This window comes from Capricornis sumatraensis, chromosome 17, assembly GCF_032405125.1.
Source record: "Capricornis sumatraensis isolate serow.1 chromosome 17, serow.2, whole genome shotgun sequence".
Taxonomy (NCBI): domain Eukaryota; kingdom Metazoa; phylum Chordata; class Mammalia; order Artiodactyla; family Bovidae; genus Capricornis; species Capricornis sumatraensis.
Genome location: NC_091085.1, coordinates 26640567 through 26784745, shown reverse-complemented (window position 1 = coordinate 26784745; position 144179 = coordinate 26640567). Strand labels below are relative to the sequence as shown.

At 37.4% G+C, this 144179-nt stretch overlaps 1 protein-coding gene and 1 non-coding gene across 2 annotated transcripts; one reads left to right on the top strand and one right to left on the bottom strand.

The window, feature by feature from the left end:
* The first annotated feature begins 7652 nt into the window (after positions 1-7652).
* Positions 7653-7724, top strand: TRNAC-GCA (transfer RNA cysteine (anticodon GCA)). The gene has a single exon. It is a non-coding gene; the product is annotated as a tRNA-Cys (tRNA).
* Positions 7725-41413: 33689 nt separating this feature from the next.
* SLC7A11 (solute carrier family 7 member 11) lies at positions 41414-125240 on the bottom strand. The gene is made up of 12 exons (XM_068990250.1): positions 124964-125240; positions 121331-121457; positions 116129-116244; positions 107701-107826; positions 101971-102070; positions 95160-95204; positions 56967-57090; positions 54956-55059; positions 54119-54215; positions 52233-52382; positions 50586-50763; positions 41414-41481 (listed from the first exon to the last, which is right to left on the bottom strand). The coding sequence occupies exons 1-12, from the start codon at positions 125238-125240 to the stop codon at positions 41414-41416; spliced, it is 1512 nt and encodes a 503-aa protein (XP_068846351.1).
* Between the last annotated feature and the right edge of the window lie 18939 nt (positions 125241-144179).

Here is a 144179-nt window from a genome sequence, read left to right as displayed (position 1 = left end):
CTCTGGGAAGTAAGCCTTGAAAGATGGATTTGCCAAAGGAAATGTCAATAAGGCCAGTTACAAGATCATCCTTAATAATCAGATCAATCTAGGCTAAAAATTTAGTCTGTGTGTGTTAATTAGAAGCGAGTTTTAAAAAGTGAGACTTCACCACAGTTTAACTCAAAATGTCTCTTCAAGGAGGAGTCATGTAAAACCGAAGGAGCACTGATAGGAGTCGGCTGACAGAACTCTATCTTGACTGACTGTGTCATTTTAAATGAATTTCTTTAATTTTTGAGGTCTCAGTGTGCTCATGTACAAAATGAAACAAGTTGAATTCCTCAATTTTCTATGTCAGGGTGAAACTTTTTAAGTAGCTTGTTGCCTTTCATCTAGAAAACCAACAAATGTGAGAAATAACCAAAATGGAGGTCTTTAAATTTTTAACAATTATTTAATAACAAAAATTGAAATTAACAATATGATGAAGGGGGCATCTTATTTGACTTCTTTCCCAGGGCCTTGTCTTTCTTCATCATTTTTCTTCCTCATTTTTATGCTGTTAGTATCATGGGAGAGCATGTGTGTGCACATGTGATCCCATTTTGACTACCTAGAGGGCTTAGTTGCTTGGATTTCCCATAAGATTCAATTTGTCTGCCTGTACTAGCTCTTTTGTGATTTTTAGTAACTGTTTCTCTAAACTCCAACATCACCCACCCTTCCAGAACATCACTTCCTCAGCAAAGCCCCACATTTGTCTATAGTCTAATTTTTTCTACAAAGTCTAATGAATCTTTTATTCCCATGGAACTTAGAGTGGCTCTGTTCTCCTAACTGAAAGCTGAGGGGTACAGCGGCATGACATACCACGCTGACCACCAATCAGCCCTGTGACTTCTTTGTACATGTTGAGTCTCTTCAAATCTCTCTGTCCTCAAGAAGATACCCCAAGGGAAAAGGACAATGAGCTTCCCTGACAATGTGATACTTGCAGAATCACTGCATATTATACACCTATGCTTTCAGTCGAGAATAACTAGTTCACAGTGTTGCGGTGGTATCTGCCATGAGTCAATATGAATCAGTCCTAATTATATTTTTATGTATAAAACACACATATTATATATGTGTGTGTGCATGTGTATATATATATGTATGTATATATATATATATATATATATATATATATATATATATATAGAGAGAGAGAGAGAGAGAGAGTCTCTCCCACCGTTTCACCCAGGTCATCACAGAGCGCTAGGTTCGGCTCCCTGTGTTATACACCTTTTTTTCACCACGTAGAACATGAGGTCTTAAGGGCTGCTTCTTGCTAAAAGAACTTCCCTGCCTATTCTGTGGGTATAAGAAGAGAATTCGTATAAAAGAGAAATGTTTCTGGGCAGTTCTCTTTTTTAGCATCATCTAAAACTATTCCTGAAGGTAAGAAAGAGACAGGAAACTGGTTATCAGGTGGAACTCATGTCACTGTCCCAAGACCTTTACACATTTTAAAATCTATTCTTTGTCTCCTAATAAAAGGGATGAACTGCAGAAAATAGGAAAATGAAAAGCTGATATAAAGGACGTATTTAGTTAATGAAAGTCAGTATCAGATGTAAAACATGCTAAAGAATACAAGCAAAACTATTTTATTGACAAATAGATTTCGAGTTGTTCAATGACACAGAAGCATAATCACTAGTCCAAGTGAAGGAAAGTACGACCTTCACTACTTTGAAAGGCACTCTGTCTTCTTTGCGCTATTGTTTTTCTAGTCCATTTCTAAGTGGCAATGTCCTATCAAATGCTCAAATGCAAAAACTTGAGTTCAAATAATTGTCAACACTTATCTGGACTCTTTTTTATTCCATCTTACATTTCTAAATCATGTTTATTTCATAAAGTTAAACTCAGGCCAGATGAAATCCCTTGACAAAAGAATCGAACAAGTCCAAATTGATCTCTTAAGTGGATCAATAGAAACTTAACTGAAATGGATTGGGGATTTTATCAAACTTGATGTAGTAGAACACTAATAAGATCACTTCCAATTCACACATATAGAACTAAATTTTCAGCACAAATTGATCTTATTACTAAGGATGAATGGTCACCTTTAATAATGGATTAAGGTGGTAAAGAATTCTCTTTTTATTCAAAAATCTTTTTTTGTTTAACTATTGGAGATTGCCTTAACTTTTTCTCTTACATTGAACTTTACTCACTTTTCACATGATCAGGTTTAAGGTTTAGGATTGTTTTAATCTTCATAATTTGACCTGGATTTTTAAACTCAGAAATATCTTCTGATGTGTTCTCAAAGGAGAATTTTGTAACAGCCAGAAAATCCATAATGATACAAATGTATTGCTCCAATAAACCATAACATTCCTACAAGCTGTTTGTAAAACAGTGCAAATAATAGTTAGTAAAGCTGTCAGTATGACAGAGGACTGTACATTTGAAGTGCTAGCTTTGTCTATTTGTGACTATTAATATGATAATCAGGTATGTTTCTTAGATCTGTTACATGTTAGAATTTATTAATATTATTCATAAAATGTATGCATGAAAATCTGATGATCAATCGTCTAGGTGGTTGCAGTAAAGACAATATAGTGAGAAAGAAAGGCCAAAGACTTTATCTCTTTAAAAAAAACCCTAATCTACCTCCAATCCACTTGAAATATCAGAAGATTTATCCATCCTAAACTCCATCTCTTCATGTCTACATTCAGAGACTGGCCTCTGCTATGGTGTCAAATGTTGGTTCAGATTGCTCCCAGAAATTTTCACTGCTCTTCAGTGAAAACAAAGAAAACTGCTATGAAATGTTCAGATACTTGGAGATTTTATTGGACACTTTGCCAGTGAATGAATGCATGTGGATATAACTTTTCCAGAACATTTCTTCCTCCATCTCATATTAGTTAAATAGATCCAAAAGAAGAAAACATCTCTATACCTAAGAAAATGTTCAAACATTCATGTAAGACTTTGTATCCTGTTCTTGCACTTACTTTTGCCTACTGGTAGGTGTGCTCTGAATTATAAATTCTTAACTATATTTGCAAACATTTAAGGCATGCTGTAGTCCACAAGGTCACAGAGAGTCAGACACAACTGAGCAACTGGACTGAACTGAAACATATTTGTGCTTCAGTAAGGAAATACTGGGCTTCCCTGGTGGCTCAGACAGTAAAGAATCCATCTGCAATGCGGGAGACCCGGGTTCAATCCCTGGGTTGGGAAGATCCGCTGGAGGAAGACATGGCAACCCACTCCAGTATACTTGCCTGAAGAACACCCATGGAGAGAGGAAGCCAGCGGGTTACAGTCCACAGGGTCACAAAGAGTCAGAAACAACTGAGCGACTAAGCACAATGTAAGTAAATAATAAGATAGGTAATATGGTATACTCTGCTTTTATGTTCTTAAATCTAGAAGGGCTTCCCTAGTGACTCAGATGGTAAAGAATCTGCCTGCAATTCAGGAGCCCTGGGTTCCACCTCTGAGTTCGGAAGATCCCCTGGAAAAGGGAATGGCAATCCACTCCAGTGTTCTTTCCTGAGAAATCCCATGGAGAGAGGACCCTGGCAGGCTACAGTCCATAGATGGTTTAGATGGAGAAAATCCACCCTAAACATTCTTGATCTTTTTGGTGCAGGATAACTCAGAAGAGTTTTATGTTGGAGTACGGGTCTAAATATGGAGTTCTATATATGGAATTATATGAATTACCATATAAGAATTATATATTACATGGGTAAGACTAGCGATCACTTTAAGAAAATTAGAGACCCCAAGGGAACATTTCATGCAAAGATGGGCACAATAAAGGACAGAAACGGTATGGACCTAACAGAAGCAGAAGATATTAAGAAGAGGTGGCAAGAATACACAGAAGAATACACAAAAAAGATCTTAATGACTCGGATAACCATGATGGTGTGATCATGCACCTAGAGCTAGACTTCCTCGAGTGCGAAGTCAAGTGGGCCTTAGAGAACATCACTGCGAATAAAGCTAGTGGAGGTGATGGAATTTCAGTTGAGCTATTTTAAATCCTAAAAAATGATGTTGTTAAAGTGCTGCACTCAATATGTCAGCAAATTTGGAAAACTCAGCAGTGGCCACAGGACTGGAAAAGGTCCATTTTCACTCCAATCCCAAAGAAAGGCAATGCCAAAGAATGTTCAAACTACTACATAATTGCACTCATCTCACATGCTAGCAAGGCAATGCTCAAAATTCTCCAAGCCAGGCTTCAACATTACATGAACTAGAACTTCCAGATGTTCAAGCTGGATTTAGAAAAGGGAGAGGAACCAGAGATCAAATTGCCAACATCTCTTGAATCATAGAAAAATCAAGAAAATTCAAGAAAAGCATCTACTTCTGCTTCATTGACTATGCTAAAGTCTTTGACTGTGTGGATTATAACAAACTGTGGAAAATTCTTCAAGACAGGGGAATACAAGATCACCTTACACTACCATATGTTAAATAGATAGCCAATGGAAGTTTGCTGTATGACTCAAGAGAACTCAAGTTGGGGTACTGTAACAACCTAGAGGAGTGGGAAAGGGTGGGAAGTGGGAGAAAGGTTCAAAGGGAAGGGACATTTGTACACCTGTGGTTAATTTATGTTGATGTATGGCAGAAATCAGACCAGTATTGTAAAGCAATTATCTTTTAATTAAAAATAAATAAATGTTTAAAAAAGAAAAAAAAATACCACCTTACCTGCCTCCTGAGAAATCTGTATGCAAGTCAAGAAGCAACAGTTAGAATCTGACATGGAACAACTAACTGGTTCCCAATTGAGAAAGGAAGATGTTAAGGTGAATACTGTCACCCTGCTTATTTAACTTATATGCAGAGTACATCATGTGAAATGCCAGACTGGATGAAGCACAAGCTGGAATCAAGATTGTTGGGAGAAATATCAATAACCTCAGATACACAGGTGACAGCATCCTTAAGGCTGAATGCGAAGAGGAACTAAAGAACCTCTTGATGAAAGTGAAAGAGGGGAGTGAAAAAGCTGACTTAAAACTCAACATTCAAAAAAACTAAGCTCGTGGCAACTAGTTGGGGAAACAATGGAAACAGTGACAGACTTTATTGGGGGGGGGGGGGCGGGTCTCCAAAATCACTGCAGATGGTGACTGCAGCCGTGTAATTAAAAGACACTTGCTCCTTGGAAGAAAAGCTATGACCAACCTAGACAGCATATTGAAAAGCAGAGACATTACTGCACTGACAAAGGTCCTTATAGTCAAAGCTGAGTAATTTCCAGTAGTCTTTATGGATGTGAGAGGTGGACCACTAAGAAAGCTGAGCGTGGAAGAATTGATACTTTTCAACTGTGGTGTTGGAGAAGACTCTTGAGAGTCCCTTGGACTGCACGGAGATCCAACCAGTCCATCCTAAAGGAAATCAGTCCTGACTATTCATTGGAATGACTGATGCTGAAGCTCCAGTATTTTGGCCACCTGATGCAAACAACTGATGCATTGGAAAAGAACCTGATGCTAGGAAAGACTGAAGGCAGGAGGAGAAGGGGAAGACAGAGGATGAGATGGTTGGATGGCATCATCAACCCGATAGACATGAGTTTGAGCAAGCTCTGGGAGGTGGTGATAGACAAGGAAGCATTGCATGCTGCAGTCCATGGGGTCACAAAGAGTTGGACACAACTGAGCAACTGAACTGATATATGGAATATGGGAAGATCCCCTGGAGGAGGGCATGGGAACCCACTCCAGTATTCTTGCCTGGAGAATCCCCACGGACAGAGGAGCCTGGTGGGCTGTAGTCCATAGGGTCACAAAGAGTCAGAGATGACTGAAGCAATTTAGCACAGGGGTCTAAAGCCCTAGAAACTTCTGCAGTGTCTTTGCCCCCCACCATGGGATGCCTTCTCTGTTCAGCATTGCCCAAAAGCTTGTGTGCATACACATATACACCACAGACACAAACACACAAATGCTGATTTGTCTAATGCAGATTTGGATATGTGTTTCTAAAAGCAGCACTGCCAGAAGGGTCACACACATCCTTTTAGCATTGGGAAAAGTAATTAATATAAAACACGAACAAGATATTATAAATATTACCAAGTGACATGCAATTACCACTGACTTCCCTGAAGTCAGTCTCTCCTGTGTGTGTGTGTTTGTGGGTGTGCATGCACACACACATGTGTTTAATAGTTGAGTTCTGTCCAACTCTGAGATCCCTTGGACTGTGCCCATCAGGCTCCTCTGTCCATGGAATTCTCCAGGCAAGAATAATGGAGTGGGTTGTCATTTTCTATTCTAGGGGATATTCTGGACCCAGGTATTGAACCTGTATCCCCTGTATGGGCAGGCAGATTTTTACTACTGTGCCACTTAGTTCAGTTCAGTTGCTCAGTCATGTCCGACTCTTTGTGACCCCATGGACTGCGGCATGCCAGGCCTGCCTGTCCATCACCAACTCCTGGAGCTTACTCAAACTCATGTCCATTGAGTCAGTGATGCCATCCAACCATCTCATCCTCTGTCGTCCCCTTCTCCTCCCGCCTTCAATCTTTCCAGGCATCAGGGTCTTTTTTAATGAGTCAGGTGGCCAAAGTATTGGAGTTTCAGCTTTAATATCAGGCCTTTCAAAGAATATTCAGGACTGATTTCCTTTAGGATGGGCTGATTGGATCTCCTTGCAGTCCAAAGGACTCTCAAGAGTCTTCTCCAACACCACAGTTCAAAACCATCAATTCTTCAGCGCTCAGCTTTATTTGTAATCCAACTCTCACATCCATAGCTTTTACTAGACAGACATTTGCTGGCAAAGTAATATCTCTGCTTCTTCATAAGCTGTCTAGGTTGGTCATAACTTTTCTTCCAAGGAGCAAGCGTCTTTTAATTTCATGGCTGCAGTCACTATCTGCAGTGATTTTGGAGCCCCCCAAAATAAAGTCTGTCACTATTTCCACTGTTTCCCCATCTATTTGCAATGAAGTAATGGGACCAGATACCATGATCTCAGTTTTCTTAATGTTGAGCTTTAAGCCAACTTTTTCACTCTCCTCTTTCACTTTCACTAAGAGGCTCTTTAGTTCTTCTTCACTTTCTGCCATAGTGTGGTGTCATCTGCATATCTGAGGTTATTGATATTTCTCCTGGCAATTTTGATTCCAGCTTGTGCTTCATCCAGCCCAGCGTTTCTCATGATGTACTCTGCATATAAGTTAAATAAGCAAGGTGACAATATACAACCTTGACGTACTCCTTTTCCTATTTGGAACCGTTCTGTTGTTCCATGTCCAGCTATAACTTTTGCTTCCTGACCTGCATACAGATTTCTCAAGAGGGATGTCAGATGGTCTGGTATTCCCATGTCTTTCTGAATTTTCCAGTTTCTTGCGATCCACACAGTCAAAGGCTTTGGCATAGTCAATAAAGCAGAAATAGATGTATTTCTGGAACTCTCTTGCTTTTTCGATGATCAAGCAGAAGTTGACAATTTGATCTCTGGTTCCTCTGCCTTTTCCAAATCCAGCTTGAACATCTGGAATTTCATAGTTCATGTATTGATGAAGCTTGGCTTGGAGAACTTTGAACATTACTTTACTAGCATGTGAGATGAGTGCAATAGTGCGGTAGTTTGAACTTTCTTGGGTTTCCCTGGTGGCTCAGACGGTAAAGCGTCTGTCTGCAATACAGGAGACCCAGGTTCGATCCCTGGGTTGGGAAGATCCCCTGGAGAAAGAAATAGCAGCCCACTCCAGTATTCTTGCCTGGAAAATCCCATGGACGGTGGAGCCTAGTAGGCTACTATCCATGGGGTCACAAAGAGTCGGACATGACTGAGCAACTTCACTTCACTTCACTTGAACTTTCTTTGGCATTGCCTTTATTGGGACTGGAATGAAAACTGACTTTTTCCAGTCCCATGGCCACTGCTGAGTTTTCCAACTTTGCTGGCATATTGACTGTAGCACTTTCACAGCATCATCTTTTAGGGTTTGAAATGGCTAAACTGGAATTCTATCTCTCCCACTAGCTTTGTTCATAGTGATGCTTCTGTGCCCACTTGACTTTGCACTCTAGGAAGTCTGGCTCTAGGTGCATGATCACACCATCATGGTTATCTGGGTCGTGAAGATCTTTCTTGTACAGTTCTGTGTATTTTGCCACCTCTTCTTAATATCTTCTGCTTCTCTTAGTCCATACCATTTCTGTCCTTTACTGAGCCCATCTTTGCATGAAATGTTCCCTTGGTATCTCAAATTTTCTTGAAGAGATCTCTAGTCTTTCCCACTATATTGTTTTCCTCTATTTCTTTTGCACTGATCACTGAGGAAGGCTTTCTTATCTCTCCTTGCTATTCTTTGGAACTATGCATTCAAATGGGTATATCTTTCCTTTTCTCCCTTGCTTTTCACTCCTCTTCTTTTCACAGCTATTTGTGAGGCCTCCTCAGACAGCCATTTTGCTTTTTGTATCTTTTTCTTGGGGATGGTGTTGATCCCTGTCTCCTGTACACTCTTTAATTATTTTGGGAAATAAGTTCACTGTATTTTTTCTAAATGTAAAAGCAATAATGTGCTTATTATAAAATAAATGTTTGGAAAATATAGAAAACTAAGAAAAAATTAAAGATATAAAAACTCATTTAATACCACAAATCAGAGGAAAATCACTACATTTTAGTGAGAAACTAGTCTGGGCTTAAGTTGAAAAGTTCTGGAGCTAAAGTGTTGACCTGGAAATATCTTTCTGTTTCTATATCAAATCCCAAATAGTGGTCACATATTTCAAATATTCAATGGAAGGAAAGGCCACCATTGCAGAAAGAAGCAGAAAGAAAAATGTTTAGGATATTCACAGAGAAGTGTTACCTCAATTTTTACTAAAAGCTAACTAGTTCCATCCCCATTCCACTAACTCATCTTACCTGATTATATCAGAAATAATTCAAAAGGGAGAGAGAGTAAATATACATGGCCTAACAACTATGAGAACGATGATGCTCCAAGCTACTGACAGCACCAGACCACTCCATCTCAGCACAGAGAATGCCCCTATCCATTTTCAGCTGGAAGATAATGTCTCTGACTTTGAGCAACTCATCTCCTAAAGGCCCACTGAGTGGAATATTTCTACCTCTTCTCAAATAAGCAGTCAGAATGTTGTGAGAGCAAACAATGTTTGAACTCCTTTGAGAGTCCAAAACCATAGTACAAGATTTGACATGAGTATGGGTAATTAACAGGGAGTAGTGACAATTAATTAACGTGAAATAGTGGACTTCCCATGTGGCTCATCGGTAAAGAATCCATCCGCCAATGCAGGTTTGATCCCTGGGTTGGGAATATCCCCTGGAGAAGGGAAAGGCACCCACTCCAGTATTCTTACCTGGAGAATTCCACGGACAGAGGAGCCTGGCTAGGCTACAGTCCATGGAATAGCAAAAGTGTCGGGCATGCCTCAGTGACTTCACCTCCACCACAACAAAGCGGCAAAGTTATTTAGCGTGAGACAGTGGAGGGAATGAGAGCTGAGGGTCACCTGCTGTGAGACCCAATGTTATTCCTTCGCTTCTTTTAGTGCCCCTCTTGGGGGATGCTTCCACGTCCCCACTCTGCTGAACCTGAACTTCCTCTGGCCAAACAAATGTGCATGAAGTGCTGTGAGCTAATGAGGTGCAGAGGTTTTAAGAGCCTATGTGTGGTTTGCCATGCCTCTTTACTCATTCCAGATAGCTATGGTTCCATCACCTTAAGTTCTAAGGGAAATAAAAGGAACAGAGAACTAACCAGTGCAGGATATAGCATGAGAAAAACAAACATAACAATGATAAGTTCATAGGATTTATGTGTTGTTTTATGCATAATAACCTATTCTGATGGATATATGCCGAGTACCAAAGATTTCACCTCAAAGATGAGAGACGAAATTTCATCTCAAAGATGAGAGATGCAAGAGATGACACCAACAAGAAGGAGCAGAGCAAACACAACTGTGAGAACTGAACTGCAAAAGAGATTTGTGTGTGTGTGTGTGTTTTTTTAACATAAGAGTGAAAGGGAAATTTCTGGAAGCTGCAAAGACTCAATTTTTTCCCCACGTATTTAATTTTGAGTCATGTTGATTTTACTCAATGTAATACTGTGAACATTTCTCATGTTTTGAACATTTGGGGAAAGCAACATTTTTAATGCTTATCTATCTCACTTATTTACTTATTGCACCACTGACATTTATCTCCTATTATATGCCATTTCAATACTATAAAAACATCATCTTGATACTCAAATTTTGAATATACAATTTTATAACCTTAGTTGACTATGAATTTTACTTATTTAGTATATTTTTGTACTGTCTCTTGTATTAGATTATAGCTCCTTATACGTACATTTTATGTTTATTATTTTCTCAATTTCCCTTGATACTTATTCCAGTAAATTACATAGAGCTAATACATATAGTCATTATAACTAGCCAATTAACCACATAGTGACATGAACAGGCTTTTCTCTGACTCTTGTAGAGATAACTAACAGGATGGTGGGATGTTTTCTTAACAATAGCTTATTATGGGTGATGTAACAGCATAAACTTTCATATTTACTTGTAGGAAGGCTAATTCTGATTTTATTATATTCTACTTTTGATATAGATGGTCAGGTTCTCATGAAAGTTCCTTAGAAGACAATTTAAGAAAAATAGCAAAAGCCAATAACTTCAATATATCCAAATATCTGTTTTGCTTCTTATTCAATAATTAAAAGCTATTAAACACAGTAAGACGTTACAAAATTAAGTTCATGACGGATTCAAATGTGAAACAGATAAATATGTGAATGAAAGGAAAACTAGTCTTTACACTTAATCATCCATAGATGATAAACATTCATGCAGACAATTTAGATAACCCAGAAGGGAGAGAAGGAAAATAACTAAGCTTCACTCTAATTATCATGTATGCTATACAATTAGATTCTAAATTCACCAAGTGTAATGCATTGATAAGCTACCATAGGGTGATAGTTGCGAATGATAGCCAAAATTCTGATTTGAGCAACAAGATGATACCATTCTCTAAGAGGGGGAAATATAGGTTGAGGGGCTGAGTTGAAGAGCAAAATTCTCAAATAATTATGAACATGTGGAAAAATGTGAGACCAGGGTATCTAATGTGTATATACACAATTATCCATTTGTCAGATTGGTGGTAATTTCCTATACTTATAAACCTGGTTGGCACAGTATCTAATCCTATTCATTAGCTATTAATAGTTAAGTCCTGTGATTTAAACTTACAAGAGGACAGAAAAGCAGAGGAAAAATAGCAAAGTGTTTTACTAAGGCAGTAAAGTAGAAATAAATGCTTACACAATAATATGCTTTAACTCATTTGGAGTAAGTGTTGGTCATTAAATATAGTCAAAACAGTTACCATGCTGTGAATTACAGGGTCTTAAACATTCCTTTAACTGATACTTGACTTAGAGTATAATGGTGGGTGGAGAGAGGAGTATCACAATAAATAATGGAAGACAAATTCTAGGCCTGTCAGCAATGATTTCTTATGTATTATTTTCACTTAAACAGTGAAAGAAATGACGAAGGCATAAATAGAATGAAAGCCAACTTAATGAAGTCTCTCTTTCACAGTTCAGCAATGCTGAATCTAAACCAATTTTCAGGCAGGGCAATTTTGGCACTAGAATCAAATCTCATGACTGGTTTTCTGGAATCAAAGCTGAGATGCACTTCTAGCATTGTCTTTATTAGAATGAGCCAAAATGGTTAATATCTTCATATCATCTAACTTTTTGTATTTTTTCAAATTGATGGTGTCTGCAATACCCTTTTAAATTCACAAGATTTATACTGTAGGTAGAGATGTGCTTCCCTGGTGGCTCAGATGATAAACAATCTGCCTGCAATGCAGGAGACCCAGGTTCAAGGCCTGAGTTGGGAAGATCCCCTGGAGAAGGAAATAGCAAACCACTCCAGTAGTCTTGCCTGGACAATCCCATGGACAGAAAAGCCTGGCGGGTTACAGTCCATAGGATTGCAAAGAGAAGGACATGACTGAGCGACCACCACCACCACCAGAGATGTGCTGCAGATTAGTGTGTACTAAGTTGCTTCAGAGTTTTGCGTGCAGCAGGAAATCTACATGAAGAAACACTACAGACTTTCAAAAGCTAACAGGGCTCCAATATAAGTCAGTCTACTTTCAGCTTCTAAGGGCGTCTATCTGAACTGCCACTGATCTGAATTTACATCATCACTACAAAATCAAAGCAAGCCACAGACGTAAAGAACAATCCCATGGACACCAAGTGGGAAAAGGGGGGTGGGGGGGGCGTGGGGATGAATTGAGAGATTGGGATTGACACATATATACTATTGACACTGTGTATAAAATAGATAACTAATGAGAACCTACTATATAACACAGGGAACTCTATGCAATGCTTTGTGGTAACCTAAGTGGGAAGGAAATTCAAAAAAGAGAATATATGTACATGTATAGCTGAATGACTTTGTTGTACAGTAGAAACTAACATGCCATTGTAAGAATCTATATTCCAAAGAAATTCCTTTTCAAAAAAAGCAAGTCAAAGTTTATACTGTATTGACTTTCCAAATACTTATAACTGTCTAGAAACAAACTTTGCTTCAAGAAAGTCAGTTAGTTCTGGATATTAATACATTCATTCAACCATTTTATTGAGACGGTATTTAATGTCAGATATCAGGTCAATACTGATAGAATCAAAATATTAAGTGTACCTTCCCCATCTCTCTTTGAGACCTAGATATAGGACCTGAATTGTGAATTTTAAACACCCATGGCTGATTCATGTGAACGTACAGCAAAACCACCACAATACTGTAATTAGCCTCCAATTAAAATAAAATTAAAATAAATAAATAAAATATTGGGAAAGTCAAAGCCTTTCTCACAACTGATGTTTCCAAAGCCCTATTTTATCTTGAAGTCATCAGCTTCTACACCCATCCATTTGTGAAACTTAGTGCTTCTAATGGAAGGTAAAGTGGTGGCCCAGTGGTAAAGAATCCACCTGCCAACGCAGCAGCCACAGGAGACACAAGTTCAACCCCTGGGTTGGGAAGGCCCTCTGGAGGAGTAAATGGCAACCCTCTCCAGCACTACTGCCTGCAAAATCCCATAGACAAAAGAGCCTGGTGGGCGAGACGGTCCAAGGGGTTGCAGAGGCAGACACGACGGAAGCAACTGAGCAGGCATTCCCACACATGCACACCTGGCTATTTCTCAAGTTTAATGATGCTGTTAAACAATGTACTCCCGTACTCCTGGGGCTTCCCTGGTGGGCCTGTGGCTGAGTCTCCACACTTTCAATCCAGGGGGCCTGGGTTCAATCCCTGGTCAGGGGATTCCAAGTGCAGCAACTAAGAGTTTGCATGCCACAAAGATCCCTCAAACCACAACTAAGACCAGCCAAATAAATAAATATTTTTAAAAAGTTGTACTCTCGAGTATGAAATTAACATGGCAGAATGTACAGCCTTCTCCCAGCTCTCTAGTTCCCTGTGTCTCTCCACTAAAACTCTCATCTCTTCCTCCACTCTCCTCCATCTCTCAAGACCTAAAGGGCAGTGTGCTCGGTGTTCAGGCAGATCTTGCTTCAACAGTGTTTGGACAGAACAGATTCAGGGACACCCCTTGTTTCAGTCTCTGACCACCCTCCAACCTTTTTTCCAGTTGGAACTTTTGGAATCAGCCACTCAGCTGTTCTCCGCCACCTTGGCCAACCAATTTCTTTCTTTTTTTTTTTTTTTTAGCTTAAAATTCCTTATTAACTATCAACCATGAGGGCTTGGATTCCTCAGACTAATTCCGGTGAGGTGGAGGCTGTCATCAGACAGCGGGTCAGCCTGCATCTGCACGCCTCCTACACTTACCTTTCTCTGGGCTTCTTTTTCGACCTCCACAACGTGGCTCTGGTTGGCTTGGGCCACTTTTTTTCCCACAGAACGGTGCAGGAGCAGCAAGAGGGAGTCAGGCCTCCTCGGGGGCAAACCAGTGCTGTAGCTGTTCCCTCCCCTTCCAGATTGTCCTGAAGCCTTCTCAAGTCATTGAGTCGGGTGAAACCCAGCCCATTGTGGAAGTCCCTGTGCTCACAGAAAATAACCTGAAACATACCCTTGTGGATCCCACGTCCCAGGTTCTGCCCTTGCAGACCCCTACTTCTGTGACTGCCAGGAAAGCCACGCCCTAGAGGAGCAGGTGAAACTAATCAAGAAGATGGTGACCAGCTAACCAATCTCTGCCGGCTGGCTGGTTCTCAGGCTGGGCTGGGCGAGGATCCCGTGGAAACTCACCTGTAAGGAAGACTAGCAGTTTCCGAAGCCCACCAGCATTTGGCGGGGGTTGGGGGGTGGGGGTTGGGGGGGTGGGGAGCCTTCTGGTGTCAGGGCTTCTATCTGAAGCCCCTCTCTGCAGTCACTAGTTGGATTTTTAACCACTCTGAAGTTCTCTCCCAAGCCTTGGACCAAATGGAAACAATAAAGCTTTTTGCAGCAAAAAAAATAAATAAAAGACCTAAGCAAATTATTTTCCCAGATGCATGCCTGATATTTCTCTCTTATTTTATTGAAATGTTCTAAATCAAACACAAGCTTCTCTCTAGAGAGTCTGTTAAGTTGTATGTTCCAGTAAAACCTCTAAAGAGCAAGGTTGTTGAATATAACTCATTGCAACAAAGGAAATTTTCAATATTCATCTTGTCCATAGAATAGCCATATGTGACTACTGAACATCTTAAGTGTAGCTAGGACAAGTAAGGACCTGAAGTTTTATTTAATTTTCATTAGCTAATGTTTAAATAACCACATGCGGCTAGAGGCTTCTATATGGAATACACCACGCTAGAGCAAGTAACTTCTGCCAAGCATTCAAGTACTTGCTTAATAATCAGGGTTATATTAGCAACCAAGTCAGTAAGTGTATCTTTATAGACCTCATTTTATTCACATTAAATATTTTAAACTCTTAATGGGAAAAAAACAAAAACAAAAACAAAAAAACAAGGACTGATTTAATGAATTAGACTCACCTGAATCAGAGTTTCAAACTTTGAAAGTGCTAATCACTCAATCCTGTCTGACTCTTTGTGACCCTGCCAGTCTCCTCTGTCCATGGAATTCTCTGGCAAGAATACTGGAGTGGGCTGCCGTTTCCTTCTCCAAGGGATTTTCCCAACCCAGGGACTGAAGCCAGTCTCCAGCATTGCAGGCAGACTTTTTACCATCTGAGTCTTTTGATTTTTAAATCAATCTATAAAACAAGCAAAACAAAGAGGTCCAGAAGCCCTCCTACAGCTTCCCTGGCATTTTCTCGCCACATCAGAATGCCTCCCAGCCCTGATTAACATGAGATCACTAATAATATATGTGCCTACACTACCTACACAGTAGGGATCTATTTTAATTGTGAAATAACTTCATTTTATACCAGATACCATGACATTTCCTGAAAGGTGATGCCCACACATTCATAGATTTCATTCCCCCAAATTCACAGACTCCCATAAGCAATCATGGACAGACCAGGTGCATCTGCTCACAGCATTTCATAGATAGAAGACTCTCAAACTACTAAATACCATTAGTGCATTTCCCAGCGGGTCTGTAATTAGGATGTTTATAAGAAGACTGCTAGGTCACCTTTGTTCTTTCTTGGTGGCATTTTCCAAGTAAAGGAAGAGAATGGATCGAAGACTTGATGCTTAAACGTTCACTTCCTACTCAAGAAACTGTGTTCACTGAAGCTCTGCTGAATCTTAATCTATGTGCATCCAACAGTTAGGCAGCTATGGTGAAAATGTATTACTGGTTTAGCATCATCCAAGACGTAGTTCTATATTTGGTTCAAGTTCAATAATATTAGGGGAACACTGAAAATGAACTCTTACTATCAGCTGCAGATTACCTATAATATGGAAATCTAGAGTTTTAATGTCTAATATAGAAGCCACTAGACACATGTTGAGTCCTTGAATGTGACGAGTTCAAGTTGAAATGTACTGTGCGTACAAAATGCACACCAGTTTTTAAAGAATTAGCATTTTTAAAAGGAATGTGACATATTTCATTAATAGTTTGAATTACATGTTTAAGTGAAAATATTTTGGATATGTTTGGTTAAATAAATTCTAAACGAATTCCACTATTTACTTTTACTTTTCTTTAATGTGACTGCTGCTGCTGCTGCTGCTAAGTCACTTCAGTCGTGTCCGATTCTGCGCGACCCTATAGATGGCAGCCCACCAGGCTCCCCTGTCCCTGGGATTCTCCAGGCAAGAACACTGGAGTGGGTTGCCATTGCCTTCTCCAACACATGAAAGTGAAAAGTGAAAGTGACTACAAGAACATTTTAAATTACCTATGTGGGCTTGTCTTTTGCAATTCACACTATATTTCTATTGGATACCACAGGCCTAAAATATCCTAATTCAAATATACTTTTTTTTGTTAAAGTTCAAAGCCTCTTTCTGATCTCTTCAAATTCCAAGATATTACATTTCCATGGCACTTCTGCCAAATACTTCCTCTATACACACTATCTCTGTTTTGCTCTGTCCCAGCTCAGCCCAAAATTCATGACTTTTATCAGTTATTGATTTAAAGGAAAGGATTTACAAGTAGAGAAATGTTATTGACAATTTATGGGCAGGAGATCGCCTGCATTCTCTTTGCTTTCTTACTTTTTCTTTTTATTCTTTGTTCATTCTTCCTTTTCCTCTCCTCTCTCCTCAGGAACAAAACAGTCTATCTCTCTTTCTCCCACAAAGCAGTTTAGCAGGCATGGTATTTTGTTTAAGCATGCTTTAGAGGTCTGTCTCTTTACCTGAAGACAGGCAAAATTTCTCCCCAGGATAAAGTCTAGGGAATGCTTTTTCTCCTCATCTTTTTATTCTTGCAATACAAAGATGAAAGCCACTGGGGAGATTTTTAAGTGTGTTCATAATCTAGAGAAGGATACAGAGAAGTAAAACAAAAATGAAAATGGAATATGAAAAGAGCCACAATCAAACTGTGCACAAGATGCTCTGGGACTACAGGGAACCAACGACACGAATCGTTAATCAAACAGATTGACAAAGGCAACTGCAGCTGCGTCATTTTGGGTACATTCACCCTATGCTCTAGGCCAAGCAACTGCGTGATGTTCATCATTCACTCTATCCCAAATTCTCTACTCTGGAGATGTTCATATTTTAATACAATTTTACAACAAACACCCTCATTCAAATAAAACCCTATGGGAAAAATGCGAATCTATGACTCAGATAAAAGCACCGCCGTTTTGATTTTGGTGACAGGTGCCGGGGCCCACTTATTCACTCCTCTTTGCTATTGTGAAACAGAGTAACCCCGAGTGGGACTCTGAGGAGTACAGTGTAAAAACTATTGTTCTGTTGCCTTGGCCCCTGAGATATTCTCTTCAGCAATTTTCTAACAAAACCTTTTTCAGTCTGAATTGAGGGCTTTTCTTCCAAACATCCCTAAAGTCGGCTTCCTGTTGTTCTTCCCACCCTCGATTTCTTCCGACGTGTTTTCATCCAACATGGTCTCAACTCTGCTGTCTAAAGGCTGAAAACATCCGAATCTAGACGTCCAACACAATTTTCATCCAGGTGTCAGGTTCCGATAGCAACATGCCTGCTAGATAACTAGATAGCTCCTGTTGGCCTGATGCTCCACAGGAACCTCCACCTCTACATGCTCCGCACCTCACATGTGAGTGACAGTTTGCTTCACCTGAACAATTCTTCCTCCAGTATATGCCATCCCCGTTGATGGCACCTCTGAAAGTCAGCTAAGTTAAACAGCTAGGAGTGTTTCACTTTCTCTTTCACTTATTCCACACCATCTTCATAAATTACTGAAGTGAAGTGAAGTCGCTCAGTCATGCCCGATTCTTTGAGATCCCATGGACAGTAGCCTACCAGGCTCTGCCATCCATGGGATTTTCCAGGCAAGAATACTGGAGTGGGCTGCCATTTCCTTCTCCAGGGGATCTTCCCAACCCAGGGATTGAACCTGTGTCTCCTGCATTGCAGACAGACGCTTTACCCTCTGAGCCACCAGGGAAGTCCTCCTAAATAGTTTTTCAACTTGTCCCTTGGGGTAGACAGAATAATGACCCATCAAAAATGTTTCCATCTTTATCCCTCACACCTGTTCATACATGGTAGAAGGAACTCTGTAAAGGGGATTCAGGTAAGGATTTGTGAGATGAGGATAATAATACAGGATAATATTACTTGGGTGAGTCAATCCCAACATGAGTCATTTAAGAGGGACACAGGAGGGTCACAGTCAGAGACATGACGACAAAAACAGAAGTCACAGTGATGCGAGGAAGAGAAAATGAACCAGGGAATGCAGAAAATCTGGAAAAGGCAAAGAAGCAGATTCTCCCTGAAAGCAATCAGAAGGCGCACAGTTTTCATGATATCTTGATTTTAGCCACATAAGACCTATTTCAGACTTCTGACCTTCAGAGATTTGCATTGTTTTAATGGTATCCGGTCCCATCACTTCATGGGAAATAGATGGGGAAACAGTGAAAACAGTGTCAGACTTTATTTTGGGGGGCTCCAATATCACTGCAGATGGTGACTGCAGCCATGAAATTAAAAGACGCTTACTCCTTGGAAGGAAAGTTATGACCAACCTAGATAACATATTCAAAAGCAGAGACACTACATTGCCAAGAAAGGTCCGTCTAGTCAAGGCTATGGTTTTTCCAGTGGCCATGTATGGATGTGAGAGTTGGATTGTGAAAAAGGCTGAGCACCGAAGAACTGATGCTTTTGAACTGTGGTGTTGGAGAAGACTCTTGAGAGTCCCTTGGACTGCAAGGAGATCCAACCAGTCCATTCTGAAGGAGGTCAGCCCTGGGATTTCTTTGGAAGGAATGATGCTGAAGCTGAAGCTCCAGTACTTTGGCCACCTCATGTGAAGAGTTGACTCATTGGAAAAGACTCTGATGCTGGGAGGGATTGGGGTCAGGAGGAGAAGGGGATGACAGAGGATGAGATGGCTGAATGGCATCACTGACTTGATGGATGTTTATCTGAGTGAACTCCGGGAGTTGGTGATGGACAGGGAGGCCTGGCGTGCTGCGATTCATGGGGTCGCAAAGAGTCGGACACGACTGAGCGACAAGTGAACTGAACTGAAGCCATTTAAATATGTGCATGGGTGCTAAGTTGCTTCCGTCATGTCTGACTCTTTGTGACCCTATGGACTGTAGCTCACAGGCTTCCCTGTCCATGAGATTCTCCAGGCGAGAATACTGGAGTGGGTTGCCACGCCCTCCTCAGCGGATATTCCTGACCCAGGAATATCTTGCATCTCTTATGTCCCCTACATTGGTGGGTGGATTCTTTACCACTAACACCACCTGGGAAGGCTCCATTTAACTATGTAGTAATTTCTTAGCACCATTGTCTTACAGCAATAGAAAATCAATACACCCCTTTATCTCAGTCTCAATGTCCAAAGCTCTGGTTTAGTTCTTGATGTGTCTTGTCTAGAAAACTGTCAGGACCAATTTATTGTGATTCTTCTTACATGCTAGACTCTAGTCTCTACCCACTAGGGAGTTTTGTGAAACTTCCCTTGCTTCCCCCAAAGAATCGTATAAAGATTGTTCAACAATGTTGTATGTCGTCCCATGTGACCTTTGCTTACTTCTCCAGCTTTATGCTTTTATACCTCCCACAAACACCACTTGAGGTCCTGTAGTAGAGAACAAACTCGATTCCATATTGGATCTGTTCCTTATTCCTAACCCTAACCCTTGTGTTCTGTCGCCTGTGCTTAGTCATGCCGGTCTTTTGTAAAAGAATGTTACCTAAAGCCTGAAACATACAGAATGGCCCCTTTCTCAAGGCTCTAATCTTTAAAAGAATGACACTTTTCCATTCATATAGAGATAAAAAGTTGCAGACAAAAGAATAACATAGGAACCCCTGTGACCTGACCATGTGGACAGCTGCAAGAACAAAGGATTCCTGAAATAAGGAGTGTGCAACAACCAGCCACACTTCCTCCCCTTTTTGTATAAAATAAGCCTGAATTCTAACTTAGGTAAAGATGATTCTTTGGAACACTAACCTGCCACCTTCCTGGTCTATTTGCTTTCCAGATAAAGTCTCTATTCCTTTCCCCAACAGCTTGTCTTTTGATTTACTGGCCTGGCCCATGGTGAGAAGCACAAGCTTGGAGTCTATCAGGATTTCTGTGTACTCTGTACAATTTCTTCCTCCATGGCATTACACACATTGCACCCACTAGCTAGAATGCTTTCCACAATCTCAACCCTCCCATACCCCCTTTGCCTGGTTAACCTTTAATGCCAGGTTTATTCATCACACCTCCAGGATCTCATCTCTATTCTCTTTATGGGATTTGGTTTTACTCTTAAAGGCTCGCATAAGCCCCCCATGCATGCCTCTATCCAGCCTTTATAACACTGTCTTAAATTTGTTTATGGGTCTCTTTTTTCACTGTTGATTACTTGAGAAAAACAGAACACAATAGTCAACTATGGCACACAGTAGTTGCTTTTATATGTTGAATAAATTAAATTATTCCATTAAACTACATAATATTGCACATCTATACAAAGACTAGTTTCTAACAAAGGGATGGAGATAATTTAACAGTAAATTGGAATATTGGGAAACTGTGATAGAAACATATGTCACCAGTGAGAGAAATCTTAATGCATGTTATAAAACATCACAACTCATTCTGTTATTTATAACCTGGAAAATCCATCTAAGATAGGAAATGGTGTATAAAACAAGCCAAGGTTGCAATGGTAAATTTCTAGTGTAAAACTATAAATTACCTTTGCATTGGTATGATGCAGATAAGACTCATATTTGCTCAATGAAGGAAAAAGATTTTATAGGATAAGAAGTAATTTTAAATTGATATTCACATTGGAACTCAAATGGAAGTCTCTGGAATGATCTCCCGTTGCCATATTTATCTTATTATATAGCTGAAAGGTTAATAAGCCCGTCTCAAGGCTTCTTTTTGTTGCTTCATTTAGTATGGAGTTAAATTGTGGAGACTATTTTACGATTCATGCGATATTAGTATTTGAAAATTATACTGCAAGAAAACTTCAGATGATTAGGTCAAAAATTTGGCCAGGCAACCTGAGAAGTGAGGAAGTTTGTTCTATGCTTTGAAACCTAGAAAACAGGAATGAATTCCCTGGATAATGAAACAGAAGATTGCAGTAATCGACAAATGAAATGGACTTCTCTTGCTAACATGGCAAACTCACCATCTTTATCCTTCTTAATGTTTTACTCTGTCTTTTATGGATGGCAGATGAATAAATAACTAAAAAATGGGTGGTAATTTATAACACGCATTGACATTTCATTGGTACAAACATTTCTATCACAGCTCCTCAGTATCAATTTAATTTCCTGTAAAACAACCCCCTACCACTGGACAGGGAAATGGCAACCCACTCCAGTATTCTTGCCTCAGAAATCCCATGGACAGAGGAGCTTGAGGGGCTATAATCCTTGGGATCCCAAAGAACTGGACACAATTTATGGACTAAATAACAACAATCATTCTAAAAACTGTTAAATGGAACACATTCTTATTGCATTACTGCAGTTAATTTTTTAAAAACTATTATCTTTTTAAAATGCTATTAAGCAGTTTCTCAGTTCGTGACCCATCATCTTGATTAACATGTCCAATACCTCTCCTGGTTTTGTTGCTGTTATGCTGTTATTATTCTTGCTTTCCCCGTTCATCCGCATCTCCATTCTCCTTGCCTGCCAAATTTCCCTCCTAAATGCTTTAACTGTCATGGAAAATTGCTGGCTTGTTTGTGCTCTTCATTATCATGTAGTTCTGATGCTGCTGCTGCTAAGTCGCTTCAGTCTTGTCCGACTCTGTGCGACCCCATAGACGTCAGCCCACCAGGCTCCCCCGTCCCTGGGATTCTCCAGGCAAGAACACTGGAGTGGGTTGCCATTTCCTTCTCCAGTGCATGAAAGTGAAAAGTGAAAGGGAAGTCGCTCAGTCATGTCCGACTCTTCACAACCCCATGGACTGCAGTCTACCAGGCTCCTCTGTCCATGGATTTTCCAGGCAAGAGTCCTGGAGTGGGGTGCCATCGCCTTCTCCAATCATGTAGTTCTAGGTATTCTATAAATTTTTTACCCAAGAGTACAGGTTTATAGACTTTTTACAGCTATACTTTTCTTTTTAATTTCTAATTTTACTATATTATCATCACAGTCTCCAAGATACTGATTCCTTGAGATTTAGATGGTTTTCACTGAGTTCCAACAGAAGCTAAATTTCTGTGGGTGGTACATGGACGCTCAAAATAATATTTGTTTATTGGTATTAAATACACACATGAAAGTGAAAGTGAAAGTGAAGTCGCTCAGTCGTGTCCAACTCTTTGCAACCCCATGGACTGTAGCCCACCAAGCTCCTCAGTCCATGGAATTTTCCAGGCAAGAGTACTGGAGTGGGTTGCCATTTCCTTTTATGTATATAAAATTTTGTACATCAACATATAATTTATATGTAATTAATTATATAAATATAACTACTATTTTCAAACATTCTATAGCTTCATGTCTTATGTGTTTGATATAAATAATTTCTGAGGAAGTGTTAAAAATTTCCAATTAAAATTGGCAGTTCATCCAAATCTTCCTGTTGTCCTATCCACTGCTCACCCCCACTTCACCCCTACTAAAAAAATTTCTGAAACCAAGAAACTAAAAGGAACATGGGATTGTTAATTAGAAGTAGAATCGTTTTTACTAGCTATAGGCTCAGGGTAGGATTGCAGAAGTCAGGTCTATAATTTGAGTTGAATTGTTTTACTATATGCAGGATTTTCCAGTGGTAAGAAAACCCGGCAAATTACACTTCCACTCTTAACATCTTCCTACAGCTGGATAAGGTATCCTCCAGGTGAATATCAGCACACCCGATGACCTATGAGTATCCCAAAGAACTAACAGTACTATCATCAATCCTTCCCGTTATCAATCCTTTTACCAAAGGAGGTTTCCTGAACTTTTTCTCAGTAAGCAAATTCAATAATTATGAACAGACTAAAAATAAAACATTTGGTGGCTGGAGAATATGAATAATTTTTAAATGTTTCTTTTTAAAGACATCTGAAATGTTCCAGACACATACTGTGTGATTTTGGATGCTCTGGGCTTGATTCCAGCTTGCCTTTGTTTTTTTCCTAAGAATGAGGACCTCCAAATGTCGTGAGGATAAATGAGTTAGTGTATAGTGCTTAAAGTGTGCTAAAGGCAGGTAATATGCATTTGTCAAGCATTACCTATTTTTATCTTGCTGGCTGCATTTTACTCTTCTTAGTCATTCCAACTTCTGGATTTATTCATGTTTTACATGAATGTGTCTGTGTATGTGCAGTATGTGTGTGATATAGAGGAAACATTTTATAGTGAATGCAGCCTCTGAGAATTCTTCCTCCTCTGAAATATGTACCCATTCAGTTGTGCAGGAACCTGAAAACCATAACTGGATTCTGCTTGGGGTTAAAATTCATTACCTGACTAACAGATCTGAGAGTTCATCTGAGTTTTTCTCTTGATTGGAAGATGTGTGTAAACCCAGGCACTAGATACAGAAGGACAGTACAGGGAAAAATGGAAGTAGAATAGAGTCACACAGAGATGGAGATAAGAAATGGAGAGAATGTTTCCCAGCTTCCTGTAGCTCTCTGTTCCAGGCCTGGAGCCCTCTCTGAGGCCAGACCACATTACTGGCGAATGGTTCTTCAAGGTATGGCTATAACCATACATCCCATTTCCTCTTTTGCTTCATTACTTGAACTGGTTTCTGTTACCTGCATCTAATAAAGTCTAAGTAATATGTCACAACAACCCGGTTAAGGCTGAAACATGCCCATTAAGGCTGAAAATTGTGTTTTTGATGGATCAGAAGATGAAACAATAATCACTGTTGGACATCTTTTCTTTAATCACATTCCTGAAACCACAAAGGCTAGAATAGCTGTCAACTTGATCAAAATATGGAAAAAATAGAGAGTGACATCAATGGAAGTATTCTGAAACTACAACACATCGTGTCGTCATGCAAAATAGACAGCCATCTCAGACGGCTTACTAGGGGCCCTCTGTCCTTTTCCCATTTAATTCCCTTGCCTTGGCAAGTTTATTCCATGGGGCTACACTCTTCTCTTTTTACACTCTCTGCAATGGAAATCCACCAAGTTGGATTTCTGCAATGGAAATCCATCATTTTCAACTGCCAATTTTATTTACCCATTTAATAAAAAATGTATATTAATGTTATAATATTTTTAATATTAATTTTAATTTTAACTTATATTTTTAATCAAAAATATTCATTGTTGGGCAATTAATATTTTCCAGGTACCAGATTGTCAGATTGTAGATACAAAATAGATGTTTTCTGAAGCCATGAAGGTCCATTTCTATACAGAGCACTTCTAAAGTGTTGGGGTGAGAAAAAGAAGTGGTTCTTTCCCATAACTGATATTTACTCCCATGTAGAAACCACCATTTCAGGGAGACACTCTTAGCCTCATTCTAGAAAAGTACTGCCCTAATCTTACTGGTGAGTTTGGAAAGAAAAAAAAAGCTGACTATATGTCTTTTCTCCCTTGGGAGCCATCCTGGCCTCAGAGGGCATTAATTCTTCTGTGCTGCTTCATGTCTTAAGGTTTCCAGGGTCAGAGACCCAAAGCAAGAGGTGTGAAATGGTACAAGACTGCCTGCAAGGGAGTGAGGAAATCTTTCTAACCCCAGAGTTCAATGGTAGAAAGCCCACTTGCCCTTAGCTATGAATCATATTCTTCTATATTAGCTGCATCAGCAATAAAGATGATCTTTTATTCTATCTGCTTCAAAATTTCCACTTACAGCTTAATTGATTTATAATTCAAAGAGGGAAGAGAGGTGTTATGTATAAGCCTTCCCAAGAATATTAACAATGCGTATCTAAATCCTCTCCTCTCACCTGAGTTCTTGACTTATAATCTGTTGATCAGGGAATGTGTCCAGACGGAATTATCACTACCTCAAATTTAGCACTCCACAAATGAAAATGTGCTCTAATCTCCAATCAGCTCAAAAAAGGAAATCAGAAGTTTACCAGCAAACATATCTGTTCAGTCACATGCTTCCTTATTTGTTTATTTAGCTCGTTCAGGTTGGGCTTCCCTGATGGCTCAGCAGGTAAAGTATCTGCCTGGAATGCAGGAGACACAGGAGACCCAGGTTCAATCCCTGGATCAGGAAGATCCCCTGGAGAAGGAACTGGCAACCACTCCAGTACCTTTGCCTGAAAAATTCCATGGACCTAGGAGCCTGGTAGGCTACAGTCCAATGGGTGGCAGAGCTGGACACGACCGCACAGCACAGGCTTGACGCCATGGAGTCACCTATGACCCCTGCTCCTCTTAATCCTCCAAAGTAAGTCAGGCACAAAGGTTTGACTTTTTGCTAAATTTCTTATTCATCTGCCCTTTTATCTCCAATCCAAATCTAGACTTCTTCATGCCTATTTATTGCAAAAACTCTTCAGCTAGATTTTGCTGAACCCAGATTTGTCTTCATAAACTCTAACAGGGCTGACAACTTTTCCCAGTTGCCACTTTGGCTGTACGATTCCCTTCAGAAATGCCTTCAGTGGCTTCCATCCTCAGATCACACTCATTTTCCTGAATTAAAGGTACTGCCATAAGTGACCAGGATACAGTCAAGTGAAAGAAAGAAAGTGAAGTTGCTCAGTCACGTCCTACTCTTGGCAACCCAATGGACTGTAGCCTACCAGGCTCCTCTGTCCATGGGATTTTCCAAGTGATAGTACTGGAGTGGATTGCCATTTCCTTCTCCAGGGGATCTTCCCGACCCAGGGATCGAACCTCCCACATTGTAGACAGATGCTTTACCGTCTGAGCCACCAAGGAAGTCTGGATACAGTCAACTTCTCTGTATTTAGTATCTTCAATTCTATTTGGACTTAACTCCTTTATGAACCAAAGGCAGACTATCCTTTGAATATATGCCTTTCATCAAATTGTAAACCACATACACACATCATCCAAATCAACTTCTACTCTACAAACAATCTCCTTCAAATGTTTAAGAACTAATGCAAAGTCCAACACACATTTTTCAGTTAATCCCATAATGTATTCAATTATGTGTCCCTGTGGTTTATTACAGATTCTTCTTTATCCAAGCTGAATTTGTGTGAGATTCAGATGAAGAATCATGGTACATTTCCCATACCATAAAGTTCATTGTAAATCATAGAGTAGATATGAAATAAATATTTAATGACTGATTGACTTATAAATATGAGAAAGTAATTGTTTTCAACCTAAGCAATGATTTGACCCAACATTCAGGAACTTAAGAGTGATTTAAGTGGTAATCAGAATTTCTACTCTGATCTTTTTGACTTTCTCTGTTGCTCGAGGCAAGCATTTTAGCTATTTTGGACTCATTTTATTAATCCAAAAATGGAAGTAAGACTTGTCATCTGTCTTATTCATAGAAAGTGTTGAGGAGTATCCTAGTCAATGCAAAGCACATGGCTAATACAAAGTTTAATAAAAATGATAAATAACATCTATTACAAAATTGAACCATTGTTCAATTTCTTCTGCCCTTTCAGTCCTTTGATTCAATATTCTCTCACTGGAATCTGAGAGCTGTGATTTGAGAAAGTGCTTTACTAATAATCATAGACTTTCCACATTAACCTTTTCTTATCATTAGCCACACCTGGATGATATCAAATTATTCTTTTAAGGAAATCAATATATCACTATAAATACAGAGAAACATCTGGTAATGGGACTTCAGATTAGGGAGACTTGGGTATGGAAAAACTGCATCAAAGAAAAATGGCAAAATGGATGGTTCCTGACCTCAGTTTCCCTCAAAGAAAGAGTGACTAGCGCTGCACACAGACAAGATGCCTTTGTGAAGATCCCAGAACATGGGGATGAAGCTGAAGCACACACCTGGACCACAAAAATCCAGGCAAAACACATTAAAAGGGTCAGGGCACTTGTTTCTTTTTGGCCAAATCTCTCCTGCCCCAGGACAGTATGCTGCCACACCCAGGAGGTCCCCTTCCCCATCGCCTTGACCTATAATTTCTCCAGGGCAAAAAGGAGGGCCCAAGGCAGATACCCAGCTTCTCCAGCATGCAGAAAGCTTCCAGGAAACCCTCGAAGGTATTGCCTCATGGGATTTACCTGGAGAACAGCTAGAAGTGGGGTGAAGGAGCTTATAGATCTTGACAGACAACTTTCTGCTGGTAGTGACGCCTGATCTTAGATTCCAGCCAGCAGCTCTGTTCATCTGTAGACCCAAGTCAGTGGCCATCTGGCCAGACAGCTTAGTAGGAAGTTTTGCTCAGTTTCGGTCCACAGCCAGAAGGCTGTCCCAGTGGCAGAGCCCATTCTGTACACTTGCCTAGGCAGTGAAGCAAGTCTGCAGCTCCCCTCAGCTGCTAGACATAGCCTCCAGCCCTGCCTGACCAGCAAGGCCAGCCAGAGACCTTGAGCAGCTGTGGTGCTCACCCTGGAACCCAGCTGAGGCAGACAGCCAAGCTGGCTGCCCCACCCAACCACAGAACATAACTTCCAGTCCCATGGCATGGCATGGGAGCCCAAAGGCATTCTCGTGTTGAGCCCACACTGCCACCTAAAGGCTGAACACAGCCATCTTCCTCTTCTAGGCAGAGCCCAGCTGGCCACCCTTCCCAGCCATCGTATGTAGCCTAAGGCTCCACGTGCCCAGGAAACTTGGACAGCAACCCTTACAGATCACAGACTCTAGCACCACCCAACTGCAAGGTGCAGCTGGAGGCCCTGCTCCGCCAGGGATCCCAGCCAGAGACTTAGACTAAGAGTGAATTTCACCCAGCAGACTCCATGATTACAGACTGCAGCCAGGATTGAACACAGAGTCCAACCAGGGGCACCATCCAGCTGAGGGGGCACAGCCTGATGAACACAGATTCAAGTATTGTGAACAAAATACTAGCAAATGAAATTCAACATTAAAAGGACTGTACACAATGACCAAGTGGGATTTATTTCAAGGATTGTAAAGATGGTATAATATATGCAAATCAATAAATAGGATTCATCACATTAATAGAATGAAAGATTAAAATCATATGATTTTCTCGATAGGTGAGGAAAAAGCATTTGATAAAGCAGAATACCCTTTAATGATAAAAACTCTCTATAGATTGGATACAGAAGGAATATACCTCAACATACACATGCATGGCAAACCAAACAGCTAATATCATATTTAATGGTGAACAGCTGAGTGCTTTTGCTCTAAAATAAGGAACAAGAGTGCCTACTCACCACTCCTATTCAACATAGTACTAAAAGTCCTAGCCACATCAGTTAGGCAAGAAAGAGAAATAAAAGGAGTCCAAATCAGAAAGGAAGAAGTCTTCATTTGTCGATGACATGATTATATATTTACCAAAAAAGTCTTAAACAAATACTTTCTGATCTCACTAATATGTAGAATTTAAAAAGTCAGATTCGTAGAAAGCAGGTTTATGACTACCAGGGACTGAAAGGTGGTAGTAATGGGGAGATAGCCAAAAGCTACACATTTTCTGTTATAAAATGAATACATTCTGCATGTATAATATACAACATGGTGATTGTAGTTAACAATACTGTACTGTACACTTAAAATTTGCTAGAGAATAGATCCTAAATGTTGTTAACACAGAAAAAAAGTGGTTACTGTGTGAGGCGAAGGATGTGTTAACTAACCTTAATGTGGTAATCACTTCATAATATGTATCAAATCATCACATTGTACTAAACTTACACAATAATATTTGTCAATCGTATCTCAACAAAGCTGGGGGGGGCGGGAATGGTATCAGAGAACTCCCTGTTTTCCATGGATCTGTTCTTTAAATAATCTCAAATAGTTTTATCACTTTATTTCCCAATTGCTTATATAAAATTCTTGTACTTTTGTTGGAAGAGTCACTTTTCATCAACTGTGGATTATGAAGAATGGAAAAAAAATACTAAACATTCTTCTCCATATTTCTACAGAACCAGAAAAATTTCAAATATTTATGGTATTGACATTTTTAAAATTAACCCATTAGAGTCAAATGAATGATACTTTTACCTGTGAGACAATGACTCTGTTATAGTAGGTCATTCAAGGTAGACTTTTGTTTAATATTTTCATTTGGATAAAAAAATAAATTGAGAAGTTAAGAAGAGATGTAAATTTATAGCACCAGAGGACTATCTCTCAAAAAAAATTACAAACCTTCCTAGAGATGATAATTGATGAGGTTCAATATTGTAGATCAGATGTGATCTAACTTGAAAAAGAGAGGGGAAAACACGCTAAGGAGAGCCAACAATAAAATTCCTGGAAAAAAAGATTTATCTCTTTTGTTGATTACACATTTCAGTAGTTACTTTCTCTTTCAATATTACATGTTGAACGTATTGTACTTTACAAATACTTCTGGCAGTGTGAACTAATTAGATAAAAGAATAATAAGAAAGCGGTAAAAAGAAAAACAATTCATCATTTACTACTGAAATAATTATATTTAGAAATTTTGCAAAAGGGTAAAATTTGAAATTTTGATAAGGTTCAATGTTCACGTCACATGTGAATTTCATTTGTCTCTACCATCTCCATCATATTGGGTAAAGACCACAATTTTGAACATTGCCTAATAAGTCCTCTGCAACTGGTCTTTTTCTTTGGAAAGTACATTATGACTGTGTTGTGCTCTAGGAACACAGATCTTGCATCTATTTCTTTAACAAATGTTGTTTTTTTTGGCTCAGGGCCTTTATCACACAGACTACTTTGCCTATAACACTTCCCATCCACTTCCACTTTACCTGGTTAATGAGCACCCATCCTTCAATAAGAATTCACATCGTATCATTAGGAAAGCCTTCCCCAACCTCCTAGACCAGATCATATTGGGGTATACTGCATTCTAACACCTGAGATTTACCCTAATTTTTAACAAGACATATGAGTGATTAAGAGAAAAATATCTATGTCCTCAACTGTTTGAATCATAGGCAATACTAACTCTTAAGCACTTTATTTCTAGCATCATTATACTGCTTGGTATAGGGCAGGTACTTGAATTTTTGTCGAATCAGTAAATGAATGATTAAGCTTTGATTTTAATGCCTTGAATAACAAATTTGAAAGGAAAATGACAATGCAGGAGTGAGAAATAAACATAAGTTTAAGATAGAATCCAGAACATGAAAGAAAATTTTATGGTGTATTGAGATTTTAGGAAATGGAGTACATAATGATAGTAATGACATATTGTATATTTACAATGTTAATTACTATGAGAAAAGTAAGATTAGTCTCTTATTTTTAACAAAAATTAGAATGAGAGGAAAATAACTGGCTTGCTCATACATTTCTTAGGGTTATACTCATTTATACTTACCAATTTACTTTATTATAGCTGGAGGGTGTTTCAATTTTTATAGTAATTTAACCTGAATTAACACCTTTGAAATTCTCTTTCATGTCTTTCAGAGATTAATAAATCTTCAAAGCTAAAAATTTTAAAGGTATTGAACCCTAATTATATTTTTATTTCTAAATTCTTTCAAACATCAAACATTTTAAGATCATAGTTTTGAGTTAATGTCTGCTGGGGACCAAGTGTTCTTAAACTTAAGACTATAAAAACAATAGAGTGGCTATGAGGACCCAACCTTCAAAGTCAGATTTCCAGAAAGTCTGAAAATGTAATTCTTAGGGCATGTGGAGGCAAAAGTAACAACACAGTTATTTAGGACCTGCCTACCCATCCCAGGATCAGATCAGTTCAGTTCAGTTCAGTCGCTCAGTCATGTCCAACTCTTTCAACCCCATGAATCACAGCACTCCAGGCCTCCCTGTCCATCACAAACTCCCGGAGTTTACCCAAATCCATGTCCACTGAGTCGATAATGCCCTCCAACCATCTCATCCTCTGTCATCCCCTTCTCTTCCTGCCTTCAATCTTTCCCAACATCAGGGTCTTTTCCAATGAGTCAGCTCTCTGCATCAGGTGGCCAAAGTATTGGAGTTTCAGCTTCAACATCAGTCCCTCCAGTGAACACCCAGGACTGATCTCCTTTAGAATGGACTGGTTGGATCTCCTTGCAGTCCAAGGGACTCTCAAGAGCCTTCTCCAACACCACAGTTCAAAAGCATCAATTCTTTGGCGCTCAGCTTTCTTTATAGTCCAACTCTCACATCCATACATGACCACTGGAAAAACCATAGCCTTGACTAGACAGACCTTTGTTGACAAAGTAATGTCTCTGCTTTTTAATTTGCTGTCTAGGTTGGTCATATACATCGGCTCAAATTTTTATGAATTAGAAACAGCCTAAAATTCACAGTAGAAAATTATTAATGTAGTTCAGCTGCAAAGTCATTGTGAACCTAAACCAGGAGGTTTAAGAGCCTAATTATGTCTTATCTAATTTACACATTTTCAATAAATACATTCTGAGTCATATTCCTTAAGATAAGTATATAAAATAAGTATAAATGCATATCACATGGTTTGTATTTCTCTTCAAGTGTTTAAATTTAACAGGTGCAAAAGTTATTAATAGCTTCCTTTCTTATTGTTCTCCCAAAATATATTAGGAAGAAGTGCTACTCAGTCTCCTGTGTCTACTTCAAAGAGAAGCTGAGTCATCAAAGATATAAATTTTCTTCTTCTATTTCAGACCATTATTTGTTTCATGCTACTGTTATGAAAGAGATATCTTATCAAGACTATAGGAACCCAAATATCTTTTCATGGGATGAGTTCATAGTAGGTCATTGCCATTTTTTCTATTCAAGACCCACATAGCAACATGAGCTAGCAATGCAGGAGGGTGTAGAAAGAGGAGAGAAGAAAGGCTGAAACTCTCCACTTTTCTTATGTTCTGAATGTAAGACATTTCATAGAATTCCACAGAATCGAAGAGAGGGCTTAAAGGTAATGCAACGTGCTTCCAAAAGAAAAAATAACCTTACCATGAAACCTAATGAATAACCATTACTGTTCATGTATTGAATGTATGAATCTAAAACACTGCAGACTTCCCTGGTGGGCCGGTGGTAAAGAAACCACCTGCCAATACAGGGGACATGAGTTCTGTCCCCGGTACAGGAAGACTGCACATGCCAAGAAGCAACTAAGCCAGTGCATCACAAGTACTGAGCCCACGCTCTGGAACCCGTGAGGCACAACTGCTGCAGCCTGCATGCCCCAGAGCCCATGTGCTGCAGCAAAGAGAAGCCACTGCAGTGAGAAGCCTGCACGCTGCAACTAAGAGCATCCCCCTCACTGCACCTAGAGAGTCGCCCCCTTTGCCACAACCAGAGAAAGCCTGCACACAGCAGTGAAGACCCAGCACGGGCATAAATAAATAAATAAAAATCAAATAAAACATTGAGTACCTACTACACTTCAGCTGAGTAAAAGATAACTTGGTGTTGCGAATCCAGGCAGAGAAAGGAATTGGGCAAAATCAATTTCAACGCTGTACTATGAGTTCCACCAAAGAAGTGTGCTGCAGAAGACGAACATGATCGGCATCAGATCCTAACCCAACTTGGAAGAAGTTTCTGGAATTGGTGACTTTTATACTCAAACTTGAATGCTGGGTAGAAGTATGCTATGTTGGGCGTAGAAGACATCAATGGGAGGGGGATAATATAATTCCTGTAGGTATCTGCAGAATCCCTACATTGTTTCAACCATGTCAGATGAAATAATGGCATCTTTCTCTTTGTTAGACTACTAAAAAGGCATTTAATATTGTGGCAGAGAATATGGAGGTCGCCATATGTAGGTGGAGAAAGAAATGTGGCAAATTATGGAAAATACTGCATGCTATACAGAAGTATGGGTTTTACCCACCCAGGAAAAAAAAATTAATAAGTGTGAAACTATCGAGGATTTTTAGCATTGCTGTGTTTTTGAAAGAACATCCTGGGGAAAACATGTGAGGCTGAATTAGAGATAGACAGGAGATAAGACTTTTGTTGAGACACAAGAAATAAGAGGACCAAACTAGAACAGGCAAAAATGGAAGACAGAAGTCGCTAGATATTTCAGGGCAGAGGACAGACAAATGTAGGCCATGAGGAAGAATGTCTACAGTGTTGCTGAATTCACCACCACTTTCAGGGTTTAGTATAGGAAGTTGTTTAGAAGTGAGACACTCCAACAAATTTATATAATTTGTGACAAATCCAATCATTAAAACCAAAATCTTCAATTTAATGGAATGTACACTTAAAAATGTATGCTAAATAAAAACACAGCATAAATTTTATTAGGTAAACTATCAAATGTTTATTTAATTTCCATTTAAGGTATTTTCTACTAAAAATATGTACAAAAATATGTATGCAAAGTTTGAACCAGAAGCATGACAGGTATACATGTACATAAATACAACTGAAATAAATGCAATGCAACACTGAGTGACATCATATTGCACCAAAATTTATTCCACAAGAAAACACATGCATCAAGGGTTTCCACCAGATGAAAGCACACTTATTTCATAGTATCTTACCACTTACACAAATAGCCCATAAACACCATCTGGTAGTGTGATTGCTGTACCAGAACTCTCCCCAGAGGGCAATCATTAAGCTGTAGAAAAAATCCATTTTATTTCACATATCACATGCTGGTATAGGTATCAGTGCCAGCGAATCCTAAGAAGCACTGCACAATCCACAAACACAAGCCCCTTTGCATCACGTGTATTTTCATAAATATCTCAGTACTTCTATTATCTTGGAATATAGATGCAGAAAAGGAACTTTGCACCTTAAAAATTTATCAATGGATATTGTGTAAAATGTGTATAAAATACACACAATCCCATTTGCCAAGGTTCATAAGCACAATGCTAAGAGGAAGAAACGCTGACACAGATGAGGACCCGTTAGAATGGTGAGGCTCTCTCCCTCTGCCGGACTTCTTGTTCTTCTACTTGAGAGCATCAGGCCAACCCCACCTCCCTCCCTCTTTCAATCAGAGAAACATTCCAAGGTCTTGGGGAATACATTCCAGACCCAAGTTAATGGATTAGGCTGGCCGGCTGGTCTATTCATTACAATCTAAGCCAGGTCAAAGAGACAGCTGCCGACACAGCCCTCCAGGGTAACTGAACTCTTTTCCCACTGGGCTAAATTGATTCCCTTGGTGCAAATTACTGACTCTTGCCAGAGTCTATGAAAGGCATTTAAACACATTCACATACAGTACCTAATAATATGTTAATGACCATACCAATATATATGGATATTTTTTGTCCCTTGATAGTTGAAAAAGAAATTATTGTTATCAGGTCAAATATGAACACAAAACTCACTAAACCCATTTTTTATAGGGTCGATACAGTTATACATACAAAAGACAACATGAAAGATTCAAAATGAAATGAATTCTGAGTCAATAAGTAAAAACCACCTCTACCAGTGCATTGCTACCATCTAATATACCCTATGAAAACTAAAAAACAAGCACAACAAAACCCAGCATCAAAACTTTGATAGCAAACTAGGAAAAATTAAGTTCTCAAAAAGCATCCAGTACAAGAAGTCCTTTGTTTTTCCTCTTTGTGACTTGTACTTATTATAAAACTGCAGGTAATCAACATGTAGCGTCAGTGAAACAATTCTACACCACATTTGTCCACCCTAAGAGAAGACACTGCATTACTTGGTAATAAGCGATGTTTTTGTGTTTTGTTCTTTTTTAACACATCCAATGCTTCTGTTTGCAAAGTTCCCCAAATACTGAGAGGTACCACTGAAAATTCATTACTATAGTGCTATAATCCATCTACAAAAAGGTAAAAATTGGGGGCAAATGCCTGTGTTCACAATAAGCAAGAGTAGAGAGATATGCCATTCTTAGAACATGGATATTGTCAAAAGATGAACCCTGTTTTCAAGATAGAAGCATCAATAGCTTAGTTCTAGATTTATAACAGTAGTAATAACATTCACAAGGGAAAACCATTCGATAAAAAATTTCTCCAAAAAGAGGATCAAAATAATCCCAGACTTTTAAAAAAAAAAAAAAGAAAGAACTCTAGACCACTTAAAATCTTTGAAGGGTTCTTGTGTTTTGTGTGAAAACCATAGTTATATATATATAACTGCTTCCAGAGCAATTAAAAAGTGCTGTGTGGTAGTGTTTGAAGTAACTGACATACACAGTAGTTTAATGTAGATAATTTCTACTCTATTATAATCATACATTCATTTGAAACAATCTGTGTTTTACTTTTCCAAAGTATTTTTTACTTTACAGTCCATTAGTCAGTGAGTTAAGATTTGGAATGAAGGAGAAATGTAAGGGAAAAAATAATTCAGAAATCCTTTAAAATAAGACGGTTCAAACTCAAACCAGGGAACCGTACTGCGTCGCCTCCTTAGTGCACTGTGAATGTGTTTCCAAGTGTGCACAGAAGAATGCTAATCAGTAGAAATAAGCTGAGTCTAACTTCACAATCCTCATTTAAGTCAGGCCTCTCAAACCCAACCAGCTACGCAGCTGTAATATCCAAAGGCCTAAACTGTTTTCCCACAAGATGCTGTGCAAAATACCCTGTTGCACAAAGTACTCAAATACAGTCACTACTGAAAATAAGATAAATAATTGTGCATTGGTCTTTTTTTTCTTCTCTCTCTAGCTTTCAACACGCCCTTTAGAGGCTTCAACAAGAGGTAACAAGAGTCCTTGCTAGGACTCAGGAAGCAAATCTTCTACCAAGAAAATTAATTCACTTGAAAGTCATACTTTTAAAAATAAAATCAGTAGTGTATCTGCTGAGGGAAAAATGTATGCTCACTTTCAAACCAGTGCATCCATCTGTATGGGCTCCCAGATATCTAATGTTCCACAGTTTCTCTTTCTTGAGAGATTGTTATCTACAAAACTGTTAAGGCAGTTATTGATACTATAAATGTACCCTTGGTCCAAGTAGCCAAAACACACACAGGTAACAGATAACTATTTGGAGACTGTAACCATCCTCCAGCAATATTTTAAAGCCAATGGTAACAAAGAGAAGGTGGTGGGGGACTCCTAAGTACCTACAACTAACGGAAGTGGTAGTTTCATGCTAAGAATATCAAGTAACTATGTAAAATTAAATTAAAGCTCACTTATTTTGAAAATAACTTGTCAAAATAAAAATAAAGAGAATCACTGATTAACTAAAAGGAGCAGAGAAATGCTTCAAAAATATCGCTTATCCTAATGAGGTGACAATATCTCACAACATATGGAAAATTGATGAACTTGCTGTGAGACCATGATGAACACCTTTGTGAATTTGTATCAGATCTAAAAATAGACCAAGCATTTATTTTTAGATGCCAACTAATTTGTAAATGCAACAAAAAGAAGAAAAGATTATCTCTCAAAATTGGCTATTAAAATATCTTCTTAAGTACAGTACTAATAATACCTAGAGGTTACACTTTTATGTATTATATATAGAGATACATTAAAGATAGTTTATCAGAAAATTAACCTAAAACACATTTATAGGTAATAAACTCTGTCCATGGGATTTTCCCAGCAAGAATACTGGAGTGGGTTGCCAGGCCCTCCTCCAGGGGATTTTCCTGACCCAGGGATCAAACCACCTACATCTCCTGCATTGCAGATAGATTCTTTATCACTGAGCCACCAGGGAAGCCCTAATAATTATTTTATATATAAATAATGTAAACAGAAATTGTCAAAATGACTCATTATCTATTCTAATTTACATCCACCGTGAGCTTCTCATCAATTACACAATGACATGCTTTGATTCCTGACTTTGAATGGTTAGGAAAGTCGGGAAATGTAGTTCTGTAAACATGATCGATACCAACACACAGCATATTACACAGGGTAAAATGAAGCAGGGTTTAACTAAAATCAAATTTCTTGACTCATCTGCATTCAAATCTCAAATATTTCCATATTTCTTTCCAAATTAAGAAAAAGAGCTACAATTAAAATCTCATTCATTGTTTTCCTATCATTCAGAACTGACACATAAAATATGCCAAAAGTGCAACTCTCTCATTATATATTGCATACAATACGTATTAGGAGAAAGCCACTCTATAGTTACAAAGAGATAGTTCAATTAACTCACAACTATATTCCTTAAAAATATATCAACAAATATCCCATGCTTATTTCTAGTAGAATAAGTAATGAGAATCCCTTGTTCTTTCTCACAGGGACAGATGCGGATTTTGTAGGGCCGGAAATAAATATATAATTTTGCAAATCTTCTTTAAGAAAAGTAATACAAACTTCCTAATGCAAAATGAGATACAGGACCCTAACAAAGGCATGTCTAAGTGACAGGCGCTGAACATTACATTTCATTAGCTTTGGGGGATATCTGTGTACAGCAGTTAATTTTTACAAATTTCTCTGACTATATTGCATAATGTTAGGCCAAAATATTGCTCCCTCCAATCACATACTGTCTTTCATTTCCTGCTACTCTCTATCAGTTTCTATCTTTTCATAGCCCATTCCTTGACTGTAAGAAATCAGCTACAGGTCAAAGGTGCGCCCTTTTTCAGTTACCATTACATACATCTCAAATACTAGAGATAACGAGTTTCCTGAAGACTGATTCAGTTCAACATAGAATTCTATTGAGTTATGTAATTTTACTCACGTTAACCATTTGTTGATATATCAAATAGCAGTGGGGAAACAACTGTACCAGACACACAAAACAGTCTAGAAACTTGCTTCAACGTATATTATCTTAGTGTTAGAGAAACCGCCATGAACTGCTAATGTAACCTAATACTCTGCCCTAATTTTGCACCTCACAAGTGGGATAGATACAGTACAAGTACGTATGCAAATGTGTATATATACACACCTACTGTTTATGTTTGGCCATCTTTTCTAAGACAAATATTTAATCTCCTAATGAAAGACAAGAGGGGAGTTTACTTCTAGCTGACCAAGATACCATTTATAATGGTCAATTTTCTTCATTACATAGAAGAAAAAAATCTCAGAAAAATAATCCAATATTTTTTAAAGGAGGTCAAAAACTTTTACTGAAATATTCATAATTGTGTGAGGAGAGTCATTCCACTTCGTCTATCAGACGGCTTGAGCCTTGGAACTCATTACTAGGTCTATTTAATTCATAATTAAACACTTGAGAATCTATGTTCCAAAAAGGCAGAACATTTGAAAATGTTATATTAGCTGCTGTAAACTATACTGGCTACTTACATTTTTTGCATTATAATAAACTGATAAAATGTATCTAAACATTTGAAAATGTACATTGGTACAAACATATCACATGCAAAAGTTCGATATATAAAAAATATATATGAGAAAAAATTTTCCTAAAGATATGAGAAAAAATTATTTAGTATAAAAATACACATATACAAAAAAGTGTGTAGGGGAGTTTTCAAACTAGAATCTGCTTGACATAAAACCGCTCCAAATAGATGTAAATATTAAATGAATGATTACAAAAGGCCTGTGTCTTGTCATGATGTATCTTAAGAATAAGTAGAAATACAAATTAATCATCACTTTAAAAAAAATTGCTAACTGACTTTCCATGTGTATGGCAAAACCAATACAGTATTGTAAAGTAAAAAAATAAAATTAAAAAAATAATAAAAAAAATTAAATGTCATTACAATTATAAATTTAACAATGATAAAATCATTTTTTAAAATGATGTAAATAATGTGTAAAATCAATTTGTATAATGATATATTTAAAAGAGAAAGTGAAAGTGAAGTCGCTCAGTTGTGTCCGACTCTTTGCGACCCCATGGACTGTAGCCCACCAGGCTCCTCCATCCATGGGATTCTCCAGGCAAGAGTACTAGAGTGGGTTGCCATTTCCTTCTCCAGAGGATCTTCCCAACCCAGAAATCGAACCTGGGTCTCCCGCATTATAGGCAGACACTTTACCATCTGAGCCACCAGGGAAGTCCTTTAAAAGAAAACCTAGAACCAAAACTAAAGAAAAAATAAAATGAGGAGACCTATCTGTCACTGTTTATATAAGCACATTAACCAGCTCCTCTGTCCAGGGGATTTTCCAGGCAAGAGTACTGGAGTGGGGTGCCATTGCCTTCTCCACAGGAATAATCCAGAAGTATACAAAATTTCCATGATGTTTCACCATTTTTTTTTTCCATTGGGGAAAAAAAAAAGAGTTTGCTGGTTTAGATTATATGGTCCTAGACTAGAAAAAATAATATACAAGAAATTTGTTTTACTTTTAGCAACTATTTAGTGGGAAGAGATGTAGACAAATGGATATAAGAAGTATAAATTTCATATCCAATTTTAAGAACCCATGGTAAGAGAAAAGGAAGGAATGTTTATAAATTCATTTAAAGACCCAAACACTAGGTTTGGGCAAAAATTTCAATCTCAGATATATATTAAATTGAAATTTAATTAATTAAAATTTGAAATTGAAATTAACTGAAAGTTAATGGATTGTAATTGCCTCAAATTATTATCAACTGCCTATGAACTCAATATCTGTTACTAATTTTAATCAGTATAATTTTTCCAAAAATTCTTTTTTTCAAATGGACAAAAAGTAAAGAATGGAAAATATTCTAGCTGTGACTATTCAATCCAAGACTTAAGTAAGAGTTAAGAAATTTCATTACATTATTCTTATTTGAAAATTCCACAATGTTTTCTAAACCTAGCATAATAATACCTGTCTGAATATACACACTGCATGCAGTTTCTTTCAGTGAATTTGTTATTAGTTATCTCTTTCACAAGTTGAATGATAATTAAGGTGAAGAGATGACTGAGATTACTGACCAATCCTAAACGCAGAAATGGAAATTTTTTTAGAGACATCAATTGTAAATCTTATTTAGCAGTGACATTTCTTCCTTAGCATGCATGCATGCTGTCACGTCCAACCCTTTGAAACCCCATGGACTGTAGCCTGCCAGGCTCCTCTGTCTGTGGGATTTCCCAGGCAAGACTCCTAGAGTGGGTTTCCCTTTCCTTCTTCAGGGGATCTTCCCAACCCAGGGACTGAACACAAGCCTCCTGCATATGTCTTTTCCTAATTGATCTGGGCAGTTTTGCCCAAAGAGAAAATGTACAAACTGTCAAAATTCATCACCATGTAAAAACAGCTATGAAATTAAAATATGATTCAGAATCACTAACAATGTATATATAGAACTATAGATATGGGCAATATATTTTGGACATTTTCTCTCTTGGTGATTTCTGTCTTCTGTTGATATTGTTAATTTGAAGATTTAAAATGCACATATTTAGATAAATTTATCAAAAAATAAATTATTAGTGAAATACATGACTGTGCTTAAGACAATTTAATACCAAACTGACTATTGCTTTACTCTAAGAAAGGTGCTACATCCTCTCCTGATCAATTAGGCTACCATGAAAACAAAATGGCATGTATCCATGGAGCTTCCTGATAATGAATGAATAAAAAAATCCTAACATAATATTCTCAAGGATATTTTTTTGCTTAAACATAATTCTTGAATTTGCCTCCTAAACAATAACCCCTAGAAGCTCTTCTTTAATGGATTCATTAAAATTAGGCATACCCTCTCTGTTCTTTGTTCAAAATGTTCTGGATATAATCCATTAAAACATGAAGGATATCTAAGTTGGTATCTATGGGAAGCAATGCTATGCTTATGTAAAATAAATGTCTTTCCACTGTCCATAATGATGGCACACACTTTTCTTTACCCAAAAGAGTAGAAACAATTTTCACAGTACAGTCATCTACAGTATATAAAAATTGTTTTTGCAAAACCCTTATATGCAGAAAACATCTCAGTCTTCATTTTGAGGGTTCTTAGCCATAAGATATCTTACAGACAAAGATGACTATAGTAATTATACATTCTATAGTCTTTTCCCTAACTTCAACAGGTAGGTATAGGGAACTCAATGATTGTATGAACTTATGGTATATCTGCATATCAGCTTTCTAGAACTACATGGAGTAATAACTAAATTTCTTAGTAACCCCTTTGAAAACACTGGAAAATTAAATAGAAATAACCAATTCCTTTAGTCCATCCCCAAAGTTGCAATCCTCTGGATTTTCATAAAATGGAGTGAAGGTCCTTTTTTTTTTTTTTTTGTTTCAGCCTTTGGGCAGAAACAAAGCCAAGGATTGCATGCCAAGATTTCAAATGCATTAATTCATAATTTATGGCAATCTTCTTCTGGCACAACTTCCAGTATTATTTGTAATGTTCTGGTTATAATGTCTACAAAGAAATAAAGAAGAGAAATTTAAAATGCACAGATATCAGAAATACATATAAACAACAAAATGCAAGTTATTTGGGGTTGAATATTGAAAACCCACAACCACCAATTTCATAGAGCACTTTCAAGAAATATTTATTTCATTAGAATCCTATCATGCTCAATTAATTTACATGTCACCTCTGTAACTTCCTATGATGGCTTCTCAGCAAGAGTACATTAATATTTTGTTTTCAGATAAAGACTTTTATTCATGAACCATGAATAAAATGGCTGAAAATCTTTGAGACAATAGGACCAAGGTATAAATAAATGTTCAAAACTACACTTCATCTTAAGTCTAAAATTGGTTTGTTGTTTTTGCACCTACAAGAGTACATCCAATTCTGCAGCAAAATCAGAAAATCAGAATATAATTTCCAGTCTCAACTTGTAGTATATTATTGAGCAAATATATTATCTCCTAGGTGGGGCCTCATTTGCTTCATCAATAGAATGGAGGACCTGGGAATGACATCAGCAAGACAGAGGGCAGGGATGCTTATCTTCTCCCCCTAAACCAAGCAAACAAAAAAGGAAAACCAAGAGCAATAAACAGATACAAATGGAAGAAAACATCTCAGGCAAAGCTCTAGACAATACAGAAGCAGTAGCAAAAAACAAGGCGAGCTCAAAAATCAAGGATGGCCACAAAGGAAAATAAAGGAAGCGTTTTGCTCCCATTATCCCATCTCCCTGGAGGGAACTGCTAGGCACCGGAAGGAATCCTTTCAGAGGAAGGTCACCACATGAGGAGAAGGAGAGCAGAAGGGCTACAGCAAGCCTCACCATCGTGGGTGTTAGCAGCTTTGGGTACAAGGGTATCTCAGTCTTCAGTGATGCTGACCCTAGCTGATGGAGCAGTCTGTAGTATCAAGGCTCTGGGCTCTGGATCTACTCCCAGAGGCTGGAGCTGTTCCCGAGGTGAGACCTGCCCTCAAGGGTCCCAGTTGTTGCTGTGCCCCACTCTCACAGATTGGTACCACAGCACACCTCCCCATATGAGACCAGAGCCGCCACTGTTCTTTGCCCACCCCAGTCCCAGGTTAGGGCTTGGCTCCACCATTACCAAGGCAACCTTCCTGTCCTGAGCCCTGCCTTGGCAGGCAGGGGGGTTAAGGCTCAGATCCATCATTGCTGGGACTAGGCTGCCGGTACCCTGAGCTTCACCCCTATCCCAGATTGAGGCTCTTGAACCATCACTGCCGGGGGGCTACCCATCAGGTTTCAGGTCAGGGCTCTGACCCATCAAGACTGGGACTAGGCTACCACTGCCCTGAACCTCCCAACCCAGGTCAAGGCTCTGAGCTGTCACTGCCAGGGCCTTGCTACCACTGCCCTGTGCCCAGTTCCCCAGAGTCTCAATACATAGCTCTAACAAACTACTGGGGTTGTACCACTGCCATTCTGTGAGTGTTCTGCATGGTGGGGAGGGGTGGGGGCAGACTTGAGACTTTAACCTACCATTCCAAGGCGGCACTACTACTGCATTCTGCCTTCTGAGCCCAAGCCACCAGTGCACCTTGTCATCCCAGGGCCCTTGTCACTGTCTTATCCCCTCCCCTCCTCACAAGTCACAGCAGAGAGCCTGTGAAACCCAAGTGTCAGTTCCATAGGCTATGTGCACATGTCAACACCCTAGACACCTGTGCCACGCCCACAGCAACTGTGCCTAAGCTCCAGGGCCCTGGCATTGTAGTAGTTCCACGTGTGCCTGGTCCTGTGACCCCAGTTCCAATACAGCTCTGAGAGTCAGCACATCAGACCAAGCACCAAGAGGGTCTCTTCAACTAGACCTCTCCCACAGGCAAAGAGCAACCTCAGACTCTGAAGATACTAATAGCCCCATCTGCTGCCTGTCCTCTGTAGCCTTAGGCATAAGAGACCCCCTATTCTGGCCAAGATCAGCCAGTGGAGTAGCATGGAGGCTGAATCACTGTGCCTCCTCAGGAACCAAAGACACTGCATCTCACCCAACAAGTGCTCTCACAGCCACCTCCAGGGGAAAGGCTTTCCCTACTGAAGCCAGTCTGAAAAGGCCAGAAGAGGTGACTTCACCTCAAAGGCATAAACATCAGAACAAACCCATCAGAAATATGAAGGAAATATGACACCACCAAAATAATGCAATACTACTCCAGTAACTGACCCCAAGTAAATGGAGGTCTGTGAGCAAACTGAAAACAAAAACAAAAACAAAACTGAAAGTAATGATTTGAAAGAAGCCGAGTGATATACGAGAGAACACAGACAAGTCAATGAACTCAGGAATAGTCCATGAAGAGAATAAGGAATTCAACAAATAGAAATTATTTAAAAAAATCAAGAAATTCTGGAGAATAAAATACATGAAATGAAAAATGTGATAGCTTCAACATGTAGGCTCAAAAGAAACTGTGGGCTTCAAGACAGATCTCTTGGTATTATCCAGCCAGAGGAGAATATAGAAATTAAAATAAAAAAGAAGCAAGCCTATATCAACTGCGGAACATGATCTAAAGAAAGAATATCCATATTTTGGGAATCTCAGAAGAAGAGAAGGAGATGCAAAAATTTTATTTAAAAATGTAATGGGGAAAACTTTCAAATCTGGGGAGAGATATGGCCATATTTGTGTGAGAAGTTCAAAGATTCCCAAACAGATTCAACCCAAAGAGATCTTTATTGGATGCATTGTAGTGAAGCTCTCAAAAATCAGGGACACAGAGAAAATCTTGAAAGCAGCAAGACAAGAAAGAATCATCACATATGAAGGAATCTTGATATGACTATCAGCAAACTTATCAGCAGAAATCTTACAGAGATTGGGATTGGGATCCCAGGAGAGAATGCGATTATATATCCAAAATACTCAGAGGAAAAAAATCAAACAAACAAACAAACTACCACCAAGAATACTTTACCCAGAAAAGCTATCATGAAGAAATGAAGGAGAGATAAAGACTTTCCCAGACCAACAAAAGCTGAGGGAATTTGTAGCCATCAGACGTGCCCTATAAGAAATCCTAAAAGGAGTTCTTTAAGATGAGACAAAAATACACAAATCAATAACATGAAAATATGAAGAAGAGGGAACACTTCCAAATATTTTATGAAGCCAGCATTGCCATGACGGGCTTCCCTGATGGCTCAGTGGTAAAAAATCTGTCTGCAATGTGAGAGACGCAGGTTTGAACCCTGGGTCAGGAAGATCCCTTGGAGGAGAAAATGACAGCTCATTCCAGCATTCTTCCTGAAGAATTCTATGTTCGGAGGAGATTGGAGAGATACAGTCCAAAGGATTGCAAACATACGGACACAACTGAGTGAGCACATTACCCTGAAACTAAGTACAGACAAAGACACTGAAGAAAAGAACATTACAGACAAATATTTCTGGTGAATACAGATGTAAAACTTCTCAACAAAATATTAGCAATCCAAATTCAACAACACGTTAAATGGATCATTCACCCAGATCAAGGGGGATTTATCTCTGGAATGCAAGGATGCATTCAATATAGTAATGAAAGTTCTAGCCAGAGCAATTCGGAGAAGGTAATGGCACCCCACTCCAGTACTCTTGCCTGAAAAATCCCATGGACGGAGGAGCCTGGTAGGCTGCAGTCCATGGGATTCCTAGGAGTCGGACACAACTGAGTGACTTCACTTTCACTTTTCACTCTCATGCACTGGAGAAGGCAATGGCAACCCACTCCAGTGTTCTTGCCTGGAGAATCCCAGGGACGGGGGAGCCTGGTGGGCTGCTGTCCATGGAGTCACACAGAGCCAAACACGACTGAAGTGACTTAGCAGCAGCAGCAGCCAGAGCAATTAGGCAGAAAAATAAATAAAAGATGTCCATGTCAAAAACGAAGACGTAAAATAATCTCTGTTCACAGACAACATGATCTTATATATAGGAATCCCCAAAGACCAGTAAAAAGCTATTGGAACTAATAAATGAATTGCAGTAAAATTGCTGGATATAACACCAACACATAGAAATCAGTTGCATTTTCATACATTAACAATCAATTAGCTGAAAGAGAAATTAGAAAGCAAACTCACTGACAACTGTATCAAAAATTAAAACACCTAGGAATAGATAAAACCAAGGAGGTGAAAGATCTGTACACTAAAAACTACAAGACTAATGAAAGAAATTGAAGAAGGCAAACCAATGGAAAGATATCCTGTGTTTATAGGTTGAGAGGAGGTCATATTGGGGAAATGTCCACATAACCCAAGTAATCTAAAGATTCAATGCAATCCCAATCACAATTCCACTGATATTTTTCACAGGAAAAAAAAAAAAAAAACTATCCTAAAATTTGCTTAGAACCACAAAGTAATCCTAAAAGATAAGGAGAGAGTTGGAAGCATTACAATACTTGATTATATATCAAGCCATATTATAAATAGAGCAATCAAAAGAGTATGGTGTTGTCATAAAAACAGGCCTACAGATCAGTGGAGCAGAATGAAGAGTCCATACATAAACTCCCATGTATACAGCCAACTAATTTTTGACAAGAAGGCCAAGAACACACCATAGAGAACAGTTTCTTCAATAAATGTATTTGGGAAAACTATATATATATATATATATATATACCAAAAAAATAAACGAATAAGCAATATGAAACTTAACTTATACCTAATACCACTCACAAAGATTAACTTAACATAGATCCAAGATTTAAATCTAAGATCTGAAAACATAAAACTCCTAGAAGAAAACATAGGGGGAAAGATCCTTGATATTGGTCTAGGCAATGATTTCTTGGATAAATTACCAGAAACACAGGCAACAAAAACTTGTTGATTGTCCAGGAAAGCTGCAGGCCAGTGGCCTCCAACTGCATCCCTACCCATATAAGGTCTTTGGCTTTCGGGATAAATCAGTCCCACAATATTTCTTTAAATAAAGTTGAGCCACTGAGTCTGCATTTGATATTTTTAGTTATGTAAAGCCAAGCAGCAATTGTAGGATTTTTAGCTTTGCCTTTCATGTTCAGTAATTGTTTCTGAAATCAGATGAAACAACTTCTGACCCTGCAAATCTGATTTACCCAATCATGCCTGGTACAAGCATAGGAGCTACAGCCAAATGTGAATAAGCCTATTGAAGTACTGGCATAAAACCAAGCTTTCCCAGAAATCATAATAAGAATAACAGTATTTATGTTTTTTTTGAAAAGCCTTCAAAACCCTTTCACAGGCCTGGCTTCATTTCACCCTTACAGTGAAGATGATTTGACCTCTTAAGAAATGTAGACAGGCTTAAACTCATTGAAAAGCTTGCACTGCAGATTTCAGGAAGAGTCTGTCAAATGCATGTAGCAGCTTTCAGTGAAACACCATAAACAAACTGATCACTACACACTGTATGCAGACTATGCTCTTAGGACTCTGATTTTGCAAAATCACTGTCCATCACGACGGACTACAGTCACTCTGCTGGTGCTGCCCAGTGTGACCCTCTATAACTCAAGATTCTGTTTAAATACAGCTGTCCTCCACATCATGCCCGGAGCCAGAAGCATCAGCTTCCAGTCATCCCATTCAGTCTCAGCTGGGATGAGGTTTGACTGATAAAGAGAGGCAGCCAAGTAAAAGGGCTGTGGGGAAGCCTGGCTGGTGTTTGCTGGCTCTAGCTAGCTCCATGAATTTCACTACATCGGTGGGGTATCTGTTCCTTTTTCCTTGGGTCAGAAGCTCGTGCCTCTGTAAATAAATAAATAAAGATCCAGAAAAATTAAACACTCCGTCACAGATGGCGGAAAAAAGCTCTCTGCACATCCGACTGTTCCCTTAAGAGCACGTTTTTTTTTCTTCTCATCCCAGGAACGCTAAATGAAACGTGGTTCAATACTGGCATCCTGTGGCCACAGAAATTCATCAAATCTCTGAAACTCAGCTCCTCTGGTTCTGAAGTTCCCTGGCTATCTGAACTCAGCAGTCTATCTCCCTGAATGCTGTTCTGGTGACCTCTTTTTTTTTTTTTTAATGAAGCATCCTCGGTAAGATGTGTTTTGATAAACTATCATTTCACAGGGCTAATCTGTTCATGTGTATTTGGGTGAAAATATGGTATCAAGGCTAAAGAATGTTCCCCAACAGAACAATCTAATGTTAAATCTGTACACAGGGCACCAAGCAGAGGCTCTCTGGCCTCTGAGTTCACACTGAGTTTCTCTCGCCCCAAACAGAAACAGTTGGGAGAGGAGGTGAGACAGTGGTTCAGACTCTGCTGTGTTGTCTGTGTGTGTGTTTTGTTTTGGCCAAAGGCTAGGAAAATACTTGCTACAGCTGCAATAAATATTATGAACTTTCTTTATTTTACTACAAGAATGCTGCCTAAGAGGAAAATCAAGCAAAATTATGGAGGATTGTTGCTTTTTGCAGACTCACTTTCAAGGCAACTATAAAGATAAAGGGTTACAATGATCGCAGTTTAGAGGCAGATTTGCCACGCTCCCTGGGAAGACTCAATGACGTTGTTGAGAACCAAATAACCATTATGGGACAACTACTTGCTGCTGCTTTCACAAATGGCTAACACTACATTTAGAGTCCTTGGAGATGTTCAAAACGCTATTCGAGACAGAAAAATAACAGAAAACTTCAAAATTACATGAGCACGGAAAAACATCAAAGAAGGAGCAAGTAGGAAAATCAGTAGTTAATATGCACCAGCGAAGAAATGAAAGAAAATACGCACATGTTAGCAGAAGGAAAGCTTTGTTAGCGTTTTGGCTAACTACAAACAGGAGGGACAAAATGCTTATTCAATAGGGAAAGTAAAAGGAACTCCTTCTCTCATGTAATCTCTCTCATTGTTCAACTCTAAGGCAACCTGCTCTTCCTAAAATTCTGAAGGTTTTCCATGTGTTCAGGGATTTTAATTGTCTTTAGCTAGTTATTCTGAAATGGACAAAGACCTCCCAGTGGTAAATACTCATCTACTCTGAAAATTAATAACAAGCAATCCTAATGGTAAATATTGTGTAACAGGACTTGGATTTTTTTTTTTTTTTCAGAAAAAACTCTATATTTACTGCCTACAGCAGAGAAAAGTTTACTAAAACTATTCTACAGAAAACTAGTGTGATCTGACCACTGAAACAAGGATTAAATATACTGCTAGGCAATCAGTGTTCCTGTGTTAGCGCTGAAGAATCTAACTTTTATAGTAACACTTCTTTGGGGAAGAATGTTGCTAGCTAGGAAACAAAATGCTGGTATAAATAGTAGTATAAGGTCTAAAGATATCAAATCCCAAGCTAATAAAAGGTAGTAGCAGAAGTCTATGTTAAAGGACTAGCTTCTAAATGAGTTTGTGCAGCACAGTAGAGATGCAACATGTACACAAAGTTGTTGTTTGTTTTTTTATATTTAGTAACACTGACATTATTTATTAATAATTTTACCAGAACGCTCCCTGAACTTTTCACTAGGCTTTAAAAAATTAATGATGGTAAAGTAAGTAAATTAAAATGAATGAGAAGAACAAAAGAGGATTTCTAAACTCACCAGCAAGAACACATTTGCTCCTCTGGATATAGTTTTTTACTTCTTTCTCTCTTCCCCCAGGCACTCAGTATAAAAAGAACATGAATTTGAAGTCCAGCAGCTATGGCTTCAAATCCCAGGTTAATAACATGGAAACATATACACTACCATATGTAAAATAGATGGCCAGAAAGAATTTGCTGTGTGATTCAGAGAACTCAAAGTAGGACTCTGTAACAACCTAGAGGGGTGGGAAGAGATGGGGGAGGTTCAAGAGGAAGAGGACATGTGTGTTCCTAACGTACAACATGACTGATTCCTGTCGATCTATGGCAGAAACCAGTACAATATTGGAAAGCAATTATCCTTCAGTCAAAAAGAAATAAATGTTTTAAAAAGTGCTACATCTTCCTGCATTCTGGCTGTCCCATCTGGGTATAGAAATCAACAAATTCACACATGGATCTTGTGGAGGAATGAAAGAGACGGTGATGTAAGAGAGAATCTCCCAGCCCCTGACGGAGGGTCAGGCTTCTGATGGCTTTTGGCAGAGGCTATTCCTAAGTACTCTTCCTACCTACTGATTTACTACATTTTCTCCTCCCTCAACACACCCGGTCACCAAGCTCTGCTGATTTTTCATCTTTAATATCTTTCATTTTCCTGTGGACCCTGCCAACATCACCTGTATTCAGACTTTTCTCAGTTCTGCCAGGATTACTGTGATAACCACTAATCACTATTCTTGAGAATGTCTTCAGCCTCATGCTCTCTGTTCCATTCTCTTTGTCCCTCTCATCAGGATGACTTTTGGAAGGTGCAAATCTGCCCAAGTCGGAATTCTAGGTCTCCTACTTAATATCTTCATGACTTGGAACAAGTTATATGGATTCTTCCATACCATAACTCAAAATCTATAAAATATGGATAATTTTTTTCTAGCTCAGAAAGTTGATATAAGGATTAAATATGGTTATATATATGGTTATGGATTAAAGATGGTTATATATCTGTATGTTAACACATAGAAATTACTCAGTAATTGTCAACTACTCTTCTTTTCTTGATTATTCTTGTTGTTCCTATGATTCTCCATGATTCACCAGTTGGGCAATATTATAATAAAAGAAATCATGATACTTGAGAATTTTTCAGACTCTACATGACCTCCCACCAAATCTCACACCACTCATTAAGTAGTGTGTTACCATACAGAATCAATAAAGTGCATTCAGCCCAGGATAAAAACAATTAGGTAAGAGAGGGATTCAGTAGAAAAATTAGGTTTATAGTACTGCTTATAAAAATTCTATACAAAAATTTGTTCTTCTAAGAAGTGATTAAAGAAAATCAAACTAAATACCCTCAAAGGATTCAGTGACTCTACCCTAAAAATTCTTCCTGCCTTTTCTTCTTCAAGTTTTCATTAGAATGCAGTGATATATTCAAATTAGCAGTTTCCCAAGTGGTATTTTCAGACTTTAAGGTATGTATCATATATGTACACAGAGATGGGCTGTCTACAACACAGTCTCTCAAAGGTCCTAAAACTGCTTAAAAATCTTACCTGACATTCTTCTGAACCACTTGGGTTTCTTGTCCCATATAATAAAGAGATAGTAGGCAGGAATCCCAGTCAGAGTGATGATGAAGCCGATCCCTGTACTAAATGGATCTGAATAAAGGGAAAGGGCCACCATGAAGAGACACGTGAAGGAAAACAAAGCTGGGATGAACAGCGGCACCTGGAACAAAGCGAAAAAGAAAACCACTTCAAGCATGGCTTAGGAGACAGAAGGTAGATCCGAGTTGAGCACTGCAGTCATGAGATCAGGTGATACACTTTGATCACGCGACCAGGTGACAGGCACCATCCTACTTACCTTCCTACGAAAATCTCTTGAGTAGGGCACAGAGCAGATACTGATTTGAAAACACTCCTTCAAATTAAAAATAAATCTTTGGGTAGAACAAAATCTAAGAATAAATAAGTGTGTTTCATTAGAGACGTTCTGTTTGAGTTATTTTACTAGTTAAGTACCATTATGATTTATGTTTCTGATTGTAAAAGATTGCTTCTTTGATAATTATGATTAGAATCCACTTTAATGTAGAGCCAAGAGCACAGGCTGCTTGTTACATGATAAAGCCTTTCAGTGCATATTGATTTTCTGTTGGAGATTCACAATACAAACTGACAGGGATAAAATAGGCCAACTCCTATTCAACCACTAATAAAGATGTCGCCAGCATTAGGTAATGAATATAATTAGAAAAAAATGCTGACAACATGATGGACAACATTATCTGTGTTATTTCTTAAAAGCAAATACATAGTGAGTTCAAATCAAACCATGAACATTCAAGGCTGAAGGAGATGAGAAGCATATTCGTCAGCCTTCCCAAAAGGAAATGCATCGTTATGGTAAATGGATGTTTTATTAAGTGGTAAATTCAGACATCTTCACTTTCTTAAGTATTTTACATCTCTATTACTTCTGGAGTGCATGATGCAGAAAAGGGCCAATGTAACAAGTCATAACATTCAAGAATACTCAAAATGCCTTTTTTGAAAAGCAGCATCCTTTTTAGAGGCTTCCCTAGTAATGCTAGCGGTAAATAATTGGCCTGCCAATGCAGGAGATGCAAGAGAAGTAGTTTTGATCCCTGGTTTTTGAAGACCCTCTGGAGAAGGAAATGATATTCCACTCCAGTATTCTTGCCTGGAAAATCCCATGGACAGAAGAGCCTGGCGGGCTACAGTCCATGAGATCACAAAGAGTCAGACATGATTTAGTTATTAAATAACAACAATTCCTTTTTAGAGTATTAATTAGTGATGATTTCATATGTATCTGCCTCACTCTTTCTCAGCATGATTGTCCACAACTATTCAGCATAAAAGAGTAATCTGTACTTTGAATGTATCAGATCATTAGGCATATTAATGAAAAATCAATGTAATGACCATTTAATATTAATACTCCTTTTCCAAAGTGCAACATACAAAGCTCAGTACATCACAAACAAGCTAATCAACCATTTTTCCAAACTAAAATAAATCCCATATGAAGGCATTACCTGCAAGAGTTAAATGTTTTATTTTAGAGGATTCTGCCCTCTGCCCAAGCTTCTCATCATCAAGTTATGACAAAGAGAGGACCAGATATTAGGAGGAAGATTTATGTAAACCCATGAAGATTGCTGAGGTTACCTTGAAAGGACGATGCATATCTGGGCGTTTGTATCGAAGATAAATCAGCCCAGCAACTGCCAGCCCAATAAAAAGCCACCTGGCAAAACTGAGGAAACTCAGAAGACTGTAGAGGTCTCCAGAGAAGAGCATTATCATTGTCAAAGGGTGCTGGGGGAAGGAAGAAAAAAATCACACTCAGTGAGTTAAAAGGGAACAAACATGATAATAAGCAATGACATCACTGTACAATATTATTGTATTTTCCAAATGACTATTTTCCCTGGTTAACTAGGATCGTGATTAAAATCTATACTCAACTACCCTCCTAGCTATATCTTACTCTTTACTCCTACATACACACATACATGGATGTGTTATTTTTTGTTGTTTTTCATTAAGAGAATGTGTTTTCCAAGAGTAAAACACAGGACACTCAATAACTCAAAATTTAAAGATCCAGAGGGCAGAGATGGTTAATAACTAACAATAAAAATTAAAAGTGTATCCAATACAAAAATTTACAGAAAGCTCTGTGAATGGTGTCTGGTGAGCCCCTGGCTATGCACATACAGGAAAGACAGCCACTTCTAGGTGACTGTGTGGTCTCCTGAATGCAAAACATGACTTTTCTTTCCCCCACACTTCCTTTCCCCATGTGCCTGCCACGTATGACCCTCAAGACCACAGAAAAGAATGAAGCGCAGAGATCAGCATAGCAAGTCTCTCCAGCTGCACATACCAAGGACGGCATGACTGATAGCGGAAGCTAAAAGGGAAAAAATCCTCTTCACCAAATAAATACATTCTGTTTCCAAAGTGACGTAAACTTCCAGATGCCACACAGAGTAAACATACTTGACAAAGAAATTTCAAGGAGACATTTTGAAACAAATGAAATTCATGGGAAAAAAAAAACATGTTTCAATGCATTCTATGGTGGTCCTGACAGCAGATTCCATCTGAGAAAAATGTTACAAAATAGTAAATAAAAAGGAATATAATATTGCCAATGAGGATTTGAAGACTTGCACACCTTACATAGTCTTCTGTATCCCACATTTTGCAAATACTTTTCTCTGCATAAAGAATCCTACAGCTCCAGTTTAAATTGTGGTGCTTTTATTTTTTCCCTTTAGGCTGCCCTCAAAAGTCTCACTTTTAAGCACAGAATCACTTCAGTGTCTAGGATTTCATTGACTTTTTCTATAAATCTGTATGTGTTGATGAGACATCTGGATATTTGGGGACTGTAGCTTTTAGCTCCACTTTCAATAAGTAGAATTAGGACTTTTTACTCTAAACCATTTTCTGTGAAGGTTCTAAGTCATTTGCAAAAGCCCAGGTAATCATTTCCTTTCCATTTCACAAATTTTTACAAAGTTGAAAGATAAGTGACTTGGTTATTGCTCCAAAGCATCAAACATGCATCAGAACTGATAAAGAATCTGCCTGCAATGCAGGAGACCCCGGTTCCATTCCTGGGTTGGGAAGATCCCCTGGAGAAGGGATAGGGTACCCAATCCAGGGTTCTTGGGCTTCCCTGATGGCTCACATGGTAAAGAATCCGCCTACAATGTGGGAGACCTGGGTTCAATCCCTGGGTTGGGAAGATCCCCTGGAGAAGGGCATGGAACCCACTCCTGTATTCTTGCCTGGAGAATCCCCATGAACAGAGGAGCCTGGAGGGCTACAGTCCATGGGGTCACAAAGAGTTGGACACACCTGAGCAACTAAGCACAGCACAGCATACTAGATAAAGGGAAGCAATGGAAAGCATCCTGCCTCTCTAACGCCGCCATGATACAAAGAGAGCCAATTTAGAGATGAATGAGAACAGAAAGAAATCCTCCTTACTAACCTGTCCTTTGAGGCTATATCTAGATACACATGTTAATATGCATTACCAAAACAATAACAGCTGGCAGAGGAGTATGCTTCCGGATGTGAATCATGGAGAGGATTTCTGGAAGGTGACCCTCCCGGGATGCAACATAGAATAACCTGATGGGAGAAAAATGTGTAATTGATCATTTCCAAGGGGGAAAATCCAGAAATCTAAGAGAAAACTTGCACCTTCTTTGCACCAAATGGTGATTACTTAGGTTTTGCTTTTTAAAGTAGAGTACATTATGAGAAATCATATTTTGGTTTTTATAAATATCTGCCAAAATATGATTCCTTGAGGAGAAACAATAGCAACATCCGACTCAGTACAGCTGTGCCCCCATATACATAGCTGGTAGGGAATTTAGTTCTAGGTTCCTATTATTACCTGTGTGCTGTCAAACAACATACACACACACACCAAATATTCATATTTATCTGATTGGGTTTTCATCATATTAAATCAAAAGGAATTTCTAGATGAAACAAAACAAAAGGGATACAGATGGTGGGATGGTGATTTCTTGTGTCTATTGGTTTACTTTTCCTTGTCATCTTTTCTTTAGAGAAACCAAAGATTTTGTTACTAGATATAAAATGCTGTTGTTATAGACGTACATCCAAAACAAAAAAAACAAAAAAAAACCCTCGATGCCTGGCTTCAGAGAAGGCTATGAGCAGACAAGCAGTGCCCTCTAATGGACAGAGTAGGACGTGCTGAGGAAGACTTCAATCTCGCAGGTCACTTTAAAAACAACAGGTTTGGAGGCACTATTTCTTTTCTTCTTAAACTTATCCTTATCACATCCCATCTCAAAAACAGAAATGCGTTTCTAGAAAGGCTTGAACTCACTCACCTGGAGACAGCAAACACACCACCATTCATGGAGCCAAAGCAGGAGAGGGCAACAAAGATCGGAACTGCTAATGAGAAATTTCCCAGGAGCCGCTCAGAAAAGGTCTAGTGAAAGGCAGAAGGGGGCAAATTAATGCTTTGCCAGAAAGTAGAATAAAATGAAACAGTTTAGGCCAAACTCGCTCCATGGCTCTCTGTTCACCTGGTGATACGTGTGTGTTTTACAATCCTTCTTTTGGGTTAGGGTCAGACTAACCTCTTAGGATAATAAAGGCAGGTAGCCTTGCTTGCTACAAAACTATGGACAACGGTCTAAACAAGCACCTTTCCTCTACCTTCAAAAAGCAGTGATCCATTTATCAAATCTATCAACTATGATATCTATTGTCTCTGACTCTGGGAAGTAAAAAAAAAAAAAAAGCTCAGTTCAGAATTTCTCCTTTTGGAGACAGAAATCCTTCTGTATGATACCTTCTCTTTAGTCGGGAAAGCCACGTATTTATAGTGAAGTACAAAGGCAGACTGAGGAGTGTTGCAGATACTTATTCCATATACCAATCCTAGTTTCATGACTTAGAAGTGTGATGAGAAATAAGTGATGACTTAATATGTGTATCATAGATAAGAACCATTCTGAAAATCTTTTGCCCCAGAAAAATCACATCAGCTGCATCTCTGTTTATCAAGTCAATCCCACCCTCTCAGGATCTGCCAATTCCTTCTGTAGTTTCTTATTAAAAGGTTAGAATACCAATACAAGTCTGAGGAAATCAAGTCATAGAAAATATAAAGGAGGAATGAAGTTTATGACATTTCCTTTTATTCTATGGCATGTGCAAGACTGCAAATTTTCATGAAAGATATATTTAAAAAAAAAGATGTGGGATTCTTTACTTGTCCTTGAGCAACTGGCGCTATGTAATTAATGGACCACATTACGCTCAGAGACTAAGTGCTGCCCTTTGTCTAGTAAGATGAGATGACGACCTGACATCAGAAAGCTCTGTGCATTTGGTTGTCTGGTAGAAGTTACAGCAGTGGGCAAAGTCTTCTTCAATACAGTGAACTCATACATAGGTTCACGAAATGGGATAATTTATTCCCTGTGGGTGTTCCCTGCAGATGATTATTATGAGGTAATAGTGACTATTTTAAAAGGAACTGACATCTAGTGGCGGAAAGTTCTTTTTTTCCACCCTTCATTGTTACAAGGTCATGAATGAGTGCTCTCTTACCAGCTAAGTTTTTATACCAAAAAGTCTGTGTCACAGAAGAGCAGTCCCATAACATGACCTCTGGAAGCAAAAGATGGTCTTGAAGTCAAATAAATTTTGGAAAATGCTGTGAAATTATAAGTATCCACTTCTTTAGGAGTTAAAATACACATTAGCTTCTGTGATATTCTGAGAAGTACAATAAAAATGACATCTGTTTAACTTTGAATAACTCTATTTCCCCAAATTAATAATATCCTAGGAGCTGGTATTCAAAAAGATATATATACTAGGAAAAAAAAAATGCATATGGTCTACTTGGAAATTCTAAAGTGATACTGTGGGAAAAAGATTTTAAGTTAGCATTTAAAAAGTGTCTAAACAGGAAAGAGTACAGAATAAATTGCAATTTGCATATCCCCAAAATGAATTCATTTGAATTCAGTAACTGCCCACCTGTACTTAAAGACACATTGGAAGAATAATGCCTTCTATTCAATGTGTGTGTGTGGAAATGTGTTTTCAAGCTGGCATATGTGGACATATTTTACATGAAATTAATAAAACAGAAATCGTATAGGATTGTAGTTGTATCAACGGCTACAGCTGTAGCTATAGCTGTAGTTTAGTTAAATGGAATATGCTAAGGTATGTCCTAAATTTTTAAAATATTCATTATCATTCAGTTCAAAAAAATTACTAAATTACCAAAACACTTTCCACTGGACGGAACTACTATAAAACTGCATCAATTCATTAGCCTGAATTCAAACTGGCATTAGCCCAGCTTAGACTTACCACGGCCACTGCATTTGAAAGCATCAGTTCCTCGGCGCTAATGGTTGTGAAGTAGGCCACGTTTGTTAGCACGTAGCCAACAGTGACGACGGTCATGGATATACATATTGCAAGGGGGACGGTTCTGAAATGCACACAGGAGTCGCTTATTAGTCATCTCTTGTTAGCCACTTCTCTGAGACCAAAGAAAATAGCAGGCTCATTCAAAGCAAGGAAGAAACGGTATGGATAATTACAGGCTCTGTTCAGCTGGGTGAAGTTCCACATAGTCCTTTGTAATTTAATGAGGTCCACGAGGGGAGGTACTACATTTGTCGTGTCTACTGCTCTGCCCCAGAACACATGGGTCTTTTACTCCATAGATCTTAGAGCAGTGTTTCCCACACTTGAGCACGCATCTACCTGGAGGGTTTGTTAGAACACAGATTGCTGAGCCCACCTCAAGAATTTCTGATTCAGGAGGATTTGCATCTGTAACACCTCCCTGGGTGATTCTAGTGCTGCTGCCCAGGGTACCACACTTTAAGATCCACTGGCCTTTCAAATGCCTTTCAAATACTAATTCACTTGGCTTGACAACCTTTCTAAAACAAGTTTCCAAAAAGGTCTTTTGCGTTCAGTGTTTTCCCCTTCAGTAATTCTCCTTACCATCAAATTAGTGTACAGTATTGGAAGCATGGGAACAGGATATATCTACCTTTCTAAATGATGGCAATAATAATTTCGTACATAACACAAAAAGCCTAAAAGTGCTTCCAATAATGGTTTTGCACTGCCCTGCTGTGAGTTCAAAGGAAGCTCAAGATCATGAGCATCTATTAAAGCCGTAGCACAGACAATCCCATGAAATTAGAGGCGACATGCTGTGAAGTACGGACGACCGGACAGCACTGACACCACGCGGCATCATGAAGTATCCGGCACAAAAGCAAAGTTATGTCTTCATTTAACATACTTGGAGAGCCAGGAAGTTACTGACCCTAATAATTTGATTCCATGTTACCGATACACATTACTTGCTTAACATAATCACCTCTTCAGACTCTTTCCGGTTCAAGCAACTTAAACCTTCAGCTCCCTGCACAAAGGCTGATGCGTTTTCTTTTTTAGCCATAGAACTTATCAGCCCTCATGGAGCCTTAACCCTGCTGGATGCCACTAATGAAGACCTCCATATAATTTCTTCCAAGATGAAAATACAGTTCTGAAAACAGGAAGGAAAAAAAGGCACAGCCTGCCTCATTCCCCAAGCTGGGTGTGTTGAGCACACGAAGTCCCAGCTCATTATGCTGAATATCCCGTTGAGAACAGGCAAACCCAGCAGTCAGCAACTGCCATTCATTATGGTGCTTGGAGCCTGACACTTCCACTGATCCCCAAAGCCTTAAGCCTCGATGGGGAAACACACTGACCTCTAAAATCCTGGCATCCTAACAGGAAAGGAGCAGATGTTCCCCTTCCCCAGTATGAAGAGGGTCCTATGGAATTTGCTGTTCACACCATAACACTCATTGCTCATTGTGATTGATAAATGCTAAGTGTAAGCAAAGGAAATCACTGGGCCAATACAAAACAGAGGGGTAAATGGCATAGGGCAAATTAAAGATGAATCCTGTTTCTTTGGGTGCTTCCCTGGTGGCACTAGTGGTAAAGAACCTGCCTTCCAATACAGGAGATATAAGAGATATGGGTTTGATCCTAGGGTGGGGAAGATCCCCTGGAGGAGGGCATGGCAACCCACTCCAGTAATCTTGCCTGGAGAATCCCATGTAAGAGGAGCCAGGCAGGCTATAGTCCCTGGGGTCACCAAGAGCTGGACACAGCTGAAGTGACTTAGCACACAAGGATGCCTGTTTCTTTGAAAGAGAGGTGGCAGATCAATGCAAAGGCGGAAGCAGCTGAGCAAGAAGGTGAATAGGCCGCTTTTCAACCACTCGCTGTATTCCTTTAAATTTGAATCCCTAAGCTTCTATAACATCCCAAATGGGGTTCTGAGTTCTTTCTGTGGAGGAGGGAAGCAGAGAGGGAGAGACTCTCTAGAGATTCCTCGCAAGAGGATTAAGAAATACGAAGGCTCTGCTAATAAAAAGTCAAATGATTTATTGTTCAGTGCAGTGAAGGTACCTAACCTGTACTGTCAGTTACATTATGCTGCCACAGAGCAGAAAGAAGCGAGTCTGAAATTTGATGGTGGCTCTCCCAGCAGAGACAGGACTTCCCTGGTGGCTCAGAGGGTAAAGCACCTACCTACAATGCGGGAGACCTGGGCTCAATCCCTGGGTCGGGAAGATCTTCTGGAGAAGGAAATGGCAACCCACTCCAGTATTCTTGCCTGGAAAATCCCATGGATGGAGGAGCCTGGTAAGCTACTACAGTCCATGGGGTCGCAAAGAGTCGGACATGGCTGAGCAAATTCACTCTCACTCCCAGCAGAGAACCTAGCCTCCCAAGGCAACTTCCCTGTTTCCTGCCCAGAGATTACCATTTTTTCTGAGGGGGGATTTCTAAACTGACTCCAGCAGAAGGGATCCTAAAAAAAAACTGAAGTTTCCAGGTTAGTTTCCCTTTCTTTTTTTCCTTCCTCAACTTGTCAATAACAAAAACAACAGCAGCAACTCTGCCATGTACCCCCTACTTTACATATTTGTCTCATTTTATTCTTGAAAAATTCTGTGATTTAGGAGCACCATCACCATTTTATATATGAGTAAATGAAGTCTTAGTTTAAAGAACTGTTCAGAATACACAGCTGAGAAGTAGAACCTCAGAATTCAGCCACAGATTTAGCCTACCTTGAAGTCAAAGCCCTTAAAACCACTAAAGAATACTCTTTCTCATGGATGTGGGTCTTCAAACTCAATTTTCAGAGAAATCATAACTACTGAATATGTATAATGTTCATTGGAAAGCTCTCATCATGGCTGTATTCTTCATGTATTCCCTGAAAATGCAGTTTCATGTAGTATGCTGCTGCCGCTGCTGCTACTGCTGCTAAGTCGCTTCAGTTGTGTCTGACTCCATGAAAAGACTTATTCCAGGATTTTCATAAATCATGAAACATTATAGTTCTTAAGAGCTATACTTTAGTGTTTCTGTCTTACGTGAACTATAATGTCAAGGAAATGTTTTCAAAAGTCTCAATATTTAGGAAATACTGGTTCCTCCTTAATTTTAAAACAACAAAAGCTCACTGAATAAACTTTCCTAGACAACTCTTAAAGAAAAGGAGGGAAAGTAAGCATACACATCAGATAATTTGAAATAGATTATTAACAGTTTTACTATCAGCCAAATACACTGTATATCTATACCAGAGGGGGGAAAAAATCAAAGGAGTTTAAACTATAGGATAAAAGAGGAAAAGGGTCTAACCTTGCAGCAATTCACAATAAGCCCAGTAATTCCTCTTGAGGTAAAATTAAGCCATGAGAATTGGAGAGGATGAGGCCAGATAGCCAGTGGCGTCTGTCCTTAAGGTTCCATTTCACTTTCATAAAGGGAAGGAGAGGAGGTTGTGGCTGCCTTGGCATAAACAGCTATCATTTATGGAGGAGAACAGTTCATTTGTTCAGAAGGGCTTGGCACCATGTGCGTAACTCCTGGATTTCAAGCAGCAAAGCCTAAGAGCCACTGGGTGAGCTGATAAAAGCTCTTAGGCCATGCAGAAGCAATCTTTCTGGAGGCTTTAGATGCAGAGGGCAGATAAGCACAGTTAGTACCCAAGATTAAGGTAAATGGCATGTGATAACAAAAGGAATCAAGGGACCTGGTAGGCCACTGATATTTCAAAGCCCCTGTGTTACTGTGAGGTATGCACAATTGTAAATGCAACAAAAGCATTGTCTTTAAGCTGACTGAAAATGATTTGCACCTATGACTTATACTCTCTCAAATGTTTGTGCATTTTTTTAATGATTAGCAAGATACTAAGTATTAGAAAGATAGTACTGGGAAAAGAGACTTAATCCTTAAGAGCTTTTTTGTCATATCTATCTATCTATATACCTGGCTTCCCAGGTATGGCAGTGGTAAAGAATCTGCCTGCCAATGCAGGAGACAGGGGTTTGATCCCTGGATCAGGAAGATACCCTGAGGAAGATATGGCAACCCACTCCAGTATTCTTGCCTGGAGATTCCTATGGACTGGGAGCCTGGTGGGCTACAGTCCATGGGGTTGCAAAGAGTCAGACAAGACTTAGAAACTAAATAACAACCATAAACAACAGACTATATACACAGATCGACAGACAGATGGATATAGTCTTTTCAATTATGTATTAATGGGAAGAATTAAGTGAGAATCTGATATTTTTATTAATTGAAAATAATCTCCAATTAAAAGGTCTTGGATAGTCTTTTGTTGTAGGCTTATTTTAAATTGGCATCTGTAACCAGTCTATGTAACACATGGATAAATGTTTATTTTATCGGAAATTATTAAATGGAGGTCTCTGGAACATCTGCTTAGAAGCACTCTCATTCTAGAGGTAGACTTCCTCAGAAATTTAAATAATCCCAATAGGAATGGCAGGTAGATTATATTTGTATAATCTACAAAGTGCTGGAAAATACATTTTATCTCCAAACACACACATGGCATTTCATATCCTTTGTGAAATAAAATAGAATATGAACAAATGACAAAATCTAAAACTCACTGAAACAGGAGGCAATTTTCAAATAATTTTCCCTTGTTTGTATTTTCAAACAAGGGAACCCAGGCTCAGAGAGGTTACGCGACTTGACAGGTCAAGGTCACAAAAGTACTAAGCGTGAGAGCTGGATCTTGAACCTTGATCTTCCAATGCTAAGTTCCACATTCATGGAATTTATCTCATCCAGGATAACATGTCTGCTTTGTGCCTTCCTGAACTCTAGGTACAAAGTTCCTAGGATTCTTACATGCTGACAAACACATACTCCATTTATAATACAAAGATCAGAAGGCTGATATCTTCTGATGTTACCATGTGACACATTTTAAGCCAAGTATATTTTACTATGCACTTAATCATCACAAATGCTGCAGGGATGCAAAATGCATTTGGGATGCATTTTCAATACACTTTGCATCTATATGATTGAGCATCAAAAATGATCATTGTTTCCAGCTTCATATTGGCCAAAAAGACTTCTGCCATGAAAACAGCCTTAACAAATCTAGCTTGATTCTTCAGAGCTGAGGAATCTGAAGGTCACAAAGATTTCTGATATTCAGACATCTGAGTAATTCTGTAATCACTTGAATTTCTGGATATTTCTAAAGCTGTTTTATAACTGGCATAAAATCTTCCGAGATTTATCTGAATGAAAGTAAGTTTCATACATTCCTCTGTGGATATACCCACTGGGGACCACAAAACTCATTGGTCCCTAGGCATCTAAAATTGTCATTGAGCTATGGAACTGGGCATGATGACAGTTCTGCTAAAACCTACTCTTGTGTATACTGGAATCTTCTAAGAGAAGTGCTTGATTTTTTACATTTTTTTAACTTAAAAATCATTAACATTTTAATGCAAGTATTTGGCATTCAGGAGGAAGCAGGGAGGGGAAAAAAGAGAAATTAAGAAGGGCAAGAACATTAGCATAAGCAAAATAGGTGACTAGTGGGAACCTGGGGCTTCCCCGATGGCTTGGTGGGTAAAGAATCAGTCTGCATGCAGGGAACACAGGAAACACAGATCCGACCCCTGGGTGGAGAAGATCCTCGGGAGGAGGAAATGGCAACCCACTTCAGTATTCATGTCTGGAGAATCCCATGGAGAGAGGAGCCTGGCTACAGTCCATGGGGTGAAAAAGAGTCGCACAGGACCGAGGAGCTAAGCACTTTCCACTCAGTGGGAAGCAAAGTGTTGCTGCATAACACAGGGAGCTCAACCTGGTGTTGTAACAACCTATAGGGTGGGATGGGGTTGGGGGATGGAAGGGAAACTCAAGAGGGAAGGGACACGCGCACATACTTAGAGCTGATTCACATTGTCGTATGGCAGATACCAACACAGTATTGTAAAGCAATTATCCTCCAATTAAACATTTAAAAAATAAAAATAAAAAAGGAAGGGCATGAAAACAGCGAACTTCTTAATATGAGATACAAATAAAAAGGAAAATAGGATTTTTCACAGAATTTTAAAGTTTTTAGTAAACTGTTTCTGTATAACTGAAAAAAAAGCATGACTGATGTCAATACAAAATATTTAATATTATAAATGCTTTTTTGCTTCTGAATACTTATTTTAGAATCATACATATTTCCCATTTTCTTTATAAGGACCCTGAGTGGACCTTGAAAGCCTTTCTCTAGATTTGACCCAGAAGTAACTCAAGCAAGTCTTACTAATCCCTTTTTGATCCACCAATTTAATTTTGAAGAATTATTGTTTATTTTATTACCATTGCTGTTAATTTTATTTCACTCCAAATATGTTACAAACCAAAAGATAAATAATAGCATATATCAAAGAAAATCTATATTTTTCATTCATGTGATTCTTCTTTCATACATTTTTACATAATTTCCTTGATTCTTGTTCATCTCAAACTCTCCAGAGATGCCCTCTAGAATGGAAATGTAATATCTGGCTATGTGATTGCTGATGTTTCCAGCAGGGACTGTATTACAAAGAAGAGTTCTTGGATTGTTTTCCAGACTTGAAACAGTTAGATTACAGATGACTGGAATCTGATGAATTGCTTTATATGTTTCCGGTGATTTTGTCTTATTGTCATTTACTGCTATCATATCTCTATCATACACCGTGAGTGGGAACTGGACTGTTAATAACACTATAAGAGAACTGCACTTGAGAAGACACAGCAAGTAGTTGGGAAGAAGGTAAGGGTTGTCACTGAAAGGAGAAAATGGAGCAAGAGGAAGAATATCTTCAATAAACCTATTTCTAAACATTCTTAGAGGTCCACAGTTCACATTCTAACTTAATGGCAATTTCTGGGCCAAGGCTGAACACAGTGATGTGACAAGCAGATTGTCACATAAAGGGACACAGTGATCTCACTGACTTCAAGGATTAAACACCTGCCCTCTGCTTCTTAACTGCACTCTGGCAAAGTTATGGGTATTTTCACTGAGATGCTGTAAATTTCAATACCACTGATATCTAATCTAAATCTCACCATTTTCCATTGTGCACAGATGAAGAACTCCATAAACAAAAAGAAGACAGAGAAACCTGTAGGGAGATGTAAGAAATGAACAGAAACAGATTAAAAGACTGCAGGCTGAAGGAGGCTCAAGGAAAAACGTACACAGATACATGAAAGAGAGGCAAAAGTGCAGCAAAACCACTCAGAAAAATGAACTAAAGTGGAAACTTATAATTCAGAAACATAGGGTAATAAGCAATCAGAAGCATTAGTATAAGCATTTTCAGCCCTAACAACACTTGATTTTTTATATCCCACTATTAGAATAAATTCATGCCTAAATAAAATTATTCAGCAAAATGTAAATAGCTTGAGAGTAAATTTTCATTTGCTTGAATTTCATATGAACAAAAAATTTGCATTGTCTGCATCTCATTTTTTCTCATTTTCTCAAGATTTAGAGTGTGTCTTCCAGATGTATTACAGTTATCCATATTTATCATGGATGAATGTAGAGATATTAGTGGGCAAGTTTAAGTGCACAAAAATAGAAACAAAATTGGTTTTTGATAAAATGTTAGAAAGTAATAAATCAGAAGAGAAAATATTTTAATAACAATAAATTACATTTCACACTAATGTTCAATTCTTATTTTTGTTATATTGTTTTTACAGTATACTTTTAAAAACATTATATTTTCCTTGGGATTTTGTGTAAAGTACTATAAGGTGATGCAAACCATATTTTCAAAATAACCAAGTTCCTGAGACTCAGATGCATAAAGTTAAAGTGAGAGTTGCTCCGTCGTGTCCAACTCCAGGCCAAAATACTGGAATGGGTAGCCTTTCCCTTCTCCAGGGGATCTTCCCAACCCAGGGATCAAACCCAGGTCTCCTGCACTGCAGGCAGATTCTTTATCAGCTGAGCAACAAGGGAAACCCAAGAATACTGGAGTACATAGCCTATCCCCTCTCCTGTGGATCTTCCCAACCCAGTAATCTAACTGGGATCTCCTGCAATGCAGGCAGATTCTTTACCAACTGAGCTATCAGGGAAGGGTTCAGATACACATGGCTGAGAAAATGAACTACTCATCACAATTCTGTGTTCTTCTTTCCAAAGTATCAGTTATTCCTGAGAAGCAGCTACCTAGATAGACATTTCCCAGACTCTCCAGTATCTAGGTGGGAGTGCGGCTCATTCACCCGTGTTGATGGATGTGACTATTGCAGGCCAAGGCGGTTAAGAAGTAACCGCCTGCCTTGTCCACCCCTGCACCCCACCCCTACCTCCCTAGTTGCAGAGGATCTATATAGAGGCGAAACTACAATGTGGAAGAAGGAATCTGGGCCACAGAATCAATATGTGGAATAAAATCCACCCTCAGCCAGGGACACCAACAGTGGACTGTTACAGGATTTAAAAATTAAACTTCTGATTGTTTAAAGCCACTGAAAATCTGTGGCTCATTTGCTAAAGCAGCTAGCATTACCCTAACTAATAAGGGAATGAAGGATTTCATTTTATCAAGACTTTTTGTAGATCTCAGTGAATTAATTTATATGAGACAAAATGGGTCCTCATTAATTGTTATCTTACATTTTTTGTTTTGTAAGAGACTAGTATATGACATAAAGTCTTTAAAATAACATCCCACATGATGAGAATAAATTAAAACATTTGAAAAGTTGGAATAGTGAAAATTCTATTATTATCCCAACTTCCTAGAAACAGAGCAAACATAGACCCCATTGTTCATTCTTTTGAAATATAATATCCCCTGCACTTCTGAAAATTGCTACCAATCCAACAAAGATCAAAGTATAATTGCCTTTTTTTGACCAAGGACACATAATAAGATAATGCAATGTTTAATAAATATACTCTTACACTAAGAACAAGGTGATGTAAAATAAATATACCCACTTTGGCATAGTAAGTAGGAATTAAGAGTCAAAATTCCCTCAGGCCATTAACATGAGTCTCAGAAGGAACTGATAACATTTCTTCTACTATAAACCCATAAATCAAATCCAGCCACATTTCTGACCAGCTGCATGATAAGAAATGCAAGGTAAACATGGAGACAATGAACCACAACAAATGAACTACTGCTTCTACCACCAAAAACTGCCTTCAACATTTGTGATCAACAATGACAAGTCTAATTATTTGCAATCATTTTACTTTGATAACTGGCTTTCCAGTTGGGTGCTCTGGGAATCAGAATAGAAGGCAGTTACTGGTAGGACTGGGCTTCCCAGGTGGCCCTAGTGGTAAAGAATTTAGCTAATGATGCAAGAGACATAAGAGATGGAGGTTTGATCCCTCAGTTGGGAAGATTCCTTGGAGGAGGGTACAGCAACCCATTCCAGTATTATTGCCTGGAGAATCCCATGAACAGAGGAGCCTGGAAGGCTACAGTCCATAGAATCTCATAGCGTCTGCTGCTGCTGCTAAGTCGCATCAGTCGTGTTCTACTCTGTGTGACCCCATAGACTGCAGCCCACCAGACTCCTCTGTCCCTGGGATTCTCCAGGCAAGAATACTGGAGTGGGTTGCCATTTCCTTCTCCAATGCATGAAAGTGAAAAGTGAAAGTGAAGTCGCTCAGTCGTGTCCGACTCTTTGAGACACCATGGACTGTAGCCCTCCAGGCTCCTCTGTCCATGGGATTCTCCAGGCAAGAGTACTGGAGTGGGATGCCATTGCCTTCTCCCCTCATTGTGTTGGACACTACTAAAGCAACTTAGCATACATACATGCATAGACACACTAACTAATAGGTAAGTAGGCGAACCTATTCTCACTCACTTCAACCAGATCAGTCCTCTTTTACTTGTTCTATGTATTGATACACAACTGAAGTGATTCAGTGCTTTTGAATAGTTTTAACATCATTCTTCCAGATGCTACAAGTCAAATCATGTCTTTAGATAATTTTTGGACTCAATACTGGCTTCCTATTAAAGGTGCATGAATTGGTTTCATAAATCGCCTATCGATAAATGATTGCATATATGGATATATTTGATCCTAAAAGTTAAAATAATTTTTCACTGCCACAAATCCTACGTATAGGTAATTAAGGGAAACATTCTTAGCAGGAAAGGTATAAAGTTGATAGGGGAGCTAATAGTTATATCTTGACTTTAATCAAAATGGTAAATTCACCAGGCCAGGCTCCAGAGAACATGACGCAGCAGCTTAATGGAGCCACAGAGAACGGTGAAGATGAGAAGGAAAAGAGCTGAGAGGTTAAGCACCTTGCCAGTTAAGAGAGATGATATGTCATTATTAAGAAAGTGATGATGAAGACTCCTGCGTGGAACAGTTGACAGCTCCCTGCAAAGGTCACAAAGGCCCCCAGAATGGCAGAACTTCCTGCAAGCTCCTCTCTGCTCTCCTTGGGCTTTTTCTTTACCAAGACTTGTATTCCCAGTAGAAATGGATATCGTCATCTTTTATCTTTCAGCTCAAAAGTTAAACCTTTTGAAAAATAAGCTTTTGTGCTTTGTCTTGTATTTGCTAATGCCTTTTCTTAGATTGCAAGGATTCACAGGCAAGCTCTCTCCTTAGGGATACACTGTATTACAAAGTCCAACACAACATGCAATGGCTGAGGGGCCACCTGCCTCAGAAAGAGAAGTGGTTCCCTCATTCACCCACCCTGTAATTTCCCTTCTCTTACATAGTCTCCCTTAGCCCTATCCTCGAATTCCTATAACCAAGAAAAGAAAAAAAATGTACATATACCATCGCAAGTGTAAACTTTCTTTATGCAAAACCTTTTCTCTGAAGTTTTGCCTTTGATGTTTGTTTTAACTTGATTTCATAGAATTATGAAAAATTCTCTGGACTCCAATCTGAAGCCTGGTTCAAGTCATGTTCCAGTCATTTGCAGGGACCTAGAAGATCATTGGACCTCTCCAGGCTTAAACTTCCTCCTTAAAGAGGGTGCTGAATTAATGAAATGCAGTGTCCATTTCACTTGGAAGATCATCATTTGATCACTTTAGGAAATAAAGCTGATTTGTAAAGACTGTTTAACAGAATCCTTTGAATACTCAGCTGAGCCCTTGCTCGCATATCAGAGCATCCTAAGGAAATGCCTGCTTTTGCCTTGCTTTGTCATTTAAAGAAAAAAATAGGATACTGACTTTCAAACTCTTCTTCTGGGTCTTGAGATTATGATTCTATCCTCAATCAGGAATACCAGCACATTCAGTTCAGTTCAGTTCAGTTCAGTCGCTCAGTCGTGTCCGACTCTTTGCGACCCCATGAATTGCAGCACGCCAGGCCTCCCTGTCCATCACCATCTCCTGGAGTTCACTCAGACTCACGTCCATCGAGTCCGTGATGCCATCCAGCCATCTCATCCTCAGTCGCCCCCTTCTCCTCCTGCCCCCAATCCCTCCCAGCATCAGAGTCTTTTCCAATGAGTCAACTCTTCTCATGAGGTGGCCAAAGTACTTTACAACTACCTATATTGTATCAGCCTGGCTGACCATTACAGAAAAGCATTTAAAGGCTAAGTGGTCTGTCCATTCTCCAAATTCTAAGACAGTGTTTATAGATCAGGTCAGACCTCTGGATGCCACATTAAATGGACAATATTATCAAAGACATTTATATTTCATGCCTTTAGCTTTCATCAAAATGTTATTGCAAATATATTTTTAAAAATTATATGAATCTTAGGAGGACATTTGTAATAGCATTATTAAGGATATTGTCATTTGATCTATCAGAGTTGCTTATAAAAAAAGTTCATTCATTTCACCACTGTTTGTCAACTATCTTATTTATGCTAGACATTGGTTATAAGTAAAGTGATAAAGATATAAACTACAATAAAAAATTCATTCTCTTATGGAACCCGAAATTTGAACAGGATAAGACATGGAGCGCCCCATCTCCCACTCTTCACATGATGCCCCAGTCAGTCAGGCTCGGATTGAAATCTCTCCTTAGAGAAGCCTCCTCTCCATTTCAGAGTATGTCCCACAACACTTGTACTCCTCATTCCCTGCTATTTTCAATGTGAGGAAAGCAAAACATTTTTAACTCCAACTGTCTTTGCAAATGTCCTTGTATATCCACATCTACCAAATTCAACAGAGAAATCAAGGACATTCACCTGAGCACATCAAGTGTCCTGCAAGTATTTGCTCTAAAACTCTCGCGCAAATATTTTCATGAGGAGCTGTCAGGACTCTGTCACTGTCAAGGATAATTCTGCTTTTTATGAACTTTGTAATCACATGTGGAAAGACTTCCTGGACTATTTGGCCCCTATTATCTATTTGTTTATTTGCTTTTTATCAACCTGTTATTTTTGGACATGTTCTAAAAGAAATAGTTCATTAAAGCAAGAAGAGAAGATAACTACTTTGGATGCATAATGGGATTAAAAAACTTATAAGTGTGTTTATAATTGTGATGGAAAGACTCAAAAAACTTAGCAAATTTAAATTACTTCGAGCAAACTAAGCTATCATTTTGACTCTTCCTTTTAAATTATTTTCACAGCTATGAGATAAATCTGTACAAACCTCCCAAAAGAAGACTTTAAAAAAATAAATAAATGGAAGCAATGAAGAGGAAAAAGGAAAAAAAATGTTAAGAGGCAGCTTTAACGAAAAAAGGAATGTTTATTCCACCCAAACCTCGTGTGAATTCTAAATTATTAAATCTCTGTGAACACCTGATTTATGAACAGGATAACACAGCCCCTAGCCAAAATCATTTTTAATAAAAAGCAGGAGGTTTCCTGAAGTTCATCTCAGATTTAATATCAAACACAGCAGCCACACATGAATGTTTCCCCATAAAACACGAACACAGCATGGCACTGTCAGCTGGCAACCATCGGCAGAGAAATAGCAGTACAAACAAACAGGGTGTCCAAACCGTGGCAGGGATCAGGGCTCGCAACCTAGAGGCAGCAGCCAATGGAAAGGGATCACAGACTGAGAAGATATCACTGAGGAAGGGAAAAGGCACAAGGAAGGCTCACTTCCAAATACGTGATAGCAGCTGACTCACTCCCGGTCAAAGCACTGAGCTTCTTGATTGACTATTGAATTGAGGGAGCAACACAATTGTGTCTTGAGTTGATTTCTATGCATACATTTGGAACTGTACCAAATGAGTTGGAACCACCACGAGAAAATAAGTGCTAGAAATGACATAATTCAATACTGCATTCTCATTTTGTAAGAAAAGTAGTAAGTGTCTAAGAGATACATTAAAAACATGATTCGAGTATTTTCCCACAGATGTTTAGTTCAATGATAAGAAAGATGTCTAGGGAAAAACTTATTATTTCTAATATATGTTGCTTAGGAATTGTGTATATTGCCATGTTTATACTCTGTGTGGCAAAAGAGTATTTCTCAGGAGTATAAATTGAACTAGTTGGATACATACATAATAATTACATTCTTTCATGTTTAATCCCTTACACGGTTGATTCAACAACTACAAGCATCATAAAGAAATAACTTGTGCACGCTTCCACTGAAATTTCTATTGATATTCTGGCATTTGGCATTTTGTTTAAAAATATTTCCGAACAGAGACAATCATTACAAAAGGTGCTTTATCAGTAGAGATCAGGTGTTAAAAAAAGAAAGGCTAAAGGGGAAAAGAGTAAGACTAATATTATTGGATGATAACCTGTAGGTTATTTTAATTAGTCAGCATTTTAAAAATCTAATAGAATAAAAAGAATAAGCCAACAATTAACCATAGTACACAGCAAAAGAAATTTCTAGACTATAAAGAATTTAGTCATATATGCAATGCATGCATGTTTAGTCACTCGTGTTCAACTCTTTGCAACCCTATGGACTGTCACTCACCAGGCTCCTCTGTCCATGGGATGCTCCAGGCAAGAATACTGGAGTGGGTTGCCAATTTCTTCTCTATGCATATATGCAGAAAATATCTTTATATAGTACAAGTTATCATGAGATAATATTACCAAAATAACTTGAAAAACCATGAGTTTTAAATTTCAAAGTACTGCATGGATTCTCTTCCTATGCATGGAAAGCTAAGAGTAGAAACTGTCTTAATACAAATATGTTATACCAATGTTGATTTACTTAGAGAAAAAGAATACTGATTAAGGCCTCCTTTTCCTCTCAATTAAAAAAGCATTCAAACTTTTAATAATAAAAATTGCATGTTAATTTGTTGATATATCAATAGAGGAGATAAGTGAAACAGAATAGATTACCTTGAAATACAACCTAGTACATGACATAGAAGCTTAATATATAATAAGATAACTGTAGTAAACGTTATAAACTAAGTAAATATCATAAGCTAAAGGTAATATGACTGTTCAAGAAATGATGGGATATTGGAATATTGGGGAAAAATCAAGGATAGATGGATACGTTGGATGGATCACACTCGAAGAAATCCATTCCAGATAAGACAAAATGTTCAATGGAAAAAAAACAAGGAAAACAAACAAAACATGAGTGAGATTTAAATGATCTAGGATATAGAAACAGTTATGATATAAAAGCAATGTACAGAAAAAAAATTTTTAATGGTTACATTTAAACGTTCTGCTGCTGCTAAGTCACTTTAGTCATGTCCAATTCTTTGAGACCCCATGGACTGCAGCCCACCAGGCTCCTCTGGCCATGGGATTCTCCAGACAAGAATACTGGAGTGGGCTACCATTTCCTCTTCCAGGGGATCTTTCCAACCCAGGGATCTAGCCAGCATCTCCTGTGTCTCCTGCATTGGCAGGCAGGTTCTTTACCATTAGTGCCAGATGGGAAGCCCCACATTTAAATGTAATAGACATTTAAACATTTTACTTATTAGTTACTATATTTAAATTCAAAGTTTTATAAGTTGAATCATAAAGGAAAATTTATTTATATGAAAAATTCATGAAATGTTTACAAAAAAAAAAAAGGATATAAAGAATCAGTGCCCATGATATACCAAGAATTCTGTTGAATCATGACTATCCATGCCTCCAAGTGGCATCCACACAGCTACCTGACAAGGAAGAAGTATTAAGCATCTTGTGTAAAACTGGAACTTAAAACAAGGAGGTTTAATTTTTGCTTTTCATTTAACAAAGATTTTTTATAAATAATGATACAATGCTGATTAAGTGTTCTTAATTATCACTATTGGGAAAGGAAATTGATATATGTACCCATTTTGGGAAGCAACTTGGTAATGCAAAAAGAGGCCTTTTAAAATTTCATTGCCTTTGACATAGTAAAAGGCTCTTTTATCAATCTTCCTAAGAAAACTCATTGACTATGTATAAAGATTTATATATTCAATACATAAAAACAACATTATTAGACTAAGAAAAACTGGGAACATTTTCAATGCCTAAAAGAAAGAGTACACACTGATGCACCTACCCAGTAAAATATTATACCACCATTAAAAATGGTATTAGATTTTAAAGATCTAGGAAAATAATGAAATGACATGAAATTTAAAAAGTGAGATAGATCTAGATGAACAAAAGAGTTAAGCTTGACAAACAGCAAATCGAGATGGCAGAGAAGACTTCACAGTGTCTTCAAACTGCTGCAGATGCAGCAATGAATGACACAGGAGAAACGGCCAATATATAAGCAAACAAGTAAATACATAGTAAAATGCCAAGGTTATGAAAAAAATACCTCTCTATATTTATCTCTACTAATGCATGCATGGCACAAATACACACACAAATGGGGGAAAAAACTATCAATAACAATGAGTACTTACGTTTGATCTAATCATGAGATGATAGCTGACTTTAATTTCCTTCTACATATTTTTGATATTCTAAAATGATCATCTATTATTTAAGATAAAAGGAGAGAGACTATAGACTGTTATTGAAAATACTATGAAAATCATAAAGTTTTACTTTGACATTTCCTGGTAGGGTACAGAAGACATAAAAAGAAATTTTCTGTTCTATCTCTTGACTAAATCATTTGACCACAACTGCATATGGGAATTTGTGTCCTAGCCAGTTAAAAATGGAATAAACGAGGTGTGTTAGGAGAATTATGAGAACGAGATACTGGGTATCTTGTGTTCCTGGGTGCCCCTGGACTAGCCATGTGGAGCTGGGGAATCCAGATTGAGAGGTGAGGGTCTTCCGGGAGGAGTTGCTATAGAAATGGCAACTATGCTCCAATAAAAATTAATTGAAAAAAATAAATAACAGTAGGAACTGAATTAGCACTATCTTTTAGAGAACAGAAAACTGCCGCTCTGTTTAGTCGCAGAGTTGCATCATAACTTTGACAGTTTGAAAGCACCTACATATTCAAGCGGAAGCTCTCTCCCTTGCTGCAGTTCAGAGTTCAGGTTGTGGCTTGGCAGAAAGACAGTTTCATGGCCCAGACAGAGATATCACCAAGTTTAATTTGCAGCTCCATGCCCCCATCTTTGCCACTGAATCCCCTCTCCCTGGCAGGATCACAAGGCATTATGAGGACCAGTAGCTAAATACATACATTTAAAATACATTTAACCTTTCCTCTATCAGACTCCGAGCAGCTAGAAAACAGTCTTTTAGAATCATGACCTCCTTTTGCTATCTATCTCATTCATTTCTTTTGTCATTTCCTGGCTCAAAGAAGAAAAAAAAAATTAATCGTGTCTTCTGTATCAATTTCTCTTTTGCCTGCCTCAGGCTAGAATAAAGGAAGTGAGATTTTGACTGTTTGACAGTATCAATGCAGGGAAATTAAATATTGCCCCTCAGAGAGACTTCAGAACTCTTTCAAAGAACTAGTCTATCTCTAAAGATTAGTTAGAGAAAAGTTTTTAAAAACCTAACCATTTCCTTATAATAGCCTAATATTTTAATATTTCCTATGCTGCCATCTATGGGGTTGCACAGAGTTGGACATGACTAAAGTGACTTAGCAGCAGCAGCAATCATCAAGTTTCTGTTTTTTATTTTTTTTTTTTTTAATTTTTTAAATTTTATTTTTACTTTATTTTACTTTACAATACTGTATTGGTTTTGCCATACATTGACATGAATCCACCACTGTTTTGATTTTGCAACTAAAAGACCTTCAATAAATGACCTGGAAGAGGATACTTAACTCAAGTAGCCTGGGACTTCTTTCATTAAGTGTGTGAATAACAGTTTTAGAAAGTCGAATATAGGTAAATGTTAATATTTTTGAAAAGCAGTTTTGTTCTCTTCTCAAATGACATACAGGTGATTCCTAATGATTATATTCTCCCCGTAACTGTTAACAATTTCAAGGCTACAATCTTGCTCTATCCATCTCTCTCAGATTTGTATTCAAACATCATTGCTGCTGCTGCTAAGTCACTTCAGTCATGTCCGACTCTTAGCGACCCCATGGACTGCAGCCCTCCAGGCTCCTCCATCCATGGGAGTTTCCAGGCAAGAGTACTGGAGTGTGGTGCCTTTGCCTTCTCCAATTCAAACATCAATACGTTTTTAGAAAGAGGACTGGAAAAGGATCAAGACTGTAACTCCTAAATATAAGCAAATTAATCCACCAATCCAACAACTGACTTCAACTGTTTTATCTTTATAAGGAAAGGGTTGGAAAATTTCATGGCTACTTTCCTTCTGGTTCTAACACCCCAAGCCTTTGTGGTTTATTTTTTCAAGATCAAGTGGTTTATTTTTTCAAGAACAAGTTCAATGTGTTGTTAATTGTGACAGTGAGTTAGTCTGATAAACTGGGCCACAACAATGCCAATTTGTGAAAGGAAGAAGGTAAATGGGTAGAGAACTATTTTTACACAGAGGTAACATGAAAATTGAAACAATTTAGCCCTTTAGAGATATTATTATATGCAATCTATCGTTGAATGAATGACCTTGACTGTACAATATCGGAAAAGAAGAAAAAATGACATCATGAAAGGCCAAAAGGAGAGACGCTTTAGATGAATGGGACAGCAGATGCCTATAAAAAGCTCAGTGTGATAGGTAACCTACCAGGTTCTGGAAACAACTCAGTTTAAAAAATCATGCATTATAATCATTAGTCTCTTTCTCATTTTATGGTACATGATTATATTATAAGCTTTACTTTTTCACATATTATAAAATATTTGATTGTTTTGCCACAGACTTAATTTCATAAATTATCTTCCATATAATATAATATATCTTGCCATATAAAATATATGGTGACTCCGATGGTAAAGAATCCACATGCAACGCAGGAGCCCTGGGTTTGATCCCTGGGTTGGGAAGACGTCCTGAAGAAGGGAATGGCAACCCACACCAGGGCTCTTGCCTGGGAATCCCATGGACACAGGATCCTGGGGGCTACCATCCAGAGGGTTGCAAAGAGTTGAACATGGCTGAGCAGTTAAGCACAGCACACCATATAAAATAGTGGCCTTTGTATTTCATCACTGCATTCTCAACAAATTTGCATTAGTAATGATTGTTGTTAAGCTTTTGATACTTCTATCTGTCACATGTTTATAATTTTAAGAGAGGAAGAAAGAATACCTAAAAGCAGGGTATTAAAACATGGTACAGTAGTAAATAGTTGCAAGATTCATCTGATGTTTAAAAGCTATGAGCTAGTCTACTTAGAAAACCAATGAAATACTACATGTCTTTGAAAAACAGCCTCCAATGCCAGAGATCAGAAAAGCCTAACTCTGAGACTGAGATAATTTCTGCTTCCCATGGCAAAGCACTTCAAACAAGGGTGTCTTTAACCTTGTCATGACGGGTTGCAAACCCAAAAATTAAGCATTGCAGAAGGAAAAAAAAAAAAAATACTTTGCCCAAGTTTACAAATCCTGATCTGATAACCCTTACTGGATTACAAAAGAGTTGATGACATGATGTTTGATGACAACAATAAAAAGTGGCCTATCATTAAATAAGCATCTACTATGATCAAGGTAATGTCAGACACATCAGTATATTGTTTCTGATTGTCACCAAAACTTTGCAAGATAAGCATATGAATACCCACTGAAGAGCTGAGTAGAAGAATGAATATACATTTTTGAAAGTCTTTACAAAAAAACCTCTCATTTCTTAGGTAGGAAGCATAAAATCCTAAATAAATCAATAATTCTAACCTAATTATTGTAAATGTCTAACACTTAAAATAGAGCTTATCATATATGTGATACAATTAGTAAACAGATCCAGGGTTCATCATCACATTTTACTGATCATCCTAACAAGTGTATTAATATCTATATTTCTCTTGGCACACTCCACATAGCATAAGATCCTATGGTTAAGGTGGTCCCAATGAATCAGTTTTCAAAGCTTGTATCTCACCCTCGATCTTCAGGTCTGATAAATTCTCACATTGGGACAAGGGTGGATGCCAATCTGTCTTTATTATCCCCACATGTCCACCCAAAATTCCTACCATTTTCTAAAGTAACTCAAACACTTTAGTCCTGTCCAATCTCCCAATTATTATGTGATCTAGAAACTGGTCACAGTTGACAATTTTTCTTCCTCAGAGAGGTCTCATAAATTTCATGCCTTGGCCATGCTCCCCAAATACCTTCTACTTGTTAAACTAGGTACTTGCATGTCATCTACAAGAATCACAGAACATACTGGAGTTGACAGAAAATTCAAGATTTGCTATTCTACCCTTCCTTTTTTGCACTGAGACATCAAAGGCTCGAGAAAATAAAGGATGTAGCTATAGACACAAAATTAAGTATCTCCAGATTCCTCATCATTTATTTCAAGTTCAGAGCTTTTCTACACCAATGTGAATCTCACTATAACCTGGCAGTGCTAACTACCTCCCAGCCCAACTCTTGTCCTGTACTGATACTGCTATTTTCCTTGCCTCCATACACTCGTTTCCCCTAGAATTCAAGTGTTTGAATGTCAGATTTTTTAAACCCATCTTATTTAAATACTTCCAAACTCTGATACAGGATTTCTTTTTTTTTTTCAACTTTTTTTTTTAATAAAAAGATAATTATTTTACAATACTGTGATTTCTATTCGATTTCCATTTTTGTTAAAAATCTAACTAAGGATTTCTGGATTTCATCTGTCTTCCTAGTACGTGACACCTTCCCCAATAATTTAGACCTGTGATGCAGTATATGCTTCCCCGCATTGTTTCCTATATATTCAGTAATCTAAAAAGAGAATCTTTATATTATAGAACTGGAAGCAAGTTTAGGCAATGGTTTTTCTGGTGTTTCTCAACCTGAATATCTAAATCATTGTGGCTAAATGATAACCCGTTTAGCTTGATTTTGATCATTCTAATGCCTAATCAAATTCTCTTTGTTTCAACACATATCAATAGAAATTTTATTCTAAAATGAACCCTATTCTCATTTAATTTAGCTTCACTTGCTCTTTTATTGGTATGGAGAATAAACGACACCATTTTTTTTTTTTTCATTAAAAAAGACAATTCTATATTTTTTAGGAGAGTTATATGTAGACTATGCTGATTCACTCTTTTTCTCTAAGTAGTTTGTTTAGTCCACATCTTTAGGCTTGGGCAGTAAAGAGATTAAGGCTCTATTTGACAGAATTTTCTGCCACGTTTTTTTCCACCTTGTCTGACTCTAGCAATGGTTCAAGTCCAGGACACAACTACCTTTTCTAAGATACATACAGCTGCTTCACTTCAATGTACAGCAGAAACGAAAACAACATTGTAAAGCTCTAATGTTGTAAATTGTACTCCAATAAAAATAAATCATATACAAGAAGAATGAAATGTGACTTCTTCGACTGGAATTCTCTTCAAGCTGTATATATGTCACAAAAAGAAAATCCACTGAACATGCCACCAGGGTCATCCTATCCAAACACTGCTTCATGTACCCCAAAAACATTCAACATACCCCCACCCACCCCATCCCATAGGGCTGCTAGATCAGGTCCCAAACTTTTGTAATGGAGGATAAAGCTCACCTCACGCCAGCACCCACGTATTAACTACCACTGTGTCTTCTTAATCATCTTCACAATCCTTTGCTTTAGCTAAAGGAGTCCACACAATACTCCCTAAAACCACCAAACAGCTCCATGGGTTTGTGCATGCCCATCCCCTATCAGAGATGCCTTCACTTCTCTATTCTAGCCTTCCAGGTTCTGCCCTTCTCCAAACATCCTCTTTCAGAGCCAAGTTACATCCTTGAAGTGAAGTGAAGTCGTTCAGTCGTGTCCAACTCTTTGCGACCCCGAGGACTGTAGCCCGCCAGGCTCCTTTGTCCATGGGATTCTCCAGGCAAGAATACTGAAGTAGGTTGCCATTTCCCTCTCCAGGGGATCTTCCGAACCCAGGGATCGAACCCAGGTACCCTGCACTGCAGGCAGATGCTTTATCCTCTGAGCCACCAGGGAAGCATCGGCATTACACCATCACCCTGCACACCCATGGGTCACATCTGTTTTGCCTCCAAGGAGAATAGCTGGTATTTGAGAAAAACTCTGATGGATGGACCTAGAGATTATAATGCTAAGCAAAGTAAGACAGAAAGAGAAAAATACCAGGATATCGCTTATATACAAAATCTAAAATATGATACAAATGAATCTACCTGGAATAGACTCACAGACATAAGAAACAGATATGTGCTTGTCAAGGGGGAAGGGGGTGAAGAGGGTGAATTAAGAGTTCGGGACTAGTAGATGCAAACTATTATATAGAGAGTGGATAAACAACAAGGTCCTACTGTATAGCACAGGGAACTATATATAATTTTCTGTAATAAACCATAATGAAAAGAATATTAAAAAGAATTATATATATATATGTATACTTATATAACAGAATCACTTTTGCTGTATACCAGAAACTAACACAACATTGTAAATCAACTATACTTAAATCTAAAAAAACAGAAAAGAGAAGCTCTGGAGCCAGAGAAATAGTCCATTATTATATCAAACATGGATTATAATCCTAGTCTTTTCATGTACTAATTACATGGCCATGAGACGTTACTTCACTTCTATGCACTTTTTCAACTGAAGAATGGAAATAAGACACATTATATTGTTAAAAATTGTGAAGTGTTACTCTGAAGTAATCCATCTATTACTTGGATAACAAGTATCATATTTTCAATAATTCATTTTTAAATTAGGTGAACATACACACACACACACACACACACAAACACCTTTCAGGGCTAAACTAGCACTTGTGTTCTCCTATTTTGTGTCAGCTCCATAGTTTCCTTTCTGGAAATAAAAATTTCAGTACATGAAACCAGCCACTCAGATCAAGAACATGTTTGTCAGATTTCATAAAGGAGTTTCTTGGGAAGAGAGGGAACCTAAAAATAGGTGACTGCACTGGAAATACAACTAGTCCATCCATTATAGCAGCACCATTGGCCAATGGAGTGGTGAGGACAGTATGGGTGTGGGTATGCAAATATTTGTTTCAGACAGAAAAAAAAAAAAACCTGCCAAGAAATTCATTCTGATTAAGATGCATGAGCTTATTACCACCTGAGGGAGGTTAGAAACTATTAAATAAAAAGCAGTTCTCATCATCTTCTGAACCCTTTAACTACTAATAATTGGGCACTTTGCTGATGGTGCAGAACAACTTTTCAAGCTGATTAATAGGTCATGTGTGTTGAAAAGGCACCTTTGTTCATAAAACAATTATGCTAATCCTCTAATTTTTTCCAAAGATTATGAAGTATTCTAATCTTTGAAGAATATAGGTTTGAGTTGCAAATGGTGTTTGTATATTACTTGTCAGGCTCTTTAACATTTTTTATGTTCACATATTTTATCCTTACAACCCCATGGGAACTGCAATATAGGGATTAATACTCTCTATTTAAAGGGGGGTTAATAAAGATTCAGAAGCAATTTAGAGGTCTGTCCAAGGTGAAACATCTCATTAAGAGGAGACAGCATTAGAATTTTTATTCCCGAGCAAACGCTATTTTCAAAGATTCAGTAAGTAAATATTTTTATAGTTCATAAAACTGAAGGAAATGTTGCTTAACTGGAAAGTCTCAACTTTACTGGGTTCATTTTAGATGTTTACATTATTGGAATACAATTTTAGCTTACACCTATACAAATTCAAAAGTTGTTCATTTTCCTGAGTAGATCGATAAGCTGAGTCAATGTTTGAATATGACTAAAACAAAATTGTCAAAATTATTTCAGTGCATGGCAAGCACACAGCTAGTGGCCTAGATACATCTTGTTTCTTCCCATGACAAACAATATGGGATATCAATCTATTTTTGTGAGAATCTTAAACACTGTTTAACGAACGGATGAATACCATGCAGCAGTTCAAGAACTAGATATTAGTGTTCTAAGAAGTTTTTACCTAGTATAGTCCAGAATATAAGATTTAGTTATGAGCCATCTTTTGAGTACAATCATTGATTTTCAAATCCAGGCATAGAGAAGGGTAGCTTATTTGCATAAAGCAGAATACTGATGAAGGGAGCTCCTGGAATGTTGAACTCAAAAGCAGGAGACAATCTAGTGACCAACATTACTTCTAATTGCAGAAGGTATTTCCTTTCAGATAAGAGGATTCTAACTCTGCAACATCTAGTGTTTGAGGAATTAAATGATATTTGAAAGTGTTGGTGACTTAGTCATGTCCAACTCTGCGACCCCATGCACAGGTGCCCCCCGGCTCCTCTGTCCATAGAATTCTTCAGGCAAGAATACTGGAGTGGGTTGTCATTTCCTACTCGAGGGGGCATTTCTGATCCAGGGATCAAACCTGGGTCTCCCTGCATTGCTGGTAAATTCTTTACTGTCTTGAGCCACCAGGGAAGCCCCCAAAGGACATTCTTGTTGTACCTAATAAAGTCAAGACATTTGATCCACCCTATTTATGCCAGCCAGTCAACAATTTATCAACATTTGAAATGCTTATAGAAATTAGCATGTTGATAATCAACAGATGCAAGTAAAAAACATAGGTAGCCCAGTTCAAAAAGGCTATAGTAAGTTTCCCAATGTTTCTCATATGAATTATATCTGTTTAAAGATATGGAGGAGATTCATATTTGGTTAAGCATTAGATTAGACAGCATGCAAAGTCCCCCTCTAGTTCTGAAATTCTTTGATTCTATTCATCATACCATTTGTGGTCTCTTGTTTTACATATAATTAATGGGAAAAGAAACATGGGGTAGAACCACCACTATTGCTCCTAAAACATAAGTTTATGGATTTAGACTCAAAATATAAACTTCAAAAAAGTTAAAATTGAAATTTAGAGACAACTAAAATGAAAGGACCTAAAACAGTCAAAGCATTCACCTTCAGATTTTTGCCTCATAATAGCGTTAGAATCCTAAAAATTAAAAAATTTTAAATATCTTCCATAAAGCACATGAAGGATTAATATCTGTCTTCTTTGATTACTGCTTGATAAAATATTATAACATAATCCTGTAATTTCTGCACCACTTATTTGACACTTTAGCCTTACATGAACAAACTGAGTTTGAGCCAAACGTACTTTTTATGCATATGTGAAGCTGAGAAATGCAAAAATTGTGATCGCGGGGTACATCAACCTCATGTTCCATTAGGAGAGAAATTTTTAGACAGCACAAAGGCAAGGAAGAGTGACTTGGTGACCTTGTTCTCTGAACACAGAATCATCTCTTCTCTGTGTTATTTGTACAAATCCTGATCTTTTGTCTGCCTCAGTGGCTCAACCAGCATAATTATCCTCCTACTCTGAAAATAGTTAAAAATACATCTGCCAAACTTTTTATATATATTTCCAGAAGAAATACATAAAGTAGAATGATTTCAATTTAGGTTTCAATTATTTCAACAATGGAAGAGAAACACTATCACATATTAAAATAATCCTAGCAATGCTTTATTGCCATTAATAAAGAGATGCCTCACTGTGCCAAAGAAATCTTTGTAAACTTGGGTATAAATTCAATTTTAAAAATTAGCTTCATTAGGAGACATCATGTCTAAGGAGCTCATGTGGCAAAGACTTTTACAAATTAATTCTGCTTAATAATCTGTATTTTTCTAGATACATTTACCTACAGTGAGGTAATTTTCTGTGAAAATCAGTTTACATACCTTACGAGCATATAACATTTGAGTATTTATAAAAGACACCTTGGGAATACTCTAAGAATGAAAATAATATTACTTTTTGATGTTAAAAAGATCACAAAACAATATTACTATAATCTGTGCATATATACATTATATGCTATTTTCTAGCAACTATTACATTAGAAAGCTAGAAAGCATTTAAGAAAACTTGTCTTTCATAGAAAATTACATCCTTTAAATGCCAAAATGCAAGATAAAAGATTTCAAGTCAACTTTTTATGTTTTATCAGGCAATTTTGCTTCAGCTTATTTGGACAATTTTTAAATTGCTTTGTTTTGCTATGATTTTAATCATATTAACAGTTTCATATGTCCTATAAGCAATAGGCATATAAAATCATAAAATATTATTAACAAATGCCTTTACTCTGGCTTACTACAAATCAATAAGGTTAAAAACATACATACTAAGAATTTAAGACTGCATCATTTGAACTGAATGTAAATAACATGGTTATGGACCATTTATGAACCACACTGATCGATCCCAGGACCTTAAAGGTCTTTGGGCATATTTCCCAAACCCAATTTCTCCTCTTCTAAATTATCATTGGTATAAGGTGTGATGACTTTCAGGCATCAATTAATACAAATTGAAAGCAGGCAAAGTATTAATTAAACTTGACACTCTGATTATTTAAACCTTCTATTAAAGCTGATTAATCATAGCATGTTGATAGCCTGTTCTTCAATAATGACAGATGATATCAAGGCTTACTGACTTCCTTCAAGTCTACTATTTCCAGCTCTTCAGAACAGAAGGAATAAATGAAGTGAGAAGACTGGAACAAGTCGACCAATCTCAGACCCCCAAGGTCAAACTAAAGCAATCCATTTCTTGACTTTCATCAGCACAAGACATGATTTATCCATCTGAAAGCAGGATTACAAACATTATACATCTCAATGATATGTTCTTTGCACCATGTAACTTCTGGAACAATGACAGATTGCACAGTTGCCAGAAAAGTAATGTCATGAAGCAAAAACTCATTATATTTTCAAATAAAAACATTTTGATTTTTAAGAACAACTATACACATTAACAATTATTACTATTGCACACTTCATTTGCAGGGAAAATATCATTTTAAAATTCAGATATTTCTTGGGACTATATATCACCTTCATGGTCCAAACTTTGGACATTTGTGCTCCTCAAAATATGATTCTTACTCTAATATTTATTGTTTGTGGAGCCAGTTACCATGCTATAAATAATTATTAAGTGAAATAATTTTATATTACTACAAAATTTTAATGATAATCACTGTGTTTTCACATAAAAATATTTAACAACTCCTAAACAATAACTCCTTCCATAGATCCAAAGCCACTTTTAGAGAAGAAAATATAAATTATAAGAAACACCATGGAAACATTTTTTAACACTACAAATATAAACATATAACAGGAATTTTGCCCAAAATTTTAGTATTTTATGAGCTTTAAAGAATAAATGAGACTTAAGAAAGAAGTCATGTGCTATTCGGATTCCATTATTAAGATTCCATTAATTTCCCAGTTTATCTCTCATTTGCTATGTTAAGGAACTGTTCTATAAGTCATAGTCATAAGAGCAGTTCAGGAATTATTCCATAGAGCAATGTTAGTTAATTTGAAAGATTTCCACTGAAATTAAATTATATGTAAAGGGTAACTAATTGCAATCATGAAACCTTATTCTACATTCTATATATTTTAAATCACATCACTATTTTCACTGATCTAAATTAATGATCTCTTTTTCTATCAGGTCACAATTTTAGGGAAATTATATTGCCTAGGGGGAAGAGGACAGTAAAAAGTATTGTATCTCCAGCTAATGATTCATTTCACCAGCTGCCAGAACGCTGCCCGTTACAGCACACCTGGACACACACCCGTGACTGATTGGGAAGCATATTTATCTTGGCACGTCACAAAGGAGATGGAATAATAATTATTCTCCCTTGTAACTAAAGGTATTTGGGAGCTGTGTCTCCCTACAAAATAATACAAATTACACAGCTGGATGAAGTCTGCATAATTTTACCATCTGTTCTCTATATTCAACCATCAATATTTCCCAAAGCAGTCTGTTTTTTTTTTTTTAAATATGAGTTTTAAAATACTTGGATTACCTGTCAACATTTCAGAGGATTATTATTTTTAAAATTAATGCATTGAATATTGGTTGATAAATACATATTACAAATTAATACGTTCCATTAGGTACTTTCCATAGTACTTTTTACTAAGGGGATTCTGCAGACTTCTCATATTCTGATTCTGAGAAAATAAATGTGTTGTCTGAGTTTTACAAAGATTCTTCCATGCAAAAATGGAATATCTGAGTACCTAACATAAAAGAACAGAAAGAAATCAGAGGTTTCTTTCTTCAGCTGAAGTCTTCGCAGTTACTCATCATCTTAAGCTAAAAATCTAGGGATCTGTACTCTCTCCTAAAAAGTTCCTTAGTTTAAGAGCTTAAAATATAATTTCAAATTAAAAATATTCTAGGAAGAGTTAATGAAATTTGCAGAATCATAATTTGCAATAAAAGACAATATTTCATCCAATGTAACCAGTGATAACAACCTTAGTCTTATGCAACAAGTTTCAATATGGTATGAAATAATTTTTTGTATTTCCTTCAAAAACACCAGAGAAAAAGAATTGCTTAGGATATTGGAAACTAGAAAACATTTTTATGGAAGTAACATTTTACCTTGTTCCAAAAGTAAGAATATAAAAATATTAGCAACAACCAACTGTGTGGAGATTAAAAATAACAGTCGCTAATCTACATTATTTATACATATCAACTCATTATCATAATCCAATAAGGCATGTGCTATTATTATGATTACTTTTTGAGATGAAGAAATCTCTTTGCAACAACAATGATGATGATGGAGGGCTGTGGAAGATGGCGGAGGAATAAGATGGGAAGACCACTTTCTCCCTCACAAATTCCTCAAAAGAACATTTCAGCGCTGAGCAAACTCCACAAAACAACTTCTGAATGCTGGCAGAGGACATCAGGCACCCAGAAAAGCAGACCATTGTCTTCGAAAACAGGTAGGAAAAAATATAAAAGACGAAAAGAGAGCCAAAGGAGGTGGGGAGGGAGCTCCGTCCCGGGAAGGGAAGCCTGTCCCAGGAAGGGAATTTTAAGAAGAGAGGTTTCCAAACACCAGGAAACACTCTCCCTGCCGAGTCTGTGGCGAGCCTTGGAAACACAGAGGGCAACATAACAGGAAGGAAAAATAAATAAATAATTAAAACCAACAGATTACAAGCCCAACAGTAACTCCCCCAGCGAAAAAGCAGCACAGACGCCTGCATCCTCCACAAGCTAGTGGGGGCAGGGCAGGGAAGCGCGGGAGGTGGGCTGCAGAGATTTGTAAGAATCGGGCAGGAACGCACCGCATGTAACCAGAACGATCTAACTTGGGCTAGCAAACCAGACTGTGGGATAGCTACCACGCGAAAAGCTCGAACATAAGACACCGCCAGGACCGCGCACAGAACAAAGGACGGAACGGAAATAGTCGGCTGCAGACCATCCCCCGCCGGGGACAGGCAGCCAGAGCCGTAAGGGCTGGAAAGGGGCAATTGCAGCCCCGGAGAGACTCTACCTGCCAAACTGCAAGCAGGCTTCTTTGCTAAGACTTCTGGGGGTGCTGGACAGTCACCATCTGCCTCACCAGGGGCGCCAGCGGTACACCCAGAAAACTGAGCAGCAGTTGGACCTGAGCTACTTGGACCTGGGAAGGGCACAAAATGCAGTCCCAACCGAATCTGCACCTCTGAGGGCTACCTGAGCGCCGAACCCGAGCGGCTTAGACCAGGGAGGTACACGCAGCCTTGGGCCGGCCTCAGACGGTTCCCGGCTGAGCATCGTAGAACCGGAGCGGTTTGTGCACCACGAGAAGGGACAGGTCCAGCGGGGCTGAGACACTGTGTGCAGCATCCCCCCCTCCCCACAGTGCGACTGAACTACTGAGCCTAAAAAACCAGCAAACAGAAGTTAAACAGAGGGAACCGCCTTGGAAGTGACCCCACACTGCCCACAACATCAGAGAAGGACCAGATATATCTTTTTTTCTTTTTTTTTCCCGTCTTTTTTTTCTTTTTTCTCTTGCTTTTTTTTTCTAACTTTTTTTTTAATTGTTAAGTCTTCCACTTCTCCTCTAATTTTTATTTCTATAACCTACTATTACTTTTCAAAAAAAAAGACTTTTTTTAAGGCAAACACCATATATAGTCTTTATGTGGTTGTTGTTGGAGTTTTTTAATAATTCTTGTGGCTTTTTTTTTTCTTTTCTTTTTTTTTTCTTTTCTCCTTCTGCTTCTTTTCTTTAATATTGTATTTTTGAAAATCCAACCTCTACTCTAGATTTTTAATCTTTGCTCTTTGGTTTTTGTTGTTAATTTTGTACATTTAAAAACCCAAACTTCACTACCCAAGTTTACCTGAGAGCGAGATTACTGGCTTGACCACTCTCTCCTCCTTTGGACTCTCCTTTTTCTCCACCAGGTGGCCTCTGTCTCTTTCCTCCCCCATCTCTTCTCTGTCCAACTCTGTGAATCTCTGTGTGTTCCAGATGGTGGAGATCACCTAAGGAACTGGTTACTGGCAGGATTTGTCTCTCTCCTTTTCATTCCTCTCTCTTATCCTCCTGGCCACCTCTGTCTACTTCCTCCCTCTCCTCTTCCCCGTATAACTCCGTAAATACCTCTGAGGGGTCCAGACTATGGAGCACACATAAGGAAGTGACTACTGGCTAGCTTTCTCTCTCCTCTTTTGATCTCACCGCATCTCATTCCAGTCACCTCTAACTACCCCCTCCCTCTTCTCTTCTCCATGTAACTCAGTGAACCTCTCTGGGTGTCCCTCAATGTGGAGAAACTTTTCATCTTTAACCTAGATGTTTTATCATCAGTGCTGTATAGATGGAGAAATCTAGAGGCTACTGTAAAAATAAAACTGAAAACCAGAAGCAGGAGGCTTAAGTCCAAAGCCTGAGAACATCAGAGAACTCCTGAATTCAGGGAACATTAAGCAATAGGAGCTCATCAAACGCCTCCATACCTACACTGAAACCAAGCTCCACCCAAGGGCCAACAAGTTCCAGAGCAAGACATACCATGCAAATTCTCCAGCAACACAGGAACACACCCATGAGCTTCAATATACAGGCAGCTCAAAGTTACTCCAAAACCACTGACGTCTCATAACCCATTACTGGTCACTCCACTGCACTCCAGAGAGAAGAAACCCAGCTCCACCCACCAGAACTCCAACACAAGCCTCCCTAACCAGGAAACCTTGACAAGCCACTGATACAACCCCACCCACAGTGAGGAAGCTCCGTAATAAGAGAACTCCACAAATTCCCAGAATATAGAAAGGCCACCCCAAACCCAGCAATATAACCAAGATGAAGAGACAGCGGAATACTCAGCAGGTTAAGGAACAGGAGAAATGCCCACCAAACCAAACAAAAGAGGAAGAGATAGGGAATCTACCTGAGAAAGGATTCCGAATATTGATAGTGAAAATGATCCAAAATCTTGAAATCAAAATGGAATCACAGATAAATAGCCTAGAGACAAGGATTGAGAAAATGCAAGAAAGGTTTAACATGGACCTAAAAGAAATAAAAACGAGTCAATATATAATGAATAATGCAATAAATGAGATCAGAAACACTCTGGAGGCAGAATAACAGAGGCAGAAGATAGGATTAGTGAAATAGAAGATAGAATGGTAGAAATAAATGAATCAGAGAGGAAACAAGAAAAATGAATTAAAAGAAATGAGGACAATCTCAGAGACCTCCAGGACAACATGAAACGCTCCAACATTCAAATTATAGGAGTCCCAGAAGAAGAAGACAAAAAGAAAGACCATGAGAAAATCCTTGAGGAGATAATAGTTGAAAACTTCCCTAAAATGGGGAAGGAAATAATCACCCAAGTCCAAGAAACACAGAGAGTTCCAAATAGGATAAGCCCAAGGTGAAACACCCCAAGACACATATTAATCAAATTAACGAAGATCAAACACAAAGAACAAATATTAAAAGCAGCAAGGGAAAAATAACAAATAACACACAAGGGGATTCCCATAAGGATAACAGCTGATCTTTCAATAGAAACTCTTCAGGCCAGGAGGGAATGGCAAGACATACTTAAAGTGATGAAAGAAAATAACCTACAGCTCAGATTACTGTACCCACCAAGGATCTCATTCAAATACGAAGGAGAAATCAAAAGCTTTACAGACAAGCAAAAGCTGAGAGAATTCAGCACCACCAAACCAGCTCTCCAACAAATTCTAAAAGATATTCTCTAGACAGGAAACACGAAAAGGGTGTATAAACCCGAACCCAAAACAATAAAAAGTAAATGGTAATGGGATTATACTTATCAATAATTACCTTAAACATAAATGGGTTAAATGCCCCAACCAAAAGACAAAGATTGGCTGAATGGATACAAAAACAAGACCCCTCTATATGCTGCTTACAAGAGACCCACCTCAAAACAAGGGACGCATACAGACTGAAAGTGAAGGGCTGGAAAAAGATATTCCACGCAAATAGAGACCAAAAGAAAGCAGGAGTGGCAATACTCATATCTGATAAAATAGACTTTAAAACAAAGACTGTGAAAAGAGATAAAGAAGGCCACTACATAATGATCAAAGGATCAATCCAAGAAGAAGATATAACAATTATAAATATATATGCACCCAATATAGGAGCACCACAATATGTAAGACAAATGCTAACAAGTATGAAAGGGGAAATTAACAATAACACAATAATAGCAGGAGACTTTAATACCCCACTCACACCTATGGACAGATCAACTAAACAGAAAATTAACAAAGAAACACAAACTTTAAATGATACATTAGACCAGTTAGACCTAATTGATATCTATAGGACATTTCACCCCAAAACAATGAATTTCACCTTTTTCTCAAGTGCTCATGGAACCTTCTCCAGGATAGATCACATCCTGGGCCATAAATCTAACCTTGATAAATTCAAAAAAATCGAAATCATTCCAACCATCTTTTCTGACCATAATGCATTAAGATTAGATCTCAATTACAGGAGAAAAACTATTAAAAATTCCAACATATGGAGGTTGAACAACGCACTTCTGAATAACCAACAAATCACAGAAGAAATCAAAAAAGAAATCAAAATATGCATAGAAACTAATGAAAATGAAAACACAACAACCCAAAACCTGGGGGACACTATAAAAGCAGTGCTAAGAGGAAAGTTCATAGCACTACAGGCATACCTCAAGAAACAAGAAAAAAGTCAAATAAATAACCTAACTCTACACCTAAAGCAACTAGAAAAGGAAGAATTGGAGAACCCCAGAGTTAGTAGAAGGAAAGAAATCTTAAAAATTAGGGCAGAAATAAATGCAAAAAAAAAAAAAAAAAAGAGAGACCATAGCAAAAATCAACAAAGCCAAAAGCTGGTTCTTTGAAAGGATAAATAAAATTGGCAAACCATTAGCCAGACTCATCAAGAAGCAAAGAGAGAAAAATCAAATCAATAAAATTAGAAATGAAAATGGAGAGATCACAACAGACAACACAGAAATACAAAGGATCATAAGAGACTACTATCAGCAATTATATGCCAATAAAATGGACAACGTGGAAGAAATGGACAAATTCTTAGAAAAGTACAACTTTCCAAAACTGAACCAGGAAGAAATAGAAAATCTTAACAGACCCATCACAAGCACGGAAATTGAAACTGTAATCAGAAATCTTCCAGCAAACAAAAGCCCAGGTCCAGACGGCTTCACAGCTGAATTCTATCAAAAATTTTGAGAAGAGCTAACACCTATCCTACTCAAACTCTTCCAGAAAATTGCAGAGGAAGCTAAACTTCCAAACTCATTCTATGAGGCCACCATCACCCTAATACCGAAACCTGACAAAGATGCCACAAAAAAAGAAAACTACAGGCCAATATCACTGATGAACATAGATGCAAAAATCCTCAACAAAATTCTAGCAATCAGAATCCAACAACACATTAAAAAGATCATACACCATGACCAAGTGGGCTTTATCCCAGGGATGCAAGGATTCTTCAATATCTGCAAATCAATCAATGTAATTCACCACATTAACAAATTGAAAAATAAAAGCCATATGATTATCTCAATAGATGCAGAGAAGGCCTTTGACAAAATTCAACATCCATTTATGATAAAAACTCTCCAAAAAGCAGGAATAGAAGGAACATACCTCAACATAATAAAAGCTATATATGACAAACCCACAGCAAACATTATCCTCAATGGTGAAAAATTGAAAGCATTTCCCCTAAAGTCAGGAACAAGACAAGGGTGCCCACTTTCACCGCTACTATTCAACATAGTTCTGGAAGTTTTGGCCACAGCAATCAGAGCAGAAAAAGAAATAAAAGGAATCCAAATTGGAAAAGAAGAAGTAAAACTCTCACTGTTTTCAGATGACATGATCCTCTACATAGAAAACCCTAAAGACTCCACCAGAAAATTACTAGAGCTAATCAATGAATATAGTAAAGTTGCAGGATATAAAATCAACACACAGAAATCTCTTGCATTCCTATACACTAATAATGAGAAAGTAGAAAAAGAAATTAAGGAAACAATTCCATTCACCATTGCAATGAAAAGAATAAAATACTTAGGAATATATCTACCTAAAGAAACTAAAGACCTATATATAGAAAACTATAAAACACTGATGAAAGAAATCAAAGAGGACACTAATAGATGGAGAAATATACCATGTTCATGGATTGGAAGAATCAATATAGTGAAAATGAGTACACTACCCAAAGCAATTTACAAATTCAATGCAATCCCTATCAAGCTACCAGCGATATTTTTCACAGAACTAGAACAAATAATTTCAAGATTTGTATGGAAATACAAAAAAGCTCGAATAGCCAAAGCAATCTTGAGAAAGAAGAATGGAACTGGAGGAATCAACTTGCCTGACTTCAGGCTCTACTACAAAGCCACAGTCATCACAACAGTATGGTACTGGCACAAAGACAGACATATAGACCAATGGAACAAAATAGAAAGCCCAGAGATAAATCCACACACATATGGATGCCTTATCTTTGACAAAGGAGGCAAGAATATACAATGGAGTAAAGACAATCTCTTTAACAAGTGGTGCTGGGAAAACTGGTCAACCACTTGTAAAAGAATGCAACTAGATCACTTTCTAACACCGCACACAAAAATAAACTCAAAATGGATTAAAGATCTAAATGTAAGATCAGAAACTATAAAACTCCTAGAGGAGAATATAGGCAAAACACTCTCTGACATAAATCACAGCAGGATCCTCTATGATCCACCTCCCAGAATTCTGGAAATAAAAGCAAAACTAAACAAATGGGATCTAATTAAAATTAAAAGCTTCTGCACAACAAAGGAAAATATAAGCAAGGTGAAAAGACAGCCTTCTGAATGGGAGAAAATAATGGCAAATGAAACAACTGACAAACAACTAATCTCAAAAATATACAAGCAACTTATGCAGCTCAATTCCAGAAAAATAAATGAACCAATCAAAAAATGGGCCAAAGAACTAGATAGACATTTCTCCAAAGAAGACATACAGATGGCTAACAAACACATGAAAAGATGCTCAACATCACTCATCATTAGAGAAATGCAAATCAAAACCACAATGAGGTACCACTTCGCACCAGTCAGAATGTTTGCGATCCAAAAATCTACAAGCAATAAATGCTGGAGAGGGTGTGGAGAAAAGGGAACCCTCCTACACTGTTGGTGGGAATGCAAACTAGTACAACCACTATGGAAAACAGTGTGGAGATTCCTTAAAAAATTGCAAATAGAACTGCCATATGACCCAGCAATCCCACTGCTGGGCATACACACCGAGGAAACCAGAATTGAAAGAGACACATGTATCCCAATGTTCATCGCAGCACTGTTTATAATAGCCAGGACATGGAAACAACCTAGATGTCCATCAGCAGACTAATGGATAAGAAAGCTGTAGTACATATACACATTGAAGTATTACTCAGCCATTAAAAAGAATACATTTGAATCAGTTCTGATGAGATGGATGAAACTAGAGCCGATTATACAGAGTGAAGTAAGCCAGAAAGAAAAACACCAATACAGTATACTAACACATATATATGGAATTTAGAAAGATGGCAATGATGACCCTGTATGCAAGACAGCAAAAAAGACACAGATGTGTATAGTGGACTTTTGGGCTCAGAGGGAGAGGGAGAGGGTGAGATGATTTGGGAGAATGGCATTGAAACATGTATACTATCATGTAAGAATCGAATCGCCAGTCTATGTCCGATGCAGGATACAGCATGCTTGGGGCTGGTGCACGGGGATGACCCAGAGGGATGTTGTGGGGAGGGAGGTGAGAGGGGGGTTCATGTTTGGGATCGCATGTACACCCGTGGTGGATTCATGTCAATGTATGGCAAAACCAATACAGTATTATAAAGTAAAATAAAGTAAAAATAAAAAGTTACAAAAAAAACAATGATGATGAAAAATCATTGAACCAATACATCAAAGTTCTTTAGTATTTGTATATATATTGATCGTGGATATTATCTATGTGTGAAACTAAGGCTCTTTAAGAAAAAGCAAAGGGGAGAAAGAGAATCCTTGACTGGCATCTCTGACAGAATACATCAAAAATTCATTCCAAGCTAATAATGGCATAAATAGTCTTGAATATGCTTAATATGCACAATAGTATTATTGTACACACTGAAAACAAAACCTATGCTTGAATTATTAAATAACATTAAAAAAGAATGCAAATTATCTCCATGCCACTGAGGTACCATGTCATAAATGTTATATTATGGGTTCACATCCAAACCTACAGTTTGCCCTTGTTTTCAGAAGAAGTTGTCTCTGATAATGGATTTTAGCAATAGGCCTCTCAAAATGTTTTTAGACTTAAAAGAGACAGCCATAAACCATAGCTATCTCTTTAACACAGAGCAAATTCAATAAATACTTTACATGAAACCTAGTAAGAGAAGTCTTTTCTCCACATTGCCACTTACACACTAATTATTTAAAAAACAACAACAAAGCAACCTATTTATCTCTGTAATCAATAGATTTAGAGTCAAAATGTAGTTTATCATTTCAGAATAATGCTAGAAAGAACTAGTTTCTGGTAAATGAATGTTCTCTGCCACAGTTCTAGTTATAAAGATAAAGATTGCTATAAATTTGTTTCTCAATAAAAGCATCTTTTCATATGTTTAAATTTGCATAAAGGCTTACATCAGATAGTATGAAATACTGTTTTAACCTCAATTGCTGGGTCAGGAAGATCCCCTGGAGAAGGGCATGGCAACCCACTCCAGTATTCTTGCCTGGAGAATCCCATGGACAGAGAAGCCTGTCAGGCTACAGTCCATAGCATTGCAGAGTCAGACATAACTAAGCTGACTTAGCATGCACACACACTGGTTTATGCGTTCAAAATTCTGACAACTCTGGTACTTGGCCAGATTTAATCAGCTTCCAATATAGTTGCTGCCAGAACTTTAGTCTACCTTCATTTGAATTGTCAACCCTTAGGCATGTTCTCTGAAGTCCAGGTTACTTCATACTGACTCACCTTTGTACTTGTTTCGCTTTCTTCAAAGTCTGTCCCTTCCTCTCCCTTTATCTTCCTTTCTCTCTCCTTTATTACCTAAGGAACACCTGGGGCTTCTCTGGTGGCTCAGTGGTAAAGAAGATGCCTGCCAATGCAGGAGACATGAGTTCAATCCCCAGGTCTGGAAGATCCCCTGGAGAAGGAAATGGCAGCCCACTCCAGTATTTTTGCCTGGAGAATTCCATGGACAGAGGAGCCTGGTGGGCTACAGTCCATAAGGTCACAGAGGAGTCGGACACAACTTAACAACTAAACAACAACACGGATCACCAGCTCATCATTTGAGTCTCTGTATAAGCAACATCTCTCTAGATAATATTTCCTCCTTTCATCTCTGTTAGACTGAGAAAACAATCTACTGTGGTACCAATCACACCATGTTACAGTTATTTGATTACATATTTGACTCAATGACTAGACAATAGAATCTTGAATGCAAGTCTTATTCATCATGTAAGATGATCCACAATAGTTGGAACATGGTAGATATTTAATAAAAGTCAGATGAATTAAATAGCTTCAAAATTCTGTCTTTATCTTACACTGTACTATGTAAATTGTCCTTCTTTTGACTTTCTGGCCATAGATTATGTGATTTTCCTGTATAAAGTACATTGTTTATACAAATCATAAAAATTCATTTTTCAAAGTTCTAGATTAAAAATAATTCATTTATATATGTTCATTGGAACATATATAAACTATCATGCCACCTAATTATAAAAGGATGATTTTTATCAACAACAAAAAGTAAAAGCAGTCATCCAGCTCCTCAAATTTACAAGTTCCTATGATATTCTACAGCTATTTACAGGCTTTCATAACTACTTGTTCATTAATTACATCATTCTCCTTAATTGTTATGAAAAAAATTCACATGAATACTAGAAACACTCAAGTTTTGGAGTTCACAAATTATGAAACATTTGTGAGCAGCCAAGAGTCCATTTTAAGTTGTATGTATATTTTTAAGAAATGAATTACCTAAAATATAAATCTATTCTTTTATGCTTTCAGGTAATCAGACAATTTAAATATTGGCTGTAGAATACACAATAAAGTTATTTACATCTAACTTATGATAAAATCAAGTACATTTTTCTGCCCAAGACACTGATGATGATGATGAGAAAGCTAATGATGATGATGAGAAAGCCCCCACTGAATTCCTTCTTTAGGTCTACTCTTTAACCATATAACCTTACATTTTATTCCTTTTAAATATTTCACAGTAAATATAACTACTTACTTTTCAGGATTTTCTACTTCTTCAGTAACAAAGTTGAGATAAAACCTAAAAAGACATACATGTTACAAACTATTAATAAACTTTATGATCACTATCCAAAGTTTCACATTTTAAATATTTATAATCAAACTCAGATTTATAAAAACTTTATAAACAAATAACCTAAAATGAAATTCTCCAATACTAAATGCTCCTGCATTTTATTTTTCTATTTAACAGTATTTATGGAGTTCTTTTCTATTTCTTAATTTTTTTATGGAGGTATAACATGAACAGCAAACTGATTAGTAAACAGTGAACAAATCTTAATGTATAAACATGTAAATAGTATGTAAACAGTAAATTGTAAATATGTATAATGTATAAACAGCAAACAAATCTCAATATATAATGATAAATTTTCATTTATTTATACACCTACACAACCAAAACAAAGATCAAAACGTAAAACATTTCTAGCACCCTAGAAGGTTCCCTCAAGGCCCTTTGCAATCATCTCTTTCACCTTCCTATAAAGGCAACCACTATTCTGATTTCTATCACTATAGATTAGTTTTGCTCATCTCAATACAATAGACTAATAATGTCTGCTTGTATAACTATTACACAATATTTATTCCTTTGTGTCTTTTTTTTTTTAACTGGACTTTATATCTGTTGGCTCTCATCCATGTTATTGTATTTAGCAGCATTTCATCATTCTTTATTTTTGCTTTTCATTGTAGGAACGTAACACCAATAGAGCCTACCACTGATGGTATTTGAATTATTTACAATTTATAGCTATTACGAATATGGATACCATAAATATGCTTGTGCATGTCCTTTTGAGGACCATGCAATCATTTCTCTTGTGCATATACTCAGAATAGGATCACTGGATCGTAGGGTAGATACATATTTATTATTAAATTATTATTATTTTTTACCATTTTTAGATTCCTAATTGCATTCCACCAATATATGAGATTATTATGCATTAGTCATTGGGGAAATAAAAGTAGGAAATCTATAATCCCTCTCCTTAAAGAGCTCATTGTTCATAGAATGGTCCATTGTGGATATAACACAGGAGGCAATGCTAGAGCATGTCCAGGTTACCAGGAGCCAGGCAGGGGTGAGGTCAAAACCAGACTGGCAGGTCATAGAAAGTTTTTGAGAGGAGGCATCACCCAAATAGAGGCTTCAAAAATGCTTAACTATTAGCCCTGGAGAAATGGCATAAGGACGTTCCAGGTGGAGTATAACATATTCACATGTGAGTGTGGTAAAGCTCTATATGCACAGAGATATGAGCTACAGATAGGTATTCTGCAGTACAAAGGGTGCCCAGGAGTGAGAATAGAGTGTAAGGACAAGATGGCCTCTGGCTTCTGGGAATCTAGATTTCAGTAGGGGTGATAGGTCAATAAAAACTTGTAGGAAAATAGAAGTATGATAATAACATTTCTCAGTTTTAGGGAACTGACTTACTAGATATGAACACTGAGACAAATAGGAAATAAAAAATGGGATAAAAGATAATAAATTCTCAATTTTCACTTCTTCCTTTCAATTCAGTTTTCCGATATGCATCCCATCCAAATAATCTTAAGTCATAAGGCAACTATAAGAACAACATGAGGAAAATATGCCTTATGCATAATAGTAACTATGAAGTTGCCGATTTTTTTGTATATTTAGGCAGCTAATTTTAGGTCCATTGTTAGTCAATACACTATAGGCTGATACTAAAGAACATAACATTTTGAATATTTCCCCCAAGACCTGAACACTTTGGTCATCTCTTACATGACAAGAAGCATTCTAGACACAAGACATTTAACTTTCTAGTCCCATAGGGTTGCAAATATTACCCTAAACTTATGGCCCAAGAAAAATTCAGATTCCTTTCCTTCACTTTATAACTCTCCATATCCCACCCAGGAATGGTGGCTGCCTCGCATCCTTGACTTCTTTTTCCAATCTAAAAGGACTGCTGGAGACCCTTTAAAGCCCTCAAAGTTCTCTTTCAAGGTTCCAAGATGCAGTAGACCCCTCAGATATGCAGACATAGATAACCAAATCGTGAAGATGGGGAAACTAAGGGATCATAATGAATAGAGCTAGACATATAAGGACAAAGACCTTTCCATTTCTTCATTGTAGAGGCTTAGAAAATGTCCACAAAGTGAAAAAGTCATTTTTTCATTGTAGTCTTCCATTGTTTTTATTATTCCTTAGAAGATAAAATAGCCATTACATAGGTCCACAGAAGCACGGGATGATAGGGACAAATCCTGTATATAATCTAAAACCAAGTGACTAGAATATTAGTCCATCAGCCTTTAACATACTTAAAGTATCTCATAACTTAAAACAAAGATGAGAAAACCTGTCTTATCCCATCTTTATTCACAAGCAGGCAACTGATGCTCATAGTTGTAAAAAACCGAGACAACAGGCCCAAAAAGGAGTCATTTATGCTTAATCCTCATGTCATCAAATCAAAACATAATTCAGTTAAAGTTTCACACCTCCCAGAAATGGAATCCAAAACCAGTCAGTTAGGAATTGCATTATTTAAGTATTCTGCCTGGTAGACTCTTGCTATCCCCTAAATGAAAATAACTCTGTAATAACCAATCTGTTTTTTAGCTTAGTATAACTTTTTTGTTCCCACCCTTTCAGCCTATAAAAAGCTTTCTCTTTTGTACAGCTCCCTGGAGTTCCTTTCTATCTGCTAGATAGGATGCTGTCAATTCATATCGATTTTTTCTCAAACTCTTAAAAATTTTAATATGATTCAATTTATATTTTAATAAAGTTAAGGTGTCTGATATTTTAAGGACTATATGCGAAGCAGAAACATTTGAATATCTGAGAGGACAGTAGCAACAAAGGTGATCTAAAAGGTTAGCAGCCAAGGATATTTTTTAATGACTAGAAAGTAATTTTCTAAAAATAGAGGTTGTAGTTATACCAGGAAGGCAAGCAAAAATCAATACTTATATCTGGAATATGCACTCTGAGGGATTTGATGCGTTTGTTATAAGCCCAAGGCAATGGGAAGTACAAGAAGAAAATGAACAAAACAAAATCCAAGGAGGAAAAAAAAAAAAACTCACACAAAAACCACACACACACACTTAGAAATATTTCCAGGCCTCTCACTTCAAAAATAGCCAGTTCCTTCTAAACAGTTGTTTTAGAAACCAGTCTTTTTCCAACAATGTTAAGGAAAGAAAGGAAATATTTATGAAAAAAGAACCCAATTTCAAATATTTTCCATAGAGAAAAGGAAAGGACTTGGGACATGGTAGCAGGGTGGGAAGGAGAAAGCTTCTTATTTTGGTCCAAACATTCACGTCCTGTGGGAAATATACCTTTATGCGCTCCTAGTCTCCAGTCATGCATCCATAGCGTTCTCTATACATCTACTCAAGTTCTCTAGAGAATGTTCACAAGATCTATTGTTCCAGCTTTTCCATGATTGAGTATAAAAGGCACTGCAAAGCTGGCAATGCATTCTAATACCCAACTATGAATTATTTTAAAAAGAAGCTTATTCTTTAGATTAGATTTGACACAATGCTACAAAATAATCCCAGCAGATGCTTTAGAAGACTAAATCCCCTGAGGATACAATTTAAAGGGAAAACACGCACACACACACACACAATGAAAAACTATTTCCTATCACACGTTTAAAAAAAAAAAAAATTCCCACCAAGCAATATTTAGCTTTGGATCAGGATATGGGACTGAAATTGGTTGAGTTCCCTTGGGCCACAGGGAGACTGACATATTTCTCTGAATGCAGACATTGGCAATAATATTAAAGTTGTTCTGACCCAACTCTGTGACCTGGCTGGGTTAATGATTTCTTTCCCCCAATCATGTTTCTGTGAAGGAGTTTTCATCATTCTAAAAAGGTCCAGCACTCCTCATAAACCAACAGCCTGCCCTATTCACATCCAAGGTCTGGCCGTGCCTTTTTCCTATTCAATGGGTAGGTGGTGACTTGCTAACCGAACCAGGCCTCCCAGACAACAAGGGTCTTGCTGCTTTTACTTAAACCGTGGGTGGTTAAGTTCTGAGGACAATGACTGCTTCTGTCTTCTTATTTGCAATGCCCCCTACACTTTTATTTTTGCATCCAACATTGTCAGGGCAGGAGCACAGGGAGTGGAGGCTCATTTACGGTGCCCCACTTATAATTCCACAACACAGTCTTTTAATTCCATCATGAAAGACAAAGAAAGGTCAGAGAGGCAGGATCATATTTGGAAAGTGACTACATAACCCCCGCTTTGGGCACTCTTTTAGTTTCCATCTTGTTCCATTTATATCCAGATATTAACTTTTTCCTCTGGAATTCTAAACCAGCAGACTATTTCTTCTAAACACAGCTCCCTTTTTCTAAGACAAATGGCCACATATTAACAAGCAGGTTATTTCTACCTACCTGCAAAGCAGCATTCAGGTAGCTGAACAGCTATTGGAAATATACAATTACTTATCTGCCCCATATATAAATCACTTTTATCAGATGACATTCATTTAAAATCCTGGCCTTAATGTCTTATGACTGAACCCTCTAGAATATAAGAAAAGCAAGTTTCCTGTTCTTTAAAATAGGACATGGACCTGAGGATTCTATGAGGAAAAGTATAATATAAACAAAGGTTCATGTAAACCCCATTTGCCCTGTAAACAGAGTATTGAAATAAATTTCTATGTCTAAGATGGAGCCACTAATCTCCAAGCCAACCCTGGATTCTATATTTATTTCCCTGTTTTACATTCATTTTCCATTTTTCTTTTCTTTGTTCCTTACTCTTCACCCCATAAAAGCTTCCTGTCTTCCACCTCCTTTTTAAGTTCTCTGGACTCTTGTTTATACCACCAAAACTGTCTTTTTAAAATCTTTCTAATAAGAGTAACATTTTGGGTTTAGTATCAACAAAACTAAAGATTAAGATAATAAGATAATTCAAAATGAAAAGACTCTTTATACTTGGAGAAACCTAGCAGCCCTCAAAAGCTTACAGAAGTGAAGGTTTGCTCTCCATAAAGCAGGTGACTTGAGTATTCAGCCCTTGTAGCAGGGGAGTGAGTTGGGTAGAAGAATATTTTAAGATTCCGTGGGAACAGATGCATGGCACTCACAGGCAAAAGAAACTTCATTCAATAGAATTAATCAAAACTCCCTCATGAGGATCTCCACATTCCACATTCCTGACTGAATACTACCAAGCCCCCAACACTTGGCTCTAACTGAAAGCTTTTGTCACCTCCCCAACTTGCTCTGGCCCCTCCTGGTGACCCTCCCAGGGCTTGGCCGCTGCCCCAGGGCGCTGGAGCTCTGATCAGGCTGAATAGCCATAGAATAGATGATTCCACTGCTAACCCTGTGGGAGCACAACTCCTTTTTTCATTTTTTTTCTTGCTCAGCACCACATTGTGCTTTGGACAAAAATTGAAAGACTTCAAAAATACTAAGACTAATACACATACACAATGGCTATCAAAATATTCCAAAAGTACACAAATATTTTATGCTAGACTCTTCAGAGCTACAATTTTCTAAGAACTTCAAACATTATGCTTCAGATGCCATGCTAAAATTTTTAGTCCCTTTACTTTCCTAATCCTCCTCTAGTGCTCTGAATTTCCACAATTCAGTGAGATTAATAGGGTAAAAATTTCATTTATTGAAAAATATATTTTGATATTCCATGCATTAGTTAGAGAGTAAGATCCTAAAAACTGAAGAAACAAAAAGAAACTGTGTTTGTATTTGAGATGCATTTACATAATTTTAAGCTAGTGTAGTTTGTTGCTTTTTTAGGCTCATAGAACATTCTCACTGCAACTGTACAATTAACTCCATAACTTTTTTTTTAAAGAAATATTGCTACTAATTACTTCAAAACTGAAATTTAATTTTACTACAATCATTTTGATGTTTAAATAATGGCATTTCTAGTGGCATTTCTTGCAATAATCACCTCAACTGAATCTTACTAGATCAATAAAATTTAATTAGAAAAAATTCCTACTCATAACGATGGATATTGTTATTCAAGTTCCTAACAAAGCAAGACATAAATACAAAGCTTTAATGCTTCAACCAAAATGTCAGCACATTTTGACATGGATCCACGGAAATGTAGCTATGGCAGTGTGGTTTTATTCATCTTTTCTGCATTTTTTGTTTTCAAATGTTGAGGAAATTTTAAGGAATTTATAAAGTCCTTTAAAATGTAGCAGATTACCTAGTACATCTGATTTCGCTATCCCATTTACTCCTTCTTGCCTTTAGAGTACCATTTTACCTCCTGGGAACAGGTTACTCATTTCTATAACTGAATTCTTTCTTTCTCATAGGAAGGTGGAAAAAAAAAAAATCAGCGAATCACTATTTGCGTGGACCTTGGAGCTTCAGCTTGGAAGACTTTTTGACAAAGTACTCTTCTTTAATGGCTTTTGGCACTATTGTGCCTTTACTGATCCATACTTATAAATGACTTGTATTGGTTCTCAAGACCCAGCATTTGTTTATTTTTCACATTATCATGTTAAATTTACATTATCAGGTTAAATCTAGTACCTGCCTTGACTGGAAATCTCAGTGATGTTTGTGTTAAGTTGTATACACAGTGACTGGGCTGGTGAAGGGAGCCACATTACCTTCCTCTCTTCAAGGACAGCATATCATGTTGAATTATGGCTGTTCACAATTACCTAGCACCTCACTTGGCACTTGAAGTACTTGAAGGAATTAATGAATCATCCAAATCACCAGTTGATAGTGATATCAACTTACCAGCCAGCATACGCATACATTCCATAGTAAAACGCCAATGGCAATCGCATAATACTTGCATCTCTTCCTGAAAAGGCATCTTTAAAATACTGTGTTTGCCCTGAAATATGAATAGAAAGATTAAGGACTTTTCAAACAGCTGGTTATTATTCATTCTTTAACCGTAAACATGAAAAGGGGGAGAAGGGGGCTTGGGGATGAACTATACAGTTTCAGGTCTAGATTTCTTACTCTCTGCTCATTTCCAACTTTATCTATTAATGCTGCATCCATTATAGAGAAGGAATCCCAAACATATGCTGATTGCCACTAACACTACTTCACATTTATTTTATTTTTTTTATTTTTGTGATTAGTTGTCACATCTGTTACTGTAAAGACAAATAGGCAATTGTTTTAAACCATGTAATCATAAAATACCATTTAAGAAGAAGCTTTTGTTGCTGTTATTCAGTCACTAAGTCATGTCTGACTATCTACAATCCCATGGACTGCAGCATGTGGCTCCTCTGTCCTTCACTGTATCCCTGAGTTTGCTCAGATTCATGTCCACTGAGTCAGTGGTACTATCTAACCATCTCATCCTCTGCTGCCCCCTTTTCCTTTTGCCTTCAGTCTTTCCCAGCATCAGAGTCTTTTCCAGTGATTCAGCTTTTTTCATCATGTAGCCAAATACTACTTCACATTTATTTTAATAAAATCATGGCAAAGAAGAAAACAACATTTCAAAAAGAGTCCCTTGCTTTAGCATGCCTCTACTCTTACAGAGTTTCACCATGAAAGAATACTAAAGGATCACCTGTAAATTATAGTGTTTAGGAGTGTAATATAATTCTCAACAGTGATGATAATACAGTGCTTGGGAAGAATTATTCAAAGGTCTATCTTCAATGAGGAGGTGGCATGAAACCCCAGAACCACCTTCTCACATCATTTAACTTACTTTTTTTGCTTTCTCCCTATAGTTCATTAGATACCAACAGGGGTTGCAAAATGCTGTGAAACAAATCTGCTTGACACTTCCAAGCTTGTTTTATAAAGGAAAACTTATTGGAGCACAGTTAGGCTTACTTATTTATCTAGATACCATCAGTTCAGCTCAGTTCAGTTGCTTAGTCGTGTCCAACTCTTTGAGACCCCATGAACCGCAGCATGCCAAGCCTCCCTGTCCATCACCAACTCCCAGAGTCCACCCAAACCCATGTCCATTATGTCGGTGATGCCATCCAACCATCTCATCCTGTCATCCCCTTCTCCTGCTGCCCTCAATCTTTCCCAGCATCAGGGTCTTTTCAAATGAGTCAGCTCTTCACATCAGGTTTCCAAAGTACTGGAGTTTCAGCTTCAACATCAGTCCTTCCAATGAACACCCAGGACTGAACTCTTTTAGAATGGACAGGTTGGATCTCTTTGCAGTCCAAGGGACTCTCAAGAGTCTTCTCCAACATCACAGTTCAAAAGCATCAATTCTTCTGCACTTAGCTTTCTATATAGTCCAACTCTCACATCCATACATGACCACTGGAAAAATTATAGCCTTAACTAGATACACTTTTGTTGGCAAAGTAATGTCTCTGCTTTTGAATATGCTGTCTAGATTGGTCATAACTTTCCTTCCAAGGAGCAAGCGTCTTTTAATTTCATGTCTGCAGTCACCATCCACAGTGATTTTAGAGCCCAGAAAAATTAATTAGCCTCTGTTTCCACTGTTTCCGCATCTACTTGCCATGAAGTGATGGCACCGGATGCCATGATACCATCAGTCTATGGCTAATTTCACTCTCCAACAATAGGGTTGATAATTGTTGCAGAGATCCCACGGCACACAAAGTTGAAAACATTTACTATCTGCCCGTTTACAGAGAAGGTCTGTGGACCCTTACCTAGAGAACAGCACTGTTTGCTTCTAGAAGCATGGAAAAGAAACCATATTGAACTTTAAACAGGTTTAAACACATTGTTGCGTCAACATGTAGACTGAGTGCTTTTATGCAACACAGTTTTCTATTCTTTGTGATGGGACTTTTCTTCTACATCTTTTGGATAATTAAAAAATAGGAATTCAGATTTAGTCAGTCAATATTCAAAGTAAAGCGTAATGAGTTTCTGTTTCCCAAAGAAAATAGCAAATGAGATTATCTAAATGGGAACTATGACTATTTCAAAATTGGCCATAACATAAGTAAATAAAAGAGGGGGTGGAAGATAGATGGTGTACATAAAACTCTCTCCACACTTAAATCTCAGTTTTTGTTTGCAGTTTCCAGACAACAACATATATATCAATATAGTGTTTAAGTTTTGAGGCCAAAAATGGAGAATATTGTGTTATCCACTAAATGACTCTCTCAAAACATCCAATTCCTAAATATATCTCATTTTTTAAAATGACACTGTCAATTGAGAAATATCTGTTTTACTAAAACATCTCTGTATCCTCATAGAAGAAAAACATAAATCTTGGAACCCAGATTTAAAACATCTACTGTATATCGCTTTATCATGATCTGTGGTCTCCTAGGCCTTATGGGACAATATTGCTAAAAGTGCAATACTGAATAATCAATAAAAGATACAAAACTTTGTAAAGACTTAATCCTGAGGACAAAGCGTTACGAAAGAGTGTTGTTTCCAAATTTCAGGAGTATTTGGCTGCATAACAGAGATCTCAAGAAGATGAAAGTTATTGGATTCAAAGGAAAGTTTAATAAATCCTCATAAGAGAATATAGAACATACAATTATTTTCTGAATCTCATTAGATCAAAATAAATGTACAATCTGGGTAAGTAAAAATTTTCTCCTCTTGAAGTTTTGTATTAATGTGAAACATATGTGATAAGTTAGAGACAAAGAAATATCACTGTTTTATAGTAATAGAGCAAATATACCTGCTATGAATAATCTCCAAAATATTTAACTTACTTTAAATGTGGGAAAATTCCCAGGTTATCTCTCTGCTGCTGCTGCTGCTGCTAAGTCACTTCAGTCGTGTCCGACTCTGTGTGACCCCATAGACGGCAGCCCACCAGGCTCCCCCGTCCCTGGGATTCTCCAGGCAAGAACACTGGAGTGGGTTGCCGTTTCCTTCTCCAATGCACGAAAGTGAAAAGTCAAAGTAAAGTCGCTCAGTTGTGTCCAACCCTCAGCGACCCCATGGACTGCAGCCTATCAGGCTTCTCCATCCATGGGATTTTCCAGGCAAGAGTACTGGAGTGGGGTGCCATTGCCTTCTCCGCATTTCTCTGCTAAGTGAGATATATAAGGAAACCTGGTCACATTAAGCACTGATAATGAAAATGGGGACAGACCACTGCCCTGTCCCCTGCCACGTGTTTGTAGAAGTTTTAGCCTCCTAGGCTTCCCTGAGTTCCAAAGAGCAATTTTAATTAGAGAAGTTAGAAAATGCAGAAACAAAGGAAAGCAGTCAAGAAAGATAAAAGAGTAATAGTTTAGCTATAAAGCAAAATTAAAGTTCCTTAATTATTCCTTGGGCTTCCCTCGTAGCTCAGTTGGTAAAGAATCTGCCTGCAATGCAGGAGACCCAGGTTTGATCCCTGGGTCAGGAAGATCCCCTGGAGAAGGAAATGGCAACCCACTCCAGTATTCTTGCCTGGAGAATCCCACAGACAGAGGAGCCTGGCGGGCTACAGTCCATTGGGTCTTAAGAGTTGGACACGACTTAGCAACTAAAACCACTATCACCAGTTGTTCCTTAGGGCTACAGCTGACATCCTGAGTCCTATCCTTGAGTTGTTTCCCAGACATTAAAGCCTGTATCAGGAGGAAGAAGCTAATTGTAAGATGACCACAACCACATAGCTTGCAAATTGGCTGGAACCTAAGGATTGATAATGTTGACCTCTGTGACCTCACCTTTATCATCAACCTATCAGAGTATTGTGCAGGAGCTTATCAGGTAGCCTGTGACCTTCTCCCTCAAACTCTCTTTAAAAAGTCTTTCCTAAAAGCTACCAGGGAGTTTAGATTTTTTTTACCATAAGGTGCCCATTCTCCTTGCTTGACTCCCTGCAACGAACACTATGCTTTCCTTCACCACAATTTGGTGTCAGTAGATTGGCATTGCTGGTCCTTGGGTAAGCAGACCCAAGCTTGATTCAGCAACAGTACCATAAATATTAAAGGATCATTCTATTGCAAGTGTCAAAAAAAAAAAAAAAAAGCTAAAAGATATGTCATGACTTCTGCTCTCAAGGAATTTGCAATACAATAACATTTGGGCAACTACACCTCACCTCACCTCACCTCACCTCACCAACATATATAACTAAGTGGTAAAAACTGACTACAGTCTTACATCAAAAAGAGAAAAGAAAAAAATAATCTTTGTTTTAAAGGACTGCATGTCATTTTTTGGAATCTAAAATGACTCAGTTTCTGAACTTTCCAAAAATGTAACAAATTCCTTACAGAAATATAGAGTTAGCCCAGAAAAGGTAAGCAGTAACAAAATAAGTTACTTTCCCTACCTTTCTAATGGATCAGATAAAGTATGAGAAGGCCAGCTCTGTGGAGACCAACATGAATTAGAAGAGTTCTTGTTTTCCCTTCAGTGTAAGCTATAGTATTAAAGATCTTCATTGTGTTTATTTTGAGTTGGCTGAGGTTGCTGAATTTGATGCAAACATTTAGCCTGGAGAGTTCTAAGATGTCCCACTAGGTTTTATTAAACGGACAGCAGTGGTTCCCTTTCCCCAGGTATAGAATGACAAATCTTTCCACCTTTGTTATCATTTAATGCCTCTACATTCAGCAATGATTTTTTGTTTAATTCTGGTATTTCCTTTTGCCTTGAGTAATCCTTCTCTTGCAACTTCATCAAATTTCTCTATGAACTCCTTTTCTTGGAACAGACAACATCAATGTGAACATGAAATACTTTATGTGCCAAAGTTACACATCACTCCTTTATCATTTCTTCTTACTTCCTAACTTATTTCCTACATCTGTGCCCATTGTTAGTTAAATAACTCACTAGACCTCCTTCTCATCCAATAATTTCCCCTGAATCCAAGCAATTGCCTGTGCCTTCTTACCTAGAACAATTGAAACTCTAAATGACATCACTCTCAACCATCTCAACTCTAAAAAGGCAAATACTCCCAGAAAATGGTGTTACATTTCTATAGAAATGCAGATTTTACATTAAAATAATGCAACAATAAAATACATTTTTACAACTATTTTTATTGTCAGATAGCATTTTTTTTTATGAATGCTATTTCCATATCTGACTCTCCTCTCAAAATTCCATTCTCAAGGTAAAAGGAATAATTACAAAAAAGTAAAACAATATTTTATCATTTTTCATTATTTTCCAGATATCTTTTTCTCTCTCTAATGTTTAATATATCCTTGAACTACTTTAAAGTAAAAATAAGAAGACACACTTATCTGTAGTTAAAACTAACAGCTTATTTTTTCTCCACTTTGTGTTTTCACTACAAACAGTTTAGACCAAGAGAAAATTCACTTATGCCTTATTTTGCTGCTTGGCCCAGGCTTAATCCTCTTGTTGCCAATCAGCTGTAAATACCAACTCACCCCCCAATGTTACAGGCTTTCAAATCAATTAGATGACAGTATAGAGTCTAAGTTCCATGAGCAGAGAGACTAATTAAGGGATTCTGCTAGTACAAGTGAAAGTCAGTGTTAGAAGAGACCAAAAGCAGATACGTATTTTAAAAAGCATTTACTTTTCAGTCCATACCTTTAATTAGCTGCATCACTCCAGGGACTATAATTATCAGAATTGCTGTAAGCTTGCAAAAGGTTAGGAAAATCTGGATCCGGGCACTCCAACTGACACTCATGCTATTTAGGACCATCACCACAGCTGCAAACAAACAGATGAAGTTACAAAAGGTGAATCCTCATTGGTATACGTGAAGAGGTCTTAGGTCCTGGCTACTCAAAGTGCCAACCGTGAACCAGCAGTATTGCCATTCATTACCTGGAAGCAGTTTAGAAATGCACACTCTCATATGCCACTCCAGACCTAAGGACTACAAACATGCATTTCAATCAGATCTCTAGGTGATTTTTATGCACCCTGAAGTTTGAGAAACTGGATAAAATGTGCGGACAGTAAAAAGTTATCTCTTGTTCTTTGTATGGGCTTCCCTGATAGCTCAGTTGGTAAAGAATCCACCTGCAATGCAGGAGACCACGGTTTGATTCCTTGTATATGTCAATAAGAGTGAACAAGGATTGTGGTGCCCCAACAATCATATAAAAATATCTTCTAAGCAAATCCTGAGGTCATCACACGCAGATTGCTGAATGTGACTCTAGCCTGACACAGTGGACAGCTCTTTTCCTCCCTCAATGTCCGCACCTGCCAACTTGGGATCACATTAAAGGAGGGACAGAGTTGGGATCACACTCAAGAAAGGACAATGTGTGGAAAAGTGGGCTTGGACTTTATTCTACTTTCAGAATTAGCCTTAGCCAGCACTTTTTACATTTTCTCTCCACTTTCCAATCAGCATAGTAAGGAGTGACTTTCAACCTACCCTAAATGTACAGGTTTCCAAGATATGTTTTGGAACTTGAAAAAATGTTTTGAATGATAAATCCAAAAGCGTTTCCAGAGTAGGATGCACACGACGTCTGAAGCCAGCAGAATTTCTCTTTCTTGGTGATGCTATCTACAATGTCCTCAGCAACTAGCCACTCACCCCGGACTGTGGACGATGAGAATCTTGAGAACAGAACAAACATCATTCATCTCTGTCTTGCTAGTACCCAGCTTCATCCATGGCCCAGGAAGATCATTAACACAGTTTTGTTGAATAAATGAATGTGCTGGATCCTCAGTTTTTAAAACAAAATCTATAATACCTTCAGCCAAAAAGGCATGAAATAAATGGTGGTACTTTCAGGCCCTGCCTCCTATACTATTCTAGAACGACTGAGTTATTCTAGACAGCAGATTTCAATTTTATACTCTTTCTAAAACCTCACACTTGGTGTTGCTCACCCTCTCCTCCCCACTCCCAACAAGTAAGCCACTTCATACCTGACATTTGTAGTTGTTAGCTACAAACTTTATTTTTAAAAGGTGTATTTTCCCTAAACAAATAACAAAAATGAATGAAAATACTTCTTGGGGGATTAAAAAAAAAAACCAGACTTCTTACAATTCAGGTTGCAATAGGAAGCTTTCCATCTGTACACTAGTGAGTGATCTTCATAGTTCCAGTTGCCTGATACAATCACTAGCTCATTTCAGAATTTAAGAATTGGTACAAATGTTTTCAACACATAATATACAATAGCAAAAATATTTTAAATAATCTAGCCTTCTAAACATAGGCTGATTCAGGTATGTCTTTTAAAGGGGTTACTATGCAGCCATTTAAAATCATGACACAGTTAAATATTTATTACATAAAAGATGGTTCATGACATGTTACTGACCAATACAGAAAATTAGAGAGAGACAAATAGATGCTACATTGACATATAGGAAGATAGGTAGAAGTCAAAGCTACAAACATAGAAAGAAAGGAAAGGAAAAATTCTGAAGGACTATTTACCAAAACATTAAGAGAAGGTATCTATAGATGATAGAATACGGAATAAGTTTTAAGTTTAAAAGTTTATTTTTCTACACTTTTTAATAATTCTTATAATGAACATGAAGCATTAAGTAAAAAAATCAAAAGAAGAAATTTTCATCTTTGAAAAAAGCTCAAAGATGGGAAGAGTAAGGAACCATACAAAGTTAAAATAGGGGGTTACTGATGAAGAAATGTTTCAAAGGAGAAATGATGCGAATGATTAGAGAGGCTGAAGGCCTGAATAGGCTATATGATAGGCTGAGAGAAATATTCTACCTGTGTTTGAAGCTGGAAACATGAAGAACTAGACAGGTCCACTGTTAATTGCCAAGTGCATTATTTTATCAGAAAGATAAAAAGTAAAATGATTTTTCTCACCCCTGTAAAAAGCACTTATATACTGAAAATAATTTAATGCATCTCTGCACTCATCGTCATCAACCAGTGATTCTTGTCCTTTTTCTATGCAAATGGCTCTGTGATAAATGAATCATCATATGAAAGGGATTGTTTTTTTAGCTAAGGAGATTCAGCATTGGTCTGAAAATAATTGGACTCATGTTCCCACCAACACAAAAGAGCACTGTTTTCTTTTAAGCAGAGCTCCTAAAAACCCAAACACCATTTCTGAGAGTACTCCACAGTAGAAAAGGGCTATTGTAAAGAGAGGAAGGGAAAAGAGGAGGAAGGAAGAAGAAAAAAAGGAATAGAGGGAGGGAGGGAGGAAGGAAAAGAAGGAGGGGATGGGGGAGGGAAAAGAGAGGCATTCTCATATTAGAACCTCTATGTATTTGGGAAGACGAAAGAAGGTTTGTTACTTTCATAAAGAGTGTTAGAATTCAATGCCTACTGAAACAGACAACAAAAGTGAGTGCTGAGAATTTTATATTTTGTTAAGTTTTCTTAGAAAAATGGAAGACAAAAATCAAACAAATATTATGAATTGATAATCTCACCTTGCTTTCCTCTCAGGCAGCTGAAATCAAAATTCTGGTTAAGCCTGATTTCTCTCAAAAGGTTTCTCAAAACCCTGCTTTATCTGAGCATCCAGACATTGCCCTCATTACTCCATATGCCAAATTCCGGCTGAGACTCACCTCTATGACCCTGAAGGGATACAGCTTAACAAGCAACGAGGCAGCCAGCACCGAGGCACTGTGGAGGTCCTCAGGTGGCGAGAACTGCTGTTTCCTCATGTGTCTTTACAGAGACGTCTAAGTCCATGTATGTTGCTTATCCAACAATGTTGAAAAGGGATTTGGGATTCACTAAATGCTAAGAGCTTTCAGAGTTTCTGAAACAAATAGTATCTACTCTGGTTTTTATACATTATCTATTTACACTGTAATCATTAGATAAATCTGAGCAAGCTTTCATCCTAGCTTTACTTCCTTTGAATAATAATTGCTAATTTCATGCATTAAAAATTACCTGTATTGATTTGATCTTATTTATTATTATTATTTTTTTTTTTTTGCTGACCTTAAATGTTACCAAAATGAAAATAGAGAGACATATAGCTTGTATTTACTTATTAATGGTGCTGGTCAGTTCCTAAGAACTAAAATGGAGCAATGAAAGTTATAGGTATAAACTCTGGCAATCAGAAATACATAGGGAAGGGAGCTATGTTTGAAAAGGATGTTTAGGGGAGTGTTAAAAACTGATACAGTGATTTAAGGACTAGCAAGCATTTCTTTCTGTACTTCTGTAATTCAAGTTTGTCTTTTGTTTTGCAGAGTGAGGTTACTAAGTCTGGATATATTGTTTTTTTCTTCTTTTTCCCCAGGTTCAGGTTCTTCCTGGATTCTGGCTGCTTTGTGCTAAGCTGATAAAATATATGGACACTGTACGGATGCATCATGGTGAGCTGAAGTGAATTGTTCCACTGTTCTTTGTAGCAGCTGCCTGGGTTGCCTCCATTTTTCTGTTAGCATTTGTTTCCTGGACGGATTCATTGCAGAGAAGCTATGTAACAATAAACACCTTTTTGAAGGAGAGAGGCTATATCTAGGATTTCACTATTGGGAATAAAAATGGTAAGCATTAAATAAATGTACACTATTATATGACACATATTGTGCAAAGACCTTACATGAATAGTATTTAATCCTCATATCCCTATGACTTGGTTACCATCATCAGCATTATTTTTCAGATGAACAGCTGAGAACCCGGATATTACTTAACTTGTCCATGTGAACACACAGAGGTAAAGGTGAAGATAAGATTGAAGCCAAGTAAGCTGACTCCAGAGTCCACAATTTTACCAGCAGTTCACAGGTAACAATGAAGAAGCAGGTCAAAAGATACATGATTTCACTAGTTCTCTCAAACATCTGATGCTCTTCTTCTCGGCTAAGGATCATGTTTATCTTGGCTGGGATTTCAAGACACTTGGATTCCTCATTTTATTTCTCATCCTTCTGAAGGGAATGACTGTTGTTTTGAAGTCCTTGTATATTTCAATACTACATATCTCTACCTAAGAATTGGTTGTCTTGGTATTTAGTTACAGTAGAAGAGGAGTAAGGATAGTCCAATCTGGGGTTTAAACAGAGCCACTTTATGTGCAATATTTGAAAAGCTAGCACAGAACTCAGCCTAGACTTTCATGTAATTTAATGATGCTAGTAGAATACAGTTTGAAAAAATTCAGTAATGCATTTATAGAAATAGCTATCTCTCTTTCTCACATCATAATCACAAGTGTTATTTTGTTTATTTTCTCCAATTATTCCCACAGGTTGTCAGAAGAAGCTAATGCTCTTTATTCACCTATGTAAATTAAATAAGAAAACTGAGACTCAGGGAGGTTGTTAGGGATGTGTCTGAGATAAGAGCCCACATCTGACATAAGGAACTTTTATTAGACTATTCTGCCACTCAAGTGTATACTTAAACAGGGTCTGGTTTCAGGAGACCAGAACCGAAAACTAAATGTCATTTTAACTCTTGAACATACTTCAGTGTTTATTGAAGCTTCGAGGAGAGTGAAAATTCCTGAAGTTCCATAGAAAGTAAAGGGAGCAATGGCCCTTTACCTAGGGACACTGGGCTAGAGGAGAGAAGACAAATGTGAATATATAAGATTTCCCTGCTCAACTTCCACATGCCTGACATGCTTGCCAGAATGGACAAGACTTAGAGTAAGCAAAACCCTTTTTTCTTTAAAGACTTTTTATTTTTTTTTTAATGTGGACCATTTGTAAAGTCTTTACGGAATTTGTTACGATATTGCTTCTGTTTCATGTTTCAGTTTTTTGGTTGCTAGGCATGTGGGATCTAGTACCACCCAAAGGATCGAACCCGCATGCTCTGCACTGGAAGACAGAAGTCTTAACCACTGGAACACCAGGGAAGTACTCCAAAACTTTTCACCTTTATTAATTTGAGAGAACTGAAGTTGAATACTTTCAAAAGAGGAGAGGAGCAAACCCAACCAGTCTCCTTCATTCATGGGATTTTCCAGGCAAGAGCACATTTCCTTTTCTATGGGATCTTCCCAACCCAGGGATCGAACCCAGGTCTCTCACACTGCAGGCGGATGCTTTACTGTTTGAGCCACCAGGGAAGCCCCAGAGGGGTAATTAATATTTAGCAATGCCACACTTCCACCCCACTCTCACTTCTCAAGTGATCAGTTAACATTTCACAAACCCTGAAATTCCTTTTCTTCTCTGATTTGACCATAACAATATCCTTCAAGTTTGTTCTTCTTCTACACTTGAACTACAGAATTCAAACTACCATAGATTGCTTCCATCCCTGTAGGAGAACACAGGGAAGCAATTCATGCAATTAAACTCCGTTTTCTACATCTCACTAACCTTTCACCCCCAGCAGGCAGAAAATCACCTCTCTCCTCGCTTTGAACCATTCAGAATGTGAGATTTGCCCCCAGGTAAATGTCTCCTTCTCTATCTCCATCTCCACCTGCTGTTGCTTTAAAGCTAAGTTCTCAAAGACAGTTTGACTTTCCCAATTAGGCCATTGATTTATATATCACCTGCCACCGAGTTGCAAGAATATCTAGTTTCATCTTTCAGTGCTTCTGATCCTAGGAACAAATTTCCTCAGAAACTCAAGCTTGCATCAAAATCTGTAAATTAATGTTATAACTAATGGTAAAAATGGAAGAACATGACTAAGTTCACCCAAGATTTACTCAGGCTCTTTGTTAGTTACACCATCACCAAACTATACTGCAGCTTTTGTAAACTGCAACATATTTAATCATTCTTACCTATAATTGCTTTAAATTTTTGATTTGAACAGTTTCTATTTACTCCTCTAAAATACAGTTTTCCCTTTAAAATGTTTAACAGAATTGGGACAAAAAAAAAGAGCTATCTAGATTTACCAAAATGGTAATGTGTTGTCATTATCTAATTCATTACAAGGTCTTCTCAATCCAAGCTGTGGATTTGTAAATGTTTACATAATATATAATGAAAGTTTGCTGTTGCAGCTTTTAATCAGTAACCTCTGATTGGCAATTTATAGAGCTCTCAAAATGCTACCCCTGTGTTTCTCTTTTCAAATATAATAATTGTGATATGATTCTGCCTCAGTCAGTTGAGAAACAAGAATGAAATGAGTACAACAGTGGCTACTGATCCAGTCCCTAAGTGGAACATTAGATTTATCAAGAACTTTCTATGGGCAAGGCACTCTGCTAAAGTCTTAAAAATCTAACTTCATCCTTCCAGAGCCATTCAAGATAAATTATCGTCTCACAGGTAATTTACCAATAAATAAAGCTGATGCTTCATGAGATTTAATATTTAGCCCCAAATCACATAACTGAAAATCCCGACTCTAAATTTCAATTCCAGGTTGTTTCCCTCCAGAGCCTGAGCTATAACCACAATGCTAAAATGGTTCAAAAAATTAAAACTTCATGGTGTTAGATCTGAACAAAATCTGTTTCATTTACCTCCATTTCCTGCTGCTTGAGAAACGTGAAGATGTGTAATTCTTTAAGTTTAACTCCTAGGCATTCCATTAGCTTCTCTACTAGAGAAGAATGCTCATATCTATTCTCATTAAAATCAGTCATGAACAATTATTTGTTGAGCACAAACAACATACTAGGGGCTATGTGAAGGGCTGGAAACACAGCAGTTAGTTAAGGCCCTGGTCTTATGGAACTTGATGAGATGTGTTCCCACAAGAGTATAAAAAGCTACCATTTGTAATTTCACTCTTTAAACTTTTCTATCATTACTCAAAACACTTTATATACACCCTTTTAATATCATTTAATCTTCAAAGACACCTTATGAGACTGGGCATGATTTATAAATAAGAACACTGAGGTGCAGAAAGAAGGAGTGACTTGACCCCAAGTCTCACAGCCGTAGTGTGTGTAAAGGGTAAGATCAATCGAGAACACCATTACCACTCCAGAACTTAGACATATATCATTCAAGTATTTTTCTTGGTCTTCCCTCAAATATTCCACATAACAATTATTACATTTCATGAATTAAGGGGGGAATCCAGGAAGAACCTACTTAAGTGCAGCAATATGGAGCCAGTACTAGAGATGTTTTATGTGTAACCCCTCACTCTTTCCTACTAATCACTCAGCTCTCTACTGTGAATGCTCACCTTTCTCTTACAACAGGAAGTTGGAGTCATATTGAGCCTCACATCACTTACTTCATGTTGCACATGTTCCTCTTTTTTTTACTTCCTGTTCGTTTTAAAGTTCTAATATCTGTGCCCAATGATGAAAATGAGCAACTTCCTAATTTGGAAATGATAAAGAAAACTCCTATTTCAGAAATGCTGCTGCTGCTGCTGCTGCTGCTGCTAAGTCGCTTCAGTCGTGTCCGAATCTGTGAGACCCCATAGACGGCAGCCCACCAGGCTCCCCCGTCCCTGGGGTTCTCCAGGCAAGAACACTGGAGTGGGTTTCCATTTCTTTCTCCAATGTACGAAAGTGAAAAGTGAAAGTGAAGACGCTCAGTCGTGTCCGACTCTCAGCGACCCCATGGACTGCAGCCCACCGACCATGGGATTTTCCAGGCAAGGGTACTGGAGTGGGTTGCCATTGCCTTCTCTGTTGAGAAATGCCACTAATAATCAAACGTTGGAAGAAGAGTCTAGTGACTATCAACGCACAGCTAAAATCCGAACACAGAGTGGCAGGTGGTAACACTAGAAAATTCATGAACACAACATATACACCCAACACACACACACACCATTCCATGAGGGTAATAAGGAAGGATATTTTATAATTCAGAACACCCATTTAAAAATTGGGTTAGGCACAATCAAGTTACTATTTTACTAACAAGGTGGTTTTGTTTGCCTGTTTTAAAAGATTAGCCATCACATCTATTGACCCAATACAAAATAGGCTTATAATGTTATATCAGGCATCACTCCAAACCCTTATTCTTTTCTTTATTTTCCAACACAAATCTGGCAAGCAGTTGTAAGCAAGAACACCACCAAGTGAGGAGTAGTACCACCATGCAAAAAGTCTCCACAAATTTTGTCTCTAATAACTTTTGTAGGGACTGTTTTCTTTTTCATATTTATACCTATGATACTCACTTATGCCCACAGCTGTAATGAGCTTGATCGCAAGTTCAGGAATTTCACAGTGAATAAAAAATGGTTCCAGAATATAGCGTCCAAATGCCAGAGATATCACAGCAGTGGCTGCAGGGCTAGAAGAAATGCATATTTAGGTTAACCACAGGAAAAAAAAATAGCACTTTCACTAACTTTTTCTACCTTGAGGTACTGTTACTCAGCATACGGAACATATTAAATAGAGAAGTCTATGATTTTTCAGAACTCTATATTTGATTCAGTTCAGTCACTCAGCCATGTCTGACTCTTTGTGACCCCACGGACTGCAGCACGCCAGGTTTCCCTGTCCATCACCAACTCCAGGAGCCTCCTCAAACTCACGTCCATCGCATCAGTGATGCCATCCAACCATCTCATACTCTGTCGCCCCCTTCTCCTCCCTCTATCATCCCCTTCTCCTCCCTTTATCAATCTTTCCCAGGTTTTTTACATCAGGTGGCCAAAGTATTGGCGTTTCAGCTTCAGCATGTCCTTCCAAAGAATATTCAGGACTGATTTCCTTTAGGATAGACTTGGATCTCCTTGCAGTCCAAGGAACTCTCAAGAGTCTACTCCAACACCACAGTTCAAAAGCATCAATTCTTTGGCACTCATCTTTCTTTATAGTCCAACTCTCACATCTATACATGACTACTGGAAAAACCACAGCTTTGACCTGATGGACCTTTGTTGACAAAGTAATGTCTCTGCTTTTTAATATGCTGTCTAGGTTTATCATAGCTTTTCTTCCAAGGAGCAGGCGTTTTTAATTTCATGGCTGCAGTCACCATCTGCAGTGATTTTGGAGCCCAGAAAAATAAAGTCTGTCACTGTTTTGTTTCCCCATCTATTTGCCAAGAAGTGATGGGACTGGATGCCATGATCTTAGTTTTCTGAAGGTTGACTTTTTAGCCTATATTTGATTAGGTCATCACAGATATTCCAAATGAAATACTGTCTGCAATTTTGGTAGCTAGTTTTTAAACTTCACATCTGCTTAGGAACAAGGCTGAGTGCTGTCAATTTTTCTTCTTCCCTCCCATATTTAACTTTTTACTTAAAAATCTAGTTTATTACTTGAGATCCAATAGGGCTGGGCCATACAAGAAGTAGTCTCCTTTCTCAGTAAGTCAACAATTAAACTCCAGCAGAGTAGGGATGAGTTAACAGCACAGTCTAATGGGTTCAGAAAAGGAACACAAAACTCAATTTTAAAAAATTAGTATTAATAAATGTTCATTGCAAATATATGCTTACATGCTTGACATTGTATTAGTCTAGATTTTTCCAAACAGAAAAACCTTGAAAAGCCAAGTGATTATTCTTAATTCCATAGAAATATTTAGGTGAAAAGTATGTGTTGAGAAACAAAATTAGTCTTGTAATTTTATAAATAGAGAAAACATGAATAAGAAAATGAAATAAGTTCAGGTATATAATAAAACAGGTAGCAAATGATTCTATTTTAGCTTTTCAATTTTCTGTTAGAAAATGACACAGGCCTTTCCAGTTTAAATATACTGCATATGAAGGCATGTTTGTTAGATACACAGGCAAGTCAATGGAATTATTAAATTTCCCATGCCAAGTCTTCCATTTTAGTTTATCTTCCATCTCATGGTTACTCAACCTCCAGGTCTAACACCTAGATTGTCAGGAAACCAACCACCATTATGTATTCCAACCCTGACCTGCTGGTATTAGAAACCAAGATAGATTTATTTATTTTTAATTGGAGGATAATCACTTTACAATATTGTGTTGGTTTCTGCCATGCATCAATAGGCATACATATGTCCCCTTCTTCTTTTTTTTTTTCTTTTTTTATTTTTTGTCCCCTTCTTCTTGAACCTCCCTCCCAGCTCCCACCCAATCCCAACTCCCCTAGGTTGATACAGAGTACCAGATTTGACCTCCTTGCATCATATAGAAAAGTCCCACTGGCTATCTATTTTATCTGTGGTGATGTATATGTTTCAAGGCTACTCTCTCAAATCACCCCACTCTCCTCCTCCCCCATGTCCATAAGTCTGACCTTTAGGTCTGCATCTCCACTGCTACCCTGCAAATAGGTTTATCAGTACCATCTTCCTAGATTCCGTTCATATGCGTGAGTAGATGCTATTTGTTTTTCTCTTTCTGACTTCACTGTGTATAGCAGGCTCTAGGTTCATCCACCTCTCTAGCACTGACTCACATGTGTTGTTTTACAGCTGAGCAACATTCCATTGTATATATGTACTACATCTTCTTTACCCATTCACCTGTCAATAGACATCTAGGTTGCTTCCATATCCTGGCTATCGTAAACAGTGCTGTGATAAATACTGGGGTGCCTGTGTCTTTTTCAATTATGATATCCTCAGTGTGGATGTGCAGTAGTGAGATTTCTTGATTTTTTTTTTTTCCAAGACAATCTCCTCCTGACCACAACAAGACATTTTTCTAATTATCCATCATTTATAAATTTCTGATGTGTAAATTAAAATCTAATAATGTCATTTTAGTGCTTTCAAAACACAGTCAGAATCCGCAAAAATCCTTCAATACAAGGCTCCATCTGGTCAAAACTTTCCCTTCCTCTTCAGTGTGCTTCCTCCCACTAGAAGGATATGGATACCATTTGCCTAGAACCGCTGAAACTCACTGACAGTTTCTTATACCTCAGGTCTTAGTTCAATCTTTTTTCCCAAGGAAGCTTCTTCAGTCCTCTAATTGTGTTAGATCTCCCAGAGTATACTCTCTTATGGAACTTCATAGCTCCCCTTTCACGTGTGTATCACAGTAGCAACTTTTTATTCTCTTACACGATGTCTTGATTGATAATTGTTTCCCTCACTTGACCGTGAGCTTCATGAGTATGACTGTGTGCTTATCAATCACTATTTCATCCTCAGTGTATGGTAAAGTGTCTGTCACACAACAGAAAACTAATGAATGCATGGTGAATGCATGAATTCAAATGACCCCGATGTATGATTTCTTTTTAAGATTTGTTACAGATTATTTCTGACGAAAGGGACTTAATCTGAAGTACAATTTTAATAGTAAATATTTAGGTACCATGGGTACTTTCAATGGAAGAGGAATGTTATATTACTCAGGTACTTTGTCACCCCTCAAGTCATTCATTACTCTGAGAGAGCAACTGAGTAATGTGAGTCCATATTACAAAGAAACATATGAATCCATTACAAAAGCTTCTAGAAAATATATAGGTAATTGCTTCCATAAACACATACCCAGTGAAGTAGCTGTCTAAGGTAATATGATTATAAGCTACTTGAGAATAAGAACTGAGGCTCACTTCACTTTAGATCTTTTTAACTTGCCATACACCATTCAGTAGCATAGTCTGTGGAATGAATAGATGAATGAATGAGCACTGTGTTGGTGCTACTAGTGCAAATGGAATGATCAAGACCATCGTAATGCTGAGCAGTTAACCAAAGTATGGCTAACCAACACAATTAGCCAGTACATGGCTGGAGAGGGCATCTCAGCTGTATCAGGCCCCAAAGCCCACTATTCTGACAGGCCACCACTCTAAATAAGTATTGTACTTATTTAACTACTGAGTATATTTTATTCAAACTATTAGGGTTGGCAAAAAAAAATCTGTTAGGGATTTTTCATGCCATCTTAATGGAAAAACCTGAATGAACATTTTGGCCAACCCAATATAACTTACTGAAAGATTGAATATTTACTAAATTTTTCAACTGCTATTCAAAAAGAATTTAATATATGACAATCAGTTGCATTTAATATATGACAATAAGTAGTATAAGAGTTACAAAAAGTGAGAGACCTGGTTTTATATGCTTGAAATGCTTGTAGTTTTAACAGGGAAACAGAGCACAGATTCCTAAAATATTCAGTAAGAATATAAGCCAGCATGTTCAATGTCAAATGAGAAGCAGAAACTGCATTTTTTTTTTTTCAGAAGAATTAAGAGAGGAAAGAAATACTATAAACTAGGGTGAACAGGAAATTAACTGTGGAAAAGAGAGAACTTAAGTTGACCTTTGAAGAGTAATCTTCATATTATCAGAAAAGAGTGGAAGGCACCTCCCAGGCAAATCCCAGAGTTCAGAAAAAGAACAAAATACTTCTTTATCATTATTTCATAATAATAAGTTTTAAATAATGCAAAATTGCTTAAAATGAGAACAGACTTAACAAAGATGTAAATACTATTCTAAGCTCTTTGCTACAAAAGAGACTCCTAGGACTATAAAAATCAAGATTAGTGTTAAGTCAATGCTTATTAGCTCTGCATTTACCACTTAGCTCTAAATGATAGGATAAGAGCTCACAGGAGCTTTCAGCTGTGTAAGTCTGATAAGTTTACAGTAAGAACAAGTTTCTTTAATTATTTCTGTTAAATTCTGCTGTCAGAATGTGCTAGTCACATTTCATGGAAGCAGTTTGCTTTAAGGATAATCTGAAGTTCTCACGTGACATCATAAGTTTCCCACAAAATTGGAGGAAATTTGCTATTCAGAGTGACTTGGCATTATTTGGTTTGATTTTAAACCACGGCAATCAGGAAGGGGAATGCATTCTTATAACAATATAATCAAAAAGCTTTTCGCAACTGTAGTTCACTGATTTGTTTAACGTGAGGATATGAGTCATTGTGACAAGTGTGTGTGTTTGTTTTGTTTTATTTTTTTTTTTTTGGTGGAATATAAAACTTGATGACATACTAAGTTGCTAGGAACAGAAGTTTCCTAGTCACGAAAACTGAGTAAACTGAAGATGGCTTAATGGTGTGATCTACAAGAAGGAAAACCCCAGTTCCTAGGAGAACATTTAATTTTGTCAAATTACAATTTATAATCAAACAAAAGGTCTGATTTATCATGGTAGATTTTGACAATTCACATTCTTTTAGGTCAGCATCTTTCCTGAAAATGACTTAGAGAATAGTTGAATATTAACAACAAGCAGATGCTTTGAAAGTTTGGCATGGTTAGAAAACTACTGCCAGTGGCAAAATGGCACTAAAAACATTAATTGAGAAAGGTATTTCATCCCAGATTTTATGTCCTGAAGGAGATATTTACCACATAGTCATGCGTATTTCTAATTATTTAAAAATAATCAAAGTGATTCAAAAATGGGATAATGAATAGGTTTATTTTTCCTTAATCTTTTTTCTGTCTAGGCTCTTACCGTATAATGAGCAGTTCTACCCAGACTCGCACAAAAGCTGGTAATGGGCCAAAGACTTCTAGAATATATGTGTAATGACCACCAGATTTCTTTATACTAGTTCCCAGTTCAGCATAGGACAAGGCTCCTGTGAAATAATTATGATAAAAAGGCACAAAGTTAAAATATTACCAAGTCATCCAGCAGTAGAATGGACACAGCAGTATTTCATGAGATGATACTACTTCCTTTGGTTTGAATGACACCCTTTTTCAAAATAAACAATACTAATCAAATTCCTAAGAACCTCCAAAGTCCCCTTGTAACTTCCTCATGCTTGAAATCTCGTTCATTCTGTTCAAGGTAATTTTACCTGAAATGGTAAAGACAAACTTCTAAAACAATATAGTATTATTAAAAATTTTGAATCCACAATCCATTTTTGAAGAACATAATTTCACATCAAGACAAAGAATTATATCAAATTGACCTCATTATATTGAGCATCCTTTTAATAAATGATGTTTTTGTGACATATCAAAATAAATAAAATTCCTCTCTTCTCCTGAAAAGTATGGACTCAAGGTTTTGGAAGGCTTCATTTTATTTATAGGGTATGTTTTGTTTATCAACAAAATTAATTTGACTCAGATATTCTATTTTTAGGAAAGTTTCTTATGGATGTATTTCAGAGTATCATTCCTGGGTGACTGAAATAAAAGTTTTGAAAAAGAGATGCTTTAACATATTTATGAACATGGAGACAAAATTAATTGTGAACCAATTTTTAACATTTAGCAATAAAATTCACAAAGACTTGAGCAGATTATGTAATCTCTCCAAACCTCAGTTTCATCCTCTGAGAAATAAAGATTTTAATTCTCACCTCATAAGGGGATTGTGTGTATAAGTATGAAAATGAATGCCAAGGACAGTAACAGGCCTGACACACAGAAAGCACCTCATGAAATACAGCTTTACCTACTACTGTGAGCAAGTTATTGTATATATAATGAAAAGTATATCTTGACATTATGTGAAAAGTTCTACCCATACTGTTAAGTACTCAAATGTAAGACATAATTTCTGCCTGAGCTACTCTGGAGACTAAAAGCGTGAGAAATTATTACTAATCAGTAGAGCTTCAGGTAGAAGTGTCCAACATAAGTGTAATTTGGATATTCAGCAAAATCTTAGTGTTGCTTATCCTATTTCCAAACTAGAACTGTATCAGAGTCACCTGGGAATAATTTTTTAATTAAAATAAAAAATACAAGCACTAAGGCCATCCCCCAGACCTCCTCTCTGATCAAGAGAAGCCAGACTCTTTGACAGAGGCATCAAAGAAAATCTATAATTTTAAAATTAGCACAGCTAATTCTAAAGTAACTTAGTCTACAGATGGATAGTTGGGAATCACCGATACAGTTTGTCCATTTAAAACTAACTATAGCTACCTGCAGTTCATTCTCTATTGGAAACCAGTTGCCATGTTGGTAGACTGTACAAAAAATCATCCAATATTAAATGTTATTGGAAAATGTCTTAACCTCAGAATTTATCTCCAGAGACTCAATACCTAGACCTGTGTATTCTTTGGTTAAACTCCAGGATGGTTGCCCCAGGTTTAAATTGAGTTCTGGGAAAGTGAAATTTTCATTTGAAGGTCTCAAGCTCCATAACCATATTAGTCAGATGAAAACAGTTCAAAATAGGATGTAAGAACCCATGTATTAAACCTGCCTTTAAGCAAAATTGTAAACACAATGTACACATTCTATACTCTTAGTTCCAGAGTTTTAAGACAACGAGTTTTTTCCCTTATATTTTGCTTTGCTTTCTGTTAGGAAGGCACTCCTGTCAAAAGTTCCTAGGAGCTCAAGTGACCAATGTAATGCAAACCTCGATAAATAGATTAGTATAGAAGCATATTCCCTGTGATTAGTAATCAAAGAATACCAACTCAAGTGTAAACTTAGCTAGTCTCATTAGTTTATTTTTAATCACTTGAGATGACACACTTATGCAGAAGCATATTTTCTTAGTACAAGTCAACATCACTTTAACTAGTTAATGCTCAGAGCCACCCATTTTATCATATCTGAATAGCCTTTTATAGTACACAAAAATGGAATCACATAGTGGGAGCTGCATGCACACAGGATACAAAATCCAGGAACCTGGCTATGGTTTCTCCTATTAGACAATGATTTATTCTGAATATACCAAGTGTTGGAGAAGATTAAAGGCTGAGGGTACACAAAATCATTTAAGAAGATCAATAATTAGGTTTCTCTTTGTCTATAAAGGTATATGCCACAAAATATGAATACCATAAACCCTTTGTAAACACCTAAATATAATTCCTCTGTTGTTATTTCTATATTAAGTTTTTATTTCAACAAGTTTTGTTTAAAATACTCTCTTCCTAATCATGAAAATTTGAGTTCTCTAGATAAATGTTCAAACCAATGCATGAAAACATTGCCAAGACCTTCAGAATAAACAGGTTAGTCCATGTAGGACCAAGAGTTAGTAGTACTTGGTCCTAGAGAGTTAGGACAAAGAGTTAAAACCTTCAAAGAGCAGTGTCTTTTGGAATAAAAAAGCACTATTTGCCAGAGAAGAGCAAATATATCTTAGACATTTTCCCCATAGTATAAATACAATTTAATTTTCTTGACCATTCACCAGTTTTTAACACCTTTACAGCTAACCCAAGAAGCATGCCAGTCATATGCCCACCTCATGAGGGGACACTTATTACCACTTTATCATTAATTATCATGTCAATAAAAGAGATCTAGGTTTTGAAAAAAAGTTAATAATCACATTTCTTCCACCAGTTCTACCAATTCTGTTGAGACTAACTCTGCAGATAGGTGGACCAATAACCTGTGTCTCCGAAGACCAAGTGAACTGTAAACGAAGAAAACAGAGCTGGGCAAACAGCAATAATACCCAATTCCAATTTTACAATTTATATTGCAAAAAGTTATGGGTACTGGGGAGAGATGAAAAGTACAAAAAAATGTGAAAAATGCTCACACCCTTGCAATAATCCGTTACAAAAGGAGCTGAATTATGTGCCATCACACTTCAATCCACGTTCAAGGACTTTTGAAAGAAGACTAGGAACTGACAAGCACATGAAGTTAAAAAAATTAAAAGGGAAAAGACTGCCATCCATTTGTTTTGCCAATAAAAATTCAGTAAAACTTCTGCTGAGCACTCAGTTCTGTGTCTAAACAGGCCACACTGGGTTTCACTTCACAGGTGTTTCATTCAGCTTGCCAGCTGCCAAGACACCCCAAACATACCTTCACTGAGCACAAGTGCCGGGTACAGAAAGTTCACCTGTATTTTACTGGGTCATCAAAGTTAGCATCAACATTCAATGCCAAAGGGAAAAGTCAGAACATAGAGCGCCTTGGTCAGGAAAAGAGAGCACAGACTTAGGATGCAATTTCAGGGAACTCAGCATTCTGCCAACAGTGGACAGTGTGCTTAGATGGTTTGCATACCTTCCCTAAAATCAGAAAATCTGGGGTAGCCTTTGCCATTCATTCACTCCTTTGAAATCTCCCTCTGCTCTCCCAGACAGCACAGTGCTCAACCCCACAGACACACCCCCAGAGAAGCAGGAACACTCACCAAACAGTGACAGAACCCCACAGACCGTCCAGACCACCAGGGACAAGCCCACGCTGCCTGTGTTCTGGAGCACGCCCTTAGGAGAGATGAAGATTCCTGCTCCGATGATGGTGCCAATGATGATGGAGATTCCTCTCAACAGAGTGATTTTCTTCTTCAGCACAACTTTCTCCTGCCCAGGTGGCTCCTTGCCGCCCAGGGCAGGCAGCCTCCCATTAACACTGCCCTGCAGGTAAGCCCCATTGGAGATGGTGGACACCACAGGCTTTCTGACCATGGTAGTGACCCGCAGTGGGGTAAAAGGAAATGGAAAAAAAAATTGCTTTTTAATTCCAAACTTTCAACTGTGGTGTCTCTTGGGGTGACTGACCGATCTGATCTCTTTCCTTTTTGCTTTCAGATTCGTCCTCAGTGATATTGTGCTCGCAGGTAAAAGAGCTAAGGTGTATTTTCACCTTCCGCGATCTAATTACACCTCAGAAACACCTGTGTGTTCGTTCATGGTGCTCTGGTTTGTTCACCTCCCCGACTACCTCTGCTGCTGCGGCTGCTGCTGCCGCCCTATCACTACAGACCAGATCAGCTTCCTCATGGGCTGGTATTTAAGCGCCTGCCTGTCACACCAACTTACTCCAGCTAGATGATGATGCAAATTCTCCAGGTTTGCATCAGCCACATGAGAAAGCTCCAGCATTACTCAGCTCTTTTTTTTTTTTTTAAACACGAGCAGCAAGTTGCTCAACTGACCAAAGCTTTCAAAGAACAAAGCACACACTTAAAAGGGATTTTAACCAATCCTGAAGTAGTAAATTCAGAACAGACCTTCCCAGAGATTTCAAGCAACTCCTAGTGAAAGCTCTTTACACGAGAAGAAAATTAAAAATGAAACAGGAAACGATCACTACGTTGTAAGAAGTTTCTTTTTTCTTTAATGTACATATGAAATAGTTTACTCCAACCTTTTAATCACGGAGCATAACCCAAAGCTGCACTGTTTATAAAAACAAAATTTAGTTTTCATAATGCTTCCTGCTTACTTAAATTTCTTTTTATTTTGGGTTTCCTAGCAACACAGTCAAATCTAATATTTACAGAGTTAGAAGGATTCTATATAGCTGCTGTCATGCACAAAACAACTGTGAGCTTTACTTAACATTAAAGATAAAAACTATTTCTTACTACCAATAATACACCAGTACTTAAAATTGCCACCTTAGTATGACTACTTCAAAAATTAGTGACTCCAGAAAAGAGTCATTTTTTGATTCTTATTAGTGCTAGGTGACCTCCTAAACTAAGTATTCATAAAAGATATACCCTTCATTTGCATGTTATTCCAACAAATAACCAAAAATATCTAATTTCAAAATTAACCAACATTTACAATGATATAAAAATATGCATATAACAAAAGCTTGAAAACAGATACACAGAATAAAAACTGAGAAAGTATTCACATTATGTAGGATTTTTGTCTGAAGTATATATTACAGACTATTGTTACATTATGATTATAAATTTTAAATATGTTAGTAATATAAGCTAAAATGAAAATGCTTAGTTTGAAATTGTAAGAAAGGCAAACATGTTTAAACCCTATTAACTTTCTTAATCAAGTGTTCATAAAACAAATACCAAAAGAAATCTCAGCTACCACTTTTGGCTGTGGTCATAGGTGGTTGTGGATTTTAGTGAGAAGAATTAGTTATCATTACTCTGAATCTACATTTACAAACACTATTAAATATGTTTCTGAACATCTGAGCAAAAACAACAGACAGCAAACGTGTGTGTGAGAGGTGGCAATGGGGATGAGGAGGTAAGCCAGGATGACACAAGAAAGAAGCAGCCACTTAAAAGTGGAGATCAGACCATTTTCTGTTATGCTGGCACCTGAGCAAATTATACTACATCAATGCAAGTAACTGAGGCTACATCATTTCCCTTTTGTATAATCTACCTAAACCCAAATACTTTGCTTTGAGTATACCAAGTTAGTGTTTTCATCAAGCCAAAATAAATACTTTTTCCCAGCTGCATGTTTTTCAAAAAATAAAAATGGTTAGTTTTCCTCATTCAATCTTGTTGAAATGCCAAAGAAAGAAATAAAAGGGAAAAAAAAGAAGCTGAAGGAAAATTCTTCCTCTCTTTCTCTTCCTCCTCCCACATGTCCGATCACACAGTTCTCTTGATTCATGAACATAATGAAGAGAGGAGAGGCCTTTGCTTTCCAAAAAGGGGAAACAGATTAGCTCTGAAGAAATATGATTTAAAAGTAGCATGTTAGAATCTCAGAAAAGTTTTCCCATCTCTAACTAACATAGAGCCACAGTTTAATTTTAAATTTTGCGCTAAATGACAGAGCTAATAAACTGACAGTAAGGCTGCACTCAGACAGAAGTTAGATAAAGTCTAAAGGAGGAAAAATATTTCCTCAAGAATAAATAACACTCCCTTCCAAACAAGGGGAAAAAAATGTTTTTGAAGAAAAGTTGTTAAAGTTTGTCTAATGGCCAAAAGGATCGGACTATCATATATAGTCACATTCCAAAACTCTGCAAAGCTGCAGATCGTTACCAAAGACACCAGTATATCTCATCCAGTCACACAGAAATCTGCCGAAAATGTAGTTTACAGAGAAAATGTTGAGTTATTTTCAGGGTTACCTTAGAAATCAATAGTCCTAAACTTATAAATTAAAAAATTGTATGGTCTTCCAATATGTGTGTACCATAAAAACTAGTTCTAAGCAAATGCATTTATAGTCTCCCCCTGCTTTAGGCCTATTTTAAGCATTGGGAGACTATTCTAGTGTTATTTACAAATATTAACTTAGTGCCCAAAGAATGGCCACCACAGCAGGGTTACGATAGTCAAGACATGGGAGCAACCTAAATATCCGACAGAGAAATGGATAAAGATATGGTGTATATATATATACAATGGAATATTACTCAGCCATCAAAAAGAATGAAATACTGCATTGCTGCAATATGGATGGACCTAGAGAGTGTCAAACTGAATGAAGTAAGTCAGACAGAGAAGGAGAAACATAGTATGGCATCTCTTATTTGTGGAATCTAAAAAGAAATGATACAAATGAACTACTTACAAAACAGAAAGAGACACACAGATTTAGAGAATGAATTTATGGTTGCCAGAGGGGAAGGATCAAGGAAAGGGATAGTTAGGGGGGTTAGGATAGACATGTACGCACTGCTATATTTAAAATGGATAACCAACAAGGCCCTATTGTATAGCACAGGAAACTCTGCTCAATGTTATGGGGCACCCTGGATGTGAGAGGAGTTTGGGGGAGAATGGATACATGTATATGTATGGCTGAGTCCCTTTTCTGTTCACATGAAACCATCACATATTGTTAATCGGCTATACTCCAATACAAAGTAAAAAGTTAAAACAAAAAAGAGATCCAAATAGATAAAAGCACAGAATTAGGTATTGTGGGACAGAAAAGAAATGACTCTACAGAAACCTCAAACTATAATTTAAAGGAATTTTTACTATAATTTAAAGGAATTTTTCCATCTTCAAACTGCCTAGTAGAGCCAGAAAAGTATTTATGCTCCTTGACTCCCTCCCAAGAAAATGATACAAAAGACAACCTATAGTCCCAGTGAGGCTTACTGCAGCATTGTTTATCATCACAAATATTTTTAAAACAAACTAAATATCCAATTACTAGAAGTTACATGAACTATGAATTATAATACAAATCATTGAAGTTTACAAAGATTATGTGGAATAAAAAGCTCTTAAATGAAAACGGAACATTTTTTGACACTAATTAAAACATTAAAATTATGTCTGCATAGTGACAAGAACTAGAAGGTAAAACTCAGTTTGCCTTGTCAGGGTGTTAGGGTGACTGTATCCTTGTCATTTGGCTTCTTCTCTTTCATTTCATTTCCATGAATGCTGTTCATGCAAAATTTTTTATTGCTTTTCCAAAAAAGAATCTAGCTATTGACAATCTATTTTATCTTAGACCCTATTTTACCCTCCATAAAATAGGGATAAAAATAATATTTAAAAACAGATGTAATATGTCATTGTAGCTTCCCTTTTCTGCTGATAACTTCTGTCCCATGATTATTAATATGGACATATAATGAATGACCTGGCCAAAAATAATCATCTCCCCACCTGCAGGGTATAGGAGGAATGTGGCCTGAGCTAGGATATTTCTAAACAGATTAGGTTTATTTTTGCTCATCTGTTGGAAGTTGTAAAGATATGACCCCAGAACAACTGTTGGCCCTGTCCCCTGCCATGTTGAGAAAACCCCATGAAATAAGAGAATAAGCAGAGAAGAGGGATACTTAGAAAGTCCCAGTATCATCAAGCCCTCTTTTACTTCCTGAGTAGCCCAGATTGGCTGTGGATCCCGAAGATCTTCCTTTAATTCTCTAAAGCTATCATTAAAATGGGATTTAAAGTTCTTTAATAGTACCTACTAAAGTTAGATGCTTCCCTGGTGGCTCAGAGGTTAAAGCATCTGCCTCTAATGCGGGAGATCTGGGTTCGATCCCTGGGTTGGGAAGATCCCCTCGAGAAGGAAATGGCAACCCACTCCAGTATTCTTGCCTGGAGAATCGCATGGACGGAGAAGCCTGGTGGGCTACAGTCCACGGGGTTTCAAAGAGTCTGACACAACTGAGCAACTTAACTTTCACTTTCACTTTCTTTCTCTAAAGTTAAACATATAGATACCTTTTGACCAATAAATCCCACTCTTACGAATTTGCCTGCTCAATAACAATGCAGGACATTCACGTACCAAAATACATGGATGAGAATATTCATAGTAGCTTCCCGGGTGGCTCAGAGGTTAAAGCGTCTGCCTGCAATGCAGGAGACCTGGGTTCAATCCCTGGGTCAGGAAGATCCCCTGGAGAAGGAAATGGCAACCCACTCCAGTATTCTTGCCTGGAGAATCCCATGGACTGAGGAGCCTGTTGGGCTATAGTCCACACGGTCACAAAGAGTCGGACACGACTGAGCGACTTCACTTTCACTTTTACTTACAGCAGCCAGTACTGAAAATGATACATATATACATAAACAGTAGAATGGACAGATGCACCACTGTATTTGTTTTGTGAAATATTACAAGATAATGAAACAGAATGGACAATATAGCTATGTACAGCAATATTGATAGCTATTGCATTGTGTTAGAAGACATGCAAAACATACATACTGTATGATTTAATTTATATAAAATTTAAAAACAAGTAACTTCTATTGTGTGAAAACTCAGATAGCTATCTTTGGGGGATAAGTGGATTTAAGTGATTGGGGGAAGGGTCACAGAGGCAGTTCTAGGATCCTGTGTGCAATTTAACAACCTGGTAAATACCTATGTCTTTTAACTGGGTTGTATACTTATATTTTTATACTTTTCTGTACGCAAATTCAATTTTTTAACAACAAGTATTTTACTTGAAAATTCACAGCATTCTCTCAAAAATAGATAGATCAAGCAGACAAATAAGCAACATCATAGAAAATCTGCAGATTATGATAAACAAATTTAAGATGGTCATTCTATAGAGAACTTCCTACTCACCAAATAAAACACAGATTATTTTAGAGCATATAGAAAGCATTATCCAAAATGCCATGTCTAAGACACAACTGAAACCCCAATAAAGTTTCAGAAAATTATACACAAGCTACACACTCTTACCATTATGCAATAAAATTAGAAATTAGTAACATTTATAAAATGTAAGACAATAAATCTTGCATGTCTGTAAATTAAAAATCATACTATCAACTTCTTTTTAGGTTAAAGAATGAAAGTGAGAAAAAATATTCAGAAAATAATTAAAATTGTATAATAATAAAAAGTATATGTTCGAATTTGTGAGACTCCGTGAAAATTACTTAAAGGAAAACTGAAAGTTATAAATTACATTAATAAGAAAATAAGGAAATTTTAGAGCAAAGTAGCTACATGTTTAACACAAAATTTGGGATAACTAAAAAATTCAGGAGTAAGAAAAGTAAGAATAAAAGCACAATAGAAAACATTTCTAATAGTAAACTGTAATTTTTGCCAAGATTAATATACAAAAGTTTGACAAATTGAACAAAACTTAGGAAATTAATTAAATGTAAAATAAAAAAAGAGAAAACATCTTGGCAAGATGGAGAAAGTTTTTAAGTAACAAAGAAATATAGTGAAAAGAACTATGTGCCAGTAATATAAAAACCTACGGTAAATGGACATCTTTTTGGAAAACAGATAGATACTGAAATGGCAGTAGACAAAAAGAGAAAAACAAACAGAAAAATTGAATAACCATTTAAGGTGATAATCAAGGATATCCTTAATGCAAAAACAAAACAAACAAACAAAAACTAGGCTTCATTTGCTTTACATACATGCGTGCATGTTTATTCCCTCAGTCATTTCAGACTCTTTGCAACCCAGTGGACTGTAGCCCACCAGACTCCTCTGTTCATGGGATTCTCCAGGCAACAATACTGGAGTGGGTTGCCATTTCTTTCTCTAGGGGATCTTTCCAGATTGAAACTGTGTCTCCTGCATTGGCAGGTGGATTCTTCACCACTGAGCCTGGAATCACAGGAATCTGTGATTTACAAAGGAGGCATACCAAATTTTTATGAACTAAAAAAGGTTTTTTAGTTCTTATTTATTGTATAACTTATTTATGAATTAAGTAAGTTATTCGAGAGAATGAAAAAAAGAGTAACTATCCAACTTATTTTTGTGAGTCTAGTGTAGTAATCAGCAAACTTCTGTAAAAGGCTGGGTAGTAAATATTTAGGCTTTAAGGCCACACGTAGTCTTTGTCCAGTATTCTTCATGGGTGTATGCATTTGTTTCCCAACACTTTAAAAATGTAAAAATTATTCTTTGCTTTTGTGCAGTTTACCAACCCTTGGTCTAGTAGTACTTTGATTGCAAATAGGATAAAGTAATGCAAAGTCACTGAGCTAACTATGACAGATGATTCTGTAAATAATGTTTTACTGAAGCACTGGGATGCCCACTTATTTGCATATTGTATTTAGCTGCTTGGACAGTATCATAGCAGAGGCGAATAAATGCAACAGAAACTGAGTAATTCACAAAGCGGAAAATGTTTACCATCCTACTCTATACAGAAAGTTTGATGACGCTGGCCTAAGCTATCATAAAGCCCTAAGGGAACATACAAAAAGTTTGATGACCCTGGCCTAAGGGAACTGCTAACCCATTTCTTCTTTGATTTTCTCCTACTAATAACTCTTCTTGCACAGTCATAGTTTGCTAGTCCTATAACATAGATATGCTTCAGACTTAGGGCATTTGCAAATGCTCTTCCCTCTGCCTGAAATTCTGTTCCCTTAATATTTACAGGTCTCATTCTCACCTCCTGTACAAACTTTTATCACAAATAATCATTTTATTTAAGTTAGTTTTATTAATTTTCTCTGTACCTCATTAGATTGTGAGCTCCCTCATCTTAGAATGAATTTTTTTGCTGTATCTTGAATGCCTACCTTATAATTTATTATAGACTAGTAAGTATTGGATATATATTTGACAATTATTAAATCCCTGAAATAGAAACAATATTATTCTATAGCTCTATAGGGAAACAAAAAGGAGTGGATTGAGAGAAGAAAGGACTAGCCAAAAAATCACATCATTATCTTTCATAGCAAACAGTTGATATATAACATACAAAGCAATAATAACTGTATTATAAATATAAATAATATTATAATTTACATTTTATATTTATTTATATTATATATAAATTTATATGTTATATAATCTATACCTATTTGTATATAAGAATAAAATTTTATATTTTACAATTATATAAAAACAAAAAAAAACTGTATTATTACAGGATATGCATATTATTTAGATATATAGACACAAAGAATAGGAGAAAATCAGGCTCTGGGGCATGTGTTGTGTTTGGGGAACAAGAAAAAGGGTAGAGGAAGAATGAAAAGAGGTATTTAAAAACAGGGACATCTGTTCCTGTTCAAAACTTTGTAGAATAACTTGAATTTTCAAACTATCTTATTTTTCATTAAAATAAAACTAAAAAGAAAATAAAATCACTGGCTCAATGCACATGAGTTTGAACAAGCTCCAGGAGATGGTGAAGGACAGGGAAGCCTGGAATGCTGCAGCCTATGGGGTTGCACAGAGTCAAACACAACTGAGCAACTGAACAACAACAATAGCTAAATTCAGATAAAATAGCATAAAAAGAGGAAGTGATCAAAATTTCCAATACCTTTTTATTTGAGCATTAGGAAGGTAGATATATTAATCAATTTAGATTATAGAGTCATGTATTCATATGAATTATTTAAAAATAATTATAAAAAGGGAAGGAAAGAAGAAACAAATGAGGGAAGGATAAAAAGAAAAAAAAAAGAAGTGATCCATCACTCACTCCCAAATCAAAAGAAAAAAGCAAAACCTCCATTATCCCAAACTATAATTAGGGAAAAAGGGGTAAAAAGGGCAAAGTATCGGCAAGCTAAATAAAATGAAAAAAATTAGATTATAAAAATATATCAAAATATATGAGTAATATCAATAAATTTAAAAGGATTAAAAGCATGCGTTAAAAGACAATGATTTAGACTGAATTATAAAAAAATGAAGATACAGTTAGGTTCTATTTAATAAAGAACATATGAAATTAAATCAAAATAACTTGAAGATAAAGAATTATTATGGATGAAGTCATGGTGAAAAGACATTTATGTACCTAAAATATAGACACAAAATAAGTGAAGCAATTATGATCAAATTACAAGGAAAATTTCATACACAATTGTCCTTGGCAATATCAACACTGTTAATATTTGTTGAATCAATAAAAAAAGTTTTATCAATTGTAGGCAATTACTGATGTTTCTACCAAGTTTCTTTATATCACTATTTTTGTTTCTGTGTACCCATTTCCTGACTTGTTATTCTGGTTTATAAAGGCATAGCTGTGACTGTCCTCAGAAGACTGCCTGTGAACTAATGGAATGAAAAGTACCTCGAAGTCTACATCCCTTAAGAGATATCAATGACCCACTGATCTGATTATATGAAAGTCCAAAATCCTTGCCTTGAGTTGAGAAATTTTCTAAGGTATAATTTATCCTCAAGAGTTCTTCCTGAAGAATCAAATTGAAACTTTACCTGAAAAATTGTATAACAAAAGTTGCATATTCGTTGTCTTATTTCTCCTCCTTGCTCTGCTTTCTGTATTCCTTTACTAGTTTTCATGAAAAAATTTCTTTATCAATTGCTTACATATGATTCTTCATCTCACAGTCTTTTTCTATAGAATTGAACTAAGATGATTGATATATTGAAAGTAGTCCAGAATGTAAATTCTAAAAAAAAGTGCTAGGGTTGTTTACTCACTCCTCTGTCAAATGGCAGTGAGGACCCCATCACTACTGGCAATTAGAGCATTCATAGCCCATTTCAGGCTTTTATACTGCAATTACTAAGACTCTTGCCTAAGGTAAAATAGGGAGAAAAAAAAAACCAAAAACTGCCATTGGAAAGGAATGCACTGCCCTGTTCAAGCTCTTTGGTATTTGAGAACGTGAGAAGCATTCCTCAATATGAAGAGTAAATAAAACAAAATAATATTTTGTTACCATTATTTAATATTATCTATGAGGTACTATCTGGAGAAGGCAATGGCACCCCACTCCAGTACTCCTGCCTGGAAAATCCCATGGATCGAGAGATCTGGTAGGCTGCAGTCCACGGGGTCGCTAAGAGTCAGACAAGACTGAGCGACTTCACTTTCACTTTTCACTTTCATGCATTGGAGAAGGAAAGGCTACCCATTCCAGTGTTCTTGCCTGGAGAATCCCAGGGATGGGAGAGCCTGGTGGGCTGCGGTCTATGGGGTTGCACAGAGTCGGACACGACTGAAGTGACTTAGCAGCAGCATGAGGTACTATCACAGCATTTAGACAAGAAAAATAAATATTTAAAATAAAAAAGAGAGGACCAAAATTGCATTTTATGATAAATTACCTGGAAAAAAAAAACATTCAGGGATAATAATAAAAATTCCTACCAGGATCAAAGAATTTATAAGGTAATTAATAAAAACAAATATAAAAATTTATTTATAGATTATAAATATTTACATAGGCAAGAAGTTAAGTGAAAACAATGAAACCAGTTATGTCATTTATAATAACAACGACAAATTTAAAATTGAACAGTGAACTTAATAAGAGATTTGTAAACTTGTATTTTTAAAAGAATCAGCTTCACCAAATAGAAGAGTACATTATATTCATGGGTAGGAAAACTAATATCATACAGCTATCAAGTTCTTAGTTGATACATAGGACATGATCTAGATGAAAGTGCTAAGAGTTAATTTTGTTTTTAACTAGCAAATTGATTCTGCACTTACAGAAGAATAATGTTTCTTAATTATGAAAAATAAGAGCATTAAGGGAATAGTAGGTAATCAAAATATACTACAGCTATTCATTAGTTAAAATGTGTGGCATCAGTACATTAAAAATTGAGTAACAGACTTAAATTGAAGAAAGTAGGGAAAACTACTAGGCCATTCAGGTATGACCTAAATCAAATCCCTTATGATTATACAGTGGAAGTGAGAAATAGATTTAAGGGACTAGATCTGATAGATAGGTCTGAGAGATAGATAGAGTGCCTGATGAACTATGGATGGAGGTTCCTGACATTGTACAGGAGACAGGGATCAAGACCATCCCCATGGAAAAGAAATGCAAAAAAGCAAAATGGCTCTCTGAGGAGGCCTCACAAATAGCTATGAAAAGAAGAGAAACCAAATGCAAAGGAGAAAAGGAAAGACATAAGCATGTGAATGCAGAATTCCAAAGAATAGCAAGAAGAGATAAGAAAGCTTTCCTCAGCAATCAATGCAAAGAAATAGAGGAAAACAGCAGAAGGGGAAAGACTAGCGATTAGGTCAAGAAAATTAGAGATACCAAGGGAATATTTCATGGAAAGATGGGCTTGATAAAGGACAGCAATGTTATGGATCTAACAGAAGCAGAAGATATTAAGAAGAGGTGGCAAGAATACACAGAAGAACTGTACAAAAAAGATCTTCATGACCAAGATTATCATGATGGGGTGATCACTCACTTAGAGCCAGACATCCTGGAATGTGAAGTCAAGTGGGCCTTAGAAAGCATCACTATGACCAAAGCTAGTGGAGGTGATGGAATTCCAGTGGAGCTATTACAAATCCTTAAAGATGATGCTGTGAAAGTGCTGCACTCAATATGTCAACAGATTTGGAAAACTCAGCAGTGGCCACGGACTGGAAAAGGTCAGTTTTCATTCCAATTCCAAAGAAAGGCAATGCCAAAGAATGCTCAAACTACCGCACAATTGCACTCATCTCACACGCTAGTAAAGTAATGTTCAAAATTCTCCAAGCCAGGCTTCAGCAATACATGAACCGTGAACTTCCAGATGTTCAAGCTAGTTTTAGAAAAGGCAGAGGAACCAGAGATCAAATTGCCAACATTCGCTGGATCATGGAAAAAGCAAGAGAGTTCCAGAAATACATCTATTTCTGCTTCATTGACTATGCCAAAGTCTTTGACTGTGTGGATCACAATAAACTGTGTAAAATTCTGAAAGAATTTCAGAATTTCTGGGAATACCAGGCCACCTGACCAGCCTCTTGAGAAATCTCTATGCAGGTCAGGAAGCAAAATTTAGAACTGGACATGGAACAACAGGCTGGTTCCAAATACGAAAAGGAGTACGTCAAGGCTGTATATTGTCACCCTTCTTATTTAACTTCTATCCAGGGTACATCATGAGAAACGCTGGGCTAGAAGAAGCACAAGCTGGAATCAAGATTGCCGGGAGAAATATTAATAACCTCAGATATGCAGATGACACCACCCTTATGGCAGAAAGTGAAGAGGAACTAAAAAGCCTCCTGATGCAAGTGAAAGAGGAGAGTGAAAAAGTTGGCTTAAGGCTCAACATTCAAAAAACGAAGATCATGGCAACTGGTCCCATCACTTCATGGGAACTAGATGGGGAAACAGTAGAAACAGTGGCAGACTTTATTTTTTTGGGCTCCAAAATCACTGCAGATGGTGACTGCAGCCATGAAATTAAAAGAGGCTTACTCCTTGGAAGAAAAGTTATGACCAACTTAGACAGCATATTCAAAAGCAGCGACATTACTTTGCCAACAAAGGTCCGTCTAGGCAAGGCTATGGTTTTTCCTTTGGTCATGTATGGATGTGAGAGTTGGACTGTGAAGAAAGCTGAGTGCCGAAGAATTAATGCTTTTGAAGTGTGGTGTTGGAGAAGACTCTTGAGAGTCCCTTGGACTGCAAGGAGATCCAACCAGTCCATTCTGAAGGAGATTCACCCTGGGATTTCTTTGGAAGGAATGATGCTAAAGCTGAAACTCCAGTACTTTGGCCACCTCATGCAAAGAGTTGACTCATTGGAAAAGACTCTGATGCTGGGTGGGATTGGGGGCAGGAGGAGAAGGGGACGACAGAGGATGAGATGGCTGGATGGCATCACTGACTCTATGGACGTGAGTTTGAGTGAACTCCAGGAGTTGGTGATGGAGAAGGAGGCCTGGCGTGCTGCAATTCATGGAGTCACAGAGTCGGACACGACTGAGCAACTGAACTGAACTGAACAGAATTCTTGTAAAAGAAAAATAGGGTTCATATGTACCAACAAAATACAGGTTTAGAACTATGCTAAAATAGTACAAATTCAAGACAAATTATTTCAAAAATTATGTTAAATGAGCCATTTTTAAAATATATATATATTACCACAATGATTCAAGGGTAAACAGAAATTTTGAATTCTTCAATAGCAATTAATCAGCAGTTTAAAAATCATGTATAACAAATGCACAAAAAGCATACAGGTATCTATGTAGGAAAGATCCATAAACAATCAAAGAACGCATAATTCACATCTTAAGCAAACTGTCACCCAAAGTAATAAAAGAGAAAAAAACTCCAAATCTTTAATTATATTCTTAACATATTACACTTACATATTAAATAATTCATAGTGATCATCAGGCTATGTCAGTAATATAAAGTAATTACCCTGTTTTATTTTTCATTATAACAATTTGTTTTTCATCACTGGTGAGATAGAAATAGAATATTTCCCAAGACCTAGTGCCTAGCATGAAGTATTCCCTCAATAACATATGTAGAATTATAAAAATACCAAAAAAGTAAGTATTTATAAATTTATCACATTAAGTTGACACATTTCTAAACATTAAGTTATCATAAACATATAGATAGGCCTAATCTGAAAAATAATATTTACTATTTCAATAAGAGAAACACAAAGTTTAGAATATCTGTATGCAAATCTATGAGAAAAGGTGAACAATCCAAGACAGAAAAGACTTAACCAAACTATTTCAGATGAGAAAACCCAGTTGGGAGAAAACATAACAATGTGTACCTCATTAGGTACACAACCACTTTATTGTAAACTGGTAGTAATAAATGTTACTGGAGGCCAGCACCACTTTGGAAAATCAAATAAGGTTTATGTACCAAAAGCACAGAGAAGGCAGCAAGTGCACTCAAGTCTATACCTCAGAGTTCTTAACTTCATTCTGTGGCATAGACAGAGGTTCAAGCTCACCAGCTATCAGTTCAGTTCAGTTGCTCAGTTGTGTCTGACTCTTTGGGACCACATGGACTGCAGCATGCCAGGCTTCCCCATCCATCACCAACTCCCAGAGCTTGCTCAAACTCATGTCCATAGAGTCAGTGATGCCATCCAACCATCTCATCCTCTATCATCCCCTTTTCCTCCTGCCTTCAATCTTTCCCAGCATCAGGGTCTTTTCCAAAGAGTCCATCCTTCACATCAGGTGACCAACGTATTGGAGCTTCATCTTCAGCATCAATCCTTCCAATGAATATTCAGGACTAATTTCCTTTAATATGGGCAGGTTTGAGCACCTTTTGGTCCAAGGGACTCTCAAGAGTCTTCTCCAGCACCACAGTTCAAAAGCATCAATTCTTTAGTGCTCAGCTTTTTTTACGGTCCAACTCTCCCATCTATACATAACCACTGAGAAAAACATAGTTTTGACTAGACAGAACTTTGTTGGCAAAGTGATGTCTCTGCTTTTTAATATGCTGTCTAGGATTGTCATAGCTTTTCTTCCAAGGAGCAAGAGTCTTTTATTTTCATGGCTGCAGTCACAATCTGCAGTGATTTTGGAGCCTGAGAAAATAAAATCTGTCATTGTTTCCATTGTTTCCCCACCTGTTTACCATAAAGTGATGGGATTTCACCATCTACGGACCATTCAACCAGCTATCTACCATGACATATGAATGAGATAAGTGAGCTCCCCCTGGCTTTCTGTTAGCATGACAACTACTCTCCAGATCTGGCCTGATGTAATAATCCTGGGGCAATTCTGCATGTTAACTAATCTGAGTAAGTACCTGGATCACCTCCTCAGGGCCAGGTTTAGCTCATCAATTTAAGGAGTGTCAGTTCAGTTCAGTCGCTCAGTCGTGTCCGACTATTTGCGACCCCATGAACTGCAGCATGCCAGGCCTCCCTGTCCATCACCAACTCCTGGAGTTCACTCAAACTCACGTCCATAGAGTCAGTGATGCCATCCAGCCATCTCATCCTCTGTCGTCCCCTTCTCCTCCTGCCCAAATCCCGCCCAGCATCAGAGTCTTTTCCAATGAGTCAACTCTTCGCATGAGGTGGCCAAAGTACTGGAGTTTCAGCTTTAGCATCATTCCTTCCAAAGAAATCCCAGGGCTGATCTCCTTCAGAATGGACTGGTTGGATCTCCTTGCAGTCCAAGGGACTCTCAAGAGTCTTCTCCAACACCACACTTCAAAAGCATTAATTCTTCGGCGCTCAGCTTTCTTCACAGTCCAACTCTCACATCCATACATGACCAAAGGAAAAACCATAGCCTTGCCTAGACGGACCTTTGTTGGCAAAGTAATGTCTCTGCTTTTGAATATGCTATCTAGGTTGGTCATAACTTTTCTTCCAAGGAGTAAGCGTCTTTTAATTTCATGGCTGCAGTCACCATCTGCAGTGATTTGGGAGCCCCAAAAAATAAAGTCTGCCACTGTTTCCACTGTTTCCCCATCTAGTTCCCATGAAGTGATGGGACCGGATGCCATGATCTATGTTTTCTGAATGTTGAGCTTTAAGCCAACTCTTTCCTTCTCCACTTGCACTTTCATAAAGAGGCTTTAAGGAGTGTACAACCCACTATTTGACAACTTTCTGTATTCTTACTCCTAGACATCTTATCCAGCCTCATAAGCCTCCCTGGGGTCAATATAGTCTCATCCAAGACAGAATTAAAAGAAAAAAACACACTCTTCTCAAATACACATGGAACAGTTACCACAGTTGACACACACTAAAACCATAATACAAATCTCACACCTCTTCTCAGAAAATGTATACACATTATGTTTTCTGACCATAACACAATTAAGTTAGAAGTTGAAAATAAGAAAATGAAAATACACATTAAAAAGAAATTTTGATCAAAAAATAAATGGTTAAAAATTTAAAACTTCTTAGAGATGAATAAAAATAAAAGCATTATGTATCTAAACTTGTGAAGAATAGTTTAAGGCCTTTCTAGGAGGGGAATGTATAGCCTTAACTACTCACTTTAGAAGAGAAGAATAAATGAAAATGAAAGAGTAAATGTCCCAATAAGAAATTAGAAACAAACAATAAGCCCAAAGAAAGTTAAAAAAAAAGAAAATAATTTTTAAAATGAAATAAAAGAGGAAGATGAATAAAGAAGTCAATAAACTCTAAGTTGGATATTTGAAAGATGACAAATAAGAGCAATCCTCTGGTAGTACAGATGGATGAAAGAGATACAGAATGCACACATAATTTTATGAATGATAAAGGAAACATAATCCTGAAGATGCAATTGAAATTTAAAAACATAGTAAGCAAATATCATCAGCAACTTTACTTAAATTTAATTGAAAACATAGAAAAATTCTTAATAGAAAGTTAAGCTAACATAGCTAATCTGTGAAGACACAGAACACCTGAATTGCAATATAACTACTAAAGAAATTGAAGAGTTGTAGACTGTTAACAGTAACACAGGTGGTTTCACAGATGAATCTTACCAAAACTTCTAAAAAGTAGTACAGTTGGAAATTGCTTACCCTAAAATCCACCAATTCTACTTAGAGCAATTTAACTAAGAGACAGATTTACACATCCACAAGAACAACCAGAAAGCAAAAAGTTACAAACAACCCAAATTCCCTTCTACCACAGAATTATTATGTTTTATCCACACAATGGAGTGTGAAAATTAAGAAACTATATGCTGCATGCTACAACATGGCTGAATCTTGCATAGTGTGAACTAAAATAAAGTCCCAAAGCCACTCAATAGGATACTCTTTTCATGAAGTTTAAAAACAAGCAAAAGCAAACAAACACACACAATTCCTAAGTGGCAAGGAAATGATAAATATTTTAAAATTCAGGGTTATGGGACCTATATGAGAGTTCATATGCATTCATGACATTATTTATAAACAAAGAGACAGGTAAATAAAAATATGGCTATGCATGGACTAGTAATGGTTTTGCATCTTGAACCCAGGAATATAATGAATGTAACACTTGCGATCCTAAAGGAAATAAAAGTAGTAATTGTACCTTCCAGTCTCCTGGTAACAAATCTTAACCAGCTGTTTTACAACAGGAAATGAAAGAATAGTTAACATTTCACCCCTCTCAGCTTGACAAATATGAAGATGGATAGCACCAACATTTGGTGAGGATATGGGGAAAAATCAAAATATTGATCTGAGAGTAAAATTTATGCAATCATTTTAGAGAGCAATTTAGAAATATCTAGAGAAGGTAAAGTTGCACTTGCCTTATGAGTTATGAATTTCACTTCCAGAAATCTACCTTAAGGAAATTCCCATTCAAGTGCTCAAAGGAGACAAGCACAGGATCTCACATTGCAACATGTTTATAATGGCAAAAATGTGGAAACCTCTTAACCATTTGTCATAGAGGAATAGATAAACTCTTTATTTCCTATAAAATGTGATACACTTGGTAAAATGCATGAACCAAATTTGCATCTATTAACATCTCAAAAACATAAGATTAACTGAAAAAAGCAAGTTGCATCAGGATACACACAGCATGATTCCATTTATATAAAGCTTAAAAGTACACAATACAATTCTGCTTAGCATTTATGAATCCATTCTATATGTAGTGAAAGAACAAAAAACACATAGAGATTTAACCAACTCCAGAAGAGTGGTTACTTTTGAAGAGAAAAGAGAGGGGAAGAGTTACAGGCATGAGGCTCTGCTAGGATTGTTAATGTTTTATTTGTTTCAAATAAAACAAAATGTGAGCTCCAGAAAACATGGCAAAATAACCTCTGTTAAATTCAAATTGTGCACGCTGTGTTTGTTATATTATTTTCCAAGTTTTCCGTGTGTTTGAATGATTTCATTAATAAGATGTAATGGAATTGTATGACAAAAATCTGACATTTCAAAGTTCATATAAAATTCCAGTAAGTACCATCATCTCCAGGAAGGATTCACAACACACACCAGTAAGGGAATCACTGGAATATTTAGTATGGTAGAATGTGTCTAGTCTTGCTTGTAATTATTTCACTCAACTAAGTCTAAATTGTGACTCAAAAGAGATCTGGGGAAGAGTACTTAGCCTCCTATTAACATACATTTTTTATCAGTCATCAGGGAATGTCTGAAAGCACTCTTTTGTAACAGATGGTTGAGGTTATATTAAACCTAAACAAACTAAAATCATTCATAAATGAGCAATTTCAAAACACCTAGAGTAATTAAGATCTTCAGCTTTCTGCACTGTGGTTTTTTGGGAAAATCTGTGAACTTCAGAGAAAATATTCAGAAACAACAAAGGATATAAATTGTAAGTAGAAATATAGATATAAATATGTGCAATTTAAATATCATGATTCTTATGATATTTCCATTTCAGAAACTCAAGTTAAAAAAGAATCACATTCTTTGATTTCAATCATGATATTCAGTCATCACAATATAGGTATAGTCAAGTCTCAACTTGGATTTCCACTCTTTGTTCTTTTAAGAAGCAGGAAATCTTATAATCCCTGAAAAGGATACACCCTTTACCACTACTGACAGCATAACTACAATATGATTTATGTCAGTGTTCAGTAGATTCATTTGTTAGAGGCCCTGTACTTCATATAAGGAATAAGCTTATTAAAGAAATTTTCCAAATAGTAGTTACAAATTAAATCATTGCTGTATGGAAGGGAGGGTGAAATCTTTTTCTCTCAGTTCAGTTGCTAAGTCATGTCTGACTCTGTGACCTCATGGGCTGCAGCACGACAGGCTTCCCTGTCCATCACCAACTCCTGGACTTCACTCAAACTCATGTCCATAGAGCCGGTGATGCCATCCAACCATCTCATCCTCTGTCATCCCCTTCTCCTCCTGCCTTCAATCTTTCCCAGCATCAGGGTCTTTTCTGATGAGTCATTTCTTCGCATTAGGTGGCCAAAATATTTGATTTCATCTTCAGCATCAGTCCTTCCAATGAATAATCAGGACTGATTTCCTATAGAATGGACTGGTTGGATCTCCTTGCAGTCCAAGGGACTCTCAAGAGTCTTCTCCAACACCACAGTTCAAAGGTATCACTTCTTCAGCACTCAGCTTTCTTTATAGTCCAGCTCTCACATCCATACATCACTACTGGAAAAACCATAGCTTTGACTAGACATTTTATTCACAAGTAATAAACAAGTAATAAACTGTGAATTCAAACCTAGTTAATTCAGTCATGAGTTATACAAAAATCTCATTGTGAAATTCAGGGCCAAAATTCACCAAAATAAGTTCAATAAAATATCTAACTCACTTTAGCAGGTGTCACAAAGTACTATAAATAAACTGCAAAATCAAAAACTAGTAATGTAAAATTATTTCGCTGAAACTAGATTATTTTAAAATTTGCTTAGTTAGTATTTCAATTAGTTTTGTAATTTCAAATTCTCTTTCCACTTGAACATCCTGCCAAAGCATATAAATGACATATGAAGTCGTATAACCTACCATACATAGCTCTTAG

Coding starts and splice junctions, on each gene's coding strand:
- SLC7A11 (XM_068990250.1), bottom strand. CDS start 125,240: ATGGTCAGAAAGCCTGTGGTGTCCACCATCTCCAATGGGGCTTACCTG. Junction 107,827..116,128: donor CATTACAGCTGTGGGCATAA/GTGAGTATCATA, acceptor GTTTGTTTGCAG/CTGTGGTGATGGTCCTAAAT. Junction 102,071..107,700: donor AGTGATGCAGCTAATTAAAG/GTATGGACTGAA, acceptor TTCATATTTCAG/GGCAAACACAGTATTTTAAA.